Below are 120,874 nucleotides of genomic sequence, written 5' to 3'. Positions count from 1 at the left end.
ACAACGTACGTGAGCGGAGTGGAGCGCTGACGGAGTATGTGGAATCTGGGGGTAAAGAAAGACAAATACACGTCCAGCTGGAGACGCCAGACAGTGCAATGAAAATCCGGACTGTCCGCCCTAAAGCTGGACATCTGGCCACCCTACTTCCAACTCCTGTTCTTTCCCAGTCGCCATACCGACACAATTCTCCACAACAACTGATTTTTTTCTGCTACGTTCAGCTACACTGCTTCGCTTCTTCTTCTTCTTGTTTACTACTGGTGGTTGGCTTTGGTCGCAGTACCGCCACCTTCTGCTCGGGAGTGTAAACGCTTCGCTTATGAGAAAAAGGAGCAGCGCATGAACCGAACGAAACACACGCCAATCAAACCGAGACAGTCGAACCGAACGGTTCGGATGGTTTTCATAAACTGTTCCATCCCTAATATATATATATATATATATATATATATATATATATATATATATATATATATATATATATATATATATTACCTCAATTGTGATGGACCTAACTCATTGCATTAATGGATTTAAACTGAAGACTAAACGTTCTGCTTTTTCAATGTGGACACAACAACAGTTATTTTCTGTGGAACAGAGTCTTTTAAAAGCTGAATAGTTATTTCATCTGTGTTGAATGAAATTGATCTCACTTATTGAAGTAAAAGCTTTGGTCTTAAAGGGGAACAGCGTTTTTTTTTTTTTTTTTTTTTACATTGGCCCCTTGATTTGACATTATTACATCATGTTTTACTCACCCATATGAGTTTTGTGTCATTTGGAGCTGTTCTGAAGATATTAGGTTTTGTTATATCCAAGTAACATCTTCCTATGGGCAACGACTGTAAGGCACAAACTAAACTGCTCATAATTTATTCTTTATGGTACGCCAGCCTTAATAACATGTCGGCGAATCACTGTCCCCCAGACATCCGCGGTTATATTTTTTATATTTATATCTTTTAAAAACAAAGCGGTGCATGTATGACGTCATCCTCGCGCCAGACTGGAGTTGTGACAGGCAGCCCGGGCAACAGCCGGCTACGCTCTACCCCTTCTATTCATTCTAGCTAATCTGAATCGTTCAATTCCATCTTGAGAGCGTGATCATCTGTGGTAGCAGCACTAGACATCTTCCAGGCATGTGAGTAAAACTAGCAGAAGTTCAGCGGACAGGATGAATGAACGGTAGCCGGCACGCACGGATGACGTCATACACACTCCGCTTTGCGGATGACGTCATACACACTCCGCTTTGCGGATGACGTCATAGACACTCCAGTTTGTTTTTAAAAATTATAAATATCATCATCATAATTATCATTATCTCCCTTTTATCTCCTCTTTCTTTCATCTTTTCTCCTTTTTTTCTGTTTTTCCTCTTCTGTTCTACTTACATTGCAGTGTCAATATAATCTGTAAATCACCCTGCATAATTATAATAAAGCAATTTATATGCATGAAACAAGTGGAGCTATATGGCAATTGCCATACTGCTACACTTGTCAAACTAAAATCTGTTGGGCTCTTTTTGGCATCAAGACAATTATTCTTATTGCCACATTGCCAGACAGGAAACTGTAAAAAACCTACAGCCAGGCTTGACTTATGTGGGCGGAGTTTATAGTCCCCGCCCACATAGTTTAGAATTCTGATCACATGACCCATGACATCATCACATACATGAGAATATTACCAAGCATTCCATTTCCGGAAGTCTCCTGTAGCGTGTGCATCTCTTGAGTTAACTCCTTGTAATTAGAAAAGTAAAGACTTTTCCACAGAACAAATCTGCCCAGTTATCAGAAAAAGAAGCTTTTAGTTTAAAACAAAGCTTTGTGTTTTAATCCAACCAACAACTTTATTGTTTTCCTTAGGAGGCTGACTTGAAGCAGCAACTAAGGCTGGAATTGACCAATTCGTCCTTTTTCATTTGCAAATCAGGTGAATTAAACGTTATAGCTGCCATGTCAACCATATCTAAATCAGGTAATACTATGGAAGTTACATCTGGTAGCACAGCTACAAACCCTTCTGAAAATGTGACTTGGGCTCAAGTTCTTAAAAGTAAGAAAAAGCCAGAAAATGCTCCAAAAATAGCAGCTGGACCCGCTTTGAGTCAAGTTTGTGCTTCTAAGCCTGTGGTGAAGCCATTGCAACCAGCCCCAGCTCATGTTGAGAGACCAGCTGAAGCTGCTAAGCCTGAAAATCCAGCAAGAAATCCACTTTTACAACTTCAAAGTAAGAAAGCTGTTCATGGAGGACATGGAGCTGAAAAAAAGACTGGACGTAATATGATTTCTAAGATTGAGTTTCACAGAGCCTTAAGCTCCAGAGACTGGTTGATCACAGAACTTCAACATCAAAACAGGAGTTTAGCCCAACATACCAATGATCTCACTGCTGAGCTCAACAAATTAGAGGAAGCTCGTCAACATACCAACGAGAAAGCTAGACAGCTGGAGTCTGAGCTAACTCCTAAAAGGAAAAAGGGTCAGAAGGCTGGGATCTGTTTAAGCTCAAAAGATTTGAGGATCATAGCTTCGCTACAAGAAATCATCAAGTTATCAGGAACAATTAAGAAAAATGTTGCTGTGTCTTTGGATGCAGGGTTTGGATATACCGATGAGAAAGCTAGGCAGCTGGAGTCGGAGCTAACTGCTGAAAGGAAAAAGGTGCAGGAAGCAGAGACCTACTTATGCTCAAAAGATGAGATGATCACAGCACTGCAACAAGAAATCATCAAGTTATCAGAAACAACTAAGAAAAATGTTGCTGTGCCTCAGAAAATGGATGCAGGGTTTGGATATACCGATGAGAAAGCTAGGCAGCTGGAGTCGGAGCTAACTGCTGAAAGGAAAAAGATGCAGGAAGCAGAGACCTACTTACGCTCAAAAGATGAGATGATCACAGCACTGCAACAAGAAATCATCAAGTTATCAGAAACAACTAAGAAAAATGTTGCTGTGCCTCAGAAAATGGATGCAGGGTTTGGATATACTGATGAGAAAGCTAGGCAGCTGGAGTCGGAGCTAACTGCTGAAAGGAAAAAGGTGCAGGAAGCAGAGACCTACTTACGCTCAAAAGATGAGATTATCACAGCACTGCAACAAGAAATCATCAAGTTATCAGAAACAACTAAGAAAAATGTTGCTGTGCCTCAGAAAATGGATGCAGGGTTTGGATATACTGATGAGAAAGCTAGGCAGCTGGAGTCGGAGCTAACTGCTGAAAGGAAAAAGGTGCAGGAAGCAGAGACCTACTTACGCTCAAAAGATGAGATTATCACAGCACTGCAACAAGAAATCATCAAGTTATCAGAAACAACTAAGAAAAATGTTGCTGTGCCTCAGAAAATGGATGCAGGGTTTGGATATACCGATGAGAAAGCTAGGCAGCTGGAGTCGGAGCTAACTGCTGAAAAGAAAAAGGTGCAGGAAGCAGAGACCTACTTACGCTCAAAAGATGAGATGATCACAGCACTGCAACAAGAAATCATCAAGTTATCAGAAACAACTAAGAAAAATGTTGCTGTGCCTCAGAAAATGGATGCAGGGTTTGGATATACCGATGAGAAAGCTAGGCAGCTGGAGTCGGAGCTAACTGCTGAAAGGAAAAAGGTGCAGGAAGCAGAGACCTACTTACGCTCAAAAGATGAGATTATCACAGCACTGCAACAAGAAAACCTCAAGTTATCAGAAACAATCCAAAGTATTGTTGCCTTGCCTCAGAAAATGGAGGCAGCGCGTCAGAATACCCACGAAAAAACTAGGCAGCTGGAATCTGAGCTAACCGCTCAAAGAAAAAAGGACCAGGAAAATGAAATCTACTTAAACTCTAAAGATGAGAAGATCGCAGTGCTTCAACAAGAAAATATTAAATTATTAGAAATCTGCCAGAGACAAGCTGCTGATCTTCACAACATGGAGGCAGTGTGTAAAAATGCCAACGAGAAAACCTGGCAGCTGGAGTCTGTGCTAAATGCTAATATGCAAAGGGTGCAGGAAGCTGGTTTCTGCATTAACTCAAAAGATCAGGAGATCGCCGCACTTCAACAAGAAAATGCTAAATTATCAAATTACTTGCAGAGACAAGCTGCTGATCTTCACAACATGGAGTTAGTGCGTAGAGATGCCAACGAAAAAGCCTGGCATCTGGAGACTGCGGCAACTGCTTTGAAGCAAAGGTTGCAGGAAGCTGCTATCTGCATAAGCTCAAAAGATAAGGAGATCGCAGCACTTAAACAAGAAAACATCAAATTATCAACAAACCAGAAGACGCATGCTGAGCACGAAACAATGCCAAAATATACCGACGAGGAAGCTAGACAGCTGGAGTCCACGGTAACTGCTCTCAAGCAAAGTGTGGAGGAAGCTGAGATCTGCATGAGCTTAAAAGATGAGGAGATCGCAGCACTTAGTGAGAAGACTGAACTATCAGCTCAATGGTTAAGGAACGCTGAGCTCAAGTTAAGGTTCACAAGAGAGAGGCTAGCAACACTTCAAGAAGAAAACACCAAATTATTAGAACAAATTAAGAATCTCACTGTCTTGCCTCAGAAAACGGAGGCAGCTGTTCTTGCTGAGACGGCAAATGCAAAGGAGGCTGAGATCTGCTTAGCCCAACAAGTGCAGGAAACCAGTGAAATCAAGGCTGCAATGGAAAAAACGCAGAAAGATCTGGAGGAACAGCGGCAGCAGTTGGAGGAAGAAAAATCCCATTTTATGTCCAACCAACAACAAAGAGATGAGTGTGAGCAGCTGAAAAAGCAGTTGGAGTTACAGGAAGCTGAGTTAGAGCAGTGGAAAGCTTCTGCAAGAAAAGTCATGGATCTGGAAATTAGTCTGCTTGCTGAGACAGCCAGAACAAAGGAGGCTGAGATCTGCTTAGCTCAGAAAGACCAGGAAACCAATGACATAAAAGCTGTTTTGCTCAAGATGGAACAAGATGTGAAGAACCAAACACAGGTCTGGGCCCAGGAAAAGTCCAGTCTCCTGACAGAGCAGCAGAACACTCTTAGAGATATGGAAGCAGCTATGAAACACCTTCAGGAGGTTCTGCATTGTGAAAGGCAGCTGTGGCAAACAGAGAAGTCCTGCCTTCAAGAGACAGTGGCAAACGCTAAGAAGGCTCTGACAGAGATGGAGGAGGAGAAGAAAAGATCAACAGAGAGCCTTATGGAGGAGTTCAAAAATCTGCAACAGGAGACTGAAAGATCCCAAGAAAGAAAACCGAAAAAGAAATCTTTACGGAAAATAATTTTCAACCTCTTTAAATGCCATCAGTCAGAAAAATAATTTCTGCTAAACCTCAAGAAACTGAAAAAATATTTACTGAGCCCCAGATCTCAAACCTTTATCACCTACACGCTTTACAATTACCCCCCCAACACCCCCACCCCCCTTCCCTATAACCGTTACCCTTAACTTCCATAACCCTTCCTTTAACCCTTAACACACCCATTCACTAAATCCATAATCCAGTCCACAATATTTAGCCCTCACCCTCCATAAAACTATGGTTCCCTTTAAATAAAAAAGCACTGCCTCCATACCAGGGTCTTTTTCTGAGGTAGATTCCTACCTTGGTATTGATTAGATCCTGGTAAACAGAGTGGGGCTGCACGGTGGAGCAGTGGTCAGTGCTGTTCCCTTGTAGAAGGAGACCTTTCTGCATGGAGCTGCCATACTCTCCCGTGCCTGTGTGGGTTCTCTCCGGGTGCTCCGGCTAGCCCACCCTTACTTTATCTTCTTACGTCACACTCAAATGTTTTTACACAAAAAATCTATCTATTTATTATAAATACAAACATTTATTGATGATGAAAACAAAAATGTATTTTAAAAAATTCTAAAAAAAAAATACAAAACACCTTTACGCATACCTCCATTACACTTCACATACCCACACACACACACCCACACACACACACACACACATAATAATCCTGCCACAAGGGGCCCACAGTCCTAATGTGCTCCTGGTGCTGGTCCCAAGCCCAGATAAAAGGAGAGGGTTATGTCAAGAAGAGAATTTGGTTTCAGTTATCAAGATAATATTCATACAGGTGTATAACATCTTGAGGGAAAGAGTGGTCCTTTACATTAGTTTTATTTTTAGTAATCTCTCTAAAAATAATATAAAATTACACAAAAGGCTTCTAAACATTCCATATATGAATTTTCCAGTCTAAATGATTGGGTAGCTGTTAATGAGTAAAGCCAAGGTCTGAATTACAAAGCAAGCTTAAATCAGACAGCAACCTGGCTTTCACTAAGTTATTTGAAGACATTTCAACATCTATCCAGGAGTCTTTAGCCGGGCATACACTGTGCGGGCTTCGTCGTACAATCTGAGTTCACAGCTCACGATATATGTGCAGCACGACCCTCTCATACGATCTACCTGCTCACACTGCATGACTAAAAAACACGTTGGACTCAGGTCCGCAGTGACATGGAGCTGCTCTGACTCGTCTATCTGGAAGCCAAACAAATAAAAGGGGAATATGAAGGTCACCATAGTGAAAGGCGCTGCCTTAGCTAATCGTGCAATTTTGTGCTGAAAGCCCTAAAAAGAAAAGGCGGCGAAATGTTTGGGAAAAAGACATGACTGAGCAAACGTGGCTACTATGGTCTGTCAATTTTACAGACATAACTGCATTTCAATCATTGCATCCCTGCCATGTTTCTGTGTTTACAGAAGAATCCTTGTTTGCGCATGCGCACTGAGCGATTCGCCCACGACGGTCGGGAGAAAATCAAACATGTTTGATTTTCCCCTTGTTTTATTTAGCATTTTGTAAATCCCAGAACTATTTTTTCCGATACATCACAAACGCTTATAAACTTCCGCTTCCCGTTGCACACTCCAGACCACTAGTTGGCGACAATGTCTCTATATACTCCTCCTCAGTATATTCCGATTCAAAACGGTATCCTCTACCGTCAAACTCAAAGTCCAATATGTCCTCATCAAGAATCCACCTTTCTTATTCCATTTTCAGAGTTTTTTAAAGTATTTAACAGAGACGTTAGCACCTCAACGTCGGAGTACACAGAGTGAAGCGAAAAGACTACAACTAAGTGTAAACAGGCCCCATTTCCGTTTCCGGTGGCGGAGGGATATTGACTATTCCAACAGAGCTCAATGGGATTTACAAAATGCTAAATAAAACACTACAGGAACGTTTTTTCTTCACGAAACTTTTTTTGGAACGTCATTGAACAGCGCTGACGACCAGGTGAGTAGCATATTTTAAAAAAAGAACGTTTAAGGTTGTTTTAAGGACATTATCGGACATGCACTATGGAAGCCATTCTGAAGCAGCCAGGGGGGGATTCTGCATGAGCCAAATAGCAGAGACAGGACCAATTGTCAAAATTTTGGTGTCGATCATTCGATTTCATCCTGGACACTACAGAAAATGGGCTAAAAGTGTTAAAAACCGGAATTCTCCTTTAAGAAAACTTAATTTTACTCTTGGCTTTTATGGTAGAGTAAAAATAATGACATAAATAAAATAAATAAATGAACCAAAAAAATGTATAAATATTTCCATCTATTTTTGTCCTTTTTGGAGATAAATTCTAAACTAATAAAAAAAAAAAAAAAACATTTCGCAATAATCTGTTCCAACTTAGAACATAAGCCTTTCCTTTTTTTTCTCACTTGCCTTTCAGGGCTGAATAAAATTAGATATTTTAGAAAGTGTTCTCCCTTTCAGCGTTTTTTTAGGTTGGAGAATGAATGTTTTGGGGTTTTTATAGTGAGGTGTCTTGGGCAGCTGTCCTCCCTGCTGATGGCGGCCAGAGGGCTGTAAGGTACCAAATGTACGACAAACTTTCATCTGTCCATTTTCCTCAGAGGAATTGTGGCTACAATGTTGTTTACCACCATCATCATGCAAATGAGTGAATGTAGAGTGAAGTGCTTTGGAGTCTTTGCTATATGATGTGCAATTTTACAAGAACATTATGAATATATTAAATAACTATAACTAGGATATAGGATATAGTTCAATAATATGTTATTGAAATCAAGGGTAAAACCGACTAATGATAGTTAGTTAAATTATTGCAACTCTAGTTTGCTAACTCACCAGGGTTCTTCGAATTTTAGAATAAGGTTGGATTCCTGGACCAGCTATTTAAAATCCAGTCACCTTCACCAATTTAGAAACTTAAACTATGGCTATCAGCAAAGTTATTAATCACCAAACAAAGAAACTGTCTCAGGGAGAGTGAGTTCGGCTTGGGTGATAAATCGTTCACTGCATAAAATAACCACAAAAGACTATGGGTTAACATACAATGGTACCTTTATTAGCCAATAACCACCAGCTGTTTTATTGTATCTAATATACTATGCAAACACTAAAAACTACTGAAAATAAGCAAACATTTATAAAAGCTAATCAGAAGGAGGGAAAAAAAGGACTTTGGAGTCTTTTTAAGAGTCTTTTAGCAATGTTCAAGTTTTAAGTCTTAATGTATTCAAAGTTTCCTTTAAAATAGCAGCAGATACATGTGAATAACCTTGTCACTGTCTTGATCTTGGCACTGATGACTGGTTTAATTGCTCATTTCATCCACCTGTCTAATTCTGCCCTGAGTTAGTAACTAAGTTACTTTTGAAATGAAGTAACTAGTAACAGAAACTAGTTACTGCTTTTCAGTAACTAGCACAACACTGCTCAGGTGGTACCGGGCATCAGGTTCCGGAGTGGGCCCAGCGAGAACAAAAGGGTGAGAGGACTGACAAAATTGCTGCTAACATACAGCATGCAGTGATGTAGCTTCAAGCTAACAATGCTAGCTGGTTCAACCGTAGTAGCCTAACTCTTCAAACAAATGAATAAAAGATTAATTAAGCAGACAGTAAAACACATCATGGATCATTTAGTCAGGCTTAGCGAGCATTAGCATTGAATTCAGAACTCTTATTTAAAAACTATCAAGAGTTGAATCAGAAAGCTTCAGTCAAATAAAACACAAACAACCCATGTAAAAAATGTAATCCACATATTTCCCCTCAAAGCAGAGTATCTAATAAGCAGGTGACAGAAGTCTGGTTTGCTTCAGGAACAGTTTGGGCACCCAGTCCGGTCGTCCAACAGGTAACTAAGGCTACGTTCACACTGCAGGCCTTAATGCTCAATTCCGATTTTTTTGTGAAATCGGATTTTTTTTGCGTGTCCGTTCACACTTCCAAGTATATGCGACTTGTATGCGATCTACTGTGTGAACTGAAAGCGTTCAACTGAAGTGTCCGCATGCGCACTCGAGGACGCGATGACGTCACATGTAGCAAGCGTCCTCAGTGTAAACATGACTCGTAATACCGCAGCGTATATTGCGTTCTTTAAGTTCTTCTCCAACAGGAGCAGGCACATTACGAACGAAATCTTTTTAAGAAGATCAAAAAGAAAGAGAGCCAGGTTCCGGTAAGACCCTTCGAGTTTGGTCTGAATCGAGCTATCTTTCCAAATATGAATTAAGTCAGCAACCTCACTTTCTCTCCATTGACTGCTCTCTGTGTTATCTTCCGCCATGGTTGTTAGTTTTTCCCGCCTTTAGTAACATTTGTCAAGTATCAATGACGTGTAGGTTGGATGAATGCGACCTGGCCGTTCAGACACAGGTCGCATTTGAAAAGATCAGATACGTATCGGATTCAGGACCACATATCCAAGTGGCCTGGGTCGCATTTGAAAAAATCCGATCTGTGTCGTTCAGACTGTCATAAAAAGATCAGATACAGGTCACATATGGGCAAAAAAATCGGAATTGGGTCACTTCAGGCTGCAGTGTGAACGTAGCCTAACAGTCCTATCACCGCGTCCCCTTAGGGCAGCGGATACAGTAGCTTGTAGCAGTGGCTTAGATGGAAGCAGCACAGCTACAAACAGCAGCTGAACCAATGGGTCACAGTCAGGTGGTTTCACAGTTCCAGGCAGTGGCAGAATCAGTATGATATAGCAGCTCCTTGGCAGATAATAATTGGGCCCAGCTTTTCCATGGGTAGACCGCCCAAACTGGGTGGTTCTCTCATCTGCTTCAGCAGGGGGGTTCACAAAGCACTGCATTCAATTTGGGTTGAAACACAGAAAAAACAAGACACTACATTCAGCTCCTTGTGAATCTTTGGCAAAAAGCAGTCTGATTCGACCAGTGAACACAGACTCTTCTCTGGGGGGGATTTAGTGGCCGCAGGAAAGAGACATGACGTGGGGGTCGGCTGTGTAAGTAACCTTTGTTGCAGGGTTGTGACATCCGGGGGTTGTTGCTCAACATCACTGAAATACAATACATACAAGTTCAGGGAATTTATTGTTAGACTGGTTCAAATGCAATTCTTAATCCTTACTGCAGTTCTTCTGCCCTTTTAGAGACATTTTCCATTTGAACATGCCAGTTTGATGTCTTGTTCCTCTAAGCCTCCTTGAGAGTTTTTTTTTTTTGTCAATGAAAGCCTTCTAACTGTTTTGCAGCTGGCATATTCCTGTTTGTACCTAAGAACTGCTCCAAAAATCATCATGAAAATGACATAAGTATGCTCTCTCAAAATATCAGCACCTAAAGAGACTTTTAACAGGGACTGAAGTAGAATTTTTTTTTTTACCTGAAAAAGTGGTCAAGTGTGTTCAAGGTCAACTTTTGTTTGTGTCTTAGAGTTACCAATCAATTTAAGAGGATAAGAACCTTACACCCAGGAATGCTAAACCAAGAAATACAGATGTTACTCAAGAGGCTCTTCTGCTTCTAACCCCTAAAATTGAAATGTGTAAGTTGTGTTTACAACTTGGCCTACACGTCTCAAGTGGCTCAAATTTTGATTTCCAGAGCATTAAGCTCCACAGGGTTCAGACTTCTTTGTCAAAACCAACTAGCCCAGTGTCTCTCTGACCTCCATGACATGCTTTATCATTCTGCTCATTAATATTTCACTTCATCCTCAGAAATCCTACAACCCCTACATGCTGTCAGGAGAAATGTCACAGATTTAATAACAACATCCTTAGCTTTATCGACACTTTGATAAAAAGCGTCTGAATGCTTATTTAGGACAGTGAATCACCTTAAACAATTCATCACAGGTTTAAAGGATTCTCTGCTCCAACGTGGAAGAGCTTCTCTGTCTTTTTCACTCCTCTCATTTCTGTAAGAGCGATGGGTTCTCATTGGCTCATGGCTGCGGGGCAGAGTAAATTATTAAGGTCTGTTCTTTATTTGGCCATAAATGCTGCCTCCCTCTGTCTTCCCATCTCCAAGTCCCAAGTGTTTTACTCTTCTTCGGCTCTCACAACACTCTGCCCGTTTAGAGAAAGAGCGAAAGGGAAAAGAAGGCACTGCGCCATGCAAGGAAAACAACAGAGGGTGGGAAAATACCAGAAAGACAAATTAGGGTTGTAGTGGTGGACAGGAATGGGGAGAAAAAAAATAAAAGTGAGGAAATTGAAGGAAAAAAAAAGCCCTACTGCAGACAGAGGCGGATAACTGACAAAAGGGGAGTTTTTGAAATGAATTTCACGCTGAGGCTTTGTAATCTGCCACACCTGCAGGTTGCTGTGTTCTGACACCAGAGTGCCACAGGGAAACAACCTCTGCCTGGACTCTGTGTTCCCCATTAACATATGCTTGCAAACTGCAACCAGAGAGGCTGCCATCTTTAAAGAGATGTTAAACTGCCAATTGTATAAGGGTGGAGAGAAAACTGAAGGGAGGAGACACAGAGTGCTCAAAGAAAAAAAAAAAAGAATGTTTTTTTTCCATCAATATTTCAGGATATGTATCATCTCCTGTTGTGCATGGAGGCAAACTTCATGCCTCAGCAATTTTAACGTCTGACAAACCCACACATGCCTATGTTCCCACACACACAAACGAACAATAACCCGAGGATTAGGAACTATTTGTGTCTGTCTGCAAACACTAATATAGCTTATGTAAATGTTGGATTATTCCTCGAAGAAGTCAGGCAATAGAAAAGATGTATTTTGTTTATTAATGGGCTTTATGCATTTCCTAAATTGTGTTTGAATCCCGTACATGTTCTACATATGTTTCTCACTGCTACTCTGTAAAACAGAAATTCTTAACTATTTGAGTCAATAGTATCATATTCTTAGCCTTTCTGTTCTTAAATATATTAGGGGATAGATTTACGCTCAGCATATTGTATGTATAATATTTTATATTTGTGTAGTATTAAGTCTGTATGATCTAAAAGATATTAGCAATAAATTGGGCTTCCCAAAATAGCTTGATGATTTACCTTGCCTTTTCTTACACTATTGCCACAGTATAAGGAAATCATTTTTGTTCTCGAAGCTGTGCTGAAAATTCTTGACTGTACTCGGCAATGTAACTCCATGGCTGTGATGTAAAGATAGTGAAACATTTGACAGCAAATGTTGGAATCATTTCACTCCAGTAAGCCAATTACACGTCTGTGCAGCTCAACTTACTCTAAATAAAGCTGAATGTCAAAATTAGGCTAAACGATGATCCCTCATGCAAGTGAAATACACAGATTTTCAGGAAAAAATCTGTTCATTTATTCTGAAGTTTATTTTAAATGTTAAAATATTAAAAAATCATTTCTACTAGTTTACACAACTCCAATAAGCATTAAACGCCAATCACTTTTAATTACACACATCGTTGTGTCAGAAGCAGCTTCCTCATTCTGTTCAGCTTCAATCACTCCCAGATAGCAATGCTTGCTATTCATCAAGGGTGTTACAGTAAGCCAGCAGAAATCAATGCAAGGTCCAGGCTGAGGCCTTCCTTACTGACAATCCTGATTTTCTTGTATTTGTCATGAAGAATCCTAGCAGACGGCTGCACAGTGGTGCAGTTTGTAGAACTGCAGGAATGTTCCGGGTTTTATTCCAGGTTTTATTCCAGGGTGTTTCTCCATGAGGTTTGCATGTTCTCCCCTTGCATGCACTGGTTCTCTCCTGGTGCTCCGGCTTCGTCCTACAGTCCAAAAACATAACTGTTAGGTTAAATGGCATCACTGAATTGTCCATAGGAATGAGTGTGTGAGTCTGTGTTGCCCTGCAACAGACTGGTGACCTGTCCAGGGTGTACCCCGCCTCTCGCCCATAGGCTGCCAGAGATAGGCACCGACCCCATCGCGACCCTGATGGGATACGCGGGAGAAGATGAATGCATTTAGGCAGAGTTGCACTATTGAATAAATGTTCTGTGGTCGATTAAAACGATTAAAATGTTAAGGATATGTTGTCGACCTGTTATCGCACACTATATTTATTGCCATATCCTCCAAAGCTGTTGCTCAGGCACATGTTTCTGGCTGTATTGACCTATGCCTGTTTTCCTTAATAAAATCTAAATGTTAGTGCCATGTTTTTATATTTAAGCTTGATTTTTGAAAATATGGTCATGTAAAATAAGTTTGAACAACATAAACCCATCGTCTGCAGCAAACAACATTGTGTGTTCAATACCAGTACTAAACGAAGCAACCTGAGGACCTATCAGCAGGGACTCATTAGTGAAAACTAAACTTTAAGACATGTCACAATAGCTATAGAGAAGTTAAGTATTTTATTGTCAAATGTTGATTTGGCATGAAAACAATAATTACATACATGCAGAAATTAATTAATGGTTCAGTTAATATTGATATAGTATCAGGCAAGTATGGTTGAAAACCTGCGTTGATTCAAATCATGTAAATCATGTGGATTTAGTGTTTCTGCCCAACTACATTTTAACATTGACTTAAAATTGTTATTTTGATACCTGAAGACAGATCAGGAGTGTTGATTGTCATTGCCATTCATTTTAACCTTCTTTAAAACTGTTTGGTTATCTTCCTATGTCGTCGCTCACATAAACTCTATTAAAGATGGCTGATTTTCCAATAAAGCAACAAAATAAAAATCAAAAGAAGTAAATTCTTACTATAATTTTCCCAGTTGAGACTACGTTTGTACCTTTGTCAAATTGAAATCCTTTTATTACTCTCTTCACTGATAGGTTTTATTTGTAGTTGTCTGTAACTGCAGAGCCAAAATCACACAGTATTGCCAAATACCAAAAATAGAAACTGTACTGCAAAAAAGGCAGAAGCACTTGTTCACTATGCAATTTCTGATTATTAAAAGAAAAGTCTAAAGGATTCAAGTTTCTCTGCTCATCTCTGCAGAATCTCCCTGCATAGAAATAAGTGAAACAATTTAATTGTTTAGTTAGGAGCCGAAAAATGTTGTCAAAAATAAAAATTGAGACTCTTTTTTCCTGCAACAAATCGTGAATAAGATTTTATTTTGATTTTCCTTTGCACTCAATAAAAGCTTGGAGATATTTCTCTCCAGGGTTTCCTTCTTCTCATGACCTTGAAGGTTTCCTTGTCCAGAGCTGAGGTCATTGTTGCAGGAGTTTACTGTAAGCGCAGTGTTGAAATGTGCTTACTTCTAGCTCGCTACATCTCTCTCTCTCTTACACATTGTGTGAGAGCGAACCCACTTTTAGTGTGTTACTGCCCTTTAAAGGGCTGGAGTGAGTAACTCAGTGTCTTACTCCCATGAAATATGATGTGACTACATTTCAGTGCCTCAGTGATTGGAAAGTTGTGTTTGGTAGATTTGCAGTTATACTGCAAATACAGTTTATTATCCAGCCATAGTTAGGGAATGGGTCTTTAATTCCTTTGTTTATGTTTAAAGTGACGCCAGATGGATCAATCAAAACTAAAGCAATTCCTGGGTCTCATAAAGAGGAACGAAGCAGCCAATCATGATTTGTTATGTATGGTAAATAGCAAAGGTTTTCTCCTAAATTAGCTAGTGTAAAGTTTTTGTTTGTTATGAAATAAAATCATAAATGTTTGTAATATAAAAAACAGCCTCAATTAGTGAAAAGATCTCACAAAAGTAACCTGTATTCTCACTTAACAATGACTGGCAGCAAATAAACACTGGGCTGATCTGATTAGATATTCTTGGATCTAAGTATATAAAAATCCTGTGTTGCACAATTTCACAATGGTTCATATCCATGTTTTCTTCTCCAAGTCTCAATTACTGCAACCAAGCACTAATTAAAACATCCATAAACGTCAATACAAACAAAACAGTGCAATCGAGATGCTAATAAGACTCAGGAAACATGAACTCTTCGCATAACAGACACATTGAGATTTGTCTTTCTAAATTAGGCCTTCTAGTTTCACCCTCATCATTGCCCTGTCACCGTTATCATCCTCCACCTTCTTTTGCTTTTCAGTTGCCAAAAGGATGCATTGATAAAAGCATGTGCTCTCATTTGGCCGTTTCATTTTTCCGGTCTGCTATAAGCCCTTTGCACCCTCTAAGACTATTAAAGGGGGAACCAGAGCTGGTGAGCTAGACCTGATCCATAGTTGTGTGTCTGTGTTTGACAGTACACATGTATAAATGTGGCTTTCTGCACAGGTGATGTGCTTCAAGGCAAAAAGAAAGAAGCTATTTTCATTGCACACAGAAAGGAAAGCTTGGATCAATGTAATTGGACAGTTTGGTTCACACTCGGGCATCACAAAGATAGAGTAGTTTGTGTGTGTGTGTGTTTGGAATGTTGCCTCTATTTAAAAGCATGCACACTGAGACTTTTCTGCGTTTCATTTGTGTTAATAAAACATGGCAGTAAAGGTGTATCAAGCTGTGGTTGGGTGCAGAGGGAGGTCTCCGCTCTGATACAAGATCAGATTAAGATTGTCTGTGTGTGTGTTTGTGCGTTCTCTTTTATGTCGTCTATTTAAATCCTTTTCTGATATATTAACATTTACCCTCTGGAGACCAATACACTTTACAGGGACATAAGCTTGGCACTAATGTGTGTCAACCCCTTTTTTTCTTAGCTAAGTGGAATGGAGTGAATTCCAAAAAACGTTAAAAAACAATCGACTGGACTTGGTTTTTAAATTTGAAGAAGTTTCGCTTCCCATCCAGGAAGCTTTTTTAATTCAAAATGTCAGGACTAGAGTTGAGTCCGAAGCATTAAATAGAAGCTCAAAAACCTTTTTTGGCTTAGAAAACATGCAGATTGAAACAGAAGAACAGGTCCGTCGCTTAGGAATGGGGAGTCATTTGGGTTCTTTGTTAGCCTGCAATACCCGATACTGGTCTATGCCTCTGAAAGGGGGATTGTTAGGGGCAATTGTTGGCCGGGCTGACCAGGCGAGATGTTTTGTCCTCTGCATGGGGGTGGGGGGTTGAAATGATTCTGTTTAAGGTGTGAATTAAATCTCGGTTTAAGATGAGGTTTGAAATATATTTCGTGAATAGTGTTGATGTTAGGGATTAATACAGTTAGTTAAATCAGTGGAAGTCAATACAAAGTCCTTGTAGCTTGCGTGTGTGAGTTTGGGTGTGTGTGTTTGTAATCACATAACTCAGGACATGATTGCTAATGAGATTTTGGCTGTTTTTCATCCTAACTCACTGTTATCATGTCTCTGCTCCCTTAATCTTCTCTTACAGTTTATTTCTTTGTAAACTGTCCTAATTAAATACCTTTTATTAGTTAATAAAACGCATACTCCCATAAAGTGAGGATAGAGAGGTCAAACTAATGGATGGGATGGGATTAAAATGGGTTAGATGGACTTGAATAATCCTGGTTTTGAGCTCTATTGTTTTGGTGTTTTATAATAAAAAGGAGAGATAAAGTGGAGAATATCCAGGGGAGAATCCATCTAATCTCGCCTCTCTTTTACCTCTTTACTATAAGTTACTCTTTGGGAAAAGGGAAACTGCAAAATCTGTTTGAAGCCTAAACCCTCTCTGACTGAATGCAGATAAAGACAAATACACACTTGCGCACAGATCTCTTTGAAGGCTGTCTTTGATTTGTGTGGTTTCATTATTGACTGATGCGACGGGGGGATAAGAGGGAAATTAGTAGCTGAAGGTGGTCTGCCTTGTATTTAAATCTGACTCAAGGTTCCCCTGGGAAACACAGATGTTATGCTTGTGTGCTTGAGAGGACCATCTTTTCTGCCATCCCATACATTTTTTATAATGAAGTGTATTTGCAAATGCGCTGATATTTGTAAGGAGGTATGCCTAAGAGAAACAGGGGGAATTTAATAATTTCATGTCATTAACATCTGCTGTTTCCCAGGAATGGAGAGGTAAAAAAAAATGTTATGGTTGTAAAGATGTAAGCAATCTTTCCAATTTTTTTTAAAAAGCGCCTTGAATCTCGATTTTAAGCAAGTTGACAGGCGACTTGCAACATGTAACTTAGCTTTTCAGAAAGAAAGCAGCAACTTCCACAAGTCTTCTGAGCTCCAGAAGCCAGAAGGCTTAACTGATGCTCACCCTTGTTTTTTACTTTTGTTTGAATCTGATAAATGTAGGCCTACAACAGAGAAGAGGTCATTTTCAGCTCTACTAAGATCTGGCAATATTTCAGCTCCATTTCACATGACTTCAGTCCACTATTCTTTGGTCGAGAGTCAGTTGGGATCTACTGGGAATAGATTTTAATATATTTGGCCCCAACAACATTTATAAAAGTTATTTATATTCCACATTTTTCTGTAATATTAACACTTTTACTATCCACAACCCTAGATGTTCTGTGAATGTATTATTTTAAAAAGTCACCCTTTTTGATTAAAAATTTGTACCTGTGACCTTGTAAATTAGAACATACAGGGGAAACCAGATACTTAACAGACTCCATGCAACTTTTTTTTATAATGGCTTTTTAATCAGATTGACGTTTTCCTGTTTTATGTCAGGTAAGATTGCCATAGTTATATTTTTTCTGCTTTTTCTAGATTCACAAGTTTAAATACGAAGTCGTAATCTTAGACCTTCAGAAGTCCTTGGGTACAATTTCTGTAGATGCCTATGTGCACCACATTTGTTTATACAAATAATTATAATAATGTTTGAAAACCATGCACAAATCTGTCAATTATAGTGTTGAAGTACCTGACAGGTTCTGTGTTTCAAAGATTCATATTTCTGTGTCAAATACGTGTATTTACCCACAAAAAAGGCAATAGACTTCATAAAGACACTTTGTGAACCTGGTAGTTTAAGTATTCACATTGAATAGTGGTGATTGTTGTATCATTGCGTTTGCAGGGAAGTCTAAAAACACCATCCTAACTGTGAAGAACAGGGCTGGCCACATAATGGATTTTTTTTTTTATACAGGAGGGATTGGTGCACTTATCCAAGTTAAAAGACATCAGGAGCTAACAACATTTTATGAAAATATGGAAGAAACACCTCAAGATATCAGTCAGCAACCTAGGAAAGACTAAGTCAATGATTTAAAGTGACCATCACAAAAATAAGACCTCAAGATTTATGGTAAGAGCCGAAAAAAAAAAAAAACACTTGCGCGCAAAGTAGCCTACAAGCCTGATTTGGTTAACCCAGTTTTATCTGGAGGAATTGGACTACTGTGACAAGATTAGAGAATATTTGAGCAATGAAAAACTGTTTAAAAAGGGCAATTCTACAAAATACAAATCAGTGCTTTGAGATGTATCAAATAGATATAATTTGGATAATCCTCGTTAGTTTTAACTGTAATCCTGCTTACTTATGAGGGTTTTATCTGTGGCTCTTTCATGTGTTATGTGGGGACCAATGTTGTGTGGCGTGGCTCTTTGCTGAGAAGTAATTATTTGCTTGGCCTGTCTGAGCCTGCTTAGGGTGTCAAGGATGAACTGCACAATGGTTACACAAACAAAATAGGGATGCATAGTTCTATTCTGTCTTAATGGCTGTGACTTGACTTCAAGTGTTTGTTTTCTTGTTATTTGTTACGTGCATGCATACTGTTGACAGAACAGCCATTTAGTGAGATCTATTTATCTTGGAAGATTTTCATTTTTCGTGTCAAGCCTTCAGAAAATGAGTGTCCCCTCCAATGATCACTCACACTTTCACTCACATACATCCCTTTTTTTGTGTTTTGCAGTAAGACAGTAGAGATGGGGAGCAGGAAATTGGGGCTCGGTTGGTGAGAAATAGAAAGCTTTGAAATTAAAAAAGGAGAGGGAGAGGAGCGAGAAGAAAAATAGAGAAACCGGATGAAGGACAGCGGAGGATAACAATGAATCCTGGGGAGAGATGATCATTACAAAAGGGCCACACAGAGAATGTTCCATCTGCTGGCCCCATAAAATCTTTTATGGAGGCTTTTCTCAGGTGATGGGCAACTTGTTTTTATTTGGTGCAGTCTGTGATTATCTGGCTTTCAGAGTGCGTAGGCGAATGTTTATAGAGGGCATGAATAGGACTGAACACAAAGTCTTACAAAAGTATTCATACGCTGGAACTTGTTTCCATTTTCTTTCTCCTTTTCCATGTGATTAATAAACACAAGTATCTTATTGTGAAAGAAGAACAATTATAAATAGTTTTAAAAGTTTCACAAATCTAAAAAGAGTATTCCAAAAATGTAAAAAAAAACAAACAAAAAAAACCACTGGACTTTTTATTCCAAGTTTGAAGACTTTTCGCTTCCCATCCAGGAAGCTTTTTCAATTCAAAATGTCAGAATTAGCGTTGAGCTCCAAGCTTCATTGAGTAGCTCAACAAAGCCTTGTTTGGCTTAGAAAACATGCAAATTGAACTGGAAGAACAGGTCCACCCCTTAGTAATGGGGAGTCGTTGAGGTCTTTGTTGGCTTGCAATACCTGATACTGACCGAAAGGGGGAGTCATTAGGGGCATTGTTGGCCTGGCTGACCAGGTGAGATATATTGGTTCCCTGCATGGCACTGATGATTAAGATAACGGGAAGGAATAAACTCTATCGCTGCATTGTAGGTTTTTGAGAGCTGGAACCTGAGTCCAACCCCTCTGTTTAAGGTTGGTTTTTCTCTCGTAAATGGTTTCCTTCACACCCCTTTCAAACCTCCTGTCTTCTTTGTCCAAGATGTGAACATTCTGGTCTAAAAAGAGTATCCAGCTCTCCTTAAGCAATGCTTCAGGGGGAATTGAAGTAATCTTTACTGTAATTACCACTGAAATATGAAATCTATGCCCAGTCAGACTGGAAGGAGATGTCTAGAATTGTAAAGTTCTTGCAACATATATGTGAATTCATATTTGGACTTTTTTGCAAATATAATTTGTTTAGAACCCTTCTTTTGTATCTGTTGCTGTATGTTTAGTGTTGATGGAATGCTAACCTATACCCCGGGCTTTAGTTTAGGGGTCACCAACCTTTTTAAGGCTTGGAGCTACTTCATGGGTACTGAGTCATAGGAATGTATACCAATAAAGACCTATGAATGGCAGGAATCGGGCATAATGAACATATCTTAATTTTCAATTTTGCTTTATTGTCAGTTTGAAATCTTTGATTAAAAAAGAGAGCAACAGAAATAAATGTAAAACTTAAACCACTGGTGAGGTATTCTGCTTTCAGAAGACACTGAATGCAACCCATGTGGTGCTTGAGGGCCCCTTGGTGCCTGAGGGCATGCGTTGGTGACCCCTGCTCTAGTTTTTGTATTATTTTCATAATTGCACTGCATTTAGCTCCATTTGTCTTCTCATCATTATTTATGACTCTGCCCACACTAAAGGAAATCACCCCCACAGCATGATGCTGTTAACACCATGTTTCACTTTATGGGGTACCGGTATGTGTTCAGGGTGATCTGCAAAAGTAGTTCTCCACATCACAAGGGCGACAGCGGCGTCGGATGTAGAGGATTTGCCCTGAAATTTGCCCTGAAATCGAAGGATTGACGGTTCAAGCCCCAGCTCCGACTTTCAGCGTCGTTGTGTCCTTCGACAAGACACTTCACCTGCATAGTTTACTGATGGCGGTCAGAGGGCCCAGTGGTGCCAGTGTATGGCAGCCTCGCTTCTGTCAGTGAGCCCCAGGGCAACTGTGGCTACAGTGTAGCTTGCCACCATCAGTGTGTGAGTGTGTGTGTGAATGGGTGAATGACTGAATGTAGTGTAAAGCGATTTGGTCAAGTCTCCTGACTTGTAAAAACGCTATATAAGTACAGGGAGTTTATAATATTTTGCATCTGGGCAAAAAAAAATATTGTTCTTATCTGACCAGAGTCTAATAAATGTTTGCAGTTACGCCAAAAATGAATTCAGCTGAGCTTTATACTGGATTTCCCCTTTCATCACCAACCTTCTTAGCCCAAAAGATTATAGGGATATATCTCTAAATGTTGTCTTATCTTCCACCTGAGCTGGTAATCCTTGCAGCTCCTTTAAGTATACTTTACTTTCCTCTCTGTGTTTTTCTGTCACAGCATGTGAACCAGTTCAAGTGACATGAATACTTTTGTAAGGCACTCTATGTGTTGGTGCATCCCATGGTGTTCAAGATGCGTTTACTGCACATGAATGAGCAGTAAATACAAGAGTTGGTTAACAGGATAACTTACAGCATTAGTTTTTGCCTGTGTAGCGCTATAAAGGTGCACCAAAGGGTTTTGAGTGATTGACTTGTACCACCTCAGACAGGAGACCAATAAAACAAGCAGCTCTAACAGGGCGTCTGTCAAGTGACCAGTGATTACTTCCCACAGAAGTTGGCTCAAGGAAAATATCCCGGGGCTTTATTCCTCACCAGGGGCATGTTCCCAAACTCCCCACAGTAGAAAGGCATTTTTTTGTAACAAGTGCTGCAGGAATGCTTTGGTTAATTTGGAGTGCCTTGTAACGAGTTTTCAAGATAACTCTTTAATACGGGGGCTTTTACAATCAGGAGCACATAAATGAAATGTGGAATCCATTTTCATTTCCCAGAACCCATCTTGGGGAATGAGAATGGATGGAGGCCAATGCAAAATTTATACTCAAGACAAGAATAAAGTCATTAAAATCAATGTGCATGACAAGTAAACAAATTAATAATTTAGTTCTTCAAGAACAGCAATGAAAAGCATCCAGCCGAAGAGCATAGAGGAATCCTTTGAGAATCCAAGGGAGCTAAAAAAGACTAAAGTGATGCCGAGGAAGCTCGGCAACATCAAAGACCTCTTTGCCAATCTTCACACAAGAGGAGTGGAATGAAATCACCACGGGGACTTGCAGAAAGATTATTTGCAGCAAGAACAGCAGCTGCTACATGGCAGCAAATGATTGATAGCTGTGAACAGATATGAGGATGTATCAAATCTCTGCTCAACTCATTTAATAACATTTGCTTGCTGCATTTGTAGCCTGTTTATTTCCGTGAAAGTGTATTTTACATAATTGCATGGAAAATACTCTGCAATAATGACTGCTTAAGGCTGAGCGCTGATACCGCTTCACTAAACCCAAAAGCGTCTTACCTCCCTGCATATTAGGTCACAGCTTTATCATGAGGACATGGGGGCTTTTAGATGGTTTTCTATTAAGGAGCTAGATGGGGGTTTATTCTCCTCTCTACACATAACAAACAAAAAAGTATACGTAAATAAATTAACTGTTATTCAGCCAGCATTGTATGTACTAAGCTGTGTGTCATCCAACATTTTTTACCAACCTTGCGACCATTTGTACTCAGCGTGCAAACCTTTCACACCCACTCTGACAATAAATGATTTAAAGTAGTTTTCCATTATTGATTCATAGTCTACTGCAAAAAAATACCACTCCAATAACCTTTTTAGGCTATTTTGGCTCAATAAGCGGTCACACACTGCTGTGCTTCAGAGCCGAACAGCCCAGGTGGAGATCAAAGCTGTAATCTTATGAAAATAATTTAATTTACTACATCTATGTGGCCTTAGCTCAAAGGAATTTCAGTCTATCCACACTCTGCAATAATAAAGGTTCCATTTATATGCCGTGATGTAAAATTAAAACAATTTAATCAGATTTGAATCAATCTCTTACATTAAATATCAGCCTCATTGATAACACAATGCTATTAAACTCATTTTTTATGCTGATTGGTTAAAAAAGTTACCTATCCATGAAAAAACACGGTATCTTTAGAAAGTAATACAGTTTCAAATAAATAATATGACAATTTGGGGATCATCAAATATACACCCAAGTAACAACCAGGAGAAATAAATAACACATAGATGTGTATGAAATGGTTTATTAATGGTGTGAAGTAAGGGTAGTTGGAGATTAAATGTTAACAAACCATTTTACCTGCGCTATTGTTAGACTAAGACCCAATAAGCTTCAGGGGGTATAAATATGTTTTAGCATTTTTCCATCTTTTCAGTTTGGAGTTTCTAAAAAAAATCAAAGGCATTCAACATCTTAAGTTGTCAGAGTAAAATGTGCCAGAATCCTCAGTTGTTTCCTTGCTTCCTCTGGGTGGTGAACTTGTCAATGTGGATTCTCTTGTTTGCATACTGAGTGTGTAGTACTGATCTCTTAAAATAGCAGGGTGGTTGGAATAACAGGAATACTGCTAAAATCAAGCAACGCTCTGTAACTCAGAGTCTGACAAACAAAGGCAGCAGGTTGAGTTGACCCTATTCAACTGCTCCTTTCAGGCTGCCAAACCTGAGTCTGCAAGGGCAATTTATGAGTAACACGGCTCCCATCTGTGTAATTCACAATCTGACCTCGGCTGTTTGACTTATTGATTTTTGCTAGAGTGAGGCTCCTGAAACATTTCTGCCACCCGGTCTGTGGGACTGCATCCAGAACAGGCTGTCCTTTGGCTTCTGGCCTGCAGTCGTCCTCTCCTCGTTCAGAGGTTGCTGCAGACTGGAAGGCGTTCTGGTGTGGATGTCCTCAGGTGTATGGAAGTACTAAATCCTACATCAAACACCAGCCTCTCATCATTTTATTTCCCATTGCATATGCTCTCAGATGAAGGCAAGGAAGGGGGAAGAAATGGTGTGGAAGAGCAGTAATGGAGGGTGAAGAGTAATGGTTTAAGAGACGAAAGGGATTGAGATGATGTAAAAGCTTTCAGAGCACATGTTAGATGGTGGCTGGAACTCAAGTAAAATTTTATCTTGAAGGACACTCGGGTGACATGAAAGCCTGGTTGTGCTCTGATTGCAGGATCTGGTAGATAGTGTATTTCAGCTTTTTATTTTTTTTTTTACTGATTGCTCAGAGCTTAGAGGATGAACAAAACTTTTTAAAGAGGAGAGGACTGAGAGGAGGACACTGCCAGGGTGCAAATGAAGGAGGATGCATCCTTCAGCTCTTTAAATTGACTGCAATTCTTGACTGAATAATTGCTATAGCCTTAAAAAAATCTTGCTGAGAAATAAAATCCCACAAACTATTCGTGCAAGCAGATTTTTTTAATATAAAAAATAAAACCCAGATAATTTATTTCAGGACCTTTTATACCTGTAATATCTCATGTAGAACGAATATTTAAACAACAAGCTAATCAAAATAAAAATGAAATTGGAATAACCAAGTTGTCTAAAGGTGCAACCCCTAATGTAATAATCTGTCAGGGCATATTTTTTAAGAATTCCAGCAGCTAGCCCTTCTCCATGCATACCTTAGTCCAGGGCTGCAGCAGAAGCAGCATCAAAAGTGCTGCCCCCCCCAACGGCCAAAGCACTTATATGAATAAAATGACATGTTACTTTGAAAGTTTGACTTAAAGATATAACAAAAAATAGGCTTCTTGACATCAAATGTATTTTCCCCAAAATAAAAAAAACAGCGATATATAGTGTTAAAATTACTAAAACTAATAATTTTCCCTTTTTACATAAAGGTAAAATAAACTGATATGGCACAGGGATTCCATATTAATAGTAATTTGTTAGTTGAGTTTAAGAAGGGTTCACATATCATATATTTCTGACATTTATCATTAAACAAATACTTTCCGCCACTAGTGTTTCTGTCTTATCTGTTCAATTATGAACAAATATTAACTTATAGCAGTTTCTTTAGCCATAATCTATAAAAAAGACAAGAAATTAAGGTTCTTTAGTGGGTTTTTTTTTTGACAGTTCCATCCCAATTCCCCATAAGAACAGCCTGTTTTTTTACATTATTAAATACACAGCAATGGTGCCTGTAAGAGATGTCCTATCCAATAATATACATCAATAGTCAACGATGTGTTTGTGCAAATAAATGGATCAGGAGAGTACTACACGAAGAACAACACTGTACACTTATAATGCAACAGTTTAGACATTTACCATTGCCTGGTAAGCATGTTAGAAAAACTGGATTATTTTTCTTGATTTATTAAAATGCAAGATATAAACCATTAAGGAAGACTTCCAAGAGGCAGGAAGGCTCTGGAAAGAACTAAGACATTTCTGGTATTTCTACCTACAAAAACAATCTCTGTGGGACTGGAGTTCTAATTAAATACAGCCTTTGGCTGAAAGACTTGAGTTAGGTCAGTGTAATTGCATTGGTTGGGCATTATAAAAGTGAAGTTAATGACCAATTTAAGAATTATAAAAAAAAAATATTGATGACATTGTTTGATTCTGTTGCACAATAAAATAAATAGTTAAAGTAATATAAACATAACTATACTTTAAAGGAGGCCGTTTTGAGGGGGATTTAGTTTATTGTATTGCAATATAGTTTACTGCAGTTGACTTTTCTTTGTTTAACTGTATAAACCATTAGTGTGAGGAATGTGGGCATGAAAAACTTGTTTTAAATCTCTCCAAGAAAAGTTAGGCTACTGGTTTATATGGGCCTTTTCTTTTTTTACGGTCTAAAATAAAATTGGGGTTGAATTAAATTGAGCAGAATGCCCAAACTTTACATGCAATGGTATTTTTCAGCTGGATAAATGGGGTGCCACAGACGGTAAGTGCCAACATTGACTGAGAGGACAGAGGAGCCTTTAAATGCGGTTGAGAATGAGAGGAGGGCTGCATATTATGAACGGATATCAGCAGGAAATCTTAATATTTCGCTATAATATTGTAATATGGCTCTTATACGTTAGCAGACCCTAAACTTTATTCTCTCGTCCTATAGTTTTATCCATCCATCATCTACCTTCCAGTCTCTACTTTTTGTCGGTTCCATATATTTTAAACCCATCCATTGATAAAAATCTGGTATAATTTGAAGGTGACGTTAGGTCATTATTTATTAAAATAGTTCTGAAAGAGCTGAAAACTTCGGTAATGTGGAATTCCTAAACCTAAATAAAAACACATAGGGAGCACAGCTCCTTCGCTCTCTCTCCTCCTCCATCCTGTCTGCTCTTTAAGCTCGACTCTCAGCTCGCGCCCTCCAGTCGCGGTTAACGGGCGTGCTGTTGCCAAGAGAGACGCGCGTGAAGTGTGCAGCGTGCTGCTTTTACACGGGATCGTCCCCGCCATTTCCTCGAGCCGAGCCCTGGAATGTCGAACAGTGGCTCGGGCTCTTCCTCGCGGAAGGAGTTCGATGTGAAACAGATCCTCCGGATCCGATGGAGGTGGTTCGGTCACCCCGCGGTTCCTCCGCCTCACTCTCCGCCACTCGGAGACTACTTCAGCGCGAGGAGAACGGCAGGCAGTCCGGCGGACGGTCCCTCTGTTAGCGGCTGCAGCAACTTAAATTCAGCCCGTGCTAACCAGAGCTCCGGCTGTCACGGCGGACTAGTGGCAAGCGGCAGCGCCGGGTCTAACCTGTGTAACGGTACCGGCAGAAAGTTTGGTGATCCTTTGGGGAGTCGGGGAGGTCCGGCTGGAGCGACAGCTGGAGCCACGGGGAACTCCTGTACCCGATCCCTCAGCCAGCCTGAGTGCAGGAGCTCCGCCGCGGCGCTCTCCTGGATTTCTCCGCCGCCTCGTCGCCGTGCGCGTCCGGTGACAAATATGGAGCCCCCTGGTGAGGCCCCGGTGCCCCAGGTGGTAGTTGATCCGTCCGCTCCTGCCGGGATGGAGGAGGTGGCTGCGGGAGCGGCGGGGACAGAGGAGAGCAACCATCCGGAAACTGACTCCAGCTCCTGCAGGTAGGATGGAGAGGAGAAGGTTGGCTTTACTTTTAAATTAAAAAAAAAAGTTACCAAACACGTTAATGTCACAGGCTTCGTTTAGGATATACTTTACCAATATTTGGGGCGATTAAAAAAAAAAAAAAGCAGAAAAAACTTTTAACTGATGGGGGGCTAAATTATTTAAATTTGTGTGATAAAAATCTAATTGTGTATGTACTGATTCCATGACCAGGTGCGGAGATGATATAAATGAAGTCTTGGGCGGGCCCCCCACTCTTCTTATCCACCCCCAACAAAACCTATACATAGGTTCTGCAAAAAATAAAACAGAAATGTATTACTGGAAAAACATTAATAATAGAAGGTGCTTTTTTACATTTTCCATTAATTTCATTAATTCTATCAGATCACTTTATGATCTGATTGAATTGTCTATATAAAATCCCTTGAAATGACATGTGTTGTGAATCTTTGACTTAGACTTAGACAGATTTATTTTGTAATTTTGTGTTCACAAATGTAAACAAAAAAAATGTTCATTAAGAACAGACAACTTCAATTTTTTTAAAGTGCAGCCTTGAAAAAAAATACATAAAAAATAGTAAAAAAGAAAATACATAAAAACAGTAATATAAACACATGACTGCATATTTACAGTTCTAACATTTTAGGGTTGTTGTTTTTTGGCATGGTATGTATGAATGCATTGAATTGAAATGTCCATGTTTGATTCAGATCTCCCTCCATGAAGAACACAAGACACATTTTCCTTTCATGTGTTGCAAACATTAAAACCTGCAGGTCAGACCTTGAAGAAAACTGCAGTAGCCTGATGAGTGCAAATCTATTGTTATAATTCTACATTACACCAGTGCGAAGATTTGGCTGTATTGGTGTTCAGGGACATTTAATTAATTTGTGGCATGGACTTGGGAAAAATAGTAGCTCTTATCTTTTTACATGCAATTATGGTATGTTTAAGAAGTTAAGGTAGAGAGAAAGGCGGTATTGCTGGTCTATTAGTCTGTAAAAGATCTCTGTGTTCACAAGCCTCCTATCAGTGGCCTGATCTGATCATCATCAGATAATGGAAATGATTCACAGGGCACCATGCACTCACAATCCCCCCTATAGCTACCTACATACAGCTTTTGAAAGAGCTTTCAGATGACCAAACTGATGTACTTTCTGAAACTCAAATATCTGAGGCTTTTTTATTTTAAGCCTCTTTGTTGTCACTGTTAATCTATAATTCTGTCAGTTAAGAGAACTGCATTTTTTTACGTGAAGGGTATATTATCTGTGTCAAGCAAAGCTTGGAAGAAAAAAAAATACTTCAAAACAGACAACACAGGTGTAACAGAGTTTGATCTGATGCATTCATGTTACATCCACAGGCATCCAGCTGCATCCCTGCACGTTTTATGGTTGCCATACCAACGCAGCCGTTGGTCTTTGGTTCATACATGTGTATACAGTGAGTGGTGTATTTGTTTTTGTTTTTTTATGCATATATTCATACTGCTCTGAATGCAGCTTATCGCCTCCACAGAGATCATCTGTGTATAATTTAATGGTCCATGAACCAGGGTGGCAGAATTTCATCGTATCCTGTTGTTTTCCTCTAGTTTCACACCCCACATTTATCATTAGTGTGCCTCATTGACTTACCGTCTCCCACCTTCTGTCCAGAGTTTATCTTTTTTTTCATGCTGTAAGGTGGCTGGACGTGCATTTGTGTGTTTGGAGACTATACGACGTTTGGATGAATGCCCTCGACTTGTGCAGGGGGTTTAAAACAAATCCAGCTCTGTGGTGAGACTCTCTCTTGTTTCTCCTTTTCCCACTCCGTCTCTCTATGTCCCTGTTAAGTGGCTGCCAGACTCGGCTAAGGGGACTGGAAGGCAGCGTTCCCCCACTTCAAAGCTGTCCCCTCTGGCAGTATTTAGCCACACCATTCATCTACATACACACTTTTTAAAAACACGTGCACACACAGCTCTGCACACTTGAGGGCAGGGAAGCGAGCCAGAATGCCTCCTCAAAGGGTTGGTTGAAGATGTGGGAAGAGGGGAAATGGATGGAGGAATGGATGGATGATGATACGAGGTAGAATGAAGTGAGCGAATGATGAGATTAACTGGAGAAGTGGAGACAGGACACAGAGCAGACAGAGCCAGAGTAAAATGGGACTCACACAAAACACACATCAGACTACACAAGCAATAAATATCCTCTAGGCTCTCCGTATGCACAACCTTTTTTGTTTGTTAATGGTGGTGTAAAATATGTTTTAACAATCCACAGGGTAACATGTTATAATTTTAAAAATGGTTCACTGATCTGACATTGTCTTATCAACATTAACCACATCGATGTCCCAATTTTCAAATCGCGAAGGCAATAAACTTGGATACTATTTTATTTAATTGTGAGATGTGGACTTTCTCACTCCAGCCCTGTAGGTGGCAGTAATATTATTAAAGTTGGTCGGTCACCACAAACTTGGAGTACCAGCTAGCTCTGTGATTGGATGCCCTCTGGACTCCGTGCAGGAGGTGGGAAACAAAAGGATCCTAGCTAAATTAATATGTCTGTGGGATAATATCACCCCCCTGAATGAAGCTGTTGCAGAACTGCTGCACCCTAAATGCACCAGGGAACGTTATCACAGATCCTTCCTCCCAACAGCTGTAAGACTCTATAACCACCACTGTTCCCAACAACCTCAATAAGTTGTTACATTCATGCTGATTTTGCACAGTTACTATCATAGTTAAATAACAAACAACCATTCACGCACACACCCACACCTAGGGAGAATTTTTAGAGAAGCCAATTAACCTAATATTCATGTTTTTGGACTGTGAGAGGAAGCCGGATTACCCGGAGAGAACCCACGCTCAGGGAGAACATGCAGCTCCATCCAGAAAGACTCTTCACTATTATGTTATTCTTATACATTTTTCTAGGGTCCACAGTTTTGTGACCATTTCATTTGTTTCATTCCCGGCCCGGGGTCTTTCTGTATAGAGTTTCCATGTTCTCCCTGAGCATGCGTGGGTTCTCTCTGGGTACTCCTTAGGTTAAATGGCTTCTCTAGATTCTCCTTAGGTGTGAATGTGTACATGAATGGTTGTCTGTCCTGTTTGTCTCTGTGTTGCCCTGTGATAGACTGGCGACCTGTCCAGGGTGTACCCCGCCTCTCGCTCGTTGATGGCTGGAGATAATCAACAGCACCACTCGCGACCCCACTCGGCATAAAGCGTGGCAGAAAGATTTATCTTTTTACAGCAAAATTTCCCCATTGTGGGACAATAAAGGGATTTTCTGTTCTATTGTATTCTATTATAAATGAGTGTTATTTGCATATTTTTGCTTTTGTTAATTATAGATTTCTAGTTTTTTTGCACATTAAAAAATTACCTCAATTCCAAATAAATGTTGAATTCTCACACAGCTGCTCTGTTCCAACGTTCTACTGCACTACTGAAAGCCTGAGTTTAAATACATTGTAAGCATGTCTCCTTACAGGTGCCATTTATACATGCATTTTAATAAATGGTGAAGCACAGTATGTACAACTCCACTTCTGATTATGGTAGCCATAAGGGTGGGAATATATTGTAAGATGTATTTATTTATTTATTTATTTAGCTTTTTTTGGATGATTTTTGATGCATGGAAGAATTTTTTTCAGGTCGTTTCAGCTTCATCAGGCATCCTGCGTAGCGTAGTACCTACACAAGGGTTGATTAGCCTCTCATGACCACGTCCCGATCAGGAATAGCACGTTCTATGTTGAGGCAGAAAAGAGTGGGTTTTTCATGTTTACAAAAATGTTTTGATGTTTTTAATTAAATGGCATTTTTTATTCCCATTCTATCGAATAAATATGAATATTTTCCTTGGTATCGATATCAAGTTTTAAATTGTATTATCAGATCAACTGTAGAAGGTTGTCGGTTTTAATCTCAGCCTGGGTTGTCTCTATGTGTAGCTTCCATGTTCTCAGGCATTCATGAGTTTTTCACCGGATTGTCTCCCTTCCTTCTCCAGTCTAAATGCATACGTAGCTGGTCTCTCTCTCCACCCTTAGGGTATGAGTGTGTGCATACGTGACTCAGTCAAGCTTTGTTTATAAAACCATTTACAGAGACTAAGGTATAACACAAGTTGCTTCACAGAGGTTACAAACTGAAAGGCATATATGTAGATAATAAATACACACAAAATTCGATGATCAAAGATGGATAAAAAAGGTGAATATGGATCATCAGAGCAAATGAGGAATAAAAAGCAAAAGGAACTCAGTCATACAGGTGAGGTATAATTGATAAGTAATCATTTAGATTAGCACCTCAACAGTGGAGAATTATTTTTAAGTTACTTAAAGAATCAGATTAAAATTGATGAATTGATATAAGAAAAACACTAGTTAGACCATATAATAGTTAGTGCATATAATAACGAATTTTGAACATTATTTTTAAACTATATCGCAGTTCTTTATTATCACCTTTAATTATAAAAAGGGACATTTTAAATGTATTGTGTAAAAGTTGATGAAACTTGCAGAAGATAACAACACTAACTGATAACTAACTTGCTATAAACTTGATTTAAATAATTAAAGGATTTTGTTTTTAGTTTGTTTTAAAAGAAAATATCTGAACTCATTGCTACCTTCTCTTCAGGACAGCTGTTCTATAAGTTAAGTCTAACAAAAGTTAAAGAGACCCCCCCACCCCCCCACACTGTGGCAGTGGAATCCTCTGTGTCACTATCTGTTAGATGGCCCAGTGGATGCTGAACATCCAGAACAGCTTTTCTTCTTATGAGACTGATTTTATATATTTCTCTAATGTATAGCGGCCAATTCATCATCGCTGCACTGCCAGCGTACCATTTGGAAAGTCCTTGAACTTGTGTAAACATGGAAAGAACCGGTTCCAAAGCGGTTTCTTGAATCTCAGCGACACGGAGCTCTGGTTTCACTGTCAAGCTGCAGTGTTTTGTGTTGAGTGGGTAGCCAACAGGGGGGGGGGTTGCTGTCTGCTTGCCTGAAAGAAAAAAACAAAATAAAAAGATAAATCTAAAACAGAAAGATGGGACATCTGTTATATGGAGCTGAAAGCAGCAGCAGAGACTGCTGCTAATTTAGGAATGTGTCAGAGCATTACTCCTCATGATCAGTGTAGGTAATAAATCATAGGCAACTTTTATTCCTTATGAAGAATAACTACATTTCTATTAATATATTAAATTTGGAATATTTATCTTCCAGGAAAAAATAAGGCTTTTATTTAATCAAGTTGCAAATGTTTCAATTTGCCAATCAATACTTTATAGGATCATTCTATATGATTGAAGAATCTGATAATGACTAGATGTTTTTGGTCTTTCCAGTTCTATGCGCTTCTCCTGATCCGTCATTTTATTCTACCCCATGTGATTTCCAGCACCCAGAGCTGTAGTCAGACTAACATAAAGACACTGCAAATATGTAAAAGAGGGTCATTACTGTCACAACTGAATTATTGAAATGGTTTTGTCCTTGAAATGTTTAGTTTTTTTATATATGCTTACGGGCCAATCCTGCCTCTTTAGCTGTTGTTTTCTGATCCAAAGTACAGCTTTCACCCCCCACTTCTCTCGAAAAGCCACAAAAAGGCTGTTTTCCCACATATTTGACATAGTTCTGTGTAATTAAACTACCACCCAGGCCTTGTCAGCTTCTGATTTGAAAATAAAACTTAAGAAATGGAAAATAAGGTCTTGAGGTGGAAAAACCTTTTTATGGTAATAGACAGAAGGAAACCAGCAGAATGAATCAGACTCAGCTCCTGCAGTGATTTAATTGCCAAGTTCTCTTTTAAAGTGGGTTGAATTTATCTGTCCATTTACTCCTGGTAATTGAGCCATTAAAGGGCTTTTGTATACTCCTGGTAACATATGGTAAGCCTGTAGAAATGTGACTACATGTGAGGAAATGATGCAAAGGGAAATGTGTTGATATCGAAACCCCAGACCAGCTGCTGTTTGTGTTGCGAACAAAACAAAATCGGCAAGAGGCAAATCTAGTTCATTTTATATGTAGCTTTCTGGGCTTGTTTTACATTCAGTAATTTCTCTGTGCCTGCGTGTTTTCCCGCAGGACATCTAACAGCAGCGCAACCCTGTCCTCATGCGTGTCCATGGAGCCATGCGCCTGTCCAGAGGAGTCCTTATTTACTGCTATGTCTCATGCTGATGTCACTTTCCGCAAGATGGAGGGCTACCTGAGGAGCAGGCAGCTATGTGATGTCATTCTGGTGGCTGGAGAAAGGCGGATACCTGCACACAGGTGAGGGTAAACGAGTGCTATAGTGGCACTGTAGAGAGTAAGGTTATAGTTTTTATCTGTGAATTTTAAAACACCATGAAAAAAAATGTATAACAAACACTTCTTTCCTGAGTTTTTGATCACACAGCGAGTTGTTCAAATCTAGTTGTGAACCCTGAGGAAAGTAAGCACACTGATTTAAACAGATCTTCTAATAAGATCCGCCCTATTTGCCTCGATGCTTCTAAATAAAATCTAGTCCAACTAGGTCACTTCAAAAGCTCAAAAAATTGCACAAGTTATTCATGTGTAAGAAACAGCACCCAGAGATTTAAACTTAGTTGAGGTGAAAAACCAACACTGTAAATCACCCTAAACCAGGGGCTCCCAAAGTGGGCGGGGTCATGAGTTGTAGGAGAAAAAATACTAAATATCAAGGTCCTATAAAATAAATAAACATGCCATAAAATAGATTTATTTATCTAATACATGATTCAGATAATAAACATACCATTAAATTGCAAAGTGCACAATTAAATAATTAAATGTCGAACTTAAAAATGTAATATTATGAGGTAAAAAATGTAATCTCATTATAAAAGAAATCTATTTAAAAATGAATACCATTACTTCTCTTCATATGTATAAATGATTATTGCGTAAAGTAGTCATATGTATTTTTAAGTGGTCACCAGTCTGTTGCATAGTTATTTTGGGATCACAGGCTGAAATGTTCTGAAACTCTTCTCCTAAACATCGCATCCCAAAATAAAGCATGGTGAGGGCAGCAGCATGCTGTGGGGATGTTTTTGTTCTGCAGTGGAGGTTCACCTTCCAGCAGGGCATTGATCTTAAAGCCAGAGTTCTCGAGGATGTACCAAGCAATTAGTCTCTTTGGGCTAAACTTATGCATGCTATAGTTTTTTGATTCTCTATTTGTTTTTTTTAACTTCATAATCGTGCCCCATATTATCTATAATTTAAGCTTTCAATTAAATATTTCCAGGTTTATGTTTGCAACATGACAAAATGTAATACAGCTTAAAGGATGTAAATACTTCTGAAAGGTTTTACATACATCTGTATCCACATACATGCACACAAGATCACAGAAAACACGCTGCAGAAGAACAGCCCTGCTCCTAAGAACTCCTGTTTTAGCTCTGCACTGAACCTATATAAATCAGCTGAGTCATGCTATAGTCACAACAGTCTTGTGTGTTTGTGTGCAAAATGCACACGTGGCTCCTCTCTAAGGCAATGCTCCCTCCTTGCCTTTATCTCTCTTGCTTTTGTGCACATGTTTAACATGTTACATACGTAAATAGAGCACCCTGGGGCCCAAATATATGAACCACATTAGTGTTTATTCCTTCTCTTTGCATGTGTGGTTTGATTTCCACATGCGCTTATCCTCCCTCCTCCTACCGCGTGGACCTGTTTCTGCTCATTTCTGTCAGCTTTTGTCACTTTGAAGGCGTTACTCACCAGACAAAGCAACCTTCCTGCCATTGGCTACTTTTCAGGAAATCCTGCATCTTGATTTGTGATGCATTGCCAAGGTAACAAGCGTAAACTATCTTTCCGTTTCCAGCTAATGTTTGAGCTAACATAAACTATTGGGCTATTTGACTGTAACTTTTTTTTTGTAGTTGTCCTATAACTGGGATGATTATGAAATTATAACGATTATTTTGCAAATCGATTAATCTATCGATTATTTTTTCAATTAATGATCGGACAGCATAAGGTTCCATAAAGGTTATTTTCCAAAATTAAAACGTTTCCACCTGAGGAGTTCTGGATAGAGCATATTGACAGACAAAAATGTTTTTTATCTTAAATACAAAATATTCATATATTTTTTTTACAATTTTGATATAATTGCTGCTCTAAGGTGGTTGCTCTGTCAGGTAAATCCATGTTTTAGAGTCTCTATAAGCAATTTGACGATTAACCTATTATTAAATTAAGTGAAGATTAATTCAATAATCCATTAATCAGATTAATCGTTTGAGCCCTACCTATAACCCTTTTTAAGGAACAGTATTCATCTAGACCGGAGGTCTTCAACAGGGGGTCTGGGACCCCTAGGGGGTCCGTGGAGGTACTTCATGGGGGTCGTGAAAGTTTTGGTTCATTAGACTTTTTTTTTTTATATTACCCCCAGCAATTTTTTCCACAAATTAAAATGTCTTTAGGTTCATATTAACATGAATTCAATACACTGTAGTAAAGAGATAAATGGAGGCAGAAGATGTCTTTCAGTCATCAATGCACACATTCAGCGACACACTGGAGCTCTTTCAAGCTGGGCGCCGTTTCATTCACAACACCTGTCCCATCAACGAGGAATCAGAATCAGAAATACTTTAATAATCCCAGAGAGAAATTGCTTTCCTTACATTACTCCATCTGTAATAGAGTGACAATAGGATCAGTTTCATGGAACACAATTTCACACAATATACATAATTAGGGGGTCCCCGCTCCATCTCGCCATCAGTTTGGGGGTCCTTGGCCTGAAAAACGTTGAAGGCCCCTGATCTAGCCCATATTATATTTAATGTCGTCTTTGCTTACAGCCTTACAGCTTTTGCTTACAAGAAGCGGGTAGCCTAAAGTTGCTTTGCTAGTAGGATTTCCTGAAAGGTAGCCAATCACAGACAACTTGCTTTATCCGGTGGGTGACACCTTCAGAGTGACAAAGGTGGAAACAAGCGCACAGAAACTGGTCCACACACGAGTAAGATTAATCTATAGGTGTATAAAATGCAAACCACCAAGTGCAGAGAGGAAGTGTGCACTCATGGTTGTGATATCTTTGGTGCCTGATAGTATTCAATCTGCACTCATAGATTAGTCCAGTGGTTCCCAAAGTGTGGGGCGCGCCCCCTAGGGGGGGCGCAATGCCATTGCAGGGGGGGCGCGGGAAGCGGTATGAGTGAAGAAAAAAAAAATAAAATAAAAAACAGCGCTTGCTTAACTGAGCATAATGGACAGTTGTGACACTGCAAGCCAGATTTGAGAAGATCTACAGCAAAAAGCAGGCTCACTACAGCCACTGAAAAGATGGGAGGATTAAAGTACAAAGAAAAAACTCTCAGGGAGCTGTTCAATGTTTTCACTCCATTTTGCACAGAGGCTTTTTTAATGTATAGATTATAGCAAAGTTAAATATTGTTACAAATAAAAAAAAGAAATATGTTTTAAATAACACAGACAACAAAGAATCCTCTTCTAATCTACAGTATAGAACTATGAAAAAAATACAGTTACACAAAAGTGTTCCACTGTAAAGATGGTGTTTGTTTTGTTGCAACCTGAAGTGTGAAATAAACTTCAGTGGAGTTTGAAAACAAAATATGTGTATAGATTTATTATATCTGTTTTTTTTTTTTTGTTTTTTTTTTTTGGGGTCGGGGGGGTTATGGGGGGGGCGTGGACATTTTATTGTAATCCAAAGGGGGGCCCAGAAGAAAATCTTTGGGAACCACTGGATTAGTCAATATTTACATGGATAGTAGTTTAATTGAATTAAATTTAACAAAGTTTATTTATATAGCGCAAATTCACAGCACATGTCAAGGCACTTTACAGAGACAATTCAACCAGATCATAACGTCTGATTGGTGATTGGTGAAAGTTTTTAAAGGAACACCAGCTGATTGCATCGACTTATTGACTCAAAGTTAATCCGTTGCACCAAGCATGCTTGTAGCAACAGCGGAGAGGAAAAACTCATTTTTAACAGGAAGAAACCTCCAGCAGAACCAGGCTCTGTGTGAGCGGCCATCTTTTTTATTTATTTGTTTATTTGACAGGGACAGTACAATTAAACATTGCAACCAAACAGGTGGCCGATGTCCAAGTACATAAGGCTTGTAGCCATGGGCTAATTTGCAGCCTTCGTCCCTGGTTAGGCTTTTAAAAGGTGTTAGCATTGAGGGAGAGGGAGGTTAAAAACGACACACAAATGCATAAAAACACACAAAAAAACAAGAGAAGTTAAAACAAAAATGTACAGTACAAGCCAGTTTAGTGCTCACACTCTTGTTTGTCTTTGAACCATTTTTTCAATCTTGTGGAGAAAAGTCGAATATCAGTCTGTGACTTAAGCTCCAGAGGCAAAGAGTTCCAGAGATGTGATGCTTTCACTGAGAAGGCAGACTGACCCATAGATGTCCGACTTCTTTTAATCCTGCAGTTCCCACTAGCTCCAGCTCTTGTCCTGATTCCTTCATTTGCATACTTTAAAACAAATTTACAGATTACCTCAGGGGCAAGACCATTAAGGCATTTAAAAATTGCTTTTAAAAATGAGAAATTTATAAAATTTTCAAACGTCATCATATTGTGTTTTTTAATAATTTTGCAGTGATGCCACTTCACCGGTTTTTGATCGAATATTTTTAATGCTTGCTTGTGAAGTGAGAGTAAAGGTTTTAAAACAGACTTTGTGGCCTGGGCCCAAACGATAGCGCAATAAGACATATGGGATAAAATCATTGCATGTAAATATACTTGTGCAGCTTGATTTGATACATATGGCCGAATCATTCGAAAACAGTTTATATTTGTCTTTATAGTTTTTGTCATTTTGTTAATATGGGCATCAAATTTCAATTTTGAATCTAAAACTACACCCAGATACTTAAATTCACCAGCCGGCTTTATTTCATGTTGATTAATAATTATTTTGAGATCATTGTTTATAATTTTCTTAAGGGAAAAACACATGGAGACAGTCTTGGTGTAATTCAGCGTTAAGCAGTTATTTTGGAGCCACTCTGATAAGATGCACAATTGTTTGTTTAACAGATCAGAGGCCTTTTCAGGTGTGTCTGCTGCAACATAAATTATTGTATCATCTGCATACATTTGACAGATGGCATCTTTGCAGATGTTTGGCATATCATTTATGTACAAACAGAAAAGTAATGGGCCCAAAATAGACCCTTGTGGTACACCCATATTACATTTTTGGATCCCAGATTTGATGCCATTAATTTTGACGCACTGATGTCGTTGCTCAAAATAAGATTTGAACCAGCTTAAAGTTTGTTTAGAAACATGTAGTTGTTCCAGTTTCCTTAGCAGAACTGTGTGATTTACAGTATCGAACGCTTTTGTAAAATCTAGAAATACTGCCCCAACACATTTTCCTTCATCCAAACTACTTTTTATGTATTCCGTAAAATGGCATACAGCCATTTCAGTGGAATACCTTGGTCTAAATCCAAATTGTTTAGAGTTAAGTATTCTTTTCTCCTCTAGATAGGCCATTAATTGTTCCGCAACTAGCTTCTCTAGCACCTTAGAAATCACAGGTACAATTGCAATAGGTCGATAATTACAGATCGCATCAGCTGATCCGGACTTAAAAATTGGAGTCACAACAGCTGTTTTAAACCCTTGTGGAAATTCACATTTTTCAATTGACAAGTTCACTAGATGAGATATTGGTTTTACTAGATCGTCACTATACTTTTTGATTAAAAATGTATGTAAACCAAATATATCTTTTGCTTTGGATGAATTTAATTGATTGATAATTGTCCTTATTTCACTTTGGTCAACCTGTTTAATGTGAAAAGGTGAGGCTGAATTTTCAGCAACATTACATGAAAGCAAATTTGGATTGAAATTTTCAGCAAGTTGCTCTACTGAATTAATAAAATATGAATTGAATTCGTTTGCAATTTTGGCAGAGTCATTGCTAACCATTCCATTTATATTGAGCTTTGTTACACATTTTCCTAAATTGCACTTGCGATTGGTCAACTTGTTAATATGCTTCCATATTTCAGAGCTATTTCCACTTGATTCAGCAAACAATTGCATAAAATATGTGGACCTTGACTTTCTGATTTCATTAACAACTTTATTTCGTAGTCCTTTAAAGACAAGTGTGTCTGTTTGCAATTTAGTTTTTAGTGAAATCTTCAGAGCAAGATCTCGCTTTTTCATAAGTTGAATAATAGCATGGTTTACCCATGGTAGACTAGTTTGTTTTCTATTGTTTTTTATAATACAACTAAATCTCTGAATAATATTTGTGAGAGTCTCAGTTAACTGATCACAGCATTGATTTACACTTTCTGTTTGTATCACATTATCCCAATTCATGTTTTTCAGTTCATTTTCAAATAAGGGTAGTTTGTTTTTTGGAATAAACATTTGGCTTTTTGTTGCATTAGGCACTGTGAAAACTCCCTTTAATCGTTTCTTTGTTAATTTCCTGACCAACAATGTCATATTATGATCCGATAGACCTGTCACAAGGTTATATGTTTTGATGATTCGTTCTGGTTTATTTGTGATTATTAAGTCTATCAGAGTTTGACTAGTTTTGGTGATCCTGGTTGGTTTTTTAAGAATTTGGACAAGTTTATGATTTGATAACACAGCTTTTAATTTATCCCTTTTGATTTTCTCCATCCAATTTATATTCATATCTCCGATTAAAATTGTTTCACATTTAATATTAATTTGTTTTAACATTTCATCAAAGTCTTGATAAAAAGATGCACTATGAGATGGTGGATTATATACAACTAGTAAGTTAAATTTCATTGTAGGTGACAGTGAAACTTTTAAAACAAGGCATTCAATTCCTAAAGTATCCAGTACAGTGACAGAACAATTTAAACCATCTTTGATATAAATCAAAACACCTCCCCCTTTCCCATTTGTACGATCCTTCCTATAGCATGTGTATCCAGGAACATCAATCATACTTGTGGGAACATTAATATTTAGCCAAGTTTCACTCAATGCCAAAAAGTCAATGTTTGAATTGCTCAATAAATGGTGAACTTCATTTAATTTTGATAGTAGGCTTCGAATATTAAGATGCCCCCCAAAAATTCCTTTTGGTTTTGCTGCAGAATCCCAGATTACTTTTGCATGGTTTACAGTTTGGAAATATTTCAGCTCTTTTTGTTTATTTGCTGCATAATGAGCACTTTGCCAAGGATTTCCTTGGCAATTTGAATCACCAGAATTGATAGTTACAGTTCTCAATATCAGGGTTTACATCAGACAATGTGTTCATCTTCAACTTCGTTGGGAAGTCATCTGGTAGTAAGCCAGTGGGTGTCCACGCCACTGCAGTACATGATGTTTCCACAAATTGGGGCTGTTGCAACTTTTCAACACATATTTCTGCAACATTACTTTTGTTGATATTATTTGTGGGACCTGGATTTAGTTGTATGTCCCCGCTCAAGAGTAGAAGAAGCAGAAGTATCCATAACCATCCATTCTTCCTGCTTGCATGATGTTTAACTTTGGTGGTGGTTATTTGGCATTTTTGCCAGCTTGTCAAAAACAGAGCATGATATCCAAATCCAAAGAAGCGTAAAGTTGGTTTCACAATCATTGACATAAGTTGGGTAGAACTGTTTGATGATGATGTTTCATCTTGGATCAGGCCTCGGCCCAGTGGGAAACACAAACACCACAAACATATTAGCCACACAAACACATACCTTTTGTAGGCTGATTGATTGTCTTGAAAGTTGTGGTGTTGTGAGGGTCTTTTCACTGTGCTGGGATGTCGAAATATCCAAATATAGTCCCATATATCCCATGTGCAGGTGTATCCTTTGTCTCTCCTGCTATAGTTTGGTTGTAAAAATCCACGTTTCTTAGCTGAGTTAAGGATTTCTGATCCACACAGTTGGAGTTGTTGCTTATGGTGGTCAAATCCAACCAAATTTTGCAGAAGAAATGTTAGCAGACAGGAAAATATGGCAGCAATTGTGGAGCCTAACAAACCACCACCACTGCTCACAGCAGCCATCTTGGATTCTATTTGCTTAGACTGCTGCCTATGCCTATCTGCTGAGGCCGACTGGGGTTAAAGGAGACAGAAGCAGACATACAGAAAAAAGATACAAAAGGCAGCTGTGAACCAGCTCCACGAAACATGCAGACAGGCTCTGAGCCAGCTCCCATGTCAGAGGATGAAGAGAACACATTGTTTGCATGCATGTGTTTTAAACAAAACGCCTCATATGAGTATTTACTTATCTTTTTGTGTGAGAACAACGTGCAAGATCAGGAAAATTATGCATGTTAAAATTGCCAATCATAGAATCATAAGATTATCATGTTCTAGTTATGATGCTAAATAACAAAAAATACAAGCAGAACAAGACAAAACAAAGACAAAAGGACACCAGCTGTCAGTAACCTGATTTGTACTGGAAGCATGATAATATGCTCATTTGTGCATGTGCAGCCAGATCTTCATTCAGGTAGCCATAAAATCATTATGGAAAGTGAAATTACTTATTCGTATCCTTAAATCACCACTAAACCACATCTTATAAAAAACTATTTAACTACTTCTCTGAGAGAATTGGATGTGTTTTACATTCTCTCCATTAAAACGCTTGTCTGATCATCATCGGACGTGCTGAGATATAAAACTCAGAATTACTACTTTTATTTAAAAATCCATAGCCGAAAAATTAGCTGCTGGAAGGATCCCAGTTATTGAACAGAAAGGACGGAAAAGTATTTATTCTCTCAGAAAAAATGTATACCTTTTACACATTGTAGTTAAATACACTTTTTACAGTTAGGGAGAGGAAAAGAAAATATTTCTGTCTTTTTTATAAAACACAGTGGATGGCCACCTGTATGTATTTCTAGTTGCAAAAGAGCAAATAAGCTGATAGCCTGGATTGTGCTACCTGTAGGATCGGGTAGAAACACCTCTGCTCATCCTTTGCTTATGTGTAATAATCTCTTTGTAGTTTGGCTCATCTACAATAGGCCAGATCTAAACTACTATAAACAATTAGATCTGCAGAAAGGCTGCCCTTCCCTCCATCCACAACCTGTACCCGTCTATCACTGAAAAAAAAGCTGCTCACACTTCTACCCTTTGGTTTTCTCTACACAGCACTGATGGTAAAAACAAACCAAAACAGAGGTAGTTTCTGTTCCCAGGCTTGTCTGTCTGTTGAGCCCTTCAGCACATCTGAACAACACCTTCGATTATATCATCTACTGTCAAGTTATTACATACTTCTTGACATAACACCTGACGTATTATTACTTATATCAGCTGCCAAGCATGGAAGCAGAGGCCTTACGCTTCGGACTTTCTTTTCAGCCTTTAGACTAAGACACCTAACAGTGCAACAGTACATTGTTCAGGTCCATGAACAAACACTTTAACTGACCATTTATTCTATTCAAGGGTTGGTATGACATAACCTAGCATAACCAAGACCGATACCCTTCAGAGTTCAAATTGAACTACACATATCTCTGAGTAAAGCATCATGTAGAAAGTGTTCACAAAAAGGAGGGGCATGCAGTACAATTCTTGGAGATGATTGGGTACCTGCCTCCCATGTGGAGTTTTTAGGGAATTACAGCAGCAGTAGCAGCTTGTTTTGTTTCACAACTCGCAGAGTTAACTGATAAATCAAACTCCTACTTGTCAAGCTCAGAACAATAGACCCAGTATTCAAGGGGAACAGGCAGTTAGATTTTTCACAACGTTTATTAAAGACGGAACAGCAGCAAACAGCATAGGCATCTAAGGCAGGAACCTCTGAAGGAAGAGACCACAGTTTAGTGACCACATATATCTCTCAGAGGATGATAATGGATGTGTCAGTCACTAACCTCGTCTTATCGTTCAGTCCGCACCGGAGGGCTGCCAACAAGATGTGGTGGGTGCTGCCCAGAGAGTCCCAGGCGCTGGTGTCTCAGAGGTTAGAGGACAGGCAGGAGATCAGAACTGGGCAGATGAAAGAAGGCTGGATAATCCAGAGGGCTAAGCCAAGGCCGGTGTTGAAAACGACCCAGGAGTCAGAGCCAGGAGATCAGAGGTCCAAGGAAATCAAGAATGGAGTCAGGAAACATTTCCAGGTTCAGTTCGCAGACAGGCAGAAATGCGGCAGGAGTCCGAAGACAGGTCAGGCGAACAGATCGGAATGGGAACAGGCAGGCTCAGAGGTCCAGAGGCAGAACTGGTGAAATTCAGGGAATCGGAAAACACAGGTACTTAGACAACTCTCACCACAGGCTTAAAATAATCTGGTACTGATGGCTTGTTTAAAGGCTGGTTAAATAGAGGCTGAAGCAGATTGATCAGATCAGCGGTAATGAGAACTGGGCGGAGATAGACAGGTGAATGAAATGAGTAATCAGAGCAGTATCAGCTCCAACTACATGACACTTACCATATCCTGTTAGGAAGAATGCACAAACATCTACCCATCAAGAAAGGCAAAAAATTGCATTTTTTGTTAGCAATAGAGGGGTTTCCAGCTAAAACTGGTGAAGACATGTTTGTTTTTCTTCAGCCTTCATTGAGGTCATACGTGTCACAGTATTTCACTGATCCAAAACGTATCTGAATGGAGGCTGACGTATCTGCTGGCTCTGGCAGGTTGTATTTTCGGGAGTTTGTTAATTCACAAATCTTGCTACAATTAATCTTGCTTTCAAGGTAAGATATGAGAATAACTTGAGTGATTTTTTTTAAGTGTTTTGACAAAAGACAACAGAAAAGTATCCGATTTTCAGTATAGGTAGAAGATATTGAAACATTGGGGGAAAAAAGCCTTCCCAACGTATGATGCCATTACCACCAAGTTTTGTTATAGAAATATGTTCAGGGCAATGTGCAGTATTAGTTTTTAGCCCCAAATAGCATACTGTTTCAAAAATGTCCCATTTATGGTCAGATCTAGATCCTTTATTTATTGTTTCAATTTTGATCTATATGCTGCAGTAGGCAAATATCTTTAATGTGGCTATTAAACCAAACTTTAGTTAGTCAGGCTATGCTTATCTCCTGCGGTACAAGTAACTGTGTCATGGAAACACTGTTTTCAGACCGTCTTTAGTTGCCACAGCCTCAATTAGCTAACTGGCATTTCTGCAGGTCTACTTTGATTTATTCTTGGGTGTGAAAAAAAGTGCTATAATGTTCTGACAACACGTCTTCTGGATTAATAATTTGGTTTTAACCCTATATGTCTAAACAATAAACTGACATATTTTTCCTGTGGATGATATTTTATTCCAGAGCAATTTGCTATAGTGCTAGGCTAACATTAGCATGCTTCTTTAATGCGACTGTTTGATAATACGGCCTCTTAACATATTTCAGCTCAGTTTCTTTATCAGTATCTGGCTAAAGGGTGAGAAACCCTTCAGATAAGAAGAATCTGCATTTGTTATATGAGCAGAAATATGCATGGCCATTATTTTTCACAAAATTGGCTGTTCCAACATACCCACGTGGGTTGCTGCTGACAGTCACAGACGGTACATCAGCAGCAGGTATCTGCATACGAGTTTTCTCAGGGAGATTTAAAAAATCGTGACACCAAGTTGATACCTGGTATCAGAACAAGACATGCCTTGTTTTCATGTAGTGTGCCTAACAAAGGCAGTTGACTGATTTGGGAGAAGTGCATCTTGTACGTAGATCAGATTCATTGCAGTCTGTTTGGCGTTGAAGGATTATTCTCAAAAGCACAAGTGGGGCTCAGCAGGAGATTAGTATTAAACCAGATCTAATTGGTAGTCGGACACATTGAAAGGCAGGGTGACACATTGCAATACCTTCAGCCATGCCAGTCATCATGACTAACAGCCGTACTGTCCGCTCTTCCTCTAAATCTACACGTTTCAGCACATGCAGAGAAAAGTCACAAGATTCAAGTCAGTCCCTCATGACTCGCTTGATGTGTTTTTCTTCCCTTCCCTGTGAGTGTGTGGATGTGCAGTTTGTTGAGGAGGGTAAACACAGAAACAGTGTCAGTTTTCAGTTTTTGCCCTCTTTTCCTGTCTTCAGCTTGCCTGTTTCCTGCTCTACTCTCTGCTGTTTTGTCCCATCTGTTTTCTCTTACTGTACTGCCTGACTGTCCTTTCCATGCCTGTATCTGTGTTTGTGTGCAAAATAACCTCATGCTGTTTAAAGCTTGTGTCTCTGGTGGCAAGTCAGAGACCCGCATAAAAGACTAAAAATGTATCTGCGAGTGTGTGAGTGTGTCAGGAGGAGAAGAACAGGGTTATCTGTCTAGAACTGTGGTGGAACAACTACCTGCTGACTATAGTGTATTTTGACATCTTTGTCGGCACAGCGCAAACCTGGACCACACATACACAAACACTCCTTGCTTCAGGCTATCTTTCAAGGTCTCAGTGTCACAAAGTAATGAGATTATTCTCATGTGCAAAGGTTGTGCACATACACACTTCATGCACGCATATTCAGCTATCTATGAGGTCTGAAACACACGAGGCCTTAAGCATGAGGAGTGAAGGCACAGGAAGCATTAATATACAATGGGAGCTGGCCTTCAAGGAATGATTGTTTTCATAATTGAACATCTTTTTTAACGAATCACTGCATCCATAGGAGTGTGTGGGGGGGTCAATATTTTTATGTGGAGGGACAAATGTTTAAAGATGCTCTAAGTCCTCTTGAGGGATGTTGTTGGCCTTCTTTCTCCACTCTTTTGCATGATGCTCTTCTGCAGTCATACAGCACTTATCCCCCTGAGACCTGTCCTACTTAGCATGTCCTTCACCCTATCTGTGGTGGAGACTTCCCGACTTGAACATGAAGAAGAAGAATCCATGTTTGTTGTTTTTTAATGTTTTACAGGAAAAGAGTGTTAAATGCATATTTTCCAATAATGCATATTTTCCAATTGGGCATTAATGGTCCTCATTGATTTGTTTTGTCAAATGCTTTGTCTTGATCCGTTTCTCATTTGGTTTCATCAGCGTCACAGATTTCGTTATTAGTTTTTTATTTGATAAACTAGCTCAGTATTCACTGTAATTGTGTAGTGATGTGGGGGGTTTTATGTTAATATTTATACATAATATTCTTGTGTGCAATTGTATTAAGCTCCCTTAAATCATAACTTATTTTTGCCTTTGCTTTGCAAAACATCTCAGTCGATTGGATTAAGAGTATCAGTAAGCAGCATCTTTTTAACTCGTCAAAATGTTTTAATAGGATTTAGGTCTAAACTTTGAGTTGGCCATTCGGACATAGAAACATGCTTTGGTCTTTCGTTGTGGCATCTAAATGTTTTCCTTAAGTACAACTTTCCTGCATGTTGTATATGTCTCTGTTGCAGCACACCTGATTCTAATGGTTGCTGCAGAAGCCTGTTAATCTTTTTATATCATTCAGGTTTGTGGCAGTGAGGAGAAATCGTAACGGATTGAGAAAAAACTGCCTTACAGGATTGTCCCGTGTTTAACCTCTTAACATCCACCTCATTGTGGGTAATCCTCACCTATTTTGCATACCCAAATGGAAAAGCAAATAACTTAGGAACTGTAAGTCTAAATTACATGTGCAATACATTATTTGAAAGCTAACACTCTCTAGTTTCCTAATATATAAATTAAAATTGGATGACTTGAACACAGACCAACTTGCATCAGTTCAAACACGACTCAAAGCTGGGGGGTTTTATTCTCGGAAATGATAGGTCTTTTTTGAACAGCAATAATAAACACATTATTGAGAAAAAGCATGTTTTATATTTTTTCTACCTCATGTCAACCAGAAATGCAGAAATTTCAGTCTTCTAGCTGTAACAGTTCCAGAGCTGTGGGGCTTTGAACTTTTGGTGTCAGCCTGCTGGTAAAAATTTTACCGGTGGAAATGTATGCATTCTGAGTTATTACCTCCACTTAAGGTCCACCGGGTCGGCGGCGACCCGGTGGGTTTTAAGAGGCTAAATCCATCTACAGTCCCATCAACTTTAACCAGCTTTCCTGTCTCTGTTGAAGAAAGGCATCTCCCACAGCATAATGCTGCCATTAATATGCTTCATGGTAGAAATCGTGTTTTCCTTTTGGAAAGGGTTGTCAAAAATATCAGTACTTAAAAAGTATCGATCCACAAAAAAAGCATCTGGATAGTAAAATATTTTGGCATGGAATCTGTAGTGTAAATATTGTCAACCGTTTGGGAATATTTGTTTATTAGGTTAATTTACTTATTTAACTAGCATCTGCAATGTTGTTGAGAAAGCATGTTTTATGTTGAGATTGCTGGTGAAGTTTGTCAGGCATCCAGGTTATAGTCATTCCAAAAAAGTTAAAAACAAACCACTGGACTTTCTTTTTCAAGATTGAAAGGTTGAGATTGCAAATGGCAATTTTTTTTCATGTTAATTAAAATATTTTCTATGCTTTTGATTATTTCCTTTTTTATCCCTAATATATTTTCCTGGGTATCAATATCCAATTTGAATTGAATTGAATATGACATCCATAGCTCAGGATGATGTTCTCTTTTTTTATTCCATTAGAAGGTTTCCTGTGTCTCCTACATGGCTTGTTACATTTTGGAACCAGCATAGTTTTCCTTATCCTTGACACTCCTCATTAAGAGGTTTTCGGGTCATACAACAATAGTAGTCATGCCAAGAAATTCCCCGACCTAAGTTCTGCAGCTCCTCTAGAGTTTCAGTGGGCCTCTTGTTTGTTTGCTGAAATGTTCAAAGCTGAGGAAAGGTTTTTAATGCCTTAACCTTCCAGAAACTTTCCCCTTCTTTTTTTTCCCATTTTCTTCAGTAATGCGCTCTAACAACCCCGAGAGGCTTTTGGATTTTATTTAAAAGCATCTGCATAAGTTTAAGGTGTATGCAAAACTTTTGCTAAGATGTTGCATTTAAAATCCACAGTAGGTCCTATAATTTAAAAAGCTTTAACAAGGAAGGAGTTTTCTGTCACTTTTAAACTGACTTCATGAACAGTTTATCGGCTTGTCCTGTTACGCCTCGCCTATTTGTGTTACAGTCTCTGGTTTGACCGTTCCCTCTCTGTTCTGCAGCTTTTCTCACTCACATCAGATTCCTCTTGTCATCAAAGTCAGGTCTGTCTGTTCCACACTTACAGCTGCCCGTCCTCTCTCTTTTCCTCCCCCAGACTAGTGCTGTCGTCTGTTTCTGACTACTTTGCGGCCATGTTCACCAGCGATGTACGTGAGGCCAAACAGGACGAGGTGAAGATGGAGGGAGTGGACCCTGAGGCGCTGTGGGTCCTGGTTCAGTACGCATACACAGGTGCACTCTAGAATGCCTTTTGTCATCACAAAAAGGACTTTATCAAAAAATGTTTCTGCTCTCAGTCACAGTTATTTAATTAATAAATGTGTTTAATAGGTCGCCTGGAGCTGAAGGAGGACACCATCGAGTCTTTGTTGTCGGCCTCCTGCCTGCTGCAGCTGTCGTCGGTGGTTGAAGCTTGCTGCTCCTTTCTCGTGAAGCAGCTCCACCCCTCTAACTGTCTCGGCATCCGTTCCTACGCCGACGCCCAGGGCTGCCATGACCTGCAGAGGGCCGCTGACTATTACACCATGGTGAGTCGCTCTCCACATTCTGTCTGTGAACGATCAGACTGCCTGGAAAGAGAATCTACTCTCAGAAAGACAAAGGATGACCTTAAATGACAACGCACGCTGGGCCTCTTATACCTGTGTACCCTTCCTTAGAGATATTATGGTCTGTTCTTATTCCTGATAACAAATTAGCTTCTTATTCACAACTCATCAAACCATTATTTTCACAAAAGATGTTTTTCAGCTCATAGTTTCCATGGTTACTGTGGAAAAAATTCACCTTCCCCATCATGATTATCCTTTTTCTTCTCTTTAAGTTATTTCCTCTTAGAATTTAATGACAGCCTGTTTGTGTGTGTGTGTTGGCTCAGAGGGATGTTGGGTTTTATTGTAACACACATACGGAACCAGTTTGTAGACTTCCCGATACAAAGGCTCTGCTATCTTTTACTACAGCGTAGAGCTGCTACATGTCAGTCCAGCCATCTATATCTGTTTCTTCTTCTGTCAGCCTTCAGTATTTCATCCTTGACTGCCTTCATCCACCAGGAGCACTTTCTAGAGGTAGTGGGAGGCCAGGAGTTCCTTGTACTCCCCGTAGAGGAGATGGAAAGGCTGCTGACATCTGATGACATCCAAGTGCCAGATGAGGAAACCGTGGTGACCTCTCTGCTGAGCTGGGTCAGTCATGATCCTGCCACTCGGCAGCGCCACCTACCATCCCTGCTGGCTCACATCAGACTACCTCTGTTACAACCACAGGTTAGAACCACAGAGAAATCCTCCTCACTAGGGAAAAAAATAATTGAACTTTTATCACAATCATTACTTGGTCCATTATCTTTGCTTTTAAATTTTTAGTGACTACACCAAGATCTCCAGAGTGATTACAGGCAGGAATGACTGCCTTTCCATCACAGGGCAGGGCTAAAAATTATCATCGGCAACATTAATGTGGCAGATTTTGGTTGATAGATTCCGGTTTACATGATCTCAAATATATTATTTGAGTTTTTTTTACAAGGGAATTAATTCATTGGATAGTATCACATGTTTTAAATATTAAAATAAAAGACAGTAGTTGTTGGCTTTACTTCTGACCTGCAGGTTGTTTTCTGTGGCCAGATTAGTTTCATTATTCCTCCTTTTCATTATGTCCTCTTCTGTTATAGACACCCTCACCCTCAATCTGTTTCACTAACCTCTTTAGGCAATTAGAGGGATAATAACAATCATGTCTGCCATAGATTTCCGCTGTTTGTTTGTCCAGTGAGTGGGATGTGTTTAGTTTTAGAGTGTTTACATGCCCTTGCCCTGTATTTGTCATTTAGCAGCGACAGATGCTTGAAATTTTCACCATAATTTTGTCTATTACTTGAGGCTGTAGCTGTTTTAATTTCCCCACTAATTAATCTACAATCTGAGTTAATCCTTGCATAACTACTGAACCCAAGAATATTTTCTCTTCTTGGCCTGTTCCTTACAAACCTTTATGTATATCACTGTGAAAAATGACTTTAGTCCGTACTTGGATACAATTATAGCTGCTGTTCTTTGGGGTTTCCAAACATCTTTGTACATTTAGAGATTCTTCTTCAAAGAATGTCTGTAATGAGATATAAGTCTCTCCTAAATGTGTTTTAATATTGACTGGGCCATTTGCTTTGATCTAACCTGTTCTCTTATACCTCTGTGAATGTTTAAGATCATCGTCCCAACTACAAAAAGCGAACCTTAGAACAGGTTTCCCTCTAGGGATCCTTTGTTTCTGGCTGCACCTTTTTTTTTAACCATCAGCTAAGACTAAATCCCCTGTCCCTGCTGAGGAAAGGCAACCTCACATCATGATGCAGCTCCATGTTTCTCAGTGGGATGACGCAGTCTGTTTGCAAAGCTTGGATATTATGTAGGGGTATTAGCATTGAGAGGTCTACAAATAAATGCCTCACTCATTCTTAATTTTTTATTGTTTAAATGTAAAAACATGCATTTTTTTTTCCTTCTAATAAGCAGTTTTGCACATTCATATATTGATCAGTGCATTAAACCATGAAATCCTGATGATATACATTAAAGCTTCTGATTTTAATGTAAAAAAAAAAAAGCGTGAAAGATCAGTGGTAGCAGGAAGCTGCTGAGACAAAGCTTACCTTTAACACCATGTAGTTTTTTCATCAGAGCTACCTGTTTTTATATTTAGGGGTGTTTTTCTTATCTGTAAAGTATACTGAAGGAGCTTTCCCACATCCGACCCACCCCCGATGCACAGCTAAACCCACAAGTAGCTGTAGCACGTTATCAAGCGAGAAGATTGATGGCAAAGGGCTAAAGTGGTAAATTGGTCCTGGAGCAAAAAAGCCGACAGAAGGAGAGACAGAGAGACAGAGCTTCAGGCTCGTTCTGCCTTCTGCGCTTCATCATTTCGAACAGCCCCTCCCTTTCCCAAAACCATTTCAAACCAATAAGCGCATTAACATTCAGTGAACCCATGAGCTGTGAAATGCCAATAACATTACATAGAAAGTCATGCAGGCTACCTGATCAATACCTATCAAGCGATTAGTCGGCTCTCTATCTGAGCTAGCACTTGATTACTCGCCCAGATGGCGTCAGTTCCTCGGATTAATACCCCTGATCCCTGCTCCCCATTACCCCTGTCACATAAATGCAGATACTCACTCTTGATCTAATCTTTTCAGGCAACCATCTGTATCATGGAGCACCAAGCTGTTGTATGACAGTTGGTGTGATTTTTGTTATGGGGCTGAAATTACTGTGGAAGCAGAGAGGCTGGTTAAAAAATCTGCTATGAAAAGAAGCTTTCATATTTGGGCAAGGCATTGCATATTTACAGCATCCTTCAAACTCTTTGTTACTACCGGTTTAGTAGCCAATGTAGAAATCAAATAATCAATTAACACCTGGAGTATGTGCTCTAAAAGACGCCATGTGCTGAAAGAAAAACACTAAGAGCATTAATTAAGACAAAGCAGTACAAAATATGTTTGTTTACATTTAAAATAAAAATGTTAATTTTCAGGAAACATGTTCTATTCGGGTCTCGTAGGTTTGGTTTCACCGAGGTCAATATCTGTAAAAGATTTTCTATTAACCATTGTCATTAAGTAAAGAATAAATTTAACACATTAATCAATTAGCAACATAAATCATTTGTTCCCATACTAAAACATCTCTCTCTTGGCCTAACTCTTCTGCTGTCTGCTCTTCCTATTAAATAAATAGTGTCATTTGGTACACTGTTGCAAAAAATAAAAGGAACACAATATAACTTCAAATAAATCAAATTTCTCTAAAATAAAACTGTCCTCTTAGGTAGCAGCGGTTATTGACAATAAATTTCACATGTTGTTGTGCAAATGGAATAGAAAACAGGTGGAAATTACTGGCAATTAGCAAGACACACTCACTAAAGGAGTGGTTCTGTAGGTGGGGACAACAGATCACTTGTTAGTACCTATGCTTTCTAGCTGATGTGAAGCATTAGACGGACTCTATTATCCACAAAAGTGGCTCAGGTAGTGAAGCTCATCCAGGATGGCACATCAATGTGAGCTGTGGCAAGAAGGTTTGCTGTTTCTGTCAGTGTATTGTTCAGAGGCTGGAGAGACAAGGGGACAGTCCAGTACACTGAGAGATGTGGAGGGGGCTGTTGGAGGGCAACAACCCAGCAGCAAGACTGCTACCCCTGCCTATGCACAAGGAGGAATAGAGCCCTGCAAAATGACCTACAGCAGGCCACAAATGTGCATGTGTCTGCACAAACGGTTAGAAACCGGCTCCATGAGGATGGTATGAGGGCCCGAAGTCCACAGATGGAGTTTGTGCTAACAGCCCAACACCATGCAGGATGCTTGGCATTTGTCATCTGCTCTTCACAGATGAAAGCAGGTTCACACTGAGCATGTTTGACAGACATGACAGAGTCTGAAGACACTGTGGAAAGCGGTGTACTGCCCTTTATTATCCTTTAACATGTGCGGTTTGGCAGTGGGTCAGTAATGGTGTAGGGTGGCTTTTCTTTGGAGGGCCACACAGCCCTCCATGTGCTCGCCAGAGGTAGCATGACTGCAAATAAGGTACCAAAATAAGATCCTCAGACCCCTTGTGAAACCATAGGCTGGTGTGGTTGGCCCTGGGTTCCTCCTAATGAAGGATAATGCTAGACCTCATGTGGCTGGAGTGTGTCAGCAGGTTTCTGCAGGATGAAGGCATTGAAGCTATGGAGACCTGAATCTTATTGAGCACATCTGGGACATGTCTTAACCTCTTACACCCTAAGGGGGTATAAATAAATTTCTGCCTGACAAAAACACACAAAAGTAAATAACTTATAGCCTCACAGCTATTAAATTTAAGAAGAAACTTTTGGTACGTCTGTAAAGGTAAGATGTCATAGAATGGTTTTCTGGTGTCAGCACCATTGTAGCTTTGACCCTGCCTGAAATATTAGGGACAAAATACAAAATATTTTACATTTTTTGAACCTCGCCAAAATTTTCTTTGAAATAAACATTGCAAAACACTACCAAAATATTATTTATAGCACAAAAAAGTAGTACAGACTTTTAAATCTAAATGTTGTGTAAAAATATACCAAATTTGGACTCAATCAGATGAATCATATTTATTTTAGAATGGTATTAGTGGGAAATTTCTTAGGCGGAGAGGCCATTTTGGCACATTTATCCATAAATGTCACCAAACTGTGCCAAATGTGTTTTTTAAATCAATACTGGGGGTTTGTTAAAATTACGAGGTCAAGTAGCAGCTGGACCCACCGGTGGGTCCGTAGTGTTCTAGGGGTTAATCAATCCACCAACGTCACGTTGCACAGACAGTTTGGGAGTTGTCGGATGCTTTAGTCCAAAACTAGGAGGAGATCCCTCAGGAGACCATCCACCTCAGGAGCTTCCCCAGGCATTTAGGCCATACAGGCACGTGGAGGCTACACACAATGCTTCATTGATTTTTGTGCAATTTTGTTGTCAGATCATTCAACTTTGTACAAAACAAAGTATTCAATAAGAATATTTCATTTATTCATATCTAGGATGGGTTATTTGAGTGTTCCTTTTATTTAGCTGAGATAAGTATATACGCTTAGGGGAACTGGGTCAATTTGGCCCTTGTAGCACAAACAAGCCAACATACTGACCTTTAATAATGTGCTTTTGTTGCAGTGTTTGTAACAAAAAGGTAAACATTTGTCTTATTTGACTGAGGCACATGGTTTCAGGTCAAATTATCTGTGTTTAGCATACTTACCTACATTTGTAGTCCACAGTTGTCATTTGAACAGCAGCGTACGGCTATTATGGAAGCTTGTTAACCCAAATGATTTAGCAGTCCTGTTTGAATAGCACAGTCTCTAATGTGTCACAATATAATCATGACATAGAGTAAAAACTTTAAAAATTCTATAAAAATGTAAAAATGATTCAGTTATATCTATTTCATGAGAGCTGTTGGGTGTGGCCTCCAGCTGAATCAATTGGAATTTCATTGTTTTGTTGATGAAGGAAAGCGCTCATTTTTTGCATTGAAACGCACTTAAGTCAACATTTTTCAAAAATTGAAATATCTAATTAAATTTGTTGTTATATTTAAAAATGAAATCGACTGGTATCAACTAATTAGAGTGCGCAATTTTAGAAAATTTTGTGCTGGTGGTATCAGCTTTAATATACGCCTCTTTTTTTCCTTTTTCCCTGTTTCTCATATTTATCTCCCTTTGGCATTTTGATAAATGTTTTCTATGTTCGGTGTGGGCTTCTGCTGCCGTGACTCTCCAACTGGTTTGATAAGACATTAGCCTGAAGAATGCAGGTTCATAACACTTCTTATATATGATTGTGCTCCAAGTTATCCTCTGCAGTATGAATATTGCGAACGCATATATTGCACTGCTGATGTGTTTTCGATTGCTTATTGTTCAGGCATAACATAGGCCTCAGCTCTTAAATCTGGGAAATCCTGAAACAGCTTGATAATACTAAACCCTGGTGTCGATATTAGATTCTTAATTTTAAAAAGGCTGTTTACCCGCCTTCATACAACGCTGACCTGTCCAGCTTTTGATAACAAAGCCTTAGGAGGATTTGATTTTGGCTGTTCTTGTATGAAGAATCCCTGAGGAAAAAGATTGGAGACTCCTAAAGGATGAGACACATACAGCTGAGGGATATGTGTTTTTTTTTTTTTTTTTGGGGCATTAGTGCTGTGGTGCATTGAGTGGATGGCGCCCAGCTCTATCTCCTCTACGCGTGAGCCGAGACGGGGGATAATGCAGCTTTCACATCCGCACATTTTGAGGTGGAGAGACGCTGTGGAGGAGGTGGGTTGCCTGCGGGATTCATTCTTATCTCGCTCTCCACGTTCAATCCTCCACAGCATGATGGATAAATGACCAGAGAGAAGGACAAACATGTGATTTCTGTATCTGTCCTTCTGAGTCACCCACACACACACACACACACACACACACACACACACACACACACACACACACAGATGGATGAGTAAAAAGGGCTGACTGTAATTTGTCGCTCTGTGATTGTGCGCAGCTGAAGTATGGTTTGACCCTGGCGTGTAAGCTGCTTATCCATTTACCATGCTTGTTTTGCGCCTCTACACTTCTAGCTGTGAAATTAAATTTCCCATTCAGTGACCAAGTTTATTTACGTGGGGCGAACCCTTTTTTTGTGTGTACTTAGATGTGAAGGAGAACATCAAACTGTGGGAGGAATCTTGATCAGAAACAGGTGCATGGGAAAAGTCTTCATGCCCCGTGGATTTTTTTTTAAATGGATTTCATTAAGCTACCAAGAAATGGCAGTCCGTGACTCACGGATCTACTGGCCACAAATCAGTCTTTTGTGAAAGAATGTTAAGAGCAATTTTTTAAAAAATGACTAAAGACTCCTCTTTAAAATTTGCCACAAAGCAGAAGCTGCTTTGATCAGATCATGACTGCACGCTAGCAAAGCAATTTATTAATTTAGCTGTTGCGTAATTTTACCAGCAGATTATGAATATATTAGATTACTATAACTTGGAGTTAGGGTTGTCAAAAGTATCGATACTCAAAAAAGTATCGATACTGAAATGTTGTATCCGGATACAATACTCGTTTTTAAAAGTATCGATACAGTGCCACCACCAGTGGCACCTAAGCAGTCATTCATCTAAAGTGCAGAATAGAGGAAAATGCACTTTCAGAACACTGTGTGATTGAATAATTCTACGCACTTTTCAGTTTCAGACTTTTTTTTTGTAAGAGGTGCAGCTGCTGAGAATGATTTTTGTTTCTTAACCGGTTTGGCTAGTGTCATTGTTATGTGTGCAAAGCATAGCCAAGGAAGGAACACTTAATTTTAATTTTATAAGTTTTTTTATCAAGCTTGCTTAATATTGTGCACAGCATACAACCTTAAAATATTGTTCTTATTGTTTATTGTATTTATTTATTGTATTTTATTTATTAATGAAGTCTTTGTTTTTATCCTTGTGGTATCGAAAATGGTATCGAGTATCGAATATATTCCTTAGTATCGGTATCGAGTTGAAAAGTTTAGTATCTTGACAACCCTACTTGGAGTTATAATTAATAATAGGTCATTCAACTCAAGGGGAAAAACAATAAATGATCATTAGTTAAGGATAACTGGTATCTATTTACACACCAAGGCTCTTTAGTTTTCTACCTAAAGTTGAACTTCTGCACTGGCTGTTAAAATCCAGTTTTCTTTTACTAATTTAGTAATTTTGACTATGGTTATAATTAGTGTTGCACTGATACCAATATCTGGCTGGGCCCCGATCCAGCCTAAAATGGTGGTATTGGCATCGGCAAGTAAAAGGTAGGCAAAGCCATGATGGCAATTATTTTACATCCAAGTAGTAAGCAGTTCTTCGTATATACACACACACACACATCAGTTTCAAACAGATGGTATCGGTATCAGCCGATACTGCACAGCCAGGTATTGGGTATCTGTATCGCGGCCAAAAAATGGCATCGGCGCAACACTAGTTATAACTAAGCAGTTATTAATCACCAACCAAATGAAATTGTCTCTGTTTCTTCAAGTTTTACCCAAAAAGGTTGAATCTGGCTCTGAGTGATAAATTGTTTTCAGCATAAATATTCACAGAAAATCACAGTTAAAATATCTTTATTGTAATACCTATTACATTATTGGTGTATCTTATAGCTATGCAAACACTACTCACTGCTGAAAATAAGCGCAAGATAAATGAAAGGCTTAGAAAAAGGGGTCTAAGAGTCCATTCAGAGTAGGGCTATAGCAATACACGAATCTCGCGATACAATACATGATATTCAGCTCACAATATGATGTCACAATATTTTTAGATGATATGATTTAATTCGATATAATCCGAAACACTTACAGTACATAATTTCTGACAGATTTGAAAGGGACCGAGTGGTTTAAGTGACATCTTGTGGGTGTTGTCTTTACTTAGATTGAATTAGTTGAACCGAAAACTAAAAACATCATTTACTTAGCATAAGTCTTACTGGACAGAGAGTCTACAGCTTGCAAATGCAAGACAAAAATGAATCGCAGATGTATGGAGAAAATGTGTTTCATTTATTAAAACTGTTCAAACTGTAGCTTCCAAGCCTTTGAAATAAATAAACTTAAGTAATACATTTACTGTAACAAGAGATTTAAAAAGTGCAACAACTCCTTTTTGTTAGCATGACAACAATGAACATGTGAGGTAACCAGTCAAACTATGAGGAGTAGACCTTCCCCAATAATTCAAGTCATTAAAAAAAAAACATTCAAACATTTAACTTAAAATGTACCCGTCTTAGCGGAGTAGTTTAAGGCCTGTAGGCCTATAAGTGGGGAAACTAGTCCAGCCATCAGCTGCAGACCAAGTTATCTACATTCTCTTCAGATTTCTGACCAAATCGCTCTTCCTGCCAATCAAACGGGGATGAACGCAGAGGATCTGAAGGGCACTTATGTATCGATACTCGCAGCTTATAAATCTATGTTTTCTTGGAAAACAAAAAATATCGGTTTATATCGCAAAAGCAATAAAATTGCCCAGCCCAAGTTTAGAGTCTCTATGGAATGTTCAAGTTTAAAGGCTATGATGTATTGATGCATTTAAGGTTGTCCTTTAAAATAGCAGATAAGTATAAATAACAACTCTAGCAGAGATATTAAATGCAATCAAAACATGGAAGCATCCTTTGGTTTTACAGTGAATAATAAACAATGACTCAGAAATGCATTAATATGTAGCAGATGTAGCAGTACTAGTTCAAAATGACTTAGTCACCAGGAAGCCAGGCTACGAGGCAGGGCTGAACCAGGACAAATGGTAGTAAAACCTGTTCTAAGACAGCCGCCACCACATATTGGCTTGGCCGAAGATGAGGTAGCTTTAAGCTATCAATGCTATCCAATCAAATATTAGCACATTAACTCTACAGACAGGCTCGGTGAGCATTAGCATTCAGCTCAGAACTCTCTTACTTAAAAACAATCAGCAGTTGAAATTAAAAAGCTTTGTAGTCTGAGCCAAAATGATCATACCACATTGCACAAGTTGGAAACCCTGGTAACACTATTTTCCACTAGTTCTAATTTCTTAGTCATATAATTATAATAAAATGCATCTCAATTGCTTGCTGTAAAGAAACAATACTTAAAAATATTCAAGGTATTGTCAGTATTTTTGAGTGGAACTATATAATCACATAACTTGAATTACAGAAAGGCTCTGCCTGTCACCTCTTAGCATACATATAAACAAACACACACCTGTCTAAATGTAAATCATGCAGTTATTTTCCAAAGGGAGAACCTGACTCTCCATCCGGGATCTCGCAGGCAGTCATTTCCTCTGGATATATTTTGTGAAGCCGCCTGGTGGATCGAAGGGCTTTGGGCTGCTGCCCCTGGCTGTTTGTTTCTGATGAGGGTATCGACCACAAAACTGATGAGTTGCTGCGAACAGATTAGTGCTCCTGTGTGACAGATGATCTGTGTGTTTGTAGTTAAGCAGCCAGTTGCTCATGCTTTCTTCTAATCTCCCGATCAATGATAGGACAGCTCTCTTTAGATTCTCAAACCTCCTCAGTCAGCAACAACATAAAAACCAACACCACCTTACATCTCTGTTGCGTATGTTTGCTCTGGATCTGTAACATGATACTGTGTGCTGATGGGTGCTTTCCTCCCATATGTGTAGTTCTTGGCTGACCTGGAGTCCAACCCCCTCCTCCGTGACAGCGTGGAGTGTCAGCGACTCCTGATGGAGGGGATGAAGTATCACCTCCTGCCACAGCGCCGGCCACTGCTTCAGAGTCCTCGCACCCGGCCCCGGAAGGCTACAGTTGGGGCCATGTTTGCCGTGGGCGGTATGGACGCCTCGAAAGGTAGAGCAGTCACTCATTTATACCCAGATGCACAACGTGCTGTGATGAATCTCTGCTTTGCTGCACTGAAGGAAACATTACGACCTACAAAACAAGCAACACTGGAGCAAATCAAAACCACCGTAAAACAGAAAAAATAAAAATGATATATTAAAGAAGCTTGTAAATTAAACTGGGTAAGGACTTGATTCACTTAGGAAAAAAATGTGCTTTTCTTAGGTGGATGATTGTGCAGCTCACAAGTTGGAATAGAGATGAGTTAGAGTTGGTCTCCACTGACAGATCTGGGGAAGGAAATTTGCATATCATTAAGACTGACTTAAATAGCATAAGAATAATAGGCTTGAAATTATACATAAAGCTCAGATCTATCCACACAACACCACTTATGTTGGCTTGGCACCGATCAAGCTGATTGGTGATACGGTCCTGGGTGATTTTTGATGTGTGTTTGGATTCACTATCAGTCTTAAACACCTAATTGTGTCAAGGTAACAATAGACATGTTTACATGCAAATGTGAAGCAAACTTTAAAGCTACAGGGTGTAATAATTACAGGGATATACAGTCAGAAATGTAATATATTATACATAACTATGTTATTTATCATCATCTATGAGCTCAGCCTCTTAACCTTAATATTTGCGTTGTCTTAGAATTCGTTATTTATAATTACATAGGAGCAGGTCTCGCAGCCATGGAGGCAGACATCTTTGCGCTACGGCAGCGCAGAGCCAACAAACTTCACAGCCAAACGTCACAACGATGTAGAAAAAATAACGGGTATATTTATTATCTTAAGTCTACATGAAATCTATACCCTACACAGACTAATGAAATACTATCTGTAAAATTATCTATGTAAACAAACCTCATCACTTGAGAAGGTAGGTGATGCAGACGTCGTGGAAGACATTTTGTCCCGTAACGCTCGCCGTACTGTTGGGGGGAGAAGCGGTGGGGGGGAGATGTTCATGTTGCTGCGGTCTGCAGTCTGGACGCTAGATGTCGCTGAAAATTACACACTGTAGCTTTAAGTGAATTTTTAAATTGTACAAAAAAAGAAAATGTGAATTAGATGCACATCCATCTATTGAAGCGAGTTACCCAGATGACGCAAAGGTTAACCTCGTCATACGTTCAGGTTACGATTTTCCCTAATAAGCAAGAAAACTACCAACTCCACCCGTCCTTCCCTGCAGTTTTCAGATCTGCCTGTTTCCCACCTAAAAACAATTGGAAACCACACCAATAAAAAAAACACACCATAAATTCCTCCTGAACATTCAGTTTAAATCACAAACCCTTAAAACACTTAATACAGAATGCAATGCCATGCTATTAACACAACATAAGCCTCTGACTGTGGTATCAGAGAAGCTAATAACGAATAGCTTTGGATCATCATCTGGGACAGAAGGAATCTACGATGTGAGATCCTCATCAGCCTCCAGTTCTTCTGAATAATTGTACATTTTCTCAGTACCTCAGCTAAGATTTGCAGCTGGAAGAGAAAGCCATGGGGACGACATTGGAAGGTTTCTTAATAACTGCTCAAATTCTGGCTAAAGTTGTCTCTCTCCCCTCCCAGGGGGCAGGCCGTAGGTATGGCTGTAGCCAACAGCTGCCGGTAGATTTTGACTGAACAATCCAGCATTTTCAGTGAGGGAACAAAATAAAACTCTCGTCCTCAAATTGTCTCAAGCACAGAAGATACGCCATGAGTGATCCAACTCCTCCTGATCTCGTCTGACCTGCTTCACCCAATTTAAAAGCAGCTCAGGATCTTAAGAAAACTTAGATAAGCTGAAACCCAGCCGACCCAACTTAATCCATGAAAACTTCAGCAGCAGTCCACAACAAAACCACTGTTCCTACCCTCATTTGTTCTTCATACACTGGTCCCGCTTTCTCTCTCAGTGACTGAGCTGTGCTACAGTCCCCTGAATGGCATTTTTTGATACATTTTATGTTATGTGGGCTTGCTTTATCATCAGTATTAATGTTTTGGTCTACAAAAAATTCTAGAAAAATAAAAGAAATTGCTATTCATAGTAAGATAAGAGCAGGTCTCGGCATTTATGGAGGCAGACATCTTTACGCTATGGCAACACTGAGGTGACAAACTAGTGACCATAGAGATCCTTTCCATCTTTCTTGTCTAATACCCCCAGTGCCACAGTAAAGGCTTGGACTCTGTAAACAGGAAAGATATATGCTTCCAACCAACACAATCTCGCTATCAAACTATCAGACTACAATTACTTAGTCCGGTTATAATAGTATGCTAAGCAGCTCACTAAAACATGACGACGATGTGGAACAAATAACAGGTATATTTGCTATCTTATCTGATAAAATCTTTGTCCTATACCCTTTATCAAATTATCTATGTTAAAAAAAAACGTGTAATCACTTGTCAAGATGGTCGATTTGGACATTGCAGAAGCCATTTTGTATCATTAACTCTAGATCGTTCGAGAGGGAGAAGCAAAGGCGGAGTAGTTTATGATGCTGCAGTTCTTGACCCCTAGATACCGCTGAAAATTAAACACTGTAGCTTGAATGAATGTGTTGCAATCAGGAATGCTGTACTTTATTATGTCAGCTAGTTTTAGTGATGGTACATGCCATCCAGAGACGTCCAGAGATATGTGATTCCACTGGCAGCGAAAAGACCTGATCTGAGTTAAATATTTGTCACATCGGAACGAATTCGAAAAACATGTTTCCATTTCTTAAGGAAATGTACTTATTTTGAAAATATTAAGAAAAATGCCTTGTGACATTTAGCAAGTTGATTCAAATTTTGCTGCTTCACTCACTCTTTAAATATGATATCTTATAATGAGCACTGCAGAACGCTGATGGATTAACATTAATTAAATTTTGTAGTTTAGAGGGGTTGGTGATTTGATCCTGTGTGTTTCATTGAATATCCAAAAGGTTATTACTTATTACATGTGAATTTAGCTTCTTTATTTGTTTTATTTTTAGGAGCCACCAGTATCGAGCAGTACTGCCTGCGCCGGGACACGTGGAGACAGGTGGCCACCATGAGCGGAAGGAGACTGCAGTTTGGGGTTGCTGTCCTCGATGGCCGTCTGTACGTGGTCGGAGGCCGAGATGGACTCAAGACCCTCAACACAGTGGAGTGTTACAATCCGCACAGCAAAACCTGGAGCGTCATGCCTCCCATGTCCACACATCGGCACGGCCTGGGTGAGGTCATGTTGGAGCTGATGAAAGGCTCCGTCATGGTCGCATTAGGGGTGTAAATAATAATCGTTTTGTATCGATGCATCAATCCAACAGCCGCCGATGTGATGCATCGATACGTCCACAAGAGAATCGATTCATTTTTTTTTTTTTTTTTTTTTTCGGTCTATTTTTATCCATTTGCTCCTGGGCGTAATTCTCCCTCCCATGCTGCGGTGGCGCTAAACCTATTTTGCCCTTCTACCGCGCTTCCTGGTTATACTCTTACAGCAGTGTGTTGCAGTGAGCTTGACACAGACATTTTTGGTTTATGTTCAATATTTAAACGTGGTCTGTGCTACACTCTGTGGGTCTAGATACTGCCGAGGCGGTCAGGAAGTTGGGGCGAGTTTACTCCGACGACGGAGGGCCATGAGGGCCAAAAAGGGCAGAGATCCAGGTGGAAAAAGGGTCCCAGCGTTCTCGCGCACCTCGCTGTTCTAGCGGGTCAAACTTCACGAGTTGTTTTCCGCAATTTCGATCATAAAAACAAAACAAGCCGGCACTGTGGCACTGTCTGTGCTCAGCTACAATTTGGGAGAGGTGCAGGGAAGCATCTGTGGAGGGGGGCGGGGACGTCTGGAGCCAAGGTATTGCATTGCACTCATTGCACTGATTTTGTGCAGTATTTACATAATATTTATATATTTTATAATCTTGAGTATCGAAAATAATCGAATCGTTGGGTCTGGACATCGATACTGAATCGAATCGCCATGATGGATGTGATTTACACTCCTAGGTCGCATTGAGTTTCAGTTTTCCCTTTTCATTGCATCCTTTGTTCTGTTGATCAAGAGTTTTTCACTGTTGCAGCAACAAAAACAGACACCGTGTGCTCCTTTTATATATAAAGAAACATGTCCATGTGTTTCGAAGAAGGTTAAAATCCGGACACATCTGGCAGCACAGATGTTACAGCACATAAATCCCCTGCCGGACGTGTCAGCATGCTGCTACCCCTCTGTAGCTAATGGCCTAGATTCAGTTACTCCCCCCTCACAATATGAATTTACTGTCCATGTTGTGAAGGTATGAGTGCGGAGAGTGTGTTGGAGCTGTTTAGTCATGTAGAAGGGGCACTGTTTAATCTAACACCTGCTTGTTCCTGCAGGTGTAGCTGTCCTAGAGGGACCTATGTATGCAGTAGGAGGACATGACGGCTGGAGCTACCTCAGCACAGTGGAAAGGTCTGTTATTCTCGCTAATAAAAGTTACTAGCTTACCTACTATGTTTTAATCAGCATTAACTGTTATGAAGCTTTTTTTGTAATGATCCTTATCGATTTTTTCCCTGCAAACTCTTCAAGGTGGGACCCTCAAGCTCGCCAGTGGAGTTTCGTTGCAAGCATGGCTACACCCAGAAGCACAGTGGGAGTAGCCGTTCTCAATGGAAAGTAAGCAAAAGCTTAGCTTGTGTTTGTAGTGTTTGTTTTTCCCTTGGCTGCATAAAAAAAAAAAAAAATCAATGTTAGTACAATACTGTAGTGCTGAGGAAACTATTTTTTGTTAAATGAGCTGCTGATTAAGCCAGTGTTATATTTTTTATATAGTTACTAAAGCTTTCAGTACAGACTGCTTCACCTGCTGTTAGTGTAATGATGATCAGATGAAGCACAGATACAGCAGCTCATGGTTTTGTTACAGATTTCAATCAGTTCTGTTAAAAGCAACAATATAGGAAGATTTAAGAGGTTTGGGAATATATTTTCCTTCTCTTCTTGTCCCAAACATCCGTTCTATGTTTATAATCCCATATGAATAATAGAAAACATTTAACAAATACCCCAACCGATGTTTTAAACCGTATTGACCATCTTGTTTTAGTGCTTTGCAGTTAGCTTAGCGAGGCTGGCGTTGAGAAATCTTTCCAGTCTCCATAAATATTCACCAGGCCGTTACTTTAACTTTGAGAAGTCTGCATGATGTCTTCTATGAGCCTAACAGGTTTAAAGATCAAGACAATCAAACAGAAAAGCCTGGATATCTGTCACTCTCTTGCAGCACAAACAAACAAACAAGTTTTTTTTATAGAATACCTTCCTTTATCTAAGTTGCTCCTCTGAATTGGATTTCAGTCGCTCCTCAGCAACAGTATCCTCTCTAATCAGTGTTTTTGTGAACTTGAACCCTGGATAAAAAGCTGATTTTTGCATTTTGAAACGCACAAGTGACCAGTCAGGATTGTTCTCAAGAATATTTAGCCATTTTCAGTCCCCAGGAATATTTTTGGTGCTAGCTTACCTTCTAATTTTGTATAAAATCAGAACAGAAATGTTGATGTTCCTTATTTTTTCCTGTGAAAAAATGGGTTTTTCTGTATATCTTAAAACTGCAGATACAGCTTTAGACTTAGATACATTTTTTGTCATTTTGTATACACGTGTAAAAAAAGAAATTTCGTTAAGAACAGCTCTCTATACAATTTAATTTTTTTTAAGTGTAGCCTTGGAAAAACAGTAAAAAATATAAATACAAATGCAGCTTTAGAGATGTAGAAGGATGTAAACTCACTATTACATTATAACAACCAGCTGATGTTACCTGAATGCCAACTGGTTGTTTGATAGGCATTGTAGAAAACAAATATATATCCTACCATTACAAATTTAAATGGTGCTTTGCCAGATGTTGCAGCTTTGGTCATAAAAGACCAATATGACAGTTTTAACTAAAATCACTCTAAAAGCCACATGACAGAAAACACCTCTGCTAAGTGTGTTGGAGGCTCTGTGATGCTGGGGGCCTGTTTCTTTTCCAAAGGCCAAGTGAACCTTGTTAGTATAATAAGAACAAAAATGGATCATCATCTGGTCTTTGAACAGAATAGGAATCAACAACTTTCTGTCAAATAAACACAGAAAAGCTTTGTCAGAAATAAATTCACTCTTCTTCCATGAACATCGCAGCTCTCGGGTCTAAATCCTCTAAAAAAAACTGCCTTTTTACACATCTTTACCAGCAATGCCAGCATGAAAAGGTTGTCATCATTTAAAAATGTTCAGGATTTGAAAAAGCTGTTTTATTTTAATATTTTTACTACAGCCATAAAAATGTTTCACTGTCATCCTGTAGGGGTATTTTGGCGTCCTTGTTTGCAGTTCAGGACCTTACCACTAACTCGGTCCCACACTGCAGCTTCACATATGTTGCTTGTTAGGAGTTCAAGCTGTGAGCCTTAAAAACACCAACTAATTAAGGAGGATCATCTGCTCTCAGTTTGGAACAACTTACCCCACACCTCTGCTTTCTGTGTAATTTTAGGGACATGGTTTAAGAAACAGCTGAGGGGACATGTTGGTGTTTATACCAAGGTACTAAAATCAGGGCCATTTGCTCCCCACAATAAGATAGATCCTTACTCTGGGCTGAATCACCGCTGTTGTTTCCATTTTCACTGCCTTTGAGTGAGGCTTTTCATTGTAGATGCTAATTAATACAGAGACAACAGATCTGTGCCAGCCATGCCCAGGAGTAGCCTGTGTGTGTGTTGTGATGTGCTTCCTCTGGGCTCTTTGCCTGATGGAGCTCATTACTTGCTTGACCAGTTCTGTCGCACTTTCTTCTCCAAAGTGCCGGCATCGACATCAGCAGACGTTTGTACACATGCACACAGTCTCAAACACACACCGCCCTGATGACAGACGGCTTAGGGATGTGTTGCTCCAAAAGCTTTGCCTTTGTGTTGTTTTTTTTTTTTTTCTTCTACCCAAAATCTTCACACCTTTTCCCATCTGCCTTTCTGTCAGAAGCTGAAAAGGAGGGCAAAGAGGTGAGAAATGTTTTGTGTGTGCACCAGAGAGACTCACTCTGGCCGCTGTTTTCCTCAGGCTGTACGCTGTAGGAGGTCGTGACGGCTCGTCCTGCCTGCGATCAGTGGAGTGCTTCGACCCCCACACTAACAGGTCAGGGAGACTTCCTCTGGCAGGAATGAAGCCTTCCTTCATGCTTGATTTTCTGTTTCCATGTGAGAATCAGCTTTTCCTCTAAGGTCATTTAGCTACAGATCAAAGATGGTGGGAATTCATTCATCACCTCATAACCCCTGTTACTAAACTACTGTTATTAATAATACATGGTAAAGAGTTTAGTGTTGATAGTTCGTTAAGAGAAAATGAGTTTTCTTTCTGTTTTCTGATGGGTCTTTCTTCTCTCATAGGTGGACTAGTTGTGCTCCAATGGCTAAAAGGCGTGGAGGAGTGGGGGTTGCCACCTGGCACGGTTTCCTATATGCCATTGGTGGTCATGACGCCCCGGCATCATCCCTTGCATCTCGATTAAGTGACTGCGTGGAAAGGTGAGGCTGCTTTATTCATGTTTTCTCTGTCTATAAAGGTGTGTCTAATAAAGTTAAGGAAAAACAAGACTAACTAGAGTGTATGTGGTGTGCATTATACTGAGTTTTATCATGTACTTCATGGTGGATTTAATATCAAACTTAATGTGATGTCTATTATCTTATTTCAGCAATCTTATTGAATGATTCTTTTTTATCACTCAATAAAATGAGTCTTGCTTTCGTAGATATCTGTGTACTGAGAAGCTCCGTTGAATAAAGAAACAAATGTTTTCACAGCACTGCTTTTACGTTTATTGTCACTCCTGATTAAGATGCGTGAAAAGTCCTAAAATAAATGGATCCTTCATTGCAGCAGCATAACATGTCGCAGCAGTTCTGTGTTTAGATGATAGATTCCAGTTTTCATTGCCCAGGGGATAGTGGGGTTCCTACGGAGAAACGTGGCCATTAAAACACCATCTAACTGGCATTGTGTCCTCCATCTTTTATGATTATCTCTTTGTAATGGTTTAAAAAGCTGCAGAATATGCCACGGTTAAAAAGTTTGTATTTCCCCAAATTCTTGCTTTCACCTTCCACTTGTTTATTAGCGGTCTCCTATTCTTATCTAAGTTAAGTCGAAAATAACTTTAACATCCTCTTTCACACGTACATAACCTACATAACATTTTTGTTCCCCTCTACACCTTGTTTTAGCGATGTCTAACTTTACTCCAGACCCTAATGATGTATTGAAAACACAGCCTGCTGCTTCTACCTGTAAACTACTCTCCCTCTGAAGCCAAACCAGCATCAACACATATGAAAAATGTTTTTTTTATAAAACACAAGTCAGATAATTATGAAAAAGAAATACAAGCACAAGTTAAAACTTAATAGAAATTAATTTGTTTTGTTATCGTTTTTTTTTTCAGAAAAAAGAATAAAGCTGGTAAAATGTCATAATTTTGAATAGCTCAGAATGTTTTGTCAAGATGTGTCTTTCAATATAAAGGTTTAAAATTTACTCTGCTTTTTATAATTTCTTAATCACCTTTTAACAGATTCTAGTTTTTCTTTAAGAGGATTAAATGCCAAAAGCTAATTAATACAGATCTTTATTTTACTGCTATCCTCATTTTATGATTTATTAGAGTAAAGACATTTTTTTAAAGTGAGCCACAGTGTAAACCAGATCGAATCAGGACTAAATAATTGATGAAATAAAACTATGCTGCTGAAGAAAATATTGGACTTCATTGGTTTTTGGTGAGGTTCACCTGTGGGGGGGTTGAAAATGCAGGTAGTTTGCTGATGAATTATGGGATGTTTTAAAACCTCTGCTGATCCTTTCTTACACAGTTTGATCTTACAATTTCTAGATGCTTGTTGGTCTGACATTATCATTAACATTTGATTCATACCTGTAATTTTTTTTTTATATAGAAATATCCAAGTAATTGCATACAATCACTAACACTGTAGTATTCTCTTTTTACAAAAAGCAATAGTGAATTGTTCACAGCAATGAGTAATTTTGCAGCCTTGTAGAAATCATGTCGCAAAGATCCTTGCAAAAGAGCAGAACTCCCTTCCTCAGAAAGAAAACCACCTGCATAGGAGAGTCCTACCACCAAAAACCTAAGCTAGGTAGGATGTGCAGCAGGGCAAGTACTTGGCGGCCTATTCAGCCTTGGGGTGACGATATGCTGTGAATTGGCACTATAAAAATAAACTGAATTAAATTCACGATACAGTCAGATCTCTGACAGACCCAATACTTTTTGTAATTATTTTACAAAATACACAACCATTACAAAAAAGCTTACTGATTGAGAGGTTGTACTCCATATTATAGCTCTGTTGTTAGCTGTGTAACACGTTTTTTTGTTTTATTTTTTTAATCTAGTGCTGGATTGAGTCATAATCAGTTGACTCAAATGCAGTGGCAGCTGGCGGAGTTTTGTCCATGGGGGGGCTATAAACTCAAAATAGACATACACCAAAAACCAAACACGTATACTAAGTTACTGCACCAGTATATTTATATGAATGCCAACAAAAAGAAACATTATGAAAACACTTTGTAAAAACAAAACCTAATTTCATATAGAGGTTTACTTTTTGTACATTAATCTTGCCCTTCCAAGGCGTTATGAAGACAAATTTGTGTTTTGCATGGTCCAATATTGTGTAATGTGTGCATTGTGTAATGTACCAGTTTAATAATGGAGAAGCTATTAGACAGCGTTATATCTTTCAATATGTAAAAACTATTTTCTGAGAATGTGTTTATTTAAGAGCAACTATGCAAATTAACAAACATCTAGAAAAAGTACACTATATTATATTATTTTCCATGTGAATCCCAGATTGTTCATTCTTCTTTGCCTTTTTTAATAAGTGTTTTAAATCAGTCATGCCTGTCTTTATCTGTGCTGGGTCAGATCCTGACATTTGAAAAACGAGGCCGGAAAAGCAGAATACAGCGTTAGCCTCGCTGCATGCAGTTAGCCAAGCCTTGTAGCTAAACCAGATCCTGGAAAAAGAGAAAGAGTCTCCCTCTTTCTTTGGACTCCTGATTAATTTTGATGTTCGGCTGATAAGATAACGGTTTCACCTCCAGCTTCCCTTGGGAAGTTTGCTTCCCTCCCGCGACTTGGCCTGTCAATAACCCGCACAACTGTGACAACAGTTCCTGCCATCTCAGGGCAAACCAGAACTGCGCCCTTATTTCTCCTATACTTCTTTATTGCAAAGGAGCTACTGCACATGTATTTTTATGTCTTAATCAAGGTCATTGGGCTCTATAAAGGGCCCAAGTGCCCTCTATTTGCCAGCCACCACTACTCAACCTAAATATCATTTTCTACTAACATAACATAATGGATATTAAGTATAAGTTATGTAGTCTCACCTCTTTACACTTGTAGTTTTTGTATGAATTGTACGTTGAATAACTGCCTGTAACCATCAGTTTTATCCTTCTTTAACATCCATCCATTTTCCATCATGCTTAAAATACCATTAACATACACACTCACACCTAAGCAGAATTTAGAGAAGCCAATTACCCTAACAGTCATGTTTTTGGACTGTGGGAGGAAGCCAGGGTACCCGGAGAGAACCCACGCATGCTCAGTGAGAACATGCAAACTCCATGCAGTAAGACCCCAGGCTGGGAATCGAACCCGGAAACCTTCTTGCTGCAAGGCAGCAGTGCTACCAACTGCGTCACAGAGCAGCACCCTTCTATAACATTCTTTATCATTATTGCTTAACATTAGGTAGGAGCAGGGAGCATAATGTGATATTTAAGATTACTTGTTTATTTTCCTGTAGTCTCTCATGGTTTACTATTTTCTATGGCAAAGCAAGCATGAGCAGCTAACTTCCCTCTAACTATTTAAGCTCCGTGCTCTATACTAGGAGCAAAGTGTTATCTTAGCAGTCTAATACTAAAGTTGAGAAAAGAAAATGGGTTTTACATCAGGCTTCTTCTTTCTCCTTTCCAAGATTGCCTCTTGTTTTTTCCTCGAACATCATTCCTTTTACATTTTCCTGCCTCACCAATGACTAGGGGTGTAGATAATATAATAATTTGTATCGATGCTTCGATACAACAGACGACGATCCGATGCATCGACACTAAGGGTGTAAATCACATCCGTCATGGCAATTTGATTCAGCATCGATTTCCTGACCCAACGATTCGATTATTTTCAATACTCAAGAATACACCACGATTCGATTAATTGGTTTATTTTTTTTTTAACCTTACAGGCTAGACAATGTTTCAAATTTGAAATAAATCAATGAAACCTGTAATATCGTTATGCATTTTTTTTTGAGAAACAACAGCAAATAACAGAAGTAGAAAAGTTGTACTCCACCTATTCCTATTAAAACCTCGTTCACTGAAAAATAATAATTCCCCAGCGTTATAGATTCTGAATGGCCTTGCATCAGAAAATACTGCACAAAATCAGTGCAATCAGTGGAACGCTGGGACCCTTTTTCCACCTGGATCTCCGCTCTTTTTGGCCCTCATGTCCCTCCGTCGTATGACTAAACTCGCCCCACTTCCTCACCACCTCGGCCGTATCTAGACCCACAGTGTGTAGCACAGACCACGCTTCAATATTGAGCATAAATCAAAAATGTCTGCGTCAAGCTTACTGCAACACACTGCTGTAAGAGTAAAACCAGGAAGCGAGGTAGGAGGGCAAAATAGGTTTAGCGCCACCGCAGCACAGGAGGGAGAATTATGTTCAAGAGTATCGATTCATGTTTTTTATTTTTTCCTCCGGTCTATTTTTATCCACTTGCTCCTGGACGTAATTCTGACTGCCGTGCTGCGTTGGTGCTAAACCTATTTCGCCCTCCTACCTCCCTTCCTTTAGCCACTACCCTCTTTCCGCATGCACACACACAGCCGCGTAAACAGTAGGCAAGACAGACATGGCGGAGGAAAAAGAAGATGATGTATTCTTGAGTATCGAAAAATAATCCAATCGTTGGGTCAGGAAATCGATACTGAATCAAATTGCCATGATGGATGTGATTTACACCCCTACCCATGACCAGTAGTTGAGAAGGCGGAAAAATAGTAGAATAAAGGGCTTAGCTCCATGATATAAAGAGGTCATAAAGCGATACGTTCTTCCTGGTCGCATGACCTGGCCCATGACCTTTCCGTTATCTCTCAACTTACATGGTCGGTATTTCAAGAGGGGAGCCCCGCTTCTAGCACTGATAGTGTCAAGTATATTGGCCTGAGGAATCATTTAAAATAACTGATGTGTCAAATCATTAGGTCTCAAAGTCCACGTGTGCTTTTAAGGCAGCTACTTTTCCAGCATTCTGGTCCTGATCCCAGTTTGGGTTAATTGCTATATCGCCCTCCATGGCCAAACCAAAATACCTCAGTGATGTCTACTTGATAATCAGTAGTTATCTTTTCTCACTTAATGAAACATTTAAAACAGAAGATCATAAACAAACTGTAGAAAATTTTATAATCGGCTGTCAAAGTAGATATGAAATCCTCAGTGAGTCTAAAGTGGCACATGGTCAGCACACAACATCCTGTGCCAGACAGATTCATTTTTACCTGAAAGTTTCTGTATTTAACAACCACAGCTGCTGACATTAAATGGTGAATCTTAGATCATTACTTTTTTTCCCCCTTTCCTTCGAGTAATGTTCACTCAAACCTCACTTGTTTACAGATACGATCCTCAGACGGATGTTTGGACCACGGTGGCCCCCATGAGCATCAGCAGGGATGCCGTTGGTGTTTGTCTCCTCGGGGACCGTCTTTATGCTGTGGGCGGCTATGACGGACAGGTGTACCTAAATACTGTTGAAGCCTACGACCCTCAGACCAATGAGTGGACCCAGGTACTGCACACAGACAGCAACCGTTTTAGATGGAAGAAGGAATATCTGCAGATTTTTCTAGAAATGTATGTAACAGAAGGACAGACAAATACCATCCATGCCTCATGCAATGTGGGAAAGCAAGCAGAGGATTTGTCTTTCCTCTAGATTCAGTCATATCTCAAAAGACTGGTATATGGGGAAGGTTTTTTAAATGTTTCTGTATTTTATTAGAGGGCAGCTGCCATGTTAAGACTGGCAAGCTGGCAAGGATCAATTTACCTTTTATAAATGGTTAAGATGCAGTTTATTAATGATTCAAATATTAATAAACAACCTTAGTCATCTATTCATGCTCTGTTTACCATATATAAATTATAGTTATTGTAAAGTGTACCCAATATTTGCCATTAAACCATAGTAAGCTTCAAATTTCAATGAAAAGCAATAATTGTTGCAAGAAAACGTATTAGAATCCTGTTTAAAGCAGGTTTAGGTTACAAAACATCTCAACTATCACAGAGAGCTCTGTGTGACGCATTTTGTTCAAATGGAGAGATTGCACAATGGCAGGTAAGGATGTCGTTTATCAGAGAAACAAGCAAGGGGACCTTGATACTCTGGACAATCTAGAAACTGTAGGGAAGAAGAAAGTCATTGTTAAAAGAATAATATTAAAAACTCTTGTTTTTAAGACTTACAAGAGCAACAAACAACCATGTAGTAGAAGCCGCTCAATCAGATAAGATCAAAGTTGAAGCTCTTGTTTTATATCCCAATTGCTTTATGTGGCAGAAAATTAAGATGGCTGACAGATCACAGATGCTTGAGCTATTTTTAAAATGAGGAGCAAAACTTCTTTTCATTTCACCTTATAATTAGACAGTAGTTATTTGGATAAAAAAAACCCAGTAACAAACACTGAGATTTGTGGTTAAAACATAAAAAAAAACGTTGAAAGGAAATCTATTTTAAGCCCCAAACTTGTTTTTATTTTTCCATCCAGTAAATCATCATCACCATCAGTAAAGATTTATAAAAACACAGTTGACCTTCATCAGTCTTCTCTACAATGCATTTTGGCATGTTTTATTCTCACATAAAAGTGGGTTCTCCCTAAGCTAACCTTGTGATTGGTTCTGCAGCAGAAGGAGGCAGAGGGGAGGGCCTGCCATTAAAAAGTGGAATGATCTCATTCAGCAGCTCTAAGGAGTCTATATTACACTCCCATTTATACCCCATATCCTGCAAATCCTCTAAGGACTCCCAGCAGAAAGTTTCAGGAAACCTGACATTTTCAAGACACGTACCACGCTGAGAACATGAGAGGTGTGGGTGGGCGGACACAAAACAGAAGCGTTTAAGCTCACAGTGAGAATGGGGGATAATGTGAGATTTGAGTGAACATGTTGAGAACAGTGTTGTCAGAAACGGAGATGACGAGCAAACCGTCTATTAGCATCACTTCTGATCATTTCAGCACAAATCTGTCAATCGGAGTCGCTGCAGGTAGCACAGACAGTGGGTTTATGTTTAAGTGGATGAATAAGCACAGTGTGGGATAGGTGGATATACGGAATAAAACAGAAGACAGAGCTGGAGACACTGAGGGTTCTTGGGTTGTACTTAGATGTCATTGTGAGTTGGCTCGAACTGTGAGCTCTAACACAAACATGTGGCAAGACTGCTGGAAGTTGGGGCAGTTGACTTATCTTTCCAGCGTTTTATGGTTAATATTAATCAAATCTCAGATTTCTCTTACATTTATTGTCTGAAATGTAAACAGATGGATGTTCTTTCAATATGTGATAAATATGCTGCCTTCACTGCAAAAATATACACTATATTGCCAAAAGTATTTGCTCACCCATCCAAATTATTGGAATCAGGTGTTCCAATCACTTCCATGGCCACAGGTGTATAAATTCAAGCACCTAGGCATGCAGACTGTTTTTACAAACATTTGTGAAAGAATGGGTCGCTCTCAGGAGCTCAGTGAATTCCAGCGTGGAACTGTGATAGGATGCCACCTGTGCAACAAATCCAGTCGTGAAATTTCCTCGCTCCTAAATATTCCACAGTCAACTGTCAGCTGTATTATAAGAAAATGGAAGTGTTTGGGAACGACAGCAACTCAGCCACGAAGTGGTAGGCCACGTAAACTGACGGAGCAGGGTCAGCGGATGCTGATGCGCATAGTGCGAAGAGGTCGCCAACTTTCTGCAGAGTCAATCACTACAGACCTCCAAACTTCATGTGGCCTTCAGATTAGCTCAAGAACAGTGCGCAGAGAGCTTCATGGAATGGGTTTCCATGGTCGAGCAGCTGCATCCAAGCCATACATCACCAAGTGCAATGCAAAGCGTCGGATGCGGTGGTGTAAAGCACGCCGCCACTGGACTCTAGAGCAGTGGAGACGCGTTCTCTGGAGTGACGAATCGCGCTTCTCCATCTGGCAATCTGATGGACGGGTCTGGGTTTGGCGGTTGCCAGGAGAACGGTACTTGTCTGACTGCATTGTGCCAAGTGTAAAGTTTGGTGGAGGGGGGATTATGGTGTGGGGTTGTTTTTCAGGAGCTGGGCTTGGCCCCTTAGTTCCAGTGAAAGGAACTCTGAATGCTTCAGCATACCAAGACATTTTGGACAATTCCATGCTCCCAACTTTGTGGGAACAGTTTGGAGCTGGCCCCTTCCTCTTCCAACATGACTGTGCACCAGTGCACAAAGCAAGGTCCATAAAGACATGGATGACAGAGTCTGGTGTGGATGAACTTGACTGGCCTGCACAGAGTCCTGACCTCAACCCGATAGAACACCTTTGGGATGAATTAGAGCGGAGACTGAGAGCCAGGCCTTCTCGTCCAACATCAGTGTGCGACCTCACAAATGCGCTTCTGGAAGAATGGTCAAAAATTCCCATAAACACACTCCTAAACCTTGTGGACAGCCTTCCCAGAAGAGTTGAAGCTGTTCTAGCTGCAAAGGGTGGACCGACGTCATATTGAACCCTATGGATTAGGAACGGGATGTCACTTAAGCTCATATGTGAGTCAAGGCAGGTGAGCAAATACTTTTGGCAATATAGTGTATCTAAAAGTGAATACACATTCCAAGAAATAGGTTTATGTTGCCCTTCATTTGAAGGGAAATTATCTGGCAATTTTTTAAGCATTTTGGCCCCTAAAATAAGGTACTTAAATATTCTGCACTGAGCATGTGAGAGGAACGAATCACCAAAGGAAGCCAAAACAAAAACACATTTAAAACAAGTGCTTCTATATATCTATCTATATATCGTCCTGTTTAATTAGTAGATATTCAAATGTAAATATTTGACTCAAATAATTGTAAGATTTCTTTATGTACAAATAATTGGTTATAATGAAATGTGGCTGTTTAATTTGTTTCGGGTTTTTTGTCTTTAAATGACATCCAAATTTGGTCATCAGTTTGTAATTATCATTATCTAGCTCATGAGGAAATAAACAATGAGTATAATGGTCAATTTTAATATGCTTTATATTTTAATCCTTTTAAAATTGTTTAAAATCACATTTCTTTTCCCTGGCTTTTAATCATGTCTAAGTGGACATTTGGCAAAATTTTATTTTAAATTTTATTTTATTCTAAAATGTATTTTAATTGAAACATTTATCTTATTCTATTTTTATGTGTTTATGTATTTTAGCCTTTAGCTTTTATCTTATGTTCCTTAACTGTGATTCCTGTACAGCACTTTGGTCAACCCCGGTTGTTTTAAATGTGCTTTATAAATAAAGTTTGAGTTGAGTTGTTTTTTCCATCTTTTTAATGCCTGTCTTTGTTGATGTTTTCCTCCAGGTTGCCCCTCTGTGCCTGGGCAGGGCAGGGGCCTGTGTGGTGGCCGTCAGACTGTGACATCTAGGACGACTGTCTGCCTATGACCTGAGATTGAACCGTACCTGCTGCTGAGGAGACATCGAGTGAAGCAGCTGTCTTCATTAAGGAAAGAAAGGATGGTTTCTGGGCCCTCTCTAGGGGTCCGTTTTACAAAGCAGCATAACAGAAAATTCTAAGTTTTCTAAAATAAGGGAAACTCTGGGTTTTCCGTTTCACAAAGAGTTTAGTCAACCTCTGTTTCCTCTATCTCCGCTCTCCTTACAGCCAATCACGTTGTTTTATTTCCTGATTTAGTCAGGAGATTTTTGGTCATAGGTTTGTGCATAAAAATATAAATAAATAATTCCCTAGGTCAGTTACACAGGTTAGCTTTATAAAACAAACATTGCACGTCCGTTTGACAAGGATCTTATTAAAGACTGATCTGCATTTTTTTCCAGAGAACTAAATACTTATAGAGGATTCTACAACTCAGTTGGCAGGATATGAAATTTATGTTATGGTTTGTTTAATATGAGCGACATGTAGATTATCTTATTTTTATTTATTTATTTTTACAGTACACAAACAATTATTCAAATTGTTTTCAGATTATGCATAAAAAAATGTATTAATCTCACTGGGGGAAAAGGAATTACCTTAGGATTCATTTTGTGTTAGGTTGCCTTAACAACCTAATGAGTCCACTGGAACAATCTGATGCCATTCTGTGGGACTGAAAACCGCTATTAACAACCATTTATTGGTATGATAACATCCAAAGCGGCCAAAACAGCGACTTAGTATTTACTGTGTAAAAGAAGACAGAATCAAACCATGTAGAACCATTGAGACGATGAACAGGCTCTATCTATTAGAACGTTTTTTATCCTTAATCTTCACCTTCTGCCAGATGATTTCACCTAAATAGACACATTGATCTGCTGCTATTCAAGAAATAAACCCTAAATGTTATCGTGATCACAATACGCTATTGCAAGCAGTTTTGATATGTATTCATTTTACTGAACATCAATTCCTGAAATTTAGAAAAAGAAAAAAAAAACATTTCCTCGTCAAAAGGACCATTTTAAACAAAATGACTTTTCTTCATATCTAGAACAAACATTCTGGATGTTTAGATATCAATTTCAGATCTATATTCCTATTGTTACGGGTCAGTATTTGTATCATTTTGAGTTTGAAGAAATGTATTTTAAATATTATAAATACATATTCAATCAAGCTGGTATATTGGAGCAGCTAAATCCCTACGACGATCTTTCCTTCGTCAAATGACGAAAAACGAACTATGTCCATCGTTTTACTAATTGCGTTTCCATAAATATATAAATCTGACATAATCTAAACCAAACACAGTAGAAAACTGTTGCCTCCTGATTAAAAACACCTGAACAGAATCATGGTTAACCTAACATAACCCCATCAAACAATCAGACCTCAAAATGAAATACGACCCCTGGTGGCGATAAACACAGGAAAGGAAAAATGACTCCTACAGTTTATGAAACTTAATTTTTACTGGTATAATTTTTTTTTTTTTTGCTTTCTGAAATTCCATTTCTGCCTCAAAAATGTAATTTAAAAATATATTATTACAGTTTAGTCTAGGAGTTTTGATTTTGTTCAGGAAGTACTTATTTTAGTGGTCTCCAACTGGAATAACAGAGAGCAAAGCACTCTCGCTTTGTATAAATGTAAAAACAGCCTGCTATAGCCCACTTCATACAAACCTACGCATTAATTTGAGCAACAACCTTCACAATCCTCCTCTCCTGTGTAGCAGTAGCGCTGTTTCTCTTTCTTCTAAACACATTCTCCATTTTTTATTTCTTCATTAAAATCTCTAGTTCCAGTCGGATGGAATAGGCACATCTGGTTGCCTGTCGTCGTGGTGACTCGTCAATTCAGGGATCCACTGATAATGGCTTTTCATACTTGTTACATATGTGCTCAACTCTAAGTGTCTCTACTTGGAGTTTATTGAGCTAATTCGTAGCAGCCGTTGTAAAACTGAAAACTCAGAGTTCCCGCCTTTAGGCTAAATCAATTTAGAGTTGACAGTTTGAATCTGAGTTTGTTAAACCTGCTTTGTAAAACGGACCCCAGGTTTCACTCAGACAGAATCACTTCAGTGCTGTCAGCCTCTAGAGATAGGTCTGGTTAGAGTCAAATATTCATATCCTGATCATTTTTTCTTAGTGATCCAGTGTCTTATGGGTTCATTTCCCTCCCCACACTCTCACTTGTGTAGTATGAAGAGACAAACCTGCTAACTACGTTCGTTTCTGCTTACAAATAGGTGAGACAGAGGGAGAGAGACAACTCCCAGCTATCCCTACAAAATCCTAATGTATGCCTTGATGCTATTTTCAATAAGCAACGTGTTCTTTTTATGCTGCGGTTGGCAAATACACTGTTGCTCCGGTTTGCCTGCTGACAGATAGAAGCGAGAGTTTCTGACATAATCAGCACAACCTCATAAGCAGATATTGAACCGCTTCACTGTTTTCATTTAAAATCTGTTTCTTTTTATCTGACGCTTCGGTGTCTGACATATTGCATCAGTTTTGATTTTTATTACCCAGTCCCTACCATTTATCTCTTTCACCTGCTTTGGGGGGGTTTTATCCTATATATCGGTGTTAATGGGTTAATCTCTGAGTTGTGGTAATAGCACAGTGGCCCTGCATCGATTCCTGCAAGGTAAATTAGTGTTCACCTTACCTCACAGGAAAAGCCTGTCTATTTAAAGGCTTGGCTTTAAAACAAGGTCTGTTCAGCTGTTCAGTTTTTAAGCCGAGATATTTTTTCATTTTGTCATTTTTGGTCTGTGTGTGTCTGCTGGTGTTGCATCTGCAGTTTGCAGGGAGTGTATTATTTTATCTTAAATGAGAATCTCCTCCGTTTTCCTCCCCTTTCACTCCACATCCTCAATTCCCTGCAGTTTGCTGCTGCACAGACACACACGGCTGCTTTCACCATCTTGTTTTGTAGCAGACCCAGATACCCTGGCAGAGGCTAACAGCAAAACCTTGTAATGAGGCCGGAAATCTAATGATGCAGACTTGTTTTTGTTTCGTGTCATGTTCAAAGAATTATTAGCTGCAGTGCAGCTCCAGACGAAGCATCACACATCACAAAAGGCTCGCCGAGACTACTTCATGGCATGCTTGTTGTTGGGTTTTTGTTTTGTTTCATGTCTGATAAAAAGGCGGGGGTTCGACAGTGAGAGTAGGAGCAGACATCCTGTCTGAACTCACAGATTTGGAACTAATGTACCATAGAAAATACGCTTCACATTCACACATCTCAGTGCGAACAAACACAAGCTTGCAGCTGCTAGCAGAGCGACCCCCAACCCCGGTGGAGACTGGAAGGCCACCCAGATTCACCAACATGACACCTAAAAAAGGCTCCAATGAAGTTGGACCCATTGTTGCATCATTCTGCGCTTCTCTCCCTCCTTCAAACCTGCCTGCTGCTTATTCGGAGAAACTCTCTTTACCTCCTGGCAGAAGAAGCGTGTTCACTAAAGCAGAGGTTTTAGACACAAAAACACTTACATTCCAAATCTAATTGTGAATATGAATGTAAACTGTGTAAATAAATGACTGTGTCCATTGTATTATTGCATTATGTTGCCTTGCAAAAGTATTTCTAACCCTTAAGCTTTATTTAGTCAAGGAATTTCCTGGAGGTTTTTTATGCGAAATACTGCTGTGGAGTAATGGGGATAAATGTTGTCAATACTTTGTAGAAGCAGGGGATGGTGTTCAGGTTGATATGTTAAATAGTGTTTTAAAGGCAGGTAAAGATGTTTGTCTAAGTCTAACCAGAGCACCTTCTCCCACCCTGTTTGCAGTTTTCCTTCCTTGCCTCATAGGGCCGGATCTATCAAAGGTTTGCGTGTATTAAAACGTGAGCTATTTCACTGCGCACGCTAAAAAATGTACAAACTGATCTATCAACAGCGTGCTAAAAGCATTTGGTCTTTAAAACGTGCTAAATAGCGCCTCTGATCCATTTAGTACTTTTTTTGCAATGAATATGCAATATGAGGCGTTTACACGCTAAAGTGCGTCTTGTGGGAGGAGAACATGTAAATATATTAATTTAGCACTCGCAAAGTGATTTATCAAACTTGAACGCAATTTTGCTAACGGTATCTGACTCTATATTTTACACGTTTCAAAAGAAGGTGCAAATGGTCTGTATGCGTAATTGCGCACACATGGCAGCGGTTATTGTCGCAAGAAGGAGACATGGAAATAAAGCAAGGAGACGCAGACAACGCATTTTTTCACTCCGTGTAAATATTTTTGCAATGAACGAGGAAACGATCATCAAAACTTATCGTCTATCCAGCATTTCCATTCTGGAGCTGTTGGGGGAACTCCGAATGGATTTGGAGCCAGGCACAAGGAGGACCCACGCAATACCAGATATCACAAAACTCCTTGCAACATTGCACTTTTTTGCATCTGGGTCATTCCAGCGTACGGTTGCAGCGTGAGCTGGGATCTCCCAATCTCGTTTTTTCAGAAGTGCTGTCCGACGGGGTCGGGGTTCTCCCCCTGCGCCTGTGGAGCAACGTGCCAAATGCTGCGGGGATCTCATCCACAGTCACAGGCCAATACAAAACACCTGTTTTTTTTTGTTTTTTTTTTTACTGCAGCACATACCACCTTAGGGAATAAAGGTTGCCAATTTATAAATATATATATATATATATTTACTTATTTTTTTTTTTTGATGGGGGTCACTGTAAGATTTAAATTTCTTAATGCACTAGTTTGTACATACTACAAACTACTTTGCCGCAAACCACAAAACGCGCAAAACCATCATTTAAATAGGGCGTCTCCAACAGTTTTGCACCTTCCACCAGTTACGCAATCACTCTTGCTAAATCACCCGCAAACCATGGTTCAGCCCCTCGCGCAAAATTCCAGTTTGCGAGCGCAAATTACTGCACGCAAAATTGGATCTTGATAAATCTGGCCCATAGTGCGCTGCAAACCGAACCTCATATGGCTTTATTTCTACCTTCACAGAGGGCAGGTGCGAGCTTTGACATGGGTCTCCAGGCTGCTTCTCATTAAGCAGCCTAGGTGGACAGCCAGATGCCTTTGCAGCTGTGCACAACTTCATCCTTTCCTTTTAATGAACTGAACTCTCAGCTGAGATGCTAAAAACATTTTATAACCTAACCCTGCTTTAAACATCGCTGCAGCTTCCTCAGTAGATGCTGTGTTCCTTGGTCGTTTATATACACACTTCCAACAAACTCCTAATACCCTCACAGGATGCTTTGATTATAAATACACTTTTAGTTGGCGATTAGTGACTTTTAAAGGCAGCTAGTCACACTGAACTTTATTTGGAGGGGAGCAGAGTAAAAATAAAGAATATATATGTGAACTGCTCTCTTTCAAGCATGTATTCCTTTCTTTCTACCTTACAGTTATTCACTATTCTGGTCTATTTTATCAAGTCCCAATAATTAATAGCAAGTTGTAACATGACAAATGTTTAAGGTGTGTAAATACTTTTGCAAGAAACTGTAAATCAGGCTTAATGTACCATGTGTTGTGTTCCTTATGCAGTGAAAATCCGTATGAATGTCTAAAAGTGTTGGTTTGCAGCTGCTCATCTCTGGCGCGCACCTCGCCGTAAATGTAAAGGAAATGCTCAGTTTTTGTTTTTTTTATACAATAAAGTCAACATGTGATTGAAAACGTGTTTGTCAGTTTATTCCTCACTGCGCCGCTCTTGTTCATGGCGCAGATGTTTCTGCAGGCAGTCTGCATTTGTCACAATCACAATAAACGTTGTTGAGTTGTAAAATTAGTTTGTTTATACGTGGCTTGCAGCTTGTTGCCGTGGGTTCGGCTCCACTGGTGGCCTCTGCTCTTCGCCGCTTCCAGCTGCTGTCGTGTGGATTTACATTAATTTCCGTTGCTTGCTGGTTAATAGATTCTTTGTTTCTCCTAAAAGTGTCTCACCGAAGTTAAAAGCTTCAGACAAAGCAACAGCAGGTTGAAGTGTTTCCTGACTAAAACAAGTACGAGTGGAAGAGGAATGCTCACAATTTATTAGTTCTTTAACCTCCAGCACAGCGACAGGCAGCCAGCTGAGTGGCTCTGTTATTTATAGCAGGGGAAGCTTTAAATCATGGCTCTGACAAGGGTCCCCAACCGGCGCTGAGAAATGATGCCACTGACCTTGTCTCACGGCCTTAAAAGCACCTGATTCTATTACACCTGACAGAAAAATGAGGGAGACGGAAAAGTTCTGAACTTTGAGGAGCCACAGGATGTACATCCCAGCTGACTTCAGATATTCAGCTACACATTTTACCACAAGTGCGCTCATCTCTTTTAGGACTGAAACAATCAGATTAATATATGATTGAAATAATCGTCAACAAATTTAGTAATCAATTAATCGTTAACTGGAGAACAACCCACTAAGAGCAGTAATTATACCAGGACTGTAAAAAAATATATTAACATTTTGCATTTAAGATAAAAAAAAAAAAAATGTTTTTGTCTGTCAGTATGCTCTATCCAGATCTCCTCAAGTGGAAAATTCCAATTTCATAAAAGTCTTTTTTTAAGAACCTTTGGCTATTCGATTATTAATCCATTAACTGAAAAAAATTATCAACAGATTAATTGATTTGCAGAATAAGCATTAGTTGCAGCCCTAATCTGTTTCGACATGCTGCTTGATTCAGTTAGGAAGCCTTTTTCTGTTGGGAACCTACAAGGACAAAAACCTAATAACCATAATGATATGTGCTCTTAGTTAATTTTTGAGGAAAATCCTAAGTTACTTTTTTAAATGTTTTTTTTTATTGAAATTCAAAGCTGCCACTTTTAACTGGCATAGCAGCTGTTACTGAGCTTCCTGATAGAGAGAAACCTTTAACGCCCCTAAAAGGACACTGAAGATGGGAGTTAGGCTGTAAAATTATAATAATTGCCTTTCTATAGAGATGAACATCAGACAATGGCCCTGAAATACACAGGAATTTAATTTGCAGAAAGGAGTTCAGCAAGTTAAGGCAAGTTTATCCATATAGCACATTTCAGTTCAAAGAAAAAAAGAAAACATTGCAGTGGCATAGAGGCAACACCAATAGAAAATAAGTGACACACTTAAATAAGAGGACTGTTAAAAAGGATTGAGAAAATGGAAAGAAAGAGTGGGAAATAATTTAGATAGAGAAGTCATTATAAACAAATACCATTTTAATCTTTATTTAAATCAATGATGGTTTCAGGAAATTTACCATTTTCTGGGAGTTTATTCCAGATTTATGGAGCATAAGAACTAAATGCTGCTTCTCCATGTTTGGTTCTGGGCATGAAGTGTAGAGCGAGAATACCTGAAAGGTCTGGGCAGTTCAAACACTGACAACAAGTTGGTAAAATAATGTTATGCTAAGCTAATCTGTGATTTATAGGCTAACAGAAATATTTTAAATCTATTCTCTGAGCATCGGGGAGACCTTAATATTTTAGAACTGGAGTGATGTGCTCTACTTTCTTAGTTCTAGTGAGGACGCAGGCAGCAGCGTACTGATTCAGCTGCAGCTGTTTGATCGGCTTCTTAGGCCCAACCTGTGAAGACACTGTTGCAGTGATCAATTCGACCAAAGGTGAAAGCATGAAGACTTCACTCCTTTAAATCTGAAGATGTTCTTTAGGTAATTTAAGGCCAACTTTGTTTTGTCTTTATCTGCCTCTGAAGGTTCAGGTCTGAGTCCATCACTACACCCAGATTTCCAGCCAAAGTGATGTTTTTGGCTGTATCCACTGAAGCTGAGTTATATCTTTGAAATGCTCTCCTCTTGGTCCAAAGCAATGACTTAAATTTTATTTTGATTAGGCTGAAGAAAATTGATTTCTTCTATAGATTTACCAAGTGCCTGCATGGCTTCTTAGTAACCTGGTGACATTGTAATGTACAGCTGTGTATCATCTGCATAGTTATAGTAACCGATTATGTTGTTTATTAGGATCTAAGTTAGGAGGAGCATATTCAACATTGAATTAAAGGGACCCTAAGATGGACCCTAGAGGAATGCCACGTGGTTACATAATGACACTTAAAAGTGTAAAATATCCTTGAAGTAGGATTTAAACCAGTCCAGTTTCCTGTCTAATAAAATGATCAACAGTGTCCAGTGCTACATTGAAGTCTAATAATACCAGCACTGGAGTTCTTCCACATTCTGCATTCTAAAGTCCTTATTGGCTGCTGATGTAATGCGATCATTTTGGCTGAGGTGTGCTGGAGCAGAGACCGGTCTAAAACATGCAGAACTGGAGGATCAGGGGAGATCACCCCTAGTCCAGATTATCCAGAATCCTGGTTCTTCTCTTTAGAGAGATTTTCTGCAGACTTGCTTTATCATTAATGTTAGGGTATGCTGATACTTACAGTGTTTCAATCTATGCTAGCAAGGTTTACCAGTCGATTCTAAGAACCAAGCCCATAGCATCACAGATCCTCCGTCATGCTTAACTACGGGTATAAGATAAGGCCTAGTGGTTAGGGCATTGCGCTTGGAATCCAGAGGTTCTGAGTTGAATCCCCACTCCCACAAACTGCCACTGGTCCCTGAGCAAAGACCCTTAACCCCCACACTACACTCCGGGCCCCGCACAATGGCAGCCCCTCTGCTCCCCAAGGGGATGGGTTAAATGCAAATAGTTCATTTCGTTGCTCTGTGCTTTTGACACAGTAGGTTCAGATGGATTTGAAAATCAATTAAAATTTAAAAGCAGAAAACAATAGAAGGCATAAGTGATTAGAGCTGTAGATACTTAATCATGCATCACAACTTGTGGTAGGAATGCGGACTGCCTTCACTAAACTAAGTTAACTTCCTTTATGAATTTTGGTTCAACAATTGAAATGCTGTTCTCGTTTGAAATGGATTGTCTTGCCTGCATAAAAGGGATCGTTTTTATTATTACCATTTCTTTGGCCTATTTTTATCTTTTTGTCTGAAAATCGTTCAGCTGCTCCCTTACCGTGCATCCTAATGAGAACTGAGTCAGCAGGGTGTATTCTGCTTTAGCTTGCCAGCTCACACAGAGGAATATTTGTGCCACGCAGCTGGTTTTTTCATCCAGCTGCTTTTTCATCAACCCAGCTCCCCAGGTTGTACAGAAAAAATAAAATACCACCCATCCATCAGGCTTTAGAGCAAGCAGAAAGCATCGTTTTAGCATTCACCCTGCTTGAGGCCAGGAAGAAAACTACAAATGTAAGGTATCTGTTGACCTCATTTTGCTTCATACAAACAGAAGAATGGTCCTCTCAGCTTTTCAAGTACTACGTACCTCACTTGCTCTAGAAGAGCATCAAGGAGCACTTACAGGATGATAGAAATAAAAAGAACTATTATAAAGCCCGGCACAGTAGGCTGTCAGCAGCTGCACACAACTGCCCTCTTGTGAAACGGTGAGAAAAATACAAGGGAGTTTGTTTTTTTTGTTATTTTCTTTTAACCAGGTGGTTTAGGTGCTGTTCATTACTCTGTTAGAATCTGTATTTATTGTAAATCTGGATTAGTTTGTTAAAGCCAGGAGCGCGTCGCAAAGGATCGTCTGAAAACACACTCAACTTAAAGAATGTCGGTATTTTTAAGCACATGCAGTTTTCTGAAACTTTAAAGCAAAGGTGTCCAAAGTGGAGCTTGAGGGTCAATGGTGGCCCTAAAACATGTTTTTTTTTTTTTTTTTTTTTTATGGCCCTTAATAACAGTGCAGAAACATTACAAAATGATCTAAAGTTAATAGAGGTGGGCATTTCATGTTGTCTTCCTATATATATATATATATATATATATATATATATATATATATATATATATATATATATATATATATATACACATACACATATATATGTATATACATTTACTTTAGGGGCAATATTTTAAAACTGCAATCTGTTTAGAATGTGTTTCAACACAGAACTGATCATTTATTGACTTATTGTTTTTGCTTGCCCTTAAATTTAATAGTAAAAATCCAATCCAACAGGGTTGGCTTGCTAAATGAAGGGTTTGTTGTTTTTGTTTTATTTTAATAAAGATTTAAGTAAGATGCTGTCCTTGATAATGAGTTTACTGAAACTCAAAATAGAAATAATTCCTGTACTCCTGTAAAACCGTATTACTTCTAGGGCTGCAACTAACGATTATTTTGAAAATCGATGAATCGGACGATTATTTTTTCGATTAATCGATGAATCGGACACAAAATATTTTTTTTATATTAACCTCTTTATTCCAAAATAAACATTTTAGACAGAACAAACAAGCACACAAGTACAGGTTGCTCATTAACTGTACTGGTGCAATATGAAAAATAAATGTTTGTGTTAAAACTATGCAAACTTACATGAGAAATGTAGCTGTACATCCACAAAATATAGGGTACTTTGTTTCATAAAGCGCAAAAAGAGACAGGCATTTTTGTTTTTTAAAGCCCCTAAGGGGTTCAAACAATAGGCCCCCCCATTTCAACAAATGAGGTTTTTTTAGACTAGAAGAGTTCTGCCTTTTAAGACAGGAAAGTATAGCAGTTAAAGATGCTACTTGAGAAAATACTGAACCATAGAAATAAAAATAGCCCTGTGATTCAAATTATAAATTGTATTTGGAATAAAAATGAGAGAACTAGGGGTGGTAAAAAACACATCCTCCAAAGACAGATATTTACATGGGAATGTGGCATATAATTATTTGACATATTACTGATCTTGCTGGATTTTATTCTGCTTTACTTCCATAAATTGCAGGATCTTCTTTACTTTCTTTGCCAGAAGATTTAAACTTTAAAAGCCTTGCCCTCATAATTTGCAAATTAATTTATTTATAAAGAAAATATAAACGCTGCTTAAGCTAATTCAAATGAAATTAAAAGTAAAATAAGAAGCCAACCTTATCACTGTCTGTAACCTACTAACAAGCTAAGGAAAGCATCAGATGAGCTACCTGAGAAACTAACTTACGTTTCCCCACTTTAAAACCAAACAAACATGGTTACTCATCCTGCTGATCAGCTCTCTTCACTGCCATTGAAGGCTCCAACGTGTTTTCTTTTCAGGTGCTGCGTCATAACAGTGGTGCTTCCGTGCCATGTTCATTTGTTTTTACAAAAGTTGCATGTTACGACTTTTTTCACTTTACAAAGCGCAGGCTATTTTAATTATTGTGATCAATTTGCGCCGTCAATCCCGGGGCATGCGCGCTTTATTTGCAGTCTGGACGCTGAGGGTAAACTCCTCACCAAAATCCCGCGGCTCGGACTGCAGCGCTGAGAGGGATTCCTGTGGGAGAGGGAGAAAGGCGTTGGGATGGGGGAGGCGCCCCACGGCAGCAGCTGCCGCTGGAGGACAAGAGCAGGAACGATACATGCTTTCACGTAAGAGTCTCCAAAAGCCGCCAGTGACACCGTAAAAAGTCGCCAGATTTGTCGCTAGTCGCTTTTTAAAAAAATAGTCGCTGGAGGGGTCTGAAAAGTCGCTGAGTTGGCAACACAACTGCGGCGCTGACTCGCTCCGCCATATTTTTTTTTCTTCCCCGGGATGACGGCTGCGGCGGAGGACGCATTAATCGCGCGACACAACTAATCGATGATTAAATTCGTTGCCAACGCTTTTAAAAGTCGATTTTTATCGATTTTATCGATTCGTTGTTGCAGCCCTAATTACTTCACAAATATATTTCACAAATTAATATTTTAAAAACATGAAATAGCAGAAACAATTGTTTCTGTTATAAAACTGTACAGAATAATATAGTATAAATCTTTATCTTTAGGTAAAGAATAAAAATTTAGGTAAAAAATAAAAATAAGACAACTGTATTCTAGCGTCTGGGAATTTTAAATCATTTTGAAATAAAAGTTGTGGAAGACTAAATACTGGTATAAGATTACTTTTCCTTATATTTATGTCAGAAAACTGTCTGTATAATAATCTTTTTTTTTTTCAATACAGTAGAAGTCTCCTACCGTCTTGGCTAATTTAGTTAATCCTTAAGCCGGCTTAATATGGGTTTACATCCAAGGAAGACAATGAGAGTTCCGTTAAACTTAACTCCAGTACAACTATAATGTTCTTACAAATTACTTATACAAAAGTAAAAAACTCAAAAAACTGTTATTATAGCTATATTTAAGATAATATACATAAGATTGACATATTTATTCCATAAAATAAATGAGAGACAGTTTGTAAAAACGCCCATCATTAAAGCCAACCCCTTATATGGAGACTGATCATTTCTAGTCATCAGTATACATCATTATTCAGCCAACGTACCAAACCAATCCTTAAAATTTATAATGAACATAATGTAGCATCAGTCTTTTAAAAAAACAAAAGTTTTTTCAGTAAATTAGGACACTGAGCTTCTTTAATAATGTTGTCGATCTCATTTCATACTTCTGGACCTTAACACACTACACTAATATTACACTAGTGAACTTCAGCTTCTGGTTTTTTGTTCTTGATAGTGATTTCTCTCTTTTCTTGTGATCATGAAACTCTGTCACTCTGTCACAGAAGTTAGGATTTACCTGGTATAGACCCGTCAAGAATGATATAAGCTGATGCACTCAGCTGCAAAAGCCTGAGGCTGTAAAACAGTGGATCAGAGGTAGCATTATAAATCACACGTTATCACATGTATGAATTTGTTCTGCAAAATCTTTAGCTTCTTAGGGTGACTAGGATATGTGTCAGTGAGTAGAAAAAATGAATCAATGTAATTTTCTTTTAGTTATTGTTGGTCAATGCTCCCCCTTGTGGAGTTGTTTTTTTTTTTTTACACATTTCACCAATTAAATCAAAGTTATGAAAGCTGCTGGCAATGTGGATATCATAAAGGTAACACTTTCCTTAATTTAGGCATCAGGTAGGGCAGTAGTTTTTTGACCCCCGAAAAGTACATTATTTAGTAGAATTAAATACTTTTGTTAGTCTATAAATCACTGAAAGGCTTTGCATCAAATTACATTACAGTCAGAGTGCAGCTACTCAGACCTCTCAGAACCTCTGAGCTGGATCTGTTTTGGATATCCAGAACCAAACATGGAGAAAACAGAGTTTAGCTTTTAGCTGAATGTGAAAAAAATATTCAACTATGCAGAGTGCAGTAAATAAACAAAAACGAAGGATTTCACTCAGTCTGCACTTTATTCCTTTGCAACAAAGAGAACAAGACAGCAGGATGTCTAGCCACGATGTTCAAAAACACCCCACTACTCCCAGAAAACATTAAAATGCTGAAATCCTAAGTTCTTTTAAATCTAAATTTAATAAGTATGTGTTTAAAGTGGCCTCTGACTGTGATATCTAAACAATATTACCTATGTTTCCACTCCACTCTTTCGAGTTTCTTAATAATTTTATCACTGTCTTTTTTTTTTTTTTTGCATTTGATCGACTTTTATAATTTTTTTTCTATGTATTTGAATTGCATCTATGCCACTGAAATGTAATTTTTTTTCAATTGTACAGCACTTTGAATTACCACATAGATAAACTTTCCTATTTTCATCATGGATTTCTAAATATAGAGCATCTATTTGACCACCATAAATACTCCAGTCATGACGGACCATCACTTGATATGTAGCAGCTGTCTGTTGCTGGTTGACAATAAGGTTTTACATTTATCTTATTCAAATAAAGGCTCACACTTATTTTTGAATATAAATGAAATTTAATATGAAACATTATATTTTTTGTTTAATTAACGTAACATAAATTCTGAACAGTTAAACATTGTTTATAATTTACTTCCTCATGTAACCCTCTTTAGCAGCTTATGATAGAAGGGATTTCCTTACGTTCTTATTGAATCTTACATAAGAATCCTAGAGTTAAGAATCCTATTTGCTGTTTATGATTCTTTCAAATGATAATTTGATTTAATAGGGAAGAAAACTAGATTTTATAATAGATTATTTGGAATAAACAGAAGGGGATCTGTAACACAGCTGCTTAAATCCAGAGAACTACTCAACAGATTTGAGGCTCATTAACAATGAACATATCAGGAAAATAACATTTTAATATGTTTCTTTTTTTATTCCAAACAAAAAACTTCAACAAACTTGAACCTGTGACTTTAACTTTTGTTAGGAACAGCAACTTTCTTTGTCTTTGATGATGTTCTGATAGGAGGCTCTGGAAGGATTGAGAACTTAGAATAGTTGTAGATTGGTTAATTAATGTAATATTAGCTCTGGGCAATTATTACATTTGCAATATAATCGCAATTTAGAAAAATTGCAGAGGCACTAAGTTTTTAGTCACAATACATTTAACAAGAGTAAAACACTACATTTCTCGGTTCTTTAGGAGGCAGTAAAATGATAGTAAAACGAAGTCGCAGCTAGCACCTAGATCTATGATTAATAGTAGAAGTAAGAACTTTTCATGCAAATGTTACAGTAAAGTCCTGCAACACCAGAATCTGGACAAGCAGGCTTGCAAGGTCATGAAAAATCTTTCAGCCCTTTTTAATTTTGGTTAGCCTTTGACCTGGGCTGTTCGGAGGAGCAGTGGGTAGCATTGTTGCCTTGCATAAAGAAGGTTCCATGTTTGATTCCCGGCCCGGGGTCTTTCTGCATGGAGTTTGCATGTTCTCCCTCTGCATATGTGGGTTCTTTCCAGGTACTCCGCCTTCCACCCGCAGTAAAAAAAAACATGACTGTTAGGTTAATTGGCTTATCTAAATTCTCCTTGGGTGTGAGTGTGTGTGTGAATGGTTGTCTGTCCTTTTAGTCTCTGTACGACCCTCCGATGGACTGCCAACCTGTCCAGGGTGTACCCCACCTCTCGCCCATTGACAGCTGGAGATAGGCACCAGCACCCCTCGCGACCCCAGCATGGATAAGCATGACTGAAAATGGATGGATGGTTACTCTTTGACCACCAAGGACTGTCAGCTCTGCCAAGCAGCTCCATCAATTGTTTATATTCACTCATCGGGCTGCTGCTGTTCTATATAGGCTAAAAAAGGACCATCTAAATGCTGCCAGGATGCCCCCTCAGTTTATACAACCTTATTTTATCAGGATCAAATGGTTTTTGGTCTTATAGGCATATGTGATTATGACTATTATAGAACTTGTCATTATTGTGTTTTATGAATAATCTGTTGCTGAAATGTTATTGAGATGACTCAAGCCTGGCAAAGACAGTGATTCTAAAAAAAATCTATGCTTCTGTATTAAAAATGCTTTAAATCATGTGGAGGGAAATGCACTCCGACATCGATAGCAGGGTTCCTCCATAACAGTCCTTCAGGTCCTGTCTCTGCTTCACTAGCAGCAATCTGCAGGACCTGACTGCACATGAGGAGGCAATTCAGCCTTGATTTGGAGGTAAAAACAGAGACACATCTAAATGGTGCCAAGGACCGTAATGGAGGAACCCAGATCTAGAAGCTGCTGCAGTAGATTCATCCGTTTGTTTATTGATCATTTCAATCTGCCCTTCCAGTTTTGTAATTTTTCTTTTTTTTTGCAATGGTCACAGTTAAAATGATTAGCAGATTCTGCAACAGTTTTCTTCCCCACTTCCATCAGACTGCTGCTGCTGCTGAAAACAACTATTTATCATGTCACAGACTCTGCATCACACTGATAACACCAAACCAAAAATACTGCATATTTGCACCATATATATTAATGCTCTGACATTCCATATCAATACATTTTTTGCACCATGTTTTTTTTTCTCCCCCACTCTGTTTGCATTTGATCGCTCCTGCTCTTTATGGAATGGAAATGTTCATTTACTGTCTGGAAAGCTGTACTAAATGAAATTGTTTTCTGTATTGATGTCCTTACCTTGTAGAACATTTGTTTTTCTCAATTGTGTTTTAGAACAAAAAAAAAGGTTTTGAAGTGCTTTTCATTGTTATTGTCATTAACATATGTTAGATTTCTTACAGATTTCAGTGAAGAGGTTTCACGTTCATGTTAGCTGCCATGCCCTGACAGTTTGTGCCTCCTTTGCTCTCCTATGTAAAACAGTCCAGATCCTCTACAGTCCAAGCTTTTTCTGTTTAGCAGCGATGGAGACCAGTCCTCATTGGGACCGTCAAAGCAGAAAGGTTTTGGTATCCTTACCCAGATTTGTGTCTCCAAACAATCCGTTGACTTCATGCTTGGCGTTTGTGTTCTGACATGCATATTTCTAGGTCTGTGTAATCAACCTTGGCTCAGGGGGTTTCCATTTAAGCTGTAGAAACACCTTAAAGGAATAGTACACCCAAAACATGATTAGCCTTCATTTTCTACTCACCCCCATGCTGAACAAAACTCTGGAGTACTTTTTTGATATCTCAAATGCATCTGGAGATCTGGGAGGCTTCTTGCTGTCTGCTGACATTCAAATAATGGAGGTGCCCAGCGCCCGAGGCAGAAAGGTCCATAAAAGTCCACAAAAAACGTGTCAATATTCCTCCATACTGCTCGTCCAATGTATTCCAAGTGTCCTGAGTGGGTAGCATCCAGAATTTACTCGAAACAAAGTCATTTAGAATGTTTTTAGAGCATAAACAGTAGTGTATAGGATTTCCTGAAAGCGCGCACATGCACGTTCACGACGCTACGGAAACCGGCAGACCAAACCAGCGCATTCAGCTCAGCAAAGAACTCATGCTCTTCCTCAACACTGAAGTCCTCAGACATTTTTCTTTCGTTGTTTCTTTCTTTGCACAGGTAAACAGCACATTTCTTTTTCTACGCTTGCATTATCGGCAGAGCAGACGCTGAATGCACACTTTCATCTGGTTTGGTCTGCCGCGGTTCCGTAGCGTCGTGAACGCGCATGTGCGCGCTTTCAGGAAATCCTATACACTACTGTTTATGCTCTAAAAACATTCTAAATGACTTCGTTTCGAGTAAATTCTGGATGCTACCCACTCAGGACACTTGGATTACATTGGACGAGCAGTATGGAGGAATATTGACACGTTTTTTGTGGACTTTTGTGGACCTTTCTGTCTCGGGCGCCATAGACCTCCATTATTTGAATGTCAGCAGACAGCAAGAAGCCTCCCAGATCTCCAGATGCATTTGAGATATCAAAAAAGTACTCCAGAGTGTTGTTCAGCATGGGGGTGAGTAGAAAATGAAGGCTAATCATGTTTTGGGTGTACTGTTCCTTTAAGGTACCTTTCAATTATTATTATAATTTTTTTTTTTACTTGTCATCCATTTGAAAACTCTGAAGTGTTATAGTAATTAGCAAGTGTTTGAAAGACAGATTTTAAACTTTCTAGAGTAAAACTAGAAAATTAGATTTGTAAAAAAGCAACCCTGTGAAAATAATGTGGTTTTTAGAGAACCAACAATAGTTTCAAATGCGGGAACTAAATTGGTTTATAAAATGTATTTCTCTTCTCTCTAAGTGCCATCATTAATGTGGAACTTTGCTTCTGTTGACATGTTTTACGTATGTGTGTCCCATTTGCTCCAGGAAGCTAGGAGCTACACAGGTGCAGAAGATTGTTCCAGAAGCGGGGTCAGTCAGGACCAGTTCTAGGCACAGTTACATCAGGAGAAATCATGATCTGAACACATTATGCTCAAACATATGGCTTATTAGTGCGGATGAGAGTTTTCTTCATGGGACTGGGGTGATAGAAAGATGTATTCCAGTTAAATGTGTCAGTTTATGGTGCAATCTTGAACAGATAAAACTATTAAATCCATTTCAGTATGAAAATAATGAATTGGCTATTTTTTGTTTTTTTATATTTTGTATATGCGTATTACATCTGTTACAGTTTACTAAGCTGAATAGCTGCTGTTCTTTAATGTGAATAGGGGGCAAATATTGATTTCTTCCTCTTTCTGCTCCCTTTATATATAATTTTAGTTTGTTACATTAACTATTATGGGTGTAAATAATTATCGTTTTGTATCGCTCCAACAGCCAACGATCCAATGCATCAAAACATCCGCCTTTTCTTTTTTTTCCTTTGGTCTATTTTTATCCATTTGCTCCTGGACGTAATTTTTTGACTCCCGTACTGCGGTGGCGATAATCCTATTTTGCCCTCCTACCTCGCTACTGCTACCATCTTTCTTGCACACACACACCTGCATAAATAGTAGGGAAGACAGACATGGCAGAGGAAAAAGATGACTTACACACCCCTTGCACGTTCAAGTCATTTGTGTGGAAGTATACTATTAACTTTTCACATCTATCACCGAGTGAAAGAAGTCAAATTAAACTGTGTGCTTCTACCCTAAAACCCACCCAGCTAGGGGGTCCCAGCTGAAGCAAAGCTCCTTCTGGTCACACCGAGTCCTTCTGAGGCAAACAAAGCCCCAAACCACAATAAGGTAGAAAATCAGGGGGGCAAACAGAAGAAACATGAATGAAAATTAAGATGTTCCTCATCCAAGATTGATCAACCAACATAACATTTATCTTGTTATATATATCTATATATATAGATATATGTATGAATAAATCAACTATTTTTTCTCAAGCAGGATGAACAAACAGTATAAACAGAGAGCTTTTTTTATGATTGGGTTTTTTCGTTAGATATTTGACTCCTCAGATCAGATATGGAGAAAATGCAGACATGCGGAGGTCTTTAGGAACTACTAAGAGTGGATACTGAGGTAAGCTTATTATAAATTGCTGAGATAATTCACAGCAACAGCATACAACTAGACGGTGTTGATATTGGAGTCTTTCCCATCCAGGTTGTTTTCTCTTCAGTGATGCACCAGGAGTCACTTCCATCCTTCTGTGATTGAGAAACACATCCACTGACAGGCTCACAGCTGGTGAACAGCAAAACATTAAACAAATCATGCAATATTTGCTCTTTCTTTTAATAGTTAACTATTTATAAGGTGTTCTACAACATAAATTATGATAGTGAAGCATTTCTGCTTCATCAAAGTTCATGGATTCAGCTTTTCCTCTCAGTGAAATGAAGCTCTGGCTGCTTGCAGGCTCATTTGCATGCTGATCGCTGATTGGCTGTTCGCTAGGAGCAGGGGAGGAGGTTGGTTTCCCGACAGGAAATCACAGCCTTATAAGGCGTTTGCTATGGAACCTTATGGAAGACGGAGGCGAGGAACTACCACACCAACCAGAAAAGCTTCTATTTTAGACAGAACACAGGAAGCATGGATGACAGACTGTGTTTGACTAAGGGGTGAAATTCCCCCAGAACATGTTTAATATTAAATCTACAACTAGACAATTGCTTAACATCGCCTCAGTCTGTACAACAGTGAGATCTTTCCATCGGGTTTTAACCCTTAAAGCCATTTATCAGACCTGGACTTTGTTTCTTTCTTCGTGTCTAAAAAACAAAACACCCAACATGTATGAGCAACATATTCCTCTATTAGAAAATTGCAATTTACAAGAAAAACATTTAGACATTTCTGAGTTGCAGTGGCAGCAGAATGATAAGTTTTCTTCTATTTACATCTGCAATAGTTGGAGTAGAACCGAAAGCAGAACGAACGAAGACTAATCTGGATGAGAATCAAACCTGCAGACATGATAATGGGACAACCGGCAGATTAGGTGCATCATCTGTTCAGTATATAGAGTGGAGGTTAAAAAAGCAGCAGTCACTCTGGTGGGAGTAAAACGATGATGAGTTTCCTGATCTTCTGGCGCCTGCTAGCGGATTACTGAAGTGCAGAGATGGAGTCTGTCTCCTCATTTCTTAGCTTTTCCTTTCCCCTTGCCTTTCCCCTTCCCAGACTCTTCCTTCTTCGCCTTAGTTGACTCTTTACTTGGTTTGGTCTTCTTTTGCTGCAGAGAAACCGAACCAGTGAATAAAAACATGAGCAGATGCTTTCCTTTAGCTCTGAATGTACTCACTTTGATCATAGCATCAGTTTTCAGGCCCTCTGCCTCGTCCTCAGACTCCTGATCCTCTGGGCCTTCCTCCCCTCCTAACTCCAGGTCTCCTCCACCTCTGCGGCCTTTCTTCACGGCTTGCAGGGAGTACGGCGCCCGGTGGACCTCTTTGTTGTACGCCCGTGTGAAAGCTGCCTTCACCTAGAAGGAGCAGAAAAAAAAAAGGGTCAGGCTGGGAGTAGGTGTAATAACAGACATGATGAAACTGGACCCCAGCTCACCTTGGAGTCTAGTTTGCTGTAAGGATCAGGCTGGCCGCCCCAGACACTGATCTCCATCAGGCTGTCCACGTCCTCCTTAAGGAGCTGGTAGTCGTCCAGGAGCTGCACGGCCTGAGCGGCGCCCTCTGCTCCCTGCCTCTGGAGCGGATGCAGCAGCGCCTGCCGCAGGTAATACAGGTAGTCCAGGTTCACAGCCTGCCTGCTGCTCAGGGTCCTGCAGGAGCAGTGAGCTTTAAACACCCCATTCAGGCTGAGCTCCAGAGAGAAAGATGGTCTAACAAGGCGGCTTACTTTAAGCTCATGTGTGAGGTGAGCTCTTGAACGATGCGGGAATGTTTGTTGGTAGAGGAGTTCTTGCCGAGCCAGCTGGGGAACACTGGGAACTGAGACATGTAGCCTCTCATCAGCTCGCCTGGCAGCACGCTGGCAAAGATGGCCTGTAAACGTAATCACGCTCTGATCATTTAATTAGGTTACATAAGGGTCCATGAGACACAAATGCTTCTGGTTAGACTGGATGATGTCTTTTTAAACATCTACCGTCTCCTTGGGAGACAAGAAAATGATCAATGATTTATAATCAGTTCTAAAATATTAAAAGAGACTCTACAGTATGAAAATCTGTAAAAATCAGGACAGTAAAAAAACACTGTAATGGCTTCCCTGTTTCAGTTAAACATCCCATCACCACCATCGGTACAGACACTAGGAAACACCACCAGGTATTATGAATCCTTATTATGTGTGAGTTTTCCTTTTAGATGCCCGTTCATCTGGATTTAGATGCCATTAAATCAGCTGATGGTGCTTCCAGCACTCATATCAGCTCCATTAGGAGCCCTATTTAAAATAACAGGGTGCAATCATGTTTTTATCATGGAAAACATTTTTATAACTGATATTTGAATTGTTTTTTTTTTCTTGTTGATTAGCTCCATATTAATCATTCAAAGTGTGAGTAATTATAATTTAAACACCACATTCGTCTTATTATAGAGATAAACGTCAGATTTCATCATCAAGCCTTTGCTCTGATTGAGATTTTAAAACCTAATTATGACAGAGCAGCTTAAAGTTTGCTACAGTAAAGGATTCACGGTTTATCCCAGTGCAGATGTTACCTGAGTGGGGAGCAGGGACCAGTTTTGTCCTGATCTGATCCTTCTGTCCACCAGGTCACCGTCAGCGATAGAGTCTGCGGTCTTACTGAGCAGCACCAGGTGGGACTTGGCATCACCGCTGTGAGGAGAGAAGAAAACAGGAACATTAGCAGGACTGCTGGACGGGAGTCTCTGCTGATCTGGACGCCTCCCTCACCGAGCCGCTGCTGGGCGCACGTGCAGGTAGTTCTCCTGAACAAACAGCGGCGCCAGCGAATAGTCGTGGAAAAAGAGGTCCGACTTGTCGATGAGGCTCATGTGCGCCGTCTCTTCGCCTGCGGCGAACACCTTCCTACAGACGTCGAACGGCCCCAGCTTCATGTCTTTGCGGGCGCTGGCTGCGTCAGACTTGCACTGGTCGTACGTCATCACCTTGTCTTTGGCCGACCACATGCTCAGGTTGTGAATCACCTGCAGACGTCGGCAGCGTGAGGAAACAAAGACAACGACCTCAACCTCACATGAAGACCAGAAGCTTCGACCGCTCTACCTGCCGCACGTCCTGGTTGGAGGCTAAGATGATCTCATTGAGAGCAGGAGGGGGGATCTTGATTCCCTCCTTAAAAGCAATTGACATCATGGCTCCCTGGAACAAATTAAAAGAATAAATAAAACAAGAGAAACAGTTTTATAGTTTTATGCTTCTTATAACAGCCAGAAATTATCAACAAAGTTATTTTTTTCTCTCAAATTTAGGTCTTTTGGTAGCCTTTTTTTTTTTTAATGGAGCATCTGTTTGTGTTTCTTTTAAGAATATAAAAGTGGAGAGGACTCCAACCTTGATCTGCTCCAGCCGCGGCCTCTGGAAGCGCAGGTCGAAGCAGTAGTTGGCCAAGGATCTGATCTTAGGGTGGTTCCGGTCGTTACACATGCAGATGATGGGAATCTTGGAGTTTTTGATCAGACCGATCATTTCCTGAAAGAGACACAACCGCCCGGTCAGATGCAAACGTTGGCCGTCAGTGAATAGACCTGGAAATGACTGATGAATTAACATTTCCTAAAACATCACCAGCCAATCAGACTGGGAGAAGAAGGGGCTCCTTTACCTGGATTCCTCCCCGGTCCTCGTTCCCAGCCATACCATCCACCTCGTCCATGATCAGGACGTGCTTACTGCTCACCGTCTGAGACGTCCCTGTGGGGCCGAGAGCAGCGGCTCATCGTGAGGGATCAACATTTTTATTTGCATCATTTACAAACAGAAATCAGGTTTGCGATTTACTGAGGAAGACGATTAGAAACCAAACATGTAGAGCGGATTCACAGTTTCTGTCTCAAAGCGGGTATGAATGGTTGATAAACCATTTTTAATCAATTTATTGACATTTTCTGCTTCTAAAATTTTAATTTCAGGAGGATTTGGATATTTTTTTTCCACTAACACACTCCTTTTGCTTATGGAGGTCCGAGGAACGTCATCCTGTCAGCTTTTGTTCTCAGGCTTTTATTAAAAACTGATCAATTTCCTTCTTTCGTAATATTCTGGCTGCAAACCTGTTATGGTTCATTATTTGCCATTTTATCAAGAACATTTATTGTCTCAATGAAACCATTTTGCAAAGAAGTTGAAGGTGTTCTTATGTCAGTCTGAGCTGGATTTAATGCAGCTGGACTGTTTTTGCTGATGGAAGAAGGTCAAATGCTGGTTAGGAGGGATCTGTAGCAAAGCTTTTGGTTCTGGAGTCCTTTATTTATTTAATCAGGACAGAGCACATTAATGAACAATATTTTGTTCTTTCTGTACAGATTGTAAATAAGCCAGATTATAGCATAGTTGCTAATTTACATCTGTCGTCCTGAGGCAGGAAGACAAAACAACACCAGATCTCATAATACAATATCAGTCAAAACACAGACACACGTTCAGACAATGACATTACAACAATGAAATTAGTGAGTGCATGACTGGGAGCTTTTAAGAAACTGTTTAAGCTGCTTTTTAAATGTGCAATAAGTGGGAGATTCCCTGATGTTTGTTGGGAGGCTGTTTTTAGAAGTGATGAACGGTTTGTCCAAAGGTTGTTCTTCTGTGGGGGATCTATAGGTCTCCTCTGGAAGAAGCTCTGGTGCAAATACATCTGCCAGGTCTAATGTAGGTAGAAAGTGGAGGCGGGGCTAATCCATTCAGAACTTTGTAAATTAAACAACTATTTTTTTAAATGAATTAAATTTTCAAAATTGAGCATATGATATTTTTCCAAAATATTACACTAATGGAATGACAGGGGCTTTGATCATAATATTGCTATTGGTTTTAAAATTGTGTCTCCGGTGAGTGGGGAGGTTGTGATGCAGCAGTCTATGTGTGAAAATATCATTGAGTGTATGAACATTTTAGCAGAACTGTTCAGCCCCCCCCCCACAATCCCCTGTATCAACAAAGTCTTAAAACGTTGATAATTTTTCATCTTTGTACTTTAAATTTATCCTCACATTTAATTCTTATTCCAGTCTCTTCTGGACTGTTGTTAGAAGAGTCCTGATCTAATTTCTCTATTAGAACGATGGAGGAAGACATTCAGAACTGCTTCTTTAAATCAGCAGTCAGTTAAAAGGGGAAAAGTAACTGTTCCTAGTGCTTGAATCCTAACTGATCAATCTGAGTCTTTTTGGACCCAAACTGGATCCAGAAACTGACCTTTGTAAAAGTTCTCGATGCTGGTGTTGTTCAGCGACTCGGCTACGACTTCCTTCAGGCTGTTTTTGCTGCGGGTGCAGCTTGCGTTCATCTCCACGTAGCTGAAGCCCAGCTCCTTCAACAGCAAAGCATATTTAATGAGCCCCCGGATAAATCAACAGCAGTCTGCTCAGAGGACGTCGGCATGTTCTCAGACTGACCTCACAGACCAGAGCCGCTGTGGTGGTCTTCCCCACCCCTGGTGGGCCAGAGAGCAGAGCAGCTTTGTATCCTGAACCGTCATCTTTCCCTCCTCCAAACTTACCGTACCTTGGCGCTAAAGGAGACCGAGAGAACATTCAGAACCGGCAGATTTCAAACAGTTCAGCCTCCATTATATGAGGTCAGATGACTTTTCTGCTACCTGCTGGTTTGCCCGTGCCTCCGCTGTGGTGCTTGTGCCAGTTCTGCAGCCAGCGAAGCAGCTTGTTGGCACAGCTCTGGTCCCCTTGCTGGCCGATCACAGCCTTCAGAGAACGTGGACGATACTTGTCCACCCACAGAAGAGTGGCAGCCTCCCCCTGGGGTGATGGGGGTCCTGGAGCTGAAGATGAGGAGGAAGAGGGAAGGCCCAGTTCCCTGCGGGCCGTTTGTCCGGAGCCTCTCCCTGATGGGGTGCTGCTACCACTGCTTTTGGATCCTCGGCTCAGCGCCTGGCCGGTCTTCGATGGGCTCGGGGTCTGAGGCGAAGTGGAGTTACCCTTGGAGGGAGAGGTCTTCTGAGCTTTGGGGGTGCTCTTTGAGCTTTGACTTGAAGTTGATCCAGTTTTTGAAGCTTTGCTCTAAAGGAAGCAAAATATCCAAAATATGAAAAAAAACATTAATCAGAAAACAGCCCAGAACCAGAGGATCCATTCAGAGTAGATAAAAGGCTTTCTGCCTAAAACTGATATCTGTAGACTTGGCTTTAACAAAGCCTGCGGTCACAATAACACCTTACTGTGATGGTGCTTTGGTCAAACAGGAACGTTTAAACCAACAATAAGTACTTTAAACCTTTTTTCATCACCTTTGACCTAAAAGCAGCTGAAAGACGCCTCTGTCACAGCCCAGGGGTCTGTGTCGCTTTCATTCGCAATAAGCACCTTATGCGCTGCTGCTCATGGGAAATGCTGTCTTCCCTCAAACAAAAAAATTCAGCTTTTGTCCACTGGGTGGAACCAAAGTTGACCAAAACTGAAATTTCTTAAGTTCTGCTTTAAATCTTTGGACACATAAAGAACTCCCCAGTTAATGTTCTTTAGGTTAATTTTATACTGGTTTATCTGCTATACTGGAATAAAATCACCTGCTAAAAACATTTATGTATTTTATATGACTCTTTCTTTAGTACAGTAGCTAATGGGGAAAAAAACATTCATGAATATTTAGCGCCTTGTGGTTTATCAACAAGCTCACTAATATTTAACATCACAACTGCTTATTTTGTATTTTTGGCATAAAAAAAAAAAAAAAAATATATATATATATATATATATATATATATATATACATATACACTCACCGGCCACTTTATTAGGTACACCTGTCCAACTGCTCGTTAACACTTAATTTCTAAGCAGCCAATCCCATGGCGGCAACTCAGTGCATTTAGGCATGTAGACATGGTCAAGACCATCTCCTGCAGTTTAAACCGAGCATCAGTATGGGGAAGAAAGGTGATTTGAGTGACTTTGAACGTGGCATGATTGTTGGTGCCAGAAGGGCTGGTCTGAGTATTTCAGAAACTGCTGATCTACTGGGATTTTCACACACAACCATCTCTAGGGTTTACAGAGAATGGTCCGAAAAAGAAAAAACATCCAGTGAGCGGCAGTTCTGTGGGCGGAAATGCCTTGTTGATGCCAGAGGTCAGAGGAGAATGGCCAGACTGGTTTGAGCTGATAGAAGGGCAACAGTGACTCAAATAACCACCCGTTACAACCAAGGTGGGCAGAAGAGCATCTCTGAACGCACAGTACGTCGAACTTTGAGGCAGATGGGCTACAGCAGCAGAAGACCACACCGGGTGCCACTCCTTTCAGCTAAGAACAGGAAACTGAGGCTACAATTTGCACAAGCTCATCGAAATTGGACAATAGAAGATTGGAAAAACATTGCCTGGTCTGATGAGTCTCGATTTCTGCTGCGACATTCGGATGGTAGGGTCTGAATTTGGCGTCTACAACATGAAAGCATGGATCCATCCTGCCTTGTATCAACGGTTCAGGCTGGTGGTGGTGGTGTCATGGTGTGGGGAATATTTTCTTGGCACTCTTTGGGCCCCTTGGTACCAATTGAGCATCGTTGCAATGCCACAGCCTACCTGAGTATTGTTGCTGACCATGTCCATCCCTTTATGACCACAATGTACCCAACTTCTGATGGCTACTTTCAGCAGGATAATGCGCCATGTCATAAAGCTGGAATCATCTCAGACTGGTTTCTTGAACATGACAATGAGTTCACTGTACTCAAATGGCCTCCACAGTCACCAGATCTCAATCCAATAGAGCATCTTTGGGATGTGGTGGAACGGGAGATTTGCATCATGGATGTGCAGCTGACAAATCTGCGGCAACTGTGTGATGCCATCACGTCAATATGGACCAAACTCCCTGAGGAATGCTTCCAGCACCTTGTTGAATCTATGCCACGAAGAATTGAGGCAGTTCTGAAGGCAAAAGGGGGTCCAACTTGTTACTAGCATGGGGTACCTAATAAAGTGGCCGGTGAGTGTATATATATATATATATATATATTAGGGCTGCAACAACGAATCGATAAAATCGAATTTTAAAAGCGTTGGCAACTAATTTCATCATCGATTAGTTGTGTCGCGCGATTAATGCGTCATCCGCCGCCGTCGTCATTGCCGTGAGGCGCCTCCCCCATCCCAACCCCGTTCTCCCGCTCCAGCAAGAGTCCCTCTCAGCGCTGCAGTCAGAGCCGCAGGATGTTTACCCTCAGCGTCCAGACTGCAAATGAAGCGCGCATGCGCCGGGATTGACGCCGCAAATTGATCACAATAATTAAAATAGCCTGCGCTTTGTAAAGCGAAAAAAGTCGTAACATGCAACTTTTGTAAAAACAAATTAACATGGCGCGGAAGCACCACTGTTATGACGCAGCACCTGAAAAGAAAACACGTTGGAGCCTTCAATGGCAGTGAAGAGAGCAGATCAGCAGGATGAGTAACCATGTTTGTTTGGTTTTAAAGTGGGGAAACGTAACGTTAGTTTCTCAGGTAAGCTAATCTGATGCTTTCCTTAGCTTGTTAGTAGGTTACAGACAGTGATAAGGTTGGCTACTTATTTTACTTTTAATTTCATTTGAATTAGCTTAAGCAGTGTTTATATTTTCTTTATAAATAAAATAACTTGCAAATTATGAGGGCAAGGCTTTTAAAGTTTAAATCTTCCGGCAAAGATAAAGTAAAGAAGATTCTGCAATTTATGGAAGTAAAGCAGAATAAAATCCAGCAAGATCAGTAATATGTCAATTAATTATCTGCCACATTCCCATGTAAATATCTGTCTTTGGTGGATGTGTTTTTTAGCACCCCTAGTTCTCTCATTTTTATTCCAAATACAATTTATAATTTGAATCACAGGGCTATTTTTATCTCTATGGTTCAGTATTTTCTCAAGTAGCAACTTTAACTGCTATACTTTCCTGTTTTAAAAGGCAGAACTCTTCTAGTCTAAAAAAAACTCATTTGTTGAAATGGGGGGGCCTATTGTTTGAACCCCTTAGGGGCTTTAAAAAACAAAAATGTCTCTTTTTGCGCTTTATGAAACAAAGTACCCTATATTTTGTGGATGTACAGCTACATTTCTCATGTAAGTTTGCGTAGTTTTAACACAATTATTTTTCATATTGCACCAGTACAGTTAATGAGCAACCTGTACTTGTGTGCTTGTTTGTTCTGTCTAAAATTTTTATTTTGGAATAAAGAGGTTAATATAAAAAATATTTTTTGTCCGATTCATCAATTAATCGAAAAAATAATCGGCCGATTCATCGATTTTTAAAATAATCGTTAGTTGCAGCCCTAATATATATATATATATATATATATTTTTTTTTTTTTTTTTCTACACTTTTCAATGACAAAATTGAAGAAAAAAACAAAACATGCTTTTACATCTAAAGTGACGCCAACCGAGTCTCATTTTACTCCCCATCACAAAAATCACAGCAGTTTATTCTTTTGGTCAGATTTCCGGGATAAACAAATCCCTAAATAAATAACATTCAACTGACAGGTAATGTTATGGGTGGTTTATTTAGCTATTTATTTATTTGTAATATTAAGCAATATTAAGCGCGGAAAACTAGACAGAAGATCAAACGAAGGAGAGGACGGGCAGCAGCCTGCCTTCATGTGTTTTAAGACTCGGGTTGGGATTTGAATAGAAGATGCACGCGGTTTGGTAACCATCCTACCGGGTCCAGGCGAGGGTGGATTTGTGAAACAGGACTCTGACAATGCTCATCAGGGCATCGTTATAATTTGTCCGGTGACATGCTTAAATTTCATGAACCAATAAAGTAAAAAATAAGCTAAATAACCAAATCCTGTGTCAACCAGAGTTCAACACAAATCCTGTTACAACCCTATTTTTTCACAGTATAGAAGTACTCTGACCTCGGCTTCTGCAGCAATCTCATACTTTGACTTCTTTCCTGGTTTGGTTCGGATCAGCTCCAACAAACCGTCCTCATCCAGGATCTTGGTACCTAAACTCTCAGCCTGAAAAGGAGAACAAACAGGTTTAACAATAGGGCTGGGGATTTTTAACCTGACAACAGCTAGATGCATGTCTCGCTCCGCCTAGCTCCAGGAACTAGGCGGAGCGAGACATGCATCTAGCTGTTGTCAGGTTAGGGGATTTTAGCAAAGTCCTGAATCGATTCGATTTTGATTCATTCAGTTCTAAATCGATTAATTTGGATTCGATCTGTTTTTACATTAAAGTGGTTCATCTGTGTTTCAAAATACTCATGTATTTAATTTTTTCCTGTCATATTAAACACAAAGTGAAACTTGTAAATCAGACAGTTTAAACTTGAAAAGTGAACAAAACTGTCTCAAAAGTGCAAACTCATTCCCTAGACATCGATTTTGCAAAAATGTAAAGGAATCGATGCAAAATCGATTAAATCTATGTTTTTTACCCAGCCCTATTTAACAAGAATGGACCTAAAATAATAAAAAACATTCCTGATCAGAGTATTGAGGATTTTGTTTTAACAATTAGACCTTCATACCCGTTATTTGATTTTTCCAGGTATTAAAATGGTGCAAAACACTGACGTCTTTCTTTTAGCCACTTTTAAAACGGAAAAGATTGGAAAACATGTGGTTCAACTGAGACAGATGAGTGTTGGATGGGATAGGAATTAGGAAGATCTATGAGAAAAGAACCCTTTTCATGAGGGAAACATGATTTCACAGACATTTTCTTTATAAACGATTTAATCCTGCCCAGTAAGGCTGCCATCGTTTATCCTGTATCAGTCTGATTGTGGCCGGAGGCTTAATGTTTTCCGAACCCTTTCCCATTTATCCTACATCCATCTGTGTAAAGAAGTGGCAGCCAGTGAACCTGCAAATGACTGACATGATAAATACTCTAAAGCAGGGGTCTTCAACGTCTTCAAAGCCAAGGACCCCCAAACTGATTGCGAGATGGAGCGGGGACCCCCTAATTATATATATTGTATGAAATGGTGTTATATCAAACTGATCCTATAGTCACTCTATTACAGATGGAGTAATGTAACGAAAGTAATTTCTCCCTGGGATTATTAAAGTATTTCTGATTCTGATTCCTGGTTGATGGGACAGGTGTGGATGAAATGGTGCCCAGGTTTGAAAGAGCTCCTGTGTGTCGATGAATGTGTGCATTGATGACTGAAAGACATCTTCTGCTTTCATTTATCTGTTTACTACAGTGTGTTGAATTCATGTTAATGTGATTTAAACCCTAACCCCATCCAGTACCTCTGCGGACCCCCTGTTGAAGACCTCTGCTCTAAACTAAAAAGTCTTCCTCTGTTTCATCGAGGAATATAATAATTAAAACCCTTATGAACCTTCATCATCTGCTCAGAAGGACGGGTGGCTCACCTTTTCAAGCTTTGACACCCCGCTGTCTCTGCCCTGCACCAGGTAGGTGGTCTTCTTGCTGACGTTGCCCGTCACTTTGCCTCCGTAGCGCTCGATGAGAGTTTTGGCGTCGTCTCTCTCCATCGACTCGAGGACTCCTGTCAGCACAAACACGCAACCCTCCAAACAGTTCTCCGCTCCCTGCAAAGGAAAGAAAACTTGAGGCTGGTTCTGGTGAATCGCTGGGTTCCTCGTCCCACTGGTGACGTTCCACCTTACCTGTGGGATTTCCTTGGATCCCAGAGCTCGTGGTCCGTCCCTGTTGAGGAAATTCCTGAAAGCTAAAGAGTGCATCTTCTTCTTCTCTGCATCTTCAGGACTCGTACTTGTGCTCTGGGTGAGAAACAGAACTTTAAAGTGGCTCAGTGATGTCCTCTTATGATGTGTTAAATTAGTTAAGCGGAGCGTTTTCCTGGAGGAATAGGCATGCCCTTACCTCGGGCTTCTTTGGAGACGTTTTAAGTGCAGTCGGTGTGGTTCCTGTTTTAGGTGTGAACTTCACGTCTGAAATCGAAGATGCCTTGGGCTCCTTCTTTGGAGAAATTCTATTTTTAATGGGCGAATTTAGCGCTTTACTTTTCGCTCCTTCATCCTTTTCCTCGTCCCGTTTCTTCATCATAGCCAGCTTGGAGCTGGATTTGGCCGGAGCAGGACTCTTCTTGGGCGACGGACCAACCACGTCCCCTGAAGGGCTTCGACTGCTCTTCATCGGGCTGCTCTTTTTGGGGGTCGTGGCTGGTTTTTCCTCAGAGTTTTTGCGAGACTTTGGAAGGACACAGAAAATATTTTTATATTCCCCTAATCAAAGAGAGAACACACATTTTGAATCAAATCACAGCAAACTGTTACTTTTTTGGCTTGAGGCTCTGTGTCCAACATGGCCAACGTTCTGGCAAACTCCTCATCCTCATGGATTCGTTTTTCCATCTGTGTGGGAGAAAAAAAACAACAACAATCATTTAAAATCAACAGGAATATTTGTGGATAAAAAGGTTTTAGATGCTGGAGTTTCATAGGTAGTGACCATGAGGTTCTACAACAGCTTATAGAACCACCTTAAGCACGTCTCCTTTAGCATTTCTCTCCCGTAGCAGAGACTGATATCTTCCTATAAAAAGCCTTGTGTTTGTCACCTTTCAAGCTTTGACATTTCCCAGTTAGATTTAGGTCTAGACGGTGAACGGCCTCTTAATCGTGGTTAAAAATGATCAGGAGCCCACTAATGGTTTTTAATATAATTCATTAACAAATACTCTTCTTAGAAGCTTTCTCTGGTGTTTGTAAAGAAAATGTGAATCCAGTTTTCACTACAGAATGATATTGAAGAATCAGAAACTGTTTTTTTATTATAACATATCCTATAGAACAAAAGCAAAAATCAATGTTTCCTGTTTATTAAACTTTAATGTTATATCTTTATTGAAAAAAAAAAGCAAACAAACTGTTTAAAATGGCAGAATATTCCCTTTTGCAGGATTTTAACAAAAGGAAGGCTCTGAATGACTTCAAGGTGAAATGGTTCTCTGGATTAGAAAGTATGCAGACCCCCTGGACTAGACCATCCCAACACACAACATGTTTTAATCATAGCAGCTCCTGGCTGTGAGTTTAGAAACACTGTGAATGGAAGTGGAACTCAGAATCTGATACAGTCACTGTGTTGGGCTCCACCTGTCTTTCCCAGCTGCCCTTCCTTTGATACAGCAATAATCCCACAGCATGATGCTTCCACCTCCCTGTTTCAAGGCATTCTACAAACATTTTCCACCATACATGTTCTGCAAGCGAGTAGTAAAGGTTCTGGCTAAATAACCTGCCTGCAGGTGGTAACAGAGTTATGGTGATCTTCCAGCCACTGTTCCATAAGTGGTAAAAGGTCTGTATTTATATAGAGCTTTTACAAGTCCAAAGACTTGATCAAAGGGCTTTACACTACACTCAGTCATTCACACACACTGATGGAAGCAAGTTCCATCATAGCCACAGCTGCCCTGGGGCTCGCTGACAGAAGAGAGGCTGCCATACAGAGGGCTCTCTGCACCATCAGAAGGCCATGCGGGTGATGTGTCTTGCCCAAGGACACAACCACACTGTAACCCAGAGCCGGGGCTTGAACTAACAACCTTTCAGTTGCACGGTAAACTCCTGCTTCTGCCACCCCGGACCATTTGACCTTTGTTTCCTGATCTAACCCTGCTTCAAACTTCTGTCTGACCCGTCCGCTGTGTTCCTGCAGGGTTTCTGAATTAATTTGCAAATATAAGTCTTTGCTTTCTATTGCAAATTAATCAAATCAACAAGCACCTATAACAATTCAAATGTAAAGACGAACTGTGGAAATTAAATGCATTCTAAGGTGCCCTAAGAAGATGAATTGAGGACACAGCAATATAAAGGAAAAGGGACCAGACTGAAAATATTAAGCAACACAGAGACTGCAAAAACACCTGCTAGAAAAAAATGATGAATTTAGAAAAGAGGATTAATGCACGTGTCTCAGTTGGCTCCCTTTTCAGTTTTGACTCAGTTCTCAGGTCACTGCATTTGTCCTCTAACCCTTTTTGGGCCTAATTTCCTTTCAGCCTGCTGAGCTAGTCTATCAGCATCTTTCTGAAGTGACACACACAGTTATTTGAGCTCAACCTCTGCTCTCTCTTCTGCCTTTCTTATTCAAGGTGGAACCTGTACCTGGCCCTGCTCTGAGCTTCCTGTACCTGATCCTGACTGAAGCTGCAAATGTCAGCCTCCCAAGCTTTACCATCCATCATACCAAACAATTTTTTTTATTAATGCTTTAAAACACTGCGAACTTCTTCTCTATCTTTACCATGTGCTCATTAGACCTTACCGATCTCCTGGTGAATGCTTCAGCAAACGTCAGGTGTTACCTAGTAAATATAGGTACAGATTTGTGCTAATGTCTCTGTTTGAACTGTATAACCTGCCTTTGGAAGAATCCAGTCTCACTTTTTTACATTTTCTTTGTTTGTTTTATAATTTTTTTTATAACTGTTGTTGGCATTAATTATACACCTTGCCGATGGACAACAGTTGAAGACTAGCCTTACAGCAAACACTGACACTTACAGAAATGTTCATTAATGTTTACTTTCCCTGACAAATACATACATTAATAATAAATAAATCAAAAGGCTGCAGTCATGCCCTTAATTGCTAAGTTTCCAGCCACTTTTATGGGAAGTTGCATTTTTTCACTGCCTCAGCGTTCCAAGTCTCTTTCCAGACATCAGGCTTTAAGAACAACCGGAAGCCATTCTCCAATAAGTATTTTAATTCCATTTAGGTCCTTAAAGGTAAAGTGGAGGATGTTCCTTTTCTGGGTGGATCATGAAAATAAGTGGTCCTCCAAATTGTCAATCATTCTGGTGATATGTTTACGTTAGGTCGTCCCACGTGCTCGTCCCCATTTTCACTTACCGGTGGTTAGTCTGACATAGTGGGAAAAATTGCAAATCTTCTTTTTGAAAGATGCAAACAGCAACTGTTAAACAGAGCATACACAAGGAGAAATGGGCTCCTGCACGTGTTTAATAAGCATGTACATTTTTCTTAAAAGTTGATTTTTTAAAAATTCAAGAAAATCCTCCACTATACCTTTAATATATATATATGTTTTACTTTTAATGCCTTTTGATGACCCACATAAACCCTGCCTAGGGTATCCATATTGCAAGTTGTTCTCCCACAAACCCGAGGCCTTCACATATCAAACAGAACTGAATATGCTGCATTTTTCAGACTTTCAATAATTAACAAAATGTAATTATTGTGCCGTCTTCCCTCCACATAACATGTAATACTTTGTTGTTCCTTAACGTAAAAAGCATTTACCTTCACAGCTGTAATATGACAGTGTTAAAAAAAATAGAAACTCGAGGGGGTGTGTAAATTTTGGGAAATTGTCATATCAGATGTCAATGTCAGTTTTTTAGAAATAATTTCTGCTGTTTTCAGTTCTGAACAGATCCCTCGCCCCCAACTGTTTCACACTGATGGTGCAAAGAAAGTGGTTCATGTAGCCAACATATGCATGCAGCTGCAAAGAGCAGCTCTTTAAGAAAAAAAATAACTATGTCAGAAGAACCTCAAGAGGAAATAACTTCTCTGAGCTGCATTTAGATGACAGAAAAGTAACAATAGGAAAACAAAACAACAGTTTTATGTGGAAAAGAACCTGCAGCAGATGACCCTCTTACCTCCATGTCCTCTTCCATCTGCAGCTGCCGGGCCATTTCCTCGTCACTGATCAGGTCATCAGAGTCTTGGGTCGGCTGAAGGAATACAGAAGGTTCACAAAGTCAGTCTGCTGCCTGAGCATCTCTATTCTATAGAGTATAAAAAGCATCAATGAGGATGATGAACTGACAGCCTTCCGCTTGGCGCTGGCTACCAGCTTCTTGTCAGAGCGGTGGATCTGTCCGCTGCCGAAGTAGTCGAGTACAGAGGTGGGAGTCTGCTTGGGTTGAGGAGGAGGAGCTAGCTTAGGGGTTGTAGGAGCTTTGGGGCTCTTGATCCCTGTTTTCCCCTGACTGGAGGAAACCTTCGCAGGGGACTTTTGCCGCTCTTTGATTTTTGGACTGTCTTCTTCTGACTTTTTATTGGTACAGTTCTGTTTGGACTTGGAAGCCTTCTTCAGACTTTGGAAGTTGTCATTATCCGAGTCTGCAAGTTGAACAGAAACAGATGTCTTCTTTAAAGACTGAATCCTTTTGATTTTGCAAGGATTTATAAAAGGGTGCCTGACCTGTTTCAGAGACGTACTGAACAGGGTCCTTCTTAGGAGGGGGCTTTGCTCTGCTGGTGGCAGCTTTCTCTTTGGAGGCTTTCTTAGTCTTCATCACTGGCTCTTCCTCCTCTGCTTCAGAATCTGAGCAGAGCGACAAACAAAGATCACATGTTGATCATTGCTGATCTTATTTTCAGTACATGATATAAGTCAAAAGGCTTTTCCCCCTCCATCATTCTGAAGACATACAGAAAAAATCCCTACAATGTTTTCTGGAATCTTGATTATTATTAAAATGATTAATAAGAGTTATTTTTTGATGCATCTAAATCTAATTTGAAACAAGATCTACAGCGGGGATCTTCAAAGTTTTCCAGGCCAAGGACCTCTAAACTGATGGCGAGATGGAGCAGGGACCCCCAAATTATATATACTGTAGGAAATAGTGTTATATCAAACTGGTCCTATAGTTACTCTAATACAGATGGAGTAATGTAACGAAAGTAATTTCGCTCTGAGATTATTAAAGTATTTTTGATGCTGATTCCTCATAGATGGGACAGGTGTGAATGAAATGGTGCCCAGTTTGAAGGAGCTCCTGCTTGCCTTCTTCTGCCTCCATTTATCTGTTTACTACAGTGTGTTGAATTAATATAAAAAAAAGTCTAATCAAACAAAACTTTCGCGGCCCCCATGCAGCACCTTTGTGGACCCCCTGCTGAAGACCCGATCTACAGCAACAAAAAACGTGTAGCTCTATGGCATCAATAGTTTTTATGAAGTGGGTGTGTAGGCCTAGTGGGTTAGAGCAGTGCACTTGTGTTCTGGGAAGGTTGAAAGTACCCGGTTTGTCCCTGAGCAAAACCCTAACTTAACTCCTGATTGCTGCAGGGGCGCTGCACAATGGCAGCCCACTGCTCCCCACAGGGATGGGTTAAATGCGGTGAACGAATTTCCCCACTGTGGGACAATAAAGAGATTTACATTACATTACATACATAACCAGTAGGGGGAAGGTTCTGGGTTTGATTCCCGGCCCGGGGTCGTTCTGCATGGAGTTTGCATGGTTTCCCTGAGCATGCGTAGGTTCTCTCCGGGTACTCCGGCTTCCTCCCACAGTCCAAAAACATGACTTTCTAAATTCTCCTTAGTGTGTGAGTGTGAATGGTTTGTCCTGTTTGTTTCTGTGTTGCCCTGCTGGTGGACTGGCAACGTGTCCAGGGTGTACCCCGCCTCTCGCCCATTGACTGCTGGAGATAGGCACTAGCACCCCTCGTGACCCCACTCGGGACAAGCGTGTCAGATGATGGATGGACATAACCACTAGGAAGTTCATCATCTCAAGGACCCCAACTCTGGAAATCACTGATTTCCTGTCAGAAATAAATGTCCATACCGGATTCTATGACTTGACGTTTCTTTCTTTTCTTGTCGCTGCCTTTGTGACGATCCCCATTTTTGGAGCTTTTGACCTGAAGGACATGAATAAAGATAGAGTGTAATGAACAATAAAAAAAAAGAAAGAAAACAAGCTTTTCCACATTGTGGATGATAATATTTTCTTGCCTTAGAGGTCTCTTTCTTTTTTACATTTTCTTCTGAGGAACTCTTCCTTTTCTTCTCATCTGGTTTGACTTCTCCATTAGGGGCAGGCTTTCCTGTCACTGGTCCAAAGAACCGCCTAATATCCTGTACACAAAGTATTTAATGATGCAAATTAAAACATAGAACAGTTGTAACGTTTTCAACCTCCAACAGATCCCTCAGGCATTTTAAAAACACATCAGTGATGCAGATAAAACACACAGAAGGCTGAAGGTTTCATTAGAGCTCAGAAGCTTTCACTCATTCGGAATAAGAACCTGCAAATGGATCATTTTTTAAACCAAAAAACAGGGGGAAAAAATTAAAAATTATATTTTAATGCTCATTTCTAGTGCAGCATCATAAGTTTTCTAGCTGGTGTGGTTTAGCAGCAGCTAAAGCTGGGTGCAGCTCTAACCAGTCGGTATTATTTCCGCTTTATTTAACCTCTGTGTGTTTCTGCAGCTCCTGTTCGCAGCGGTTAGAAGCTCAGACTGTTACCTACCATGATGGACCCGCTTCTCTCGCACTTTGCTCGCAGGTTTGTAGCAGAAAAGTCAGAAATTCTTTCAGCTGCTTGGCGCGAAGCGCTGCCGCGGTCGCTAGGAGATGACGTAACGGGAGCGATTTGGCCGGTTTGCGTCAGACGTCATCAACGGGGTCTGAGTTATTTCATAAATCAGAAACAAATAAACTGGACATAAAAATTTTATATTTAACCAAAAATTATCCCTAAAAAAGAGATAATACTTGGGGGTGGCGTCGTATTCGCTGACTATTATGTTAAGATACCCTAAATGTTTTTTTCTTTTAAAAAAAATATCAAATTTTTGTCACTTTTTGTTCTTTTCTATTCCTCATGTACAGCCCTTTGAATGGCCTTGCTACTGAAATGTGTTATATAAACTTTTCTTTATTAATGTGAATCATTCTTCCTTCAGTTCTTTAGTCTGAACAGGAAGTTGTGTACCAGTATTTGTTGTGTTCTTAGTCCTGTTTTTGCATTTCTGACACCATCCCTGCAGAAACAAAGACCCTTTAACTACCATCACTTTGTTCTGCAGGACCTTCTTATTGCTGGAGTTTTTATTCCTTGTTCCCAACATTCGAAACTTCTGTAGTTGACTTGGTCAAAAGTTCAAAGCTCTTAAAAAGTTGACTTAAGTACTTTTCTGACATTTGCTATGACGCTCAAAATGCTAAGATACTAATCAGTATTAGTGAAAGGATAAGACCTAAAACATCTACATCAGGTGAGTGGTGTCTGGAATACCAACAGGTTCACTGATGAGTTACTTGGGAGGATCCTGTTCTTCCAATAACATTTTTATAAGCAGGCTTATTTTGGGAGTGGCAGCTTAGCGGTTAGGACATAGAGCTTGAAATTCTGAGTTTGAGCCCCACTGCCACTGAGAAAGACCCTTAACCCACACTGCTCTCTGGGCGCCCCATGATGGCAGCCCACTGAATCCCCAACGGGATGGGTTAAATTCAGAGGTAAACTTCTCCAATGTGAGATCAATCAAGTTCAATTATGTTTCAGTTAGTTTCTCAGATTTGTCTGAATATTAAAACAGATTTCTTAGACCTGTTCGAGGACTAACATTTTAAAAACACACCTGGAGCGTCTAAACATAACAGTATTTTCAGGTTAACTTGACATATGGGTAGATTTAGAGCTTAACAGAGTTAGAATAGGAAAGCTTCAAATGAAGGAAAACTTGGAAGTGTTAAAGAAAAATGATTATTTTTTTAGACTTTAATACAGTTAATCTTATGGCATGTGTAAACACTCTCACTTGAACATATTTCTTAATTTTGAACAAGGCTGTGTTAATGATTTAAAACTACTAATGGGTAAGTATTTAGACCACCAGCCCATAGAATGAGTATCTCCTGGGGGGTGAATAACAGTTAAGCCTGCAGGAGAGATTTCTGCTTGGTTTACAGAAGGTCAAAAGTCTTCCAGAATAAACAACCAGGGATGGTGAGGCCCCCCGCATTCCACAAGCTGTCTGTGAGAGCTTATCTTGTGTTTTATGACTTTAGGAATTCTAGATGCCAGGACAAGCTTTCCGCCTTTTCTTGTTAAAACAAAGAAGCAAATGACCCCAGATGTTTGCAGTAAATAAGGGGAAGCCCTAGCAGTGTCAGAGATGGCGTTTGGTTGGAGGACCGAGGGCCAGCCCCTTTTTGAATGGATTAGATACAAGAGGATAAAGCTTTCTAAATAGAAGAAAAAGATCAGATTTGCCCTTGCAACTCTCCAAAGATGTCTCTGTACTCTTTGCTTTCTTTCCTCCTATGTCAGGTAATGGAATGTATGTCTCTGTTGTTCTGCAGTTTCTGGTGTAGGTTTGTGCATTGTCTTATTTCTAAAGTGTATGCATTGTCTTATATTGGATTAAACTCTGTAATTCTGTGACGTCAACACGCAATGTTGGTTTTATTACCAAACGCAGCTCGCCGAGTGGACCTGGGGAAGGGAAGAATCAGAAGCCAATCTTTTTCCAAAGTTAACTATGTTAGAATATTTTCTTCCTTTACAGAAGCAGTTGAGACAACCACTGATTTCTTTTAAGACTAGCACGCCGGTTTTAGTCCTCACTTTAAAGTATGGTACAATGCTCAAAATTGGGAGCAACAGATGCATCACAACATCCCTGGAGAACCAGCTTAGAGTTTAGCATCTTCTTTGGACCATCTTTAAATAATGACTTTGTCCAATTTACAGCCAGTTTCCTGTTTTGCATCTCTGAAAGTGAAACACCTTTCTAGCATCTGTCCCCTTTATATCAGCAAGTAGACATCGACCTCAACTGCATTACCGTTTAGCTACAGGTGCTGGCCATAAAATTAGAATATCATGAAAAAGTAGATTGATTTCAGTAATTCCATTTAAAAAGTGAAACTTGTATATTATATTCATACATTACATACAAACTAATATATTTCAGATGTTTATTTTGTTTAATTTTGATGATTACAAATGACAACAAATGAAAATCTCAAATTCATCATATCAGAAAATTAGAATATTACTGAAGACCAATAAAAACAAAGGATTTATAGAAATGTTGGCCAACTGAAAAGTATGAACATGAAAAGTATGAGCATGTACAGCACTCAGTATTTAGTTGGGCCTCCTTTGGCCTGTATTACTGCAGCAATGCGGCGTGGCATGGAGTCGATCAGTCTGTGGCACTGCTCAGGTGTTATGATAGCCCAGGTTGCTCTAATAGTGGCTTTTAGCTCTTCTGAATTGTTGGGTCTGGTGTATTGCATCTTCTTCTTCACAATACCCCATAGATTTTCTATGGGGTTAAGGTCAGGAGAGTTTGCTGGCCAATTAAGAACAGGGATACCATGGTCCTTCAACCAGGTACTGGTAGCTTTGGCACTGTGTGCAGGTGCCAAGTCCTGTTGGAAAATGAAATCTGCATCTCCAAAAAGTTGGTCAGCTGCAGGAAGCATGAAGTGCTCTATAACTTCCTGGTATGTGGCTGCGTTGACCCTGGACCTCAGAAAACACAATGGACCAACACCAGCAGATGACGTGGCACCCCAAACCATCACTGACTGTGGAAACTTTACACTGGACTTCAAGCAACGTGGATGAAGTGCCTCTCTTCTTTTCCTCCAGACTCTGGGACCTTGATTTCCAAAGGAAATGCAAAATTTACTTTCATCAGAGAACATGACTTTGGACCACTCACCAGCAGTCCAGTCCTGTTTCTCTTTAGCCCAGGCAAGACGCTTCTGACGCTGTCTGTGGTTCAAGAGTGGCTTGACACAAGGAATGCGACAGCAGAAACCCATGTCTTTCATACGTCTGTGTGTGGTGGTTCTTGAAGCACTCACTCCAGCTGCAGTCCACTCTTTGTGAATCTCCCCCACATTTTTGAATGGGTTTTGTTTCACAATCCTCTCCAGGGTGCGGTTATCTCTCTTGCTTGTACACTTTTTTCGACCACATCTTTTCCTTCCCTTCGCCTCTCTATTAATGTGCTTGGACACTGAGCTCTGTGAACAGCCAGCCTCTTTAGCGATGACCTTTTGTGTCTTGCCCTCCTTGTGCAAGGTGTCGATGGTCGTCTTTTGGACAACTGTCAAGTCAGCAGTCTTCCCCATGATTGTGTAGCCTATAGAACTAGACTGAAAGACCATTTAAAGGCTTTTGCAGGTGGTTTGAGTTAATTAGCTGATTAGAGTGTGGCACCAGGGTCCATCAATTTTGAACCTTTTCACAATATTCTAATTTTCTGATATGATGAATTTGAGATTTTCATTTGTTGTCATTTGTAATCATCAAAATTAAACAAAATAAACATCTGAAATATATGAGTTTGTATGTAATGTATGAATATAATATACAAGTTTCACTTTTTAAATGGAATTACTGAAATCAATCTACTTTTTCATGATATTCTAATTTTATGACCAGCACCTGTATATTTAGAAATCACCAAAACAACAAGACAAATGTATAAAGATATTTGCTTTATTGGTCATAACAGGAAAGGTGAATGTTTATTCCACAACTTGCTCCACCACAGTGGTTCTCTCGCTGACATAAATACCATCCAGGAACTTCCTGATGTCTTTCTTTCTGACCGTGGTTGCCTGTTGGATCAACGCAGCTGCAAAGAGAACAGAGTCACATGAGAGTAGGAACTAGGATTTTAAAAACATGAGAGCAACTAATACACGTTTATTCCTCTGGGCTTGGACTAAATAAGAAAAAAAAACATCTAAAAAGGAAATAAAGGCTGATAGTCAGAAAGCCATGTATGAATTAAGAAATATCGAGAGAAGCTAAAGAAAAATATGCTGAGGTGGATCATAAAGAGCAACAAGGAGCAAGAAATACTTGACTTTAAGGAGATATTATTGCAGGCTTAAAAAGAAACATTTTAAAAATTAGAATGATAGAATTTCCTTTTATAAAACCAACAGATCCCATGAACCTTACATTAAAATGTTTAAAGCATATCAACAGAGCTACATTCAGTGAAGAATTGGGCTCCAGGATTTTAATAACTAGAACCACTTGAGAAATTTGAGAATATTAGAAGAAACATGCAACTGAGAAATCTGCAAGAGAAAGAAAGGTTAACAGGTTTACACTGAAGAGGAAAAGTAAAAGCAGGATGTTAGCATGCAGGACAGACACCGACGGCACCATCTAACCTCTACTTCAGGGATGATATTTCTACTGTTCTGGGTCCACTACTGTTCCCTTCTCAGATACGTAAATGCCGTCCAAGAACTTTCTGATATCCTTGTTTTTGACTGTGGTGGCCTGCTGGATGAGAGCAGCTGGAACAGAAGAGGTGGTGATGAGTAACAAGATCACTTCTGCATTCCTGTTTCTGTGATGCAGTTTGACATAAGAAACTAACCAACACTTTAAGGCAGAACTCAACTTTAACTTCACCAGATTACTTTTAATTTTCCCATAAAGAGGAGACAGAATACAGCAACATTACAGCTATAATCAGAATAAATGGAAATCAATATTTCATTTAAGAGGCTTGAGCCACCAACCAAAATAAGACAGCTAAACATCTGGATTAAACTCAAAACAAACCTATTAGATTCTGTATTTTCAAATTCAGAGAAGCATTGGATAATGAGATCTACCTGAGTTAGAGACCAGTTCGATGTCGTTACCCTCCAGGACCAGCTCGTCCTTCTGGGCTGCAGACACTGAACACGCCACACCTGGAAGCAGAACGCATCTTTTAATATGCTGACGATATCAACAGGTCGATTACGGTCAAACCTTCAAATCTGGGACAGTAAAACCACAGCGGATGTTTGTAACTCGGTTTTAGGCTTTATTAGTTACTGGGAGATCATCCTTTATTTGTGGGTATAATTCTTTATCAAATGGCAAATATTAAAACCCATACAACTTCAATCTAAACAGACAAGTGATCATTTAGTTTTAGGTGGGATTTACGCTGTCAAGGAGCTTGTCTGAAGAAATCTAAGCAGATTGCAGGTTTAAGGATGGGAAGCTAAAATACGCACTTCTAAATTAACCTGCCCAAATACTGCATCATAATCATGCAGGCAGCAGCAGCATAGCAAAGAGACAGGAGCTTTATGTCAGTAGAGTTGTAACAATTTACTGATCTGAGCTTAGGAGGTATGTTTAACAACAACCTGTAGTGATTTTAATAATCTTTATTCATTTAAATACAAATAACTGTTTCTATGAGTATGACCATTTGTTTTAGATATGCTTTAGAACAAAGAATGGAGAACAACAACAAATTATAGCCTAGCCTGCAACTCTATAGGAGCCTGCTAACAATTAGTTCACTGAAATCATTTGTAACACTGCTGCTCACTATCCCTCGATAACAAAAACTACTCTTCATTGTTCGCCTCTGTTACCCACGGAATGATCAACCTTTAAGCTAAACACCAACATGCCCAAACTTCCACCCTAGTTTCTGTAGTTTGATTTTTAATTAACGCTTAAGTCGAGTTCAGTGAATAGGGCTGTGCAACATGGCAGAAAAATGAATCACCATATAAACCCCTCAAGTTAATATTGATTAAGGTTTTGTTTACCAATTAGTAATAAGAACCAGAGACAAAAAAATAATAAAACTATAATCCTTACTATTCAATATCTTTAAAAATAGGTCAGCTCTACCACCAACTTTGCCTAGTTTGGCTTTGAAAAGGCAGTTTCTAAATTGTATCCTGGACCCGTATCGCCCGGAAGGGAGCAATTGGAAATGTTATTTTAGTTGCACGGTCGACTTACCAGCCCTCATTCTGACACGGCGGATGTATTTCTCTCCCAGGAAGTTCCTGATTTCCACCAGTGTTCCATTCTCCTGAATGACCACGTTGATGGGGAAATGGGCGTACACAGAGCGCATCTTATACCGGAAACCCTGAAGCATACAACATGTGTTAGACATTCAGCAGAAGAGCAAAATTAACTCATGTTATTGTAGATATCGAGCAGAATCTCACCAGAGTGACACCTTTGATCATGTTCTGGACGTGGCTGCAGATGGTGCGCACTGTGGCCAGCTCCTTCCTGTTACCCCACCATTTTTCCACACGAAGCTAAAGAATCATGGCATTAAAGCTTAAAATTAATTTGAAGATCATTCGTTGATCAGGTTAATACAACCCAAACCAATATTACAGATAAACACTGATCAAACAAGAAACACCAACTGACTTATTTATTGTCTACAGCTAAAATTGTGGATGATTAACTACTGACAGCATGAGGATTAGGGCTGCAACTCTTAATCATTTTGTTAAATCGATTAATCTGTAATTTTTTCAATAAACCGATTAATAACCATACAGCCAAAGGTTCCTTAAAGATTTTCTACAAATTAAACAAGGTGAAACTCTTAATATTCTCTATCCAGAACACCTTGAACCTTTCTGTTCGAGGTGTTCTGGATAGAGCATATGAAAAGAAAAGGTTCTTCTTAAATTTTTATTTATATATATATATATATATACACATTTTTTTTTTTACAGTCTAGGTATAACACTGCTTTAAGTAAGTCGCTCTGTCAGCTACAGGCATATTCTACAGCCTGTATACTCCAACAACAATCAATTTCTAAATTTATAGAAAATTTAAATAATTGATTATATATCACGATTAACAGTTTCAGCCCTAATGACGATATAAAGCTAAGAGGCAACTTCATATAGTTCAATAGTACTGTAAAATCAACTTATTGGCAAACTTCTTGTGATGAAAATAAAATCTCTATCCTTAAACCAGATATACTTAATCCTAGTTTTTTTTTTTTACAGAATTTTGGTTTGGTGTTATCAGTGCGATGGAATCTGTGACATGACTTAGTTTTCTCAACAGTTCAGCTGAAATCAACCTACAGATGATCAGAGTAACATTTCAACGCCACCATGTTTACCTTCTTCTGTTTCTTGCCCAGCAGGCTAAGCTCCAGGTTGATGTGGTTGAACTCCCTGGTGAGTTTACCACGGGGCCCTTTGACGATCACTGTTCGCCCCTTCAACCTCACCTCCACTGCCAGACACAAAACCCAGAGACAGTTAAAAAAAAAACTGGGAAAAAAGAAAACTGTGTTAAGAACACGGGCTTACCATTGTCGGGGAGGTCGACAGTCTGACTGCTGAGAATGGTCTTCATTCTACAAGCAAAAAAGCATCACAATTTCAACACAATCCCCGCTGTAAATATTGAAATAATGAGCAAACATGTAAAGATGTATTAGTTCTGACTGGCGTTACATTTGAAATTGTGTGGTTGTAGTTGTTATGAAGTTTAACTGGAAATAGCCATACGGAGGAAGCTAATGCTAACGGAGCTACCATCCCTATGCTGCTCCAGACAGTATAGTAGACTGCTGAATTTATTTTATTCATAAACCGTCAAACTACATGGGAGTTAAACAGACCCTATACTCAGAACTGTAACATTTCAACAAGCAGCCGCCATTAAAACAGAAGGACCCTGAGGCCGAGGACGGGTGGAGAGCGGACAAACTACTAATATTTATCTACATAAACTCGACACAGACTCAAAATATAAATAGTGAA

The 120,874-nt window shown here is 39.5% G+C and overlaps 3 protein-coding genes across 4 annotated transcripts; 1 reads left to right on the top strand and 2 right to left on the bottom strand.

Moving 5' to 3' along the window:
- Positions 1-26,164: 26,164 nt before the first annotated feature.
- Positions 26,165-77,549, top strand: klhl5 (kelch-like family member 5). 2 transcript variants are annotated; one of them, XM_038272833.1, is made up of 13 exons: positions 26,165-26,878; positions 33,036-33,209; positions 48,132-48,268; positions 48,368-48,564; positions 49,093-49,305; positions 58,801-58,987; positions 61,986-62,210; positions 63,361-63,436; positions 63,557-63,643; positions 66,077-66,151; positions 66,406-66,543; positions 71,757-71,928; positions 75,748-77,549. In XM_038272833.1, exons 1-13 carry the CDS (start codon positions 26,286-26,288, stop codon positions 75,802-75,804), a joined length of 2,331 nt encoding a protein of 776 aa, XP_038128761.1. In that variant the 5' UTR covers positions 26,165-26,285; the 3' UTR covers positions 75,805-77,549. The 2 variants fall into 2 exon arrangements, with proteins under 2 accessions (XP_038128761.1, XP_038128760.1); XM_038272832.1 differs by having other exon boundaries at positions 33,021-33,209.
- Positions 77,550-95,012: 17,463 nt separating this feature from the next.
- Positions 95,013-112,940, bottom strand: rfc1 (replication factor C (activator 1) 1). The gene is made up of 23 exons (XM_038272835.1): positions 112,800-112,940; positions 112,277-112,399; positions 112,107-112,182; positions 110,729-110,851; positions 110,351-110,646; positions 110,181-110,255; positions 106,813-106,890; positions 106,400-106,726; positions 106,183-106,296; positions 105,925-106,104; positions 104,440-104,544; positions 100,174-100,591; positions 99,971-100,086; positions 99,771-99,885; positions 98,179-98,267; positions 97,908-98,045; positions 97,620-97,715; positions 97,287-97,540; positions 97,091-97,208; positions 96,261-96,406; positions 95,970-96,183; positions 95,710-95,889; positions 95,013-95,640 (listed from the first exon to the last, which is right to left on the bottom strand). The coding sequence occupies exons 1-23, from the start codon at positions 112,800-112,802 to the stop codon at positions 95,545-95,547; spliced, it is 3,480 nt and encodes a 1,159-aa protein (XP_038128763.1). The 5' UTR covers positions 112,803-112,940; the 3' UTR covers positions 95,013-95,544.
- Positions 112,941-116,777: 3,837 nt separating this feature from the next.
- rpl9 (ribosomal protein L9) lies at positions 116,778-120,580 on the bottom strand. Its single transcript, XM_038272846.1, has 7 exons — positions 120,419-120,580; positions 120,226-120,341; positions 119,294-119,389; positions 119,079-119,211; positions 117,938-118,018; positions 117,485-117,613; positions 116,778-116,934 (listed from the first exon to the last, which is right to left on the bottom strand). The coding sequence occupies exons 1-6, from the start codon at positions 120,462-120,464 to the stop codon at positions 117,507-117,509; spliced, it is 579 nt and encodes a 192-aa protein (XP_038128774.1). The 5' UTR covers positions 120,465-120,580; the 3' UTR covers positions 116,778-116,934; positions 117,485-117,506.
- Between the last annotated feature and the right edge of the window lie 294 nt (positions 120,581-120,874).

The sequence above is a fragment of the Cyprinodon tularosa genome, unplaced genomic scaffold (genome assembly GCF_016077235.1).
Source record: "Cyprinodon tularosa strain WSP-4 unplaced genomic scaffold, ASM1607723v1 ctg841, whole genome shotgun sequence".
Lineage (NCBI taxonomy): Eukaryota > Metazoa > Chordata > Actinopteri > Cyprinodontiformes > Cyprinodontidae > Cyprinodon > Cyprinodon tularosa.
The sequence above is the reverse complement of the archived record's forward strand: the minus strand, read 5'-3'. Positions and strand labels throughout refer to the sequence as shown.

Excerpts from the sequence above, each read along its gene's own strand:
- klhl5 (XM_038272832.1), top strand. The coding sequence starts at position 26,286 with ATGTCGAACAGTGGCTCGGGCTCTTCCTCGCGGAAGGAGTTCGATGTG. Across the intron at positions 48,269-48,367 it reads GGTTCAGTACGCATACACAG|GTCGCCTGGAGCTGAAGGAG; the intron begins GTGCACTCTAGA and ends TGTGTTTAATAG. Across the intron at positions 66,544-71,756 it reads TTAAGTGACTGCGTGGAAAG|ATACGATCCTCAGACGGATG; the intron begins GTGAGGCTGCTT and ends ACTTGTTTACAG.
- rfc1 (XM_038272835.1), bottom strand. Across the intron at positions 106,727-106,812 it reads CAGAGCCTCAAGCCAAAAAA|TCTCGCAAAAACTCTGAGGA; the intron begins GTAACAGTTTGC and ends GTCCTTCCAAAG. Across the intron at positions 98,268-99,770 it reads CATCGAGAACTTTTACAAAG|GGACGTCTCAGACGGTGAGC; the intron begins GTCAGTTTCTGG and ends TCGGCCCCACAG.
- rpl9 (XM_038272846.1), bottom strand. The coding sequence starts at position 120,464 with ATGAAGACCATTCTCAGCAGTCAGACTGTCGACCTCCCCGACAATG. Across the intron at positions 118,019-119,078 it reads CCGTGTCAGAATGAGGGCTG|GTGTGGCGTGTTCAGTGTCT; the intron begins GTAAGTCGACCG and ends TTCTGCTTCCAG. Across the intron at positions 117,614-117,937 it reads CGAACTGGTCTCTAACTCAG|CTGCTCTCATCCAGCAGGCC; the intron begins GTAGATCTCATT and ends CTTCTGTTCCAG.